The following is a 144,179-nucleotide window of genomic DNA, read 5'->3' as shown; positions in this document are numbered from 1 at the left end:
ATTGCAAACCACTAGGATACACTTACTAATTTAGTAACTTTGGCTTGGCAAAGTCAGTACCTCCTCCCATCCCAAAGACTTTCAGAGATGCTCTTGCCAGATACCTGGAGGTAGGAGAGTATGACAGAAGAATAGAATACAATACTACTTCTCTAAACAATGGAAGGGCCTCTTGGGAGATAAATCTTCTTCCCTTGTTTTTTAAACTTATGGTAGTGTTCTAGTTCATTTAAATTTCTTTTATTTGTTCTTTTCATTATTCATGCCAGTAGAATGTATTTTGATATATCACACATACATGGAGTATAACTTCCCATTCTTGTGGTTGTACATGTTGTGCAGTTTCACTGATAGTGTATCCATATGTTAACATAAGAAAGTTATGTTTATGTTCTACTGTCTTTCCCATTCATTCTACATCTTTCCCATTCCCATCCTCCCTCTCTTCCCCCCGTACCCCCATCCAATGCAGTGACTAGTTCATTTGTTGTTGTTTTTGTTGCTATAACAAAATAATACAGACTGAGTAATTTATAAAGAACAGAGATATATTTCCTAAGTTCTAGAGGCTGGGAATTCCAAGGTCATGAGACCTGCATCTGGCAAAGACCTGCTCTAAGTACCATACCATGCCAAAAAGCCAAAGAGAGAGGGAAAGAGCAGGAACCTTTATAAGCACCCCACTAACCAGATAATAAGGCCATTCCTGTGATGACAGCATTAATCCACTCATAAGGACAAAGCTTCATAGCCTAACACCTCCCATTAGGAACCTCTTTCCAACACTTTTGAATTGGGGATTAATTTTTCAACCCATGAACTTTGGTGCAACACATTTAAAATTTTCTTTATACTTGAATATGTATTTGATTTAAAATCTCTTATGCCAGGAACTTTGATAGTTTATATTTGCAATTTTAGAAACAGTGACACTTATTCTTTGGGGAAAGTCCCATGGTTTCATGGTGATCTCATTAACATTGGTGGAATACAAACATGCCTATCATCCAATGAAGAATTTCCTAAAGAAATTTAGGAAATTTCTGTTATTTTTAGGTGTGAGGTATCCTCCAAAAGCTCATGCAAGAATGTTCAAAGCTAAAATGATTAGATTATGAGAGCTGTGACATAGTCGGGGAATTGATCCTTTCGAATGGATTAACTGGGTGGTAACTATAGGCAGGTTGGGTTTGACTGGAGGAAGCAGATCTCATGGGGGCCTGCCTTTGGTATCTATATTTTGTCCAGGGTGAGCAGAGCTGTTTGTCTCTGCCTCTGGTTGCCATATTCTGAGCTGCTTTCCTCCACCATGCCCTTCTGCCAAAATGCACTGTCTCACCTTGGGCTGAGAACAATGTCGCCAGCTATCTATAGACTGAGATCTCGGAAACTGTGAACCTCAAATAAACTTTTCTTCCTCTAACTTGTTCTTATCAGGTATTTTAATCATAGGAACAAAATGCTAACTGAAACACTTATCAAAATTCAATTGTAATAGTAAGATAGCTGATCTAGGGCAAAAGAAGCATGTGGAGTAGCAGGGGATGGGAATTCTAGGAATATTGACCACTAAGATCAGAGTCACCGGGCCATATCTCAGAAACAGGGTACACACTGTGTAACTATTTGGTGATCACACAGAAAGGAAACAACAGAGTTTAAGAGACCAACAGGAAATCTAAACATAGCCTACTCACTTAACTGTGAAATTGGTTGTTTAATGATTTATATGTCTAGACTGGATCCATATCATCAAGCACAGAACAGAACAAATTTATTTAAAAATGGGAGTAGAATTAAGTTACACTCACATCTGAATTTATGAAAAGAAATGATTTGTAAATTGTATAACTTCTAGAATTCTCAATTTTTTTAAAGTGACTTTGTTGATTTTTCTTTCTTTCCTTTTTTTTTAAATAGCCAATAGGTTTTGAAACTACATCTGAAAGTCACTGATGAAACCAAATGGCTTCACTTCACTAATTTTAGCAAAACCATTTTGTGATATTTTTCCAAGTGAAAACGTCTACTGGATTTTTCATAAGGGATGCTGCTGTCTCAGTCTTAAAGCAAACAGATTAACTTGCTAAGTAGAAGAAGTTGAGAAGAAATTTGTCTTTATTCTTTATCAAAATAACTGGAAAAATTCAGCTAAAACAGAAAAGAAGTCAAGCAAAATGACATCATTTATGGTGGGGAGAGCATATAGCTAATTTTTGGTCAATCCATACCTTTCAAATGATAGTTGTAAAATTTTAAAACTAAAAATTAGACTCCCTGTGTACACAGAAAAAAAATATTTTACTAACTATAACAAAAGGGGCAGAAGCTTGATAATATTTTAACGTCATGTCCAGTAATATGACTTGATAGCCATAATATTTTTTAACAATGTCCAAAACTTGGTGTTTCCACTGTAACTTTTTTCTATACAACATGTAATTAATACAATCTTTATTCTTAATTATAGTAAATATGATCCATTTCACTAAATTTTTTATTGAATATTTTAGTAATTATTTTATTGAATGGTTGAATTTAAAATCCAAGTTGGAGAGTACCATAAATTATTACTCAATTTTTGATATGTTCATAATCATAACTGAATGTTCATCTGTATCAGTTTTTTGACATTTCCCCTACTCATTCCAGGTTCTAAGGACAGAGGGCTTCACTAAGACAGCTGTTCTGATAATTATAGTCAGATTTCAGATTTCAGCAAAGTTTAGGCCAGTTATTTCTATTTTCATTATGTTGATTACAATATGATCCAGTTTAAAAAGAACATTTTACATTTCTTTTCTCCCTGAAGAAAATGCATGTCTAATCAATCTTTCAACTGCTCACAAAGTTCTTTCAAACCAGAGAGCTCAGCAAACTTCTAACAGGGATGCAGTATGATAAACTCCAGCCATTTTATGCTGATAATTCACGTATGCAACAAAGTTGAGTGTCTATCTGGTAAGAATCAATACCTTCCTTATTGCAATTTCCACACTGCTGCATTTGTTAGCATTCTTTCATTACCAGCAATAGAAACCAATTATAGCTATTATTGATAAGGAAATAATATATTAAAAGAAAATCAGAGACTCTGTGAATCAGCATGACTCTGGGGAATGGGGCTTGGGGTCGGACCCTTCCCTGAACTCCAGATCTTAACACATCCAAGTGGACTGAAGCTGCTGTGTCAGGATCTATCTTCTCTTTCCCAGACATCTGTCCTGCTTAAAACCCTTCCTTGGCTCCTCGTTGCCTTCAGTCTAGTCCAGTACCCTCAGCAAATCCTGTCTGATCTTTGATGATCTCGAATATGCTGTCTGCTTTCCCACCTCTCGCTCACCACCCAGCTCTTTTCAATCTACCCTTCTCAGCATCCTCTCATGCCAATTGCTCTCTCAATACTGTTAGGGCTTCCTAACTGGTTTGCCAAAGCCCAAAGTACTTCTGCAAATTAACTTCAAACATGCCAAGATACTGAGGCCCTTGGGATTACTGGAGACACTGCTGGTCCATTGACTTTCATGTGCAATGAAATGAAAATTACCAGGAAGCACTGCTCTAGTCCAGTCATCTGATCTCCTTCCAATTCCTCAAGAGTACCAGCATCTCCCGAACTTTTAGCCATGACATTCCTGATGACCAGAATGCTGTTCTTCAACTTTTCACCCACTTTATCCTTTGATAAACTTCTGCACCAATTCTTCTAGGAGGACTTCCTTGACTTCTGCATTTGGTTAGCACACCCTATGAGTCACTCCTGCAGAGAGAGCTCTTTACTCTGCCTTTTGAAATATTTATGGCATTTAAGATCATTTTCATTGATACCTGACTCTCCCACTCCAGACCCAGTGGAGCACTTTGTCCAGTTCTCTACTAAATCCCCAGCAACGAGAATAATACTGGCCTATGATGGACATTCAATAAATGTTTGTGGCTGAGTGATTCTTGGCAATTGTGCTTCTTCAGAATTAAATAAAAATAATAGTAATTATTACATATGTGTGCTCTTTGAAACTTGTTCTGATAGTTCAAATTCTTTCGTATTTGGAAATAAAAGAAATCAGAAGCACTGATAACAGAAACCAGCCACATGCCCAATGTGGCACAACACCCTGGTAGGAGACTGGTAATGAGAACTCTGGCTTCCTGCCTCTTCTCCCCCTTAATGAGAAGAGTTTGGGAAAACTTTGGGCACATGCATGACTTTTTCAGGCTGAAATCCTGTAGGGAAACTAGAATTGTATTTCAGAACCCTTGCATGACTGCCACAAAAACAGACTTAGGTAGTGTGATGTATCGGTTTGGCCCTTTACAGCACCTGCTCACGTGACTTCCCGCTGGTCTGTCTGAAATTTCAAGCACTAAGAGAGCTTGGTTATGAAAATTTTTGATTGTCTGTCATCTATTCATTTTGTGTTTTGATTTTTAAAAATTGCATCTAGAAAGAGAAATGGAAGAGTTTGGAATGTGATGTTTAGCCAAAGGGTCCCCCCTCCCCTTTTTTAACAAGTCTGTGAAATAACTAGCACTCTACCTGGAATTTTTTTTTTTTTTAATGATTCCACACAAAGATTCACTAAAGAGAAGGAAAAAGCTTCTGGTAAGAAATATAAGGAAGAAAATGTAACCACCATGTGTAATTCTGATTTCTTCTCAATATATCATGTGACATTTCTGATTGTAAATTGATGGCAGACGAGCCTTGGTATGAAAAATTTACTATTATGTAATGCAGAACATGTTATTCATAACGACGTGCCAGATGGAAAATGTGAGCACTTTAACTGGAAAGTGAGTTATTTGTCTTTCTATTTTGTGTAAATCTTCAAGGCATAAATTAAAAGCAGAAGATGTATTGTATGGTTTCAAGATCTAGAAACCTCTACCAAACTCTACAAATCTTTCTGCAGTGTAAAGGACAGCATATTCAGCTGGCCAGACGGACACTCTTATCTTTTCTCAAGTGCTGTTGTTCTACTCTGGGATGACTGGGTTAAAGAAAAATTTACCCTGAAATGAGTATTTCCAACACTAAATATTCGACATGAACCCCGAGGCCAGACAGGGTTTATTTTAGTTTCTATTTGCAATGCCCTGTGTGTCGCATCATGTTGAAAGTTTTCTCATTCAGAAAATATTTCAATCTTCCATGGTTTTGCAGTGGATATGTGAAAAAGAACTCACAGAGAAATGATCTCTATCTTAGATAGCCACTTGAAATAGATTTATTTTCTTTTTACATTGCCTGAATAATTTATGTGGTATATTTTGCTACTTACAGAGATGAAGAACTTAGAAGTCAATTTTTTAGTGCTAAGGAAGCTTTTTCTCCCCATAAACATCAAGCAAGTACTCAGAATGTCCTTAGGAGCAATATAATAAAATAAAAGAGGAATATTTAATATATAAATAAAAATAAAAATTCACACTTACATTATTGCCATGCATCTCAATGAATAAAACACAAAGCATGAAACTGAAATATAAAGATGACAAAACCTTTAAAACATAAATATACCTATGGACCAAAAATGTATAAATTATTTCTGCCCTCAAATAGCAGCATGGGAAACCATACAGCATATTTTAGATTTGGAAACTAGGAAACAATTTTAACACAGCTCATGTGACAATGGTATTATGGAATATTAAGTGCTTACCCTGCTTCTTCCTGCTTCAATCCATCCCACTTGTAATTGCCAGAATACCCTCAACAGTTCTGAACATGATGTCCCCCCAGGTTAAAAATACTCCAAGGCTGGTTTCCTCTTATCTAGGACATAGTTTTAAACCCTCCAGGATCTTATCTTTTAGAGATATACACTAAGTTATTTGTAGATGAAATGATATTATAACCAAGACTTGCTCCAAAATAATTGGGGCTGGAATGGAGGGAGGAATGGAGAGAGAAGACCGAGAGGGATGGAGAGAGGAAGGCATAGATGGGATATGGTACATTCATCAATGGGTGAGATGAGTGACGACAACATAGGATTGGTTACTGGATTTACTCTACTTCTGTGTGGTTTATAAACCTATAAAACAACACTTTAACATTTAAAGCCTCCTGTAATTTGGACCTATTAATTTTCCTTTTATGTTCACAAATTTGAAGTACCAAAGTCCAGATTTTGTCTGGGCTTTTCTATTCTCACATCAGTGCCTTTATTCTAGCTATTTTCCTTCCTGGAATGTTCTCTTAGCTTTGTGGACTCCACTGGATGCCATTTTCTGAGACAGTCTCCTCCTCTGTCAAACAATTGTTTGAACTAGATAACTTCCAAGATCTCTTTCAACCTATATTTACTGAGTAGACAAATGTCTCCTTAGGAGTAAAGTCTATGAAACAGAGGACTCAACTATCTATATTTGAGCTAGATCTAAAAGTACATTTAAAATCAAGTTGTTTGGGGAATTTTAATAAAATTAGGTCCCCCAACTTTTAAAAAAAATTTCACTATTCTCAACTTTGTGGAAATGTATCATTCCAAATGAAAGCTGGTATAAATAATCTGTAAGGTCCACTTCGCAGTACATCACTGTTTCCGTGAAACAAGTGTCCTGTAAGGAGAGATGTTAGAGACTGAGAACAAATCACAGGAGCTGGTTGTGGGAATTTGGCTAAAGAGTGTTAGACCATGAAGCACGTAAAGGAAAAATGTCTAAATGGGTTTTGGCTCTCCACATCTATCTGAGCACTATTTTTTTTTTCCAAATGACTTAGAGTAAACATTTTTGTTTCTTGGATTTCCAGAATTAAATGTTAACTGAAATTATATGAGGTACAAAAAACTCTTGGCAGTCACTGAATTTAATAAAACAGTAACACTTCTCTCTTTTTTAAATAAGTATTCTTATTCTCTGATTATGAAATCACACACATTTGAATCGAGTGACTTTTAGGAGGTACATCTGTCCCTCTTTGATGGCAACTCCACCTCCTCACCTACCCACCAAGGTAGGCCCCAACAACAGGCCTGTTTGTACTCCTTGAGCCTCTTTGATGATAAACACAATTGCTTGGACCAGGGGCAGACCGTCTCTCTATCAGTGTTCTACAGCTTGGTTAAAGTGGGGATATTAAGTCTGAGGCTCTGGGGACTGACTTTGTTAGAACTGTCTTTGTTAATAATGACAGCAATGCAAACTCAGTTGTGCTTAAACAAAATATTCCTTGGCTCTTCAGCTTGGAACCTTAGATGTTTCCAACATGGCTGGGTATAGTGCTCAAATTACATCTTCGGGACTGAGTGCCTCCATGTCTCAGTTCGTCTTTTGGGGGTTGTCTTCATTTTCAGGCAGGCTCTTCTCCTACACAGGAAAGTTACCCACCAGCAGCTTCCTACCTATATCACTTTATCAACCTGTCATGGTTTAGATATGAGGTATCCCCCAAAAGCTCATGTGTGAGACAATGCAAGAGAGTTTAGAGGTAAAATATTTGGGTTATGAGAGCCTTAACCTTAATCTGCTGATACATCTGAAACTGTGAGCCCCAAATAAACTTTTCCTCCTCCAAAACTGTTCTTGTCAGGTCTTTTGGTCACCGTGACTAAAACACAACCCCAAGTGGAAACTCAACTACTATTAATTCCAGAAAAGTCTCTGACAAGTTGTCCATTGACTTATTTGGACTGGGAACCCATCCACGATCCAATGACAAAGCCTATGGAACTGCCATGCTCTGCCTACACCATCCAGGTCCCATCCCTGACATCAGCTCGCCTAAAGATCATGTGTTGATGTGAAGATCACGAGTGAAGAATGAATGATTAATTGAGGTGTTCTAGTTAATCGCTAAGTCATTACATTAGAAAAAAAATGGTGATAACTGATTGACTAACTATTTTTTAATTGATCTGATGATTGACTATCTAGAACCAGCCTTGGAGTATTCCTCCTTGAAGAGAAAATATATAAGCAGTGACTTGCTAGCAGAATGACTAGGGTGACAGACTCGGGCTTCTCTGCCTAAAGGATAGTGAATCTTGTCCCTTCACTGAACTGGAGGTGGAATTTTAATCATTAGTCTCAGTTCACTACAACTTGCATTATGCTGGGAGAGACTGATCAAGGCATTTGAGCCGATCACATAATGATAAAAAGCATATATAGGTCTCCTCCCTAGTATACATGAATATTCAAAAAAAAAAAAAAACATTCTATCAAATTCCTGGGGTAAGTTCTCATGCATCAGGACAAGCTGTTTATCTGCTTATCTAACACAGGACAGTGGCTTCATGCAGTGAGTCCTGTCGGTCGGCTGGTGTGTTTACTTATTGTTGAAGAAAATAAAACTGTACAGGCCTGGTGTTTGTCAAAAGGCAGAATGCATGGATTGCCACTAGTCTCGTTCCCTGTCCAAATAAGCAGATAAAATCAATTTCTCATTTCTACCAAGTAAAAAACTTTCATTGGTAAATATGATATAATTTAGAATGAAGACAGTCTTCTCTAACTCTAAAAAAATTCATTTCAAGCCCCAGCTCCTTCTGTCTTCACTCGGTCAGTTTCCTTCTGTTGCCTTCTGGACACATCTTTCCTTTTCTCCAACAACCATGTGTGACTTACTGAACAATTACTATGAGCAGCCACTGTGCTAAATGTTTTTCGTGAATTATCTTATTGAATCCACCTAGCAAGGTATCAATAAGGTATTAAACATGATATTTGTTTTGCAGAATTACAGAGAGGCTAAGATACTTTGTCCAATGTCACATAATTAGTGATCAAGCATTATGTTGAAGCCAGACATATGATTCTAATCTTTTGAGGTGTGAGTGTGTTATTGGGGAGTAAAGCCGGTGGTACTTGATTACTGAGCTATATCTCCAGCCCTTCTTATCTTTTCTTTTGAGACAGGGTCTAAGTTGCCCAAGCTGGTCTCCATCTTGTGATCCTCCATGCCTGGCCCAGACAGTATAATCCCTGAGCCCAAGCCTTTAGCCACTTTAAATCACTGCCTCCTACAGTACTTTTGATTTAAATACATTACACAGCAAAAGGGATAGTGTGGATGCAAATAAGGTCACTAATCAATTGGCTTTGAGTTAATCAGAAAGCAACTAGATAGGTAGGGCTAATGTTATCACACAAATTCTTGAAAGGCAAAGTGCTTTCTAAGGCTAGGGACAAAGGAGAAGTCAGAGAGATTCAAAGCTCAAGGAATCAACAACATACCATTGCTGGCTTTTGGACAGAGGGGAACACATGTAAGGGCCAGAGAGTAGCTTCTGTTTTCTGAGAAAAACCCCTGGCAACAGCCGCAAGGAACTGAATTCTGCCAGCATTCTGAGTCTTGCAGCAGATTCTTCTTCAGATCTCTAGATAAGAGGCAGCCCTGCCTACATTTCAGTCTTGTGAGACCCTAAACCGGTCTCTGGGAACTGGTGGAGTCCACCCCAGACTTCGGACCTACTGAACTGTGAGATAAAAAAATGAGTGTTGTTTTAAGCTGCTAAAACTGTAGTAATTAATTACACGGCAACAGAAAACTAATGCAGCACAGAGATTTGCTTTTTTTTTTTTTTTAATTAGGTTAAGCCATATTCAATTGCCAATATTAACTATTGTGACCTACAGAAATAATTAGATCATTTGGTTCAATCTAACATTATTTAAGGGGTGTTCAGGCTCATGTTATTTGGTTAATTGGTTTTTATAGACTTGACCTCTGAGGAAGACACCAAAAATTAATTGTTTAAGGTTTTGAGTGTTATTCAGTGATAGAGCACTTACCCAGCATGCCTGAGGTCCTGGGTTCCACCCCCAGCACTGCAAAAAAAATAAAATAAAAATTAATTAATGTTTGTAGACTTTTTTGTATTAATTAATAAATGAGCATTCAGTTTTATAATGTTGGCCCTGTGAAGTGAAAATATGTAATGATTCTGTTGTGCAGAAAGATATAGGGGATTTTCTATTAGCACACCACAAGAAAAGATGTTTTTCAGTTTAGACCAGAGATTGAGATTTTGAAACTCTTTATCTTCAAACTAAAAGATCAGTTGAAAAGCTCCAAAAGTTCTCATGCACACAAACAGGACCCAAGGCTGATGACCGAGCTGAGAATTCAACAAGTCATCCTTTCAAAAGGGCCCACAAAATCCTCCAGAGAACAAAGAACAATGGCCGTTGTCATAAACTGTTCATTTTCCAAGCATCCAGCAACTGTACTTTCTTTACAGAACTAAAAAGACATATATTTTTCTTTAACCTTTACCTATGTAGACCAAAAGACACAAAAGATAACTCAATACAAGTAGGAGTGATGCTTTGATCCCTCGGAGATGGTTTTGAGGCAGAGCTGAGACCAAACAGCTCCTCCTGGTTGTCACTGAGGGTATGACATTTATTATCAAATCAGTGAACTGATTTCTGCTGGAGCCCAACTGTGAGATGGAATAAACTAGTCGTGTACATATACCACATTTTCTTTGTCCATTCATCTGCTAACCTGAAACAGGTGAGGTTGGGGAGGAGAATAATAGAAATAGGTTGGACTGCATATAGGGTAATGGAGGGAGGGGAGGGGGAAGAGGAATAGGACGGAGAGTCGAATTAATTGGTTATAACTTTCCTAGCCTAGTATTTATATACACAGCCAGGGTAACTCCACAATATGTACAACCATAAGAGTGGGAACCTGATAGGGTAAGTTATACTTTATGCATAAATATATTCTGCCAAAATACATTCTACTGCATGTATAACTAAAAATAAAAATATTTATAATAAAAAATTTAAAAATGAAAGAAGCTAGTTGTGCCCTCTAATCTTTGTTGCTTCAAGGACTGTATATCAAGGCTGATCTTTCCTGCATGACAAGAGCCTGTGGTTAATTTGTAAACCATGGAGAGTTCACTACAATCCGTCTACTTAGCAAACCCTCAGGACCAGACTTCCAAACTAATACTGTCCATTCTTTGGGCAACATTTGTTCATGGATTTCCTCCCATAAGCTTTAGTGTCAGCCAAATAATTTTACCAATAGAATTTCAATTACGTACAATATTATTTAAGGAATAACACAGAAATCTTTTCATTCCTAGCAAAGGAGTACTAACAATATATTTAAAAGGATCTTTCTTTTCATATGTAGATAAAATAGGTATGTTTGTCAACACCTTCATTTAAAAAAAAAATTTCAAATGGATCTCTTCTTTCTTAACATTTTAAATGTTCTTGGGGTTATTTTATTTTCTGATATTACAAGCAGGCACATGTTGGGTAGTTTTAATCTATTTAAATAACTAATAAAAGATTGAGCTGGGCATGGTGGTATGCCTATAATCCCAGCTACTAGAGAGGCTAAGGTAGGAGGATCCCAAGTTTGAGGCCACCCTTAGCAACTTAGTAAGACCTTGTTTCAAAATAAAAATGAAAAATGGGTTGTGGATTTAGCTCAGTGGTAGAGTGCTCTTGGATTCAATCCCCAGTACTGTGAAAAAAAAAAAATAGAAAAGGTTCATAACATTACTTGAGTCAGTTGCTATTAAAGAATATTAGAATTGGAAGAGAACTTGGAAGTCATCCAGTATGAGACAAACATGAGTGAGTTCCTTTCAAGTACCATCACTGAATGATTTTATAGCCTTTGTTTAACCAAGCCCATTTCAGTCTGAATAGCTCTTACCATTAGGAAGTTCTTCCTCACATTAAAATAAAATATACCTTTCTGTAATTTCTATCTATTGTCATGAATGTCAAACTGTGCTTAGGATTGTGGCTGTTTTGTTCTTATCTTGCTAGTTATTATTTAATTATAGGTCTTTATCTAGTCACTGTGAAAATTCTAACGTTCTCATTCTGTCAAACGACATTCTGTGTTGTACATTGGTTTGTATTTCTTTAGAAGCAATTCCTACAAGTAGGATTTCACTTCCCAAATGGCATAATCTTAAACATGGTCTCAGAAGACTTCAAAGCCATTTCTGAAATTTCTCCTAAAACACAGGCACGGACTCAGATTGTGGAAATGAATTACAGTTCCTTTGAAGTGTTTCTTCTTAATTCCTCCAAATATAAATGCTACAACTAAAATGTCAAAGTAAGCAACAGTAATGTTAACACAGTTAATACCGAAGGTAAATGTTAAACACATGCATACAATTCTTTGCAAAGAGCATCTGCAAATGTAAAACCAGGAATGGTTTCATTATAGACAAATCCACTTGAATAGTTGCATTAAATTGCTTTATGTGACATATCTTGGCATTTTCTAATTATTTTTTTAATTTGCAAAAGTTCATTTCTAGAGAACATGGACAGTTGGGGTTATGATTGCAGATTTAGAGGCAACACCTTTTCCTTGTTCCTGGTGATTTTCTGTAAGCACAGCCTTGGTGCTCTTTGCTCATTTTCTGATTTTGTGTCTCCTCTAGGAAAGTGAAGCAACTTACTAAATTTGTAGATTTGTAAAGAATAACTTGAAAAGCTTGCTCAATGCTGTCCTCCTTCTCCCTTGCTCAATGCTCCCTCCTTCTCTTTAGGTAGGGAGCCTGTTCACTGAGGTTTACATTGATTTTCTGCTTGTTCATACAGCCGGCCTGGCTGGAGCAATCACATGCATGTCCAGCAAAGATCACTCCTGCCGGGCAGATGAGCCGAAGTGACTCCCTAGGTCTGGGCACACCTCGCTGTCCTATTTCACTCTCCACTGAGTCATTTTTTCCACCTTGGTTCCCACCAGTTATTAGTTTAGAACTCAGCCTGGAAGGAGGTGCTGTTTTATGTGTTGCGCCAATACCTCTAGGGACTCCAAAAGTGGGAAATCATGGAGAGTCATAGTTTGGATATGAGGTCCTCTCCTCCCCCTGCAAAGCTCCTGGGTTAATGCAAGAGGTGAAATGATTAGATTATGAGAGCTGTAACCCGATTGGTCCATCCTAGTTTGAATGAACTAACTGGGTGGTAACTGCAGGCAGGTAGAATGAAGGCTGGAGGGTGCAGATCATTCACAAGTGCTCTGGAAAGGTGAATCCTCCCTACACAGACCCTTCCTCCCCCTCTCTGCATCCTGGTTGCCAAGAATGGAGCAGCGCTCCTCCTTCATGTTCTCCTGGACACAGCGGATTTTTGTTTTTGTTTTGTTTTTAGTACAGGTGGTTGAACTAAGGGAGCTTTACCACTGAATTACATCCCCAGTACTTTGTCTTATTTATTTATTTATTTATTTTAATTTTGAGACAGGGTTTTGCTAAGTTGCTGACGCTGGCTTCGCACTTGAGATTCTCCTGCCTTAGCCTCCTGAGTTGCTGGGGTTATAGGCTTGAGCCACCTTGCTCTACCTGCCATGATATTCTGCATCAACTCAAACCAAGAGCAACGGAGTCTGCCCACCATTGACTGAACCTTTGAAACTGTGAGCCCAAAGTAAACTTTTCCTGCTTTAAATCAATCTTGTCAGATATTTTGGTCACAACAAAGAAAAGCTGATTAACACAAAAGAGTAAGAGATCTTTTACTTACACAAAGTCTTTTTTCTTACTAGAGGTAAAGTTTCAGTTCTTTACCTTTACTTAGAAACAAAAATAAATTTAGGATAGAAATCATATTCCTTGCTAAGATGTATGTTCCAAAATTCTGAGTATATACAAAACATATATCTGAATGCTTAGCAAGTATAAAATATCATTACTATATATTTTAGCATGTTTTAAACTGAATTAAAAATTACAATGGACATTAACCTTTTAAAAAATCATGTAATTTTTTCAGTCCAAGGAATAAGAGATAATCTAGTTCAACACATTTGTGTTATAAAAACAGAATCTAAGTCACAAAGACTTAAACATAATCAATTAAACACAGACATATACCATTAGAGCAAGGACCAGAGTGCCGATTATATGAAAATATTAATTGACAAATATTATGAAACCCAAAGCCACAAGTGCCACTTTGCAGACTGTTCCTGTGCATCTTGGCAATATATTATTAATGTGGGCGGAGCAGATATATTTTATCCAGCTTTTACAAAAAGGGTGATTAAGTTATTTAAAAGTATGTTAACTATATTCATAAGGTAAATAAAAAATAAGGTTAATAAATGAGTTAATTGCTAAAGTACTTCCTACACCAGATCGCATACATTTAGTATTTGATTGTAATAATAAACCAAGATGTTACAAAATGTTGGGTGAATTTCCATCAAAAGTAATTTGCTCTTAGAAAAAGATGGCAAATTACACTGAATTGCACTACTACACATCCTTCATCACACTTCTGGGTAGCTAAAAGGTTAAAGCAAGAACCACATAACATATATGTAATAATTGGCCTTAGGACAGTTCTTTTTTTTTCTGTTAATTTTAATGATGCAACTCAATTTTTAGGCAATCTGCAGCAAGCACTTCCATCCCACCCAACATTGAGCAAGCTTTTCACACTGTCTTCATTTTTGTCTCTAACAATAAATATTATCCCATTTTCATTCTCATTGTTTTATGCATTGTGAGTTCATGTGAACCTTACCATCTTCTTTTACATCAGCAATTCTGACAGGAAAGATTTCTTTGAATTTTGCTGCTTAGGCAAAAGTCTGATACTGAAGCTGATAGGCAAGGAAACATAAAAATGAATCATGAAAGCCAATGCATCCTTTGGGAGAATGGCAAAAAATATACAGTGTCTCAAACCAAAACAGACTGAGTCTGAAATCAGTGGTTGAGCATACCCTTCTATGTGTGTATTTTAGTCAACTTTGCATCTCAGTGACCAAAAGACCTGAAAAGAACAGTGTAGAGGAGGAACAGTTAATTTTGGCTCATGGTTTCAGAGGTTCAGTCCATGGTTGGCCAACACCAAAGCTCTGGGTCTAAGCTGAGGCAGAACATCATGGTGGAAGGGTGTGGCAGAAGGAAGCAGCTCAGGACATGGCAGCCAGGAAGCAGAGAGCATTACACTCACCAGCAACAAAATATAAACCCCAAAGGCATGCCCCCAGTGACCTACTTCCTTGGTCACATCCTACATTCCTAAAGATATCACCCAGTTAATCGGTATCAGTCGATTAATACAGTGATTTGATTACAGCTCTCATAAGCTAATTATTTCACCTCTGAACGTTCTTGCATTGTCTCACACATGAGATTCTGGGGGAATAGCACACATCTAAAGGCTGGGAGCTGGCTCACCTCAGGAATTGTCATCTCTGGCTCATCAAAACTTCATCATCTAACCTCTCAAGAGATACCTACTGGATATTTATAATGTACTTAACTCAGTGCTCCACACTTAGAAGAAGAATTAAAAAAATAGAAGAATAATAGTTGGAGAGACACAATCAAACACTTAAAACATCCAGACTATAATTGTAACATAAAATCTCTCAAACCCACCTAACACATTAACCCATGCTCTGCTTTCCCCCATTAAAACATATTGGAGGTGCCCATAGTATGCCCTAAGCATGCATGCCAATGCTCTTCTGCTCCTGGAGGTTGAGTTATATGTTTACTAGCATCAGTTACTGGGTACCAAAATGTTTATACCAGTTGTACTTATTTTTATAATCATATAATTTAGTTCAGAGTTTCTTGAGCCTTTGATATAAAAGTGTGATAGGATCATTTTTATGAAAAACAATTTCAATTTCTTTGGAAAGACTCAATGAAACTAAGACATTTAAAATATTGCTGTTGAATAAAGTCTTGGCAAGACAACTATGAAAGATTGGGTAAAATATTAGAAGAATCTAGAAAGATATTCACCTTGATGTTCTGCCTTAGGGGTCAGCAAACTTTTCCTAAATGATGTACATCAGATATTTTCAGTTTTGTGGGTAATATATCAATATGATCTTCTCAACTGGGCCACTGAAGCAGGAAAGCAGCCATAAGCAAGGCATTAAAAATGATCATGGCTATATTTTAAAAAACTTCATTGATGAATATTGAAATTGAATTTCATATAATATTCTCATCATAGGATATATTTTAATATTTTTTTTAATGATTTAAAATCTTAAAACCATTCTTAGCTCATAGGCTGCATAAAAGCAAAGGATAGACTAGATCTGGCTTCTATATTTGTCAGCCAATTAAGTTACGTGTCTTTAAGAATAGACAGAGAAATGGGGCATTACCATAATGAAAAGCAACTGCATGTTCTGTTAGCATTCATTTAATTTTATTTAATGTAACATATTAGTTTTCTTGTACTGTCTGTTAAAAATACCACTTGGTGGCTTAAACAATGGAAATTTATTTTCCCACAATTCTAGAGACTGGAAGTTCAAGACCAAATGGAGATGGAAGAGGAGGAGGAGAAGGAGGAGGAGAAGGAGGAGGAGGGGCAGGAGGAGAAGGAAGAAGAGGAGGAGGAGGAAGAGGAATATACCTCTACCACCCTCCCCAACATTGAGTTTGGGGGTTTTCTGTAAAACTCCTGAATCCTACTTGAGCAATATTGGAGAGGGTGAAGTCAGTCCTGGACTGGGTGGACTAGGGGAAGGGCATGCATTTTTTGGCCTTTATTATTACTTTTCCATCTGCTTTCCTTATTCTAAAAGTTTATCAATATCTTATCCGCCTACATTCTTTATTCTTGTGGGTTTAGATAGTTTTCATCACCTGAACTATCATATCCATGTGGTTTCAGGAGAGTATAGAGGAAATGCATGTGTTCGGTCTACAATCTTTTAGGTGTACGCATTTTAATTACTGTCAAAATGTCAACATTGTGAAAAGATCTCACCAATTTACATTCCAAAACTTTGTATAACTTCTTCCAACTGGAGCACTTGCTAATATTGTATAAGTCAAACTTCTTCCCTACTAAGTTGTACTTTCTGTAAGTTTAGGACTTAACTCTTGATTCTCTTCATCTCTTATTTACAATGCTTGGCACAGAAACATCTGTAGGAAAGAGCATGTACCAAAAAACTCAGCCATCCTAGCCCTTCTGCTAGAAGTTCGCCTTTGGGCATATCATGCCCTGACTCCAGAGATCTGTTGGTCAGAATTCATTGCTAACACTCTTCTTGTCATAAATACTCTAAGCGTTGGATTGATTTGCTAGGCCTGCCATAACAATGTAACTGGGTGCCTTTAACAACAGAAATGCATTGTCCTACAGTTCTAAAGACTAGAGATCCAAGTTCAAGATGTCTGAGAGTCCTGAGACAGAATCGGTGCCTTGCTTCTCCTCTGGTGTCTGCTGGTTAGCTGGCAATCTTTGGTGTTCCATGGCTTGTAGATGCATCATCCTGATCTCTGTCTTCATCCTAACATAGCCTCCTCCCTTTATAAATGTCTGTCTTAAAATTTCCCCTTTTGGTAAGGACAGGAGTCATACTGAGTCAGAGCTTACCCTAATGAACTTGTTTCAACCTAATGTCTTCTTTAAAGGCCTTGTCTCCAAACCAGGCCAAATTGTGAGGTACTGAGGGTTAGGGCTTCAACATTTGAATGTGGGAGAAGAACTCTTCAACCCAAAACAGCACTCTTAGCAGATGCTCAAAGCTGCTGACTGGATGACCAGGATTTATAAATAAAATATCAGGGAATTTTAGCATAGAAGCTAAAATTCTGCATGCACATGCAAAGAGTCAAGAAAAAAGAGAAAACCCTGGTACAAAATTGCAAACTTCAGGGCCAAGCTAGTAAGCAAACCACATGCCTTCCCCAGGAGGGTATCTTGAACACTGGGCATCGAAGGAAGGGAGTGACAGGCAACTGTAAAAGTTGGGCTGCTGTAACAAAGGTGCCCAGCAGCCCAGACGCTCAGTGAAGAAAGGTATTTTTCCATCCCATGCAACAATCCCAACGTGGATAGCCCAGGTCAGTGGTCAAGTTCCACATTTCATGGTGTTTAAGGTCTCAAGCTTTTCCAAGACACTTTCGTCATCTGCATGGTTAACAGCTAGGCGTCTTCATGTCTGCATTTTAGCTGGTGGGAATAAACAAAAGGAACTGGAGGAGGCACAGGGAAGAATTAGGTCTCCAATTATCAAGAATACAAGCAACATAAATGTTGACAATGATGTGGGGGAAAGGTACACTCATACATTGCTGATGGGACTGCAAATTGACACAGCCATTAGGGAAAACAGTATGGAGATTCCTCAGAACACTTGGAATGAAATCACCATTTGACCCATCTATCCCACTCCTTGGTTTATATACCCAAAGGACTTTAAATCAGCATACTATAAATTATCACTATTTGCAGATGATATGATTCTATACCTAGCAGACCCAAAAGGCTCTACAAAGAAACTATTAGAGCTAATAAATGAATTCAGCAAAGTGGCAGGATATAAAATCAACACGCATAAATCAAAGGCATTCCTGTATATCAGCGACAAATCCTCTGAAATGGAAATGAGGACAACCACTCCATTCACAATATCTTCAAAAAAAATAAAATACTTGGGAATCAACCTAACAAAAGAGGTGAAAGACTTATACAATGAAAACTACAGAACCCTAAAGAGAGAAATAGAAGAAGATCTTAGAAGATGGAAAAATATACCCTGTTCATGGATAGGCAGAACTAACATCATCAAAATGGCGATATTACCAAAAGTTCTCTATAGGTTTAATGCAATGCCAATCAAAATCCCAACGGCATTTCTTGTAGAAATAGAGAAAGCAATCATGAAATTCATATGGAAAAATAAAAGACCCAGAATAGCAAAAACAATGCTAAGCAGGAAGTGTGAATCAGGCGGTATAGCGATACCAGACTTCAAACTATACTACAGAGCAATAGTAACAAAAACAGCATGGTACTGGTACCAAAACAGGCGGGTGGACCAATGGTACAGAATAGAGGACACAGAAACCAATCCACAAAACTACAACTATCTTATATTTGATAAAGGGGCTAAAAGCATGCAATGGAGGAAGGATAGCATCTTCAACAAATGGTGCTGGGAAAACTGGAAATCCATATGCAACAAAATGAAACTGAATCCCTTTCTCTCGCCATGCACAAAAGTTAATTCAAAATGGATCAAGGAGCTTGATATCAAATCAGAGACACGCCGTCTGATAGAAGAAAAAGTTGGCTCCGATCTACATTCGGTGGGGTCGGGCTCCAAATTCCTCAATAGGACACCCATAGCACAAAAGTTAATAACTAGAATCGACAAATGGGACTTACTCAAACTAAAAAGTTTTTTCTCAGCAAAAGAAACAATAAGAGAGGTAAATAGGGAGCCTACACCCTGGGAACAAATCTTTACTCCTCACACTTCAGATAGAGCCCTAATATCCAGAGTATACAAAGAACTCAAAAAATTAGACAATAAGAAAACAAACAACCCAATCAACAAATGGGCCAAGGACCTGAACAGACACTTCTCAGAGGAGGACATACAGTCAATCAACAAGTACATGAAAAAATGCTCAACATCTCTAGCTGTCAGAGAAATGCAAATCAAAACCACCCTAAGATACCATCTCACTCCAGTAAGATTGGCAGCCATTATGAAGTCAAACAACAAGTGCTGGCGAGGATGTGGGGAAAAGGGTACACTTGTACATTGCTGGTGGGACTGCAGATTGGTGCAGCCAATTTGGAAAGCAGTATGGAGATTTCTTGGAAAGCTGGGAATGGAGCCACCATTTGACCCAGCTATTCCCCTTCTTGGTCTATTCCCTAAAGACCTAAAAAGAGCATGCTACAGGGACACTGCTACATCAATGTTCATAGCAGCACAATTCACAATAGCAAGACTGTGGAACCAACCTAGATGCCCTTCAATAGATGAATGGATAAAAAAAATGTGGCATTTATACACAATGGAGTATTACTCTGCATTAAAAAATGACAAAATCATAGAATTTGCAGGGAAATGGATGGCATTAGAGCAGATTATGCTAAGTGAAGCTAGCCAATCCCTAAAAAACAAATGCCAAATGTCTTCTTTGATATAAGGAGAGTAACTAAGAACAGAGTAGGGACGAAGAGCATGAGAAGAAGATTAACATTTAACAGGGATGAGAGGTGGGAGGGAAAGGGAGAGAGAAGGGAAATTGCTTGGAAATGGAAGGAGACCTTCAGGGTTATACAGTGGAGGGGGTAGAGAGAGAGGAGGGGAGGGGAGGGAAGAGGTGGGGAGGGGGGATGGTGGAGGATGGGAAAGGCAGCGGAGCACAACAGACACTAGTATGGCAATATGTAAATCAATGGATGTGTAACAGATGTGATTCTGCAATCTGTGTATGGGGTGAAGGTGGGAGTTCATAACCCACTTGAATCAAAGTGTGGAATATGATATGTCAAGAAATTTGTAATGTTTTGAATAACCAACAATAAAAAATCTAAAAAAAATAAAATAAATAAATCAGCATACTACAGTGATGCAGCCACGTCAATGTTTATAGCAGCTCAATCATAACAGCTAAACTATGAAACCAACCTAGGTGTCCTTCAACAGATGAATGGATAAAGAAAATTTGGTATATATAAACAATGGAATACTATTCAGCCTTAAAGAAGAATGAAATGATGCATTTGTTGGTAAATGGATGGAGCTGGAGAATATAATGCTAAGCGAAATAAGCCAGTCCCCCAAAAACCAAAGGCCGAATGTTCTTTCTGACATGCAGATGCAATTCACAATAATGGGGAGGGGCTAGGGAAGAACAGTTGTTTTGGATTAGGCAAAGGGAAATGAAGGGAAGGTAGGGGAAATGGGGGTAGGAAGGATAACAGAATGAATTGGACATTATTACCCTATATGCATATATAACTACATGACCAGTGTGATCCTACACCATGTACAACCAGAAGAATGAGAAGTTTTACTCCATTTATGTGTGATGTGTCAAAGTGTATGCTACTGTCATGTATAATTAATTAGAACAAAATTTTTTGAAGATTTGATTTTTTAAAAAAAGAAAAAAAAAAAGAATTAGGTCTCCATTCATTTTTGAAACAATATGTCCCATAGTCCACTAATAAGAACTGTTTCTATGGCCTTACTTAACCCCAGTGGAGGCTGCAGAATGATCTAGTGGTTTACAATGGGACTAACCACAGAAGGAGAGAATGATTTGGGCAGAAAACTAGGTGTTTTCACTGTACTCCTTAAATAACCTCAGCGGAAGGGGGGGGGGGGTTCCTCGTAGGAATGAAGTCAGTGCCCTCCATCAGAATTCATACCACTGCTGGGGAGAAAAGAATTCACACAAAAATTTTAAAGAGCTGTAATAACCTACTAGTGTACATGGAGAAAAGTGTAAGTATAATCAAAATGAGAAGAAAAATGACAGTCACCATCAGCAGCAACTTCACACAGAACATAATTTATATCACCTTATTTACATACTAATTGTATTAAATGATAATATATCCTGTAATTATCCACCAATTAGGTTAATAGCCATTTAATGCACCACCTCAGGAAGCCATGGTGCTAGCATAATTTTCTGTGCTCTTTTCCCCTATGGACTTTTTTTTTTTTTTTGCTTATTTTCTTTTTTTTTTTATAGTTCTATTTTAAATTTTACTTTTAGTTTTAGATGTACAGTGTTATTAGGCAGAGTGTTCTTGTGCATGCCATATCTAAGTTTCCACTGTTTTTAACATCTCACATTAGAATGCTACATTTGTCACAATTACTGAATTGGTAGTATATTACCCAATGAATTTTAACTAATGAGTCAATACTTTATATTTGTTCATTGTTATGGCTTGGATGTGAGGTGTCCCCCAAAAGCTCATGGGTGAGACAATGCAAGAAGGTTCAAAGGAGAAATGATTGAGTTATAAGAGTCTTAACCCAATCAGTGAATTAATCCCCTGACAAGGATTAACAGGTGGTAATGAAGTGGTGGGGTGGGGCTGGAGGAGGTGGGTCACTAGGGGTATGTATTTGGGGTATATCTTTGTATCTAGCCACTAGAGTCTTTCTCTGCTTCCCAATCACCATGGGAGTGCTTCCCTCTGTCACACTCTTCCACCATGATGTTCTGCTTCACCTCGAGCCCTGGGGAATGGAACCATTTGTCACAACACATGACTAAACCAGTCAGGGTCACTCCAAGTGAATTTTGGCAGACTAAATAAGACACAAACACAGAAAGTAACTTTTCTTTGAATTCAGTGACCGCTCCTCAGCTGCAGCACCCATAATGGGGGCAAGGCAGACAAGAAAGAGAAGCACACCTTGAACCTGGGTTTTATTGGGGAGAAGCCATTCAAATGTGGCAAGGGGTAGGGTTACAACAAACAAGTGGGTGTAATCCAACCCCATCGGGTGACACCCACTCCTGGAACTGCACCTCTTTATCCAAGCAGAGGTAAAGTCCAAATTGTATTGCAGTGTACAATATCTATCCAGTACTTCTTTACTCAGGACTTAAAGATGTGTACATAGCTCCTCTCCAGAGTGGCTCCTGACAACCATCCTTCTTTGGACTAAGACCTTTGAAATTGTGAGCCCTCAAATAAACCTATCCTTCTCTACAATTGTGCTGGTCAGGTCCTTTAGTCACAGCAGCAAAAACAATGATTAAAATATTCATTTTTACCTTATGTTCATCTTCTTATTAGAATCCTATTAAGCCTTCCACATTCATAGAACAATCATATTCTTTAGGCTCTTACTCATTGTTGCTTCTCAGATGAGACTTATTTTTGATAACCTTGACCATCTTAAGGAGTAATATATTTTTAGTGTATTTTGAACTTTTTTTAGTGATTAAGCCAAAGTAAAATGTTTGGAGGAAGAAGACCATAAAATAAAAATATAGTTTTTTAAGAGTAAAGCAATATGGTGCCATTTCATTGATGAAGTAATGGATCATTATTTTGGATATGACTATTCATTACTTATGTTCACATTGGTCTCTTGAATTGAGGTAGTGTTTCTCAGGTTTTGCAACTTCAAATTCACCATGGGATTTCATTTAAACTTTCCTTCAATTTCAGTCTTTGACATTTAGTTTTCATGTGAAACAATCATATTGTGTTGATAAGGATGTTGGTGAACCAGAATGCTATATATTCTTAGGGGGGTACAAAATGGTATAACAAAGTTAGAAAAAAAGGTGTTGCCTTAAAATGCTTAAAATTCTCCCACCATATGATTTGGTCTTCTCAGTCCTGGATGCTGACATAAGAAAAAAAGAATGTGTCTGTCCAAAGAATGATCTATTGATACAAGAAACAGAGATGAATCTCAAAATAGTAATACTGAGTGAAAGAGCCAGATACAAATGAGTATACAAAATTCTAGAAAATGCAAATCAATCCATAGTGAAAGAAAGAGGATTAGGGACTGTCTGGGGATAAAAAAGGTAGGAGGGAAGGGTTACCAAGGAGCACAAGAAAACGTTTGGGGTAATGGACATGTCTACAATCTTAATTGTGGTGATCAATTCCCAAGTGTATTCATATGTCAAAACCTATCAAATTGTATGCCTTAAGTAGTGCATCTTTTGATATGCACTTATATCTGAAAAAGGCTGTTATAATATCAGGGGAGCATTTTAGAAAAAACAACATAGCCATTTAAAAAAAAATCTTCTAATGCTCTATCATGTTGCCTCTGAATGCATTACCCTGATTTGAGAATACCCAGAATAACAATCTGCTGAAATATTTGAGTTGGTTTACAAGTTGTAACTTTAGGCACTTTTAATTTGTCCACAAATAAAAACTGAATTTGAAAAAGAACAGATAACTTAAGAAAATTTTCCTTATTAGAAGATATATATATATATATATATATATTAATTAGAATGTGTATATTCTAATTAACCTTTAGTGTGCCTAAGTGAAAACTTCAGTTCGTCAGAGAGAAAAAAATTCAGAACATAGTTGATATTCTAATTATAGCTCCATACTATATTTACTTTCTATTAATTTTCTAAACTGAAATTTTCTTTCTTTTCTTTTTTGGTACCAGGGATTGAACTCAGGGGCACTCAACCACTGAGCCACATCCCCATCCCTAGTTTGTATTTTATTTAGTCTCACTTACTTAGTACCTCATTTTTGCTGAGGCTGGCTTTGAACTTGCAATCCTCTTGCCTCTGCCTCTAGAGCTGCTGGGATTGTAGGCATATACCATCATCCCCAGCCTGAAATGCGTTTATAACTTGGGTCCAAAGACATTTGTTTTATTTTGCTTCAAAACTTACTAGATACAGAAAATGGAATGATTAATTTAATGTGTAAGTTGGTAAATATTAGGCATCTTCCAGACTGTTATATAAACTGACCAAAATATGAATACTCTGTAATAGACAATAAACTATCAAATACTTTCAAATGACTGTAGAGAAATTACTGCTCCCACATAAATAACAAAGACATTACTTTTAAATTCCAATGCAACACCAAAATAAATGGGTTCTCTAGTTTTCAAAGGATGAGTAATGTAAGTTGAAATATCTCCAGAACACTCTGAGGAGTTTCAAAGTATTGCAAAAGTGATATTTGTGTTCTTGAATACCATATTGTGTTATAAGATTAAAGATATGACAGATGTTTGCTTTTGATGGAGAGTCTCTAAAAGGAATAAAATGGTGTTTGTCTATTGAATCTGCCCAAGAAGTATTTATATTTACATAAGGAATTCTCTACACTAAATATTGGCAATTCCTGGGAATTTGCAGCTTGCTGAAGTACAGTAGTTCTGAGTAAGCCTTCCCTGACTTTACAAGCCCTCAGCTAAATTATTTCACTATCTCAAGTTAACTCAGAAGTAAACTTGCCTTTTTGTACATGCAAAAAGATACATAGAAATATTTTGTTTTTACATACATGGCATTGGTAGATTTATGAGGCACTCTTAAAGATAAACTCTGTTTCTGATGTAGTTGGGCTGCTGATCCCAACTTCTTTGCATCAACCAAATTACTTGGTAGACAAATCAAATCATTTTCAAGGGAGTTAAAGAAGTTAAGACAAACACCATATACTTAAAAATAAAATACTGGTTTCTTTTCTGTAATTTTATGATCACTGGGTCATCATAGCATTTTACTCTGGGAAAGATGCAGTGTTGGAAAGGCACACTCAGCAGAGAGCAAAGAATCAGACCATTCAAGACTTGGGGAATGCATGGAGAAACCACTGCATAATACTAGTTGCTAAGTTTGGAAAAAAAAAATTCATGGATCTTAAATCTATTGTGCTAACATTGAAGACTTAAAACCATAGCGTCTGTAAGCTGCTCATATCATGATCTGTTAGACTTTGGATCTTCAGGATTTCAGCAATAAACAAAATTCAAGTGATTTCCATGGGAAGACTTTGGGGAATGCACTGTTCCATAGGCCTCTGCCCAAAGAGAGGAAGGATGTTGAGGTTCCCAAAGACCAGCAAGGTAGGGAGTTTTGTCACTCCCATGGCTGCCATCAATGAGAGAGATTAACAACCAAAGAATAAGATTTTTATCCAGTAGGATAAAGATATTTTTAATCACTCCTCCATCTCCACCAAGAACCAACTTTCACCCACTTGGGGCAATATTGCCCCCACTGAGAATGCATGTTCTAGAGAGAGCAGCTGCCATCAGAACTGCATGTCGAAGCCCAGAGCAGGAAAGGAGTAGGAAAGAAGTTTCCTGGCCTCTTGTCTACCTGCCCTCCAGCAAGACAGAAGCCAGCTGAATAGTCCAAAGGATCAGGCCCTTGGCTCAAGATCTGGATGAAGATAAAAGGTAACTACCAGAGAGTTTTCCTACACTTCTTATAACTTTTGTGCTGCAAAATTACTTTGGGGAAAATCGGGTGTGTCTTGGTTAAGAACATGAATTTTGTGTCAAGGACCTTGATTTAAATACCAGCTCTGTCCCTCTTTTACTGGATAAGCTGAAGGATCATCTTTAAACTCAGCTTCAAAGAGTAAAATGAAGCTATTAATATCCATTTCTGGAAGTTGCTATGAGCATAAAGTAAAATACCATATGCAAAGCATTTACTATGGTGCCTGGCCGGATTGTCACTACATGTGCATAGAGGATTTATCATCTGCCCTCTTTCCTTTCACTCACTCATTGACATCTGCCAAGCACTTACCCAGATGCACTGTGCCCAGTGCTGGGCATACAAAGGAAACAAGAGAAACTCTGCCTCCATCACACTTGCAGTCTAGTGGAGAGTCCCTGACACACATCTTCCACTTTTTTTTTTTTTTTTTGATACTGGGGATTGAACCACCCAGGGGAACTCTACTGTTGAGTTACATCCCAGCCTTTTTAAATTTTTTTTTACTTTGAGATGCAAATTGCCCAAGCTGGCCTCAAACTTGTGATCCTCCTGCCTCAGCCTCTCCATTAGCTGAGAACTATCTTCTACATAATGAGATGGCTCAGTTATAGAACATGTGCTTAGCATTGCAAGGCCCTGGCATCAATTCCAGCACCAAAAACATAAATTAAAAAGGAGTCAGGCTGCCTGAATAAAATTGGTCCACAAAAGAACAGTCCTAATACAACAGGTAGAAACTGACAAGGTACCAGTTAACAGGGTTATGTGTCTTTTAAATGAATTTAATCTCCTGTTTCAGAACCCATCCCCAAAACCCATACAAGGCCGGTGACTCGGCAAACTTCATTCTTGCAATTTTTCTAAGCCACGTGTCTTCATCTGTAAGGATGAGAAGATGATAATACTTAAGTGCAAAAGCTGTTGATGAGGCTGGAGATGTAGTTCAACAGTAGAGCACTTGCTCAGCATGTACACAGCCTCAGGTTTGATTCCCAGCTCTGCAGATAAGGAATTGTTATTGATTGAATTTAAAAAATTGCATCTAAAGTACTTAGTGTACTCCATCTGATTCAGATCAGTGCTTCATAAAATCTAGCTATTTAATTATTTCTCTTCCAGAACTGTAATTGTTGTGATTCTGCAATTTATGATTCTTGTGTTTGTGAACTGTGCCTTTGTTTTCCATGTTTAAGATAGTAATGATTGTCAATGTCCATTCCACCTCAGTAAAACTTTCATAGCTAATAAAAGAATATGCCAAATTTATCTATACAATGATTCAGTATATAATTTAGGGTTAACTCTATATCTATGCTTTCATTTTTGTAATTAAATTCAGCATTCCTTAATTTATTATAATTAATTAGAAAAAGGGATTATTAATCACCTATATCACAAGTTAATTTTTAGCATAAAAGTTTATTTCAAACATTATGTTTTGTTTTAAGCATTTACTTCAACTTGCATGACTAGCTGTATGTGAATGTTTAACATATGTGAATGTAAAAAGGATAGAAAATAATTAAAATATTGAAAAATGCAGCCTTTCAAGACAAAGTACCACAAAAATAGTGCAAAACTGGAAAAATGAGCAGTAAAACACAAAAAATTAAAACTCCCCAAGAAAGCGCCACCTATCTTGGGGAGTAGAAATGTCCTATAACACAATCTTGGTGGTGTGTTCCAGCTACATAGTAGTTTATTTCTATTTTACTGGATGAATTAGATTCCTTTACAAAGCCTTTTGGGAGTTACATCACTCTAATGAGAAAAAAGTACTCCTGTTAAGAAGCAAAAGATGTAGATTAAGGATTTTAAAAGTGCTGATTAAAAAAAATAAAGTCACTTAAAATATAAACAAAATGCTTGCTAAGTGAAAACAAGGTAGCTTTCATGGCACAGTTTAAAGCACTTATCAGGTATTTTCTGCCTGGTTGCAGGTGCCCTGTCAGTTCTAGACAAACTACTCAGACATTCTACCCATGTGGGCCACCCATGGGGCACTTTCTTTTCTTTTTCACCACCTGTGCTTAATGAGTAGCATTTTTGCAAACTTGGCCCATTTCAAGGGAAGAAGGGAAGAATTTCATGCCAAAATAATTAAATCAAGATAAGAAATAAACACTACTGTAATTTACCTCCATCCAACTTACCTAGGAAAAAAAAAACAAAAACCATGAAATGTATAAGTACACCACAGGATTTTAAGACTGAAAGTTCCAGAGATCACCTACTCAATGGCCTGTCCCTTGCAGTTCAGGGATTAAGAGCAGAGCAAATGCCAAAGGTTTTCAGGAAAAATGGTCCATTGTCATCTAATTGTAACCCTTGGGGTCAAGAAGTATTGCTTATCAGGGAAAAAGTTTTTCTCCCAATAGGGAAGGGATTTAATAGGAAAAATATTGTCCTAATTGTGCTTATCAGTCTTAAAGAAAAGCTGATTTTTTTGGCTTGGAAAAAAAATTACCTTTTAAAATTCATCCCTGAATTTTTCAATTTTTCTAAGTTGGTGGATCTGATAAATTATTTTGTTGCTTAACCAAATGTCTCCGTTGCCAATCCTCCACTTGAATGAAGCCAGTTCAACTCAGATTTCCATAACTGCTCATGCTCCTCATTAACCCTTTCCAATAACAAATCATTCAAATAATACCCCTTCCACCCCACCCACACACACATATATGTGTCCCTTCTTGTTACAGAAGTTGTTTGTAGTGCTGGGAAAAATTCTATCAACTGAGGCAATTCCAAGAAGAAACAAGACACAGTCCTCAATCACAATCTGTTCTGTCTCTGCCACGATGAACCAACCATCACTCAAAGACTAGGTTTTATAAGATACCACTGGTGCATAAGAAAATCTCCTGTAGTCAAGGCAAACTTTCTCTTAGAAAAATGAGAAATAAAGGCACCTTGGGTATGTTGTTATCGCTCGGGAGCAAGTCTTGAAAACAAAATCAGGAGATGTCAAAAATACAACAGAATTTTTTAAAATGCAGTTTTAAAATCAAAATTTTTTAAAAAACTCTATTAACGTATAATTTACATTAGAACATCCATTTTAAGTGCACAACTCTTGTGATTTTTAGGAACTACCTAACAGGGCAGTTACCCCCACAATCTAGTTTTAGAACACTTATTTCCATCACCCCAGTAAAATTCTTTTGTGGGTATTAAAATAGTTAATTCCCATTCCCAGCTCCAGATACTCACCAATGCACTTTCTGTTGCTATGGATTATTCGTTTTTTTGTTTGTTTGTTTTTGTTTTTTGTTTTTTTGTAATGGCTGCTTCTCCATTACAAAAAATGGAGTTTTTGTTTGTTTGCTTGTTTATTTATTATTTAATGAGAGAAACCCAAGGGTGTTTCCTACAAGTAAAAGGCCACTATTCACTGAAGAAGAACCTACCCTGTCAAACTATTCAGAGTTCTTAAGGAAATCTTGGGCACTAGAGACTTCAGTTGCCTTAGTGTGGTCTTTAAGATTTAATTATCTCCCAGTTAGAGATAACAGACTTACAGAGCTACAAGGGATTTGGGTAATGAAAGAATGCTTTAGAGCCCTGTTATCTTAACCAAGAAAATGTTTCAATCTCCAAAGTTAGAAAACAAAACAACAATAAAAAACAACTTTAAAATAAAGAAAAAACAACTTTTAAGTAAAAGGGTAAACTCCCAAGATTTCTTTAAAATTCAGACAAATATTATGCTTTTGCTTGTGAGACATTAGAAATTTTAAAGATTCTTAAATTATATTTCTATGAGATTGAAATATAAAAAATTTCTGCAAAGTACAGTGGGCTTTTCTCCACTCCCAAGCCCTCATAGGTATATTATTCTAATGTATTTTGAGTAGAATAAATATAACAAACCCTCATGTTTTTGGTTGACAAAATACTTTTCAGACCACTTATTTCCTTCCTCCAGAATCTGTGTATTTTAAAACCACTTTAGCTTCAGGTTTATCTTGCTTACATCCTGATTTCCAGGTATCCTTTCCTCTGGAAGGAACACTGGGCTTCCCAGAAATTTACTAAGTGTTTTACAAGGAGCCCCTTTATATTTGAAAGAGAAAACTTTTTGTCTAGTGGTGATGAAAAAAAAAAAAAAATCTAACCCAGACGATTCTAAATTTGGGGAAATCTATGGCGCTCTTTCAACTTGGAGTATTGGTCACAAAGATTCCTCAAGAATTATTTTACACCACTTGCAGGAAACTGATGTTTGCTGTGGTTTTTTGTTTTTAATTCCTTACATCAACAAAAACAAATGTTAGTTTTGTGTCTTTAAATGTGTTAGGGATTTTTCAGACGGTGGAGTTCAAATTACCCCTATGGAAGTTCTGAAGGAGGAACTTTTGGAGAGAACACGTACCTTGCAGAAAAAAACATATTTTGCTAGTAACTTTAATATGTTCTCAAAGCAAAGGGGACCTCTGCACTTCTATCCTAAGGAGAAAACAGAGCTTTGAGTGTAGATCTCTCAGGGGCTACTGTGAAAACTGTGGGCTTCTCCTTTTGAAAACCTTTAAAAATCAAGTAAACTGTGTTTGCCTAGAGGAAAGAAAAAAAAAAAAAAGGACCAATGTCATGAGTTGCTAAATGCTGGAGACTTCTCAGGTTCCCTTTCCACCACCCGAGTTTACAAGGAAAGACAAAGGAAGTCTTAAATGGGAACTTTCCACATTCTTGGAGAAAATAACAATTGAAACATAAAAATCTGGCGGCGGGGACTCGAGTGGGTGGGGTGGGGAATTATCTGATGAAACTGATTTCTGCAAAAAAAGAAAATGCCAGGCAAACTCAAGCTGGGGGCTGTAGGAAGGCAAGACTGTAGAAGTTCACCACCACTACCACCCCAGCTTTTAGTGATTCTAGCAAAATCTCTGCTGTGTGAGTAAAGGGCAATGAACTTGGCAAGGACACGGATCTTTTTGTCCGTCCACAACCGGTCAGACTTTTCAGTTCTCAGCTTGTTCACTACTGATGATTCTTCCAGTAGAAACGGGCCTCCCATCCCCAGGGAAGAAAGATCTATATTCTTTTTACATTGTATATTCTTGCATATATAAAAAGGAAACTGTTGTTTTGTCTTTTCAAACAAAACCCCGCTTCGTTCTCTCAATTTTTCCCCAAATCTGCAAAGCACCCCCAAGAACTCCTGGAACTTAATAGAAACTCATTAAAGGCTTACTTTCCCCTTCGCCAACCATTTCCCGGCTGGCCCTTTCTCCTATCCAGGTAGGTACAGCGTAGAGGAAAGAAGTCTGAACAGGACGCCCGTGAAGTCAAAGAAAGGATGTCCCAACCCAGGGCACATTAGACCAAAGAAAGGCAACAGAAAAAAAAGCCAGCCCCGCCCTGGGACTGCAAAGTCTGGATTCCTACAGCTGGAAGGTGGTGGCTACTTTATGGTTTTTCCTCCCCCACAAAATGCACTCCTGTGAATACAGACTTTTTCCCCCTAGAGGTGACGCAATGTCCTCAAACACCACCACCACCCCCAATTTAAAAAGAAAGAAAAGGGAAGAGGGGGCAGCCTTGCAAGCCGGTCGCTTACCCCAACTCCAGCCCCTCCCTCTCCTCCCAGTCTACTCCTTTACAGTCACTTCCCATCCCTCCCCCCGATCGCCCCAAAAGTTTGACGACCGCAAAGGAAACCAAAATTAAAAAGTTCTCTTGCCCCAGTCCTGGCGGGCGATCAGCATCTCTTTTGTTCGGGGCGAACCCACAGTCCCCCGTGACGTCACCAGGAGCCCGGGCCAATCGTTGCGCGGTCGGCCGCCGCGGCGGCGGCAGAGGCGGCGGTGGGAGGGCGTGGGGAGAGCGGCAGAGCCCTCCTCTCCTGCGCCCCGGGCCTCGCAGGGGGCGGAGGGGACCGTCCCATATAAGCCGGGACGTCCCGGGCTCTGTCGCTCGCGCTGTACAGGGGGAGGAGGAGGAACCCCTGGCGCGAGCGGTGGAGAAGGGACCTGCAGCTACAACTTCTCCCGCCCTGTCCACCTCTTCTGTCCTTCCACGGGTTCCCTTCCCCATCCTCTGGCCCCCACCGTCTTACAAGCGTTGGGAAGGAATTTTCCCGCAGGTTGCGAAGGGAACCCAACTTGTTGCCCACTTGCCTTCTGGTGAGGACGGCTTCCCCCCACACCCACTCAAGATGCTCAGGGGTCCTGGGCCCCGGCTGCTGCTGCTGGCGGTCCTGTGCCTGGGGACAGCGGTGCCCTCCACTGGGGCCTCGAAGAGCAAGAGGCAGGCTCAGCAAATCGTGCAACCCCAATCCCCCGTGACTGTCGCTCAAAGTAAGCGTAAGTACTGACCGCGGGCTGAAAACAGGCGGTCGCCAGGATGGCACCTTAACGCTAAGTAAAGTTGTGGCTGAAGTTTTGCGCGCGTGCGTGCGTGTGTGTGTGTGTGTGTGTGTGTTAGTGTGAGTGCGCGCTTTTTTGAGAGAAACCAGCTGTGGACACAAAAGGCTCTTGGTTTGAGCAAGAGGGTTCTGGGGGCCTTAAGAGGAGATAATGCATTGGAGGACAGGGGCTCTGCAGTGTCCTCCACTGTTGTAATCAATTCTACACGTCCATAGTGACCTTCTATGAATTAATCAAAACTTGCTTTTAAAGAGAAAGATCATGTGTGCCTATCAATTTTCCATCTGCTCCTTATTTTCTTTGTTACTAAATAACTTGTTAAATATTTTCCAAGTGGAGGTGAGAAGATAATAACTTGTTTCTTACTAACTTGAAAGATCCGTAATTGGTTCAGATTGCTCTGAGGCCCCTTGGGATTCTTCACCAAGAAGAGATTGGAATTCCTCTTCCAGTTTTTCAAAGACACACCCTCCCTTTGCCTTAGGGAAAGGAAACTTTAAAGTTGCCTTTCTTGACTTCTTTTTCCAAAAGGATATTGAAGTTCCTTGCATATTTCAAAATGTTAATTTCAATTATCCACCTTTTAGAATTGTTCCATTTCTTTGATGTAGACCCTTGGCCAGATGGAAATGACATTGCATAACATTTTAGCTAAGTTAAAAGAAAAATAAATTCAAATATCCACCTATACAAATTGTGGTTAACTCCTTGAATAACTAGTTTCTACGTCTATATTTTAGTAGAATATTATTTTTAATTATCCTGGCATTCTGGTGATTAAGTTCTTTTTCTGTTTGGTGCCCAGACTTATTAATTTGATTGTGTGTAAAGAAAAAAAAAATCCATAATTTGAACAAAAGGAGGAATGGAAGTTTAATGACTTTTTCCTTCAATTATTTACAGCTGGTTGTTTTGACAATGGAAAACACTATCAGATAAACCAACAGTGGGAGCGCACCTACCTAGGCAATGCCTTGGTCTGTACCTGTTATGGAGGGAGTCGAGGTTTCAACTGCGAGAGCAAACCTGAGCGTAAGTGTTTTGTGGGGAGCGGGGATGTCACTAGAGTCTTTTAATAAATGAGTGAGTCTTGGTACTCAAATTTAGCACCATTTTTCTAATAGAATTGCCTATTATTTCTTCTTTCTAAGCTGGTTATGTGGGCTTTTCATATTCCACTTTTACCTTTAAACAATATATTCCAAATTTGTTTCCAGAGTCGTCTTTTTCTTTTACTCTCCCAAAGTTTTTAATGAGAAAAATGAAAGATTCTGTGAGTCCTCCTTCAAAACAAAACAAAACAAAACTTATAAAAGTTTATTAGAAAGTAATCTGAGATCTTGAACTATAAGATTATGGGCCAGAAAACACTTTAGGGTACTATATTGTAAAGTGATTTGTCAGCTGTGGTTCAATGCAAAACCACTAACCACTTCAAAGTGTTCATACCTTCAGAGCATTGATGTATTTCTTGTAAATTATAGCAATGCCTTCAGAGAAGCACCAATGAGGCTCAAATGGAAATACTTAGTAGAATTAACAAGGGTCAATGCCTAGAGGGAGGTGGGGGTCTTCAAACTGATTTTTATATGGCCCTGATTCCGAGATTGGAATCTGAATCCCTTTCTTCAGTCTAGCCTGTTGTAAGCTACTACTCTGTATGAATTTTTTTTTCCCCTGAGAATTCTTTCTGATAGAAATATTTACAGAAAATTTGAGAACTTGTCAGTGGTCAAAAACTGTGACCTTTTTTGTGCCAAGGGTAGAGTCTGTAACTCTGCACTTCATTTTAAAACTTGCAGTAGCTGTTCAAACAGAAAAGCGCATTTTCCTCTGGATGGATTAGTGGGGCAGAAAGGCTTGCACATATGTTAGGCTCACACCGGCTTCTTCTCTCCTCAGCTGAAGAGACTTGTTTTGACAAGTATACTGGGAACACTTACCGAGTGGGTGACACTTATGAGCGCCCTAAAGATTCCATGATCTGGGATTGTACCTGCATCGGGGCTGGGAGAGGGAGAATAAGCTGCACAATTGCAAGTAAGGAAGACGTTCTGTAAAATGATGATAAACTGTCATAAATGTGAATTTCTCTGTTAATGTCACTGTTATTCTCTGTTACCCATGATGGACTATTCTTCCCTTTGGGATTTGCCCCTGGTGACCAGGTGCTTTTGTGTGGCCACCCAACTGGTTCTGTGCTTCTAGAAGATGGTTCTAAGCACTGGTGGAAAGAGTATTTAATGTGTATGAATTTATAAGTGTGTATTTATGTCCCTGTGTGCGTGTGTGTATATACATGGTTAATCAAACTGCTCTCTTGAGTTCCATTTCAGTAGGATGTGCTTAGGGGAGTCAGTATTTTAAATTACCTGGGCATCTTCAAGCCCAGTGATTGGAAAGATGTTCATGAAGAGTGAGTCAGTCATAGCTTATCTGCTTTTCTTGTTTGCAATGCAGAGACCTCTTGCATATCAGAAATGGTCTGGTTTATTTGTGACCGATAGGTTAATCCAGGAAGCAGATCTCTGAGATAGTAATTCCCAGAGATAATACGAAATGATTAACCCAGTAGCATGCCCAAGGAATACTGGGGACTGGGCTGATTCTCATCAGCTCTAGTGAAGCTAAGGCAATCATTCTAGTATGATTCATTGAGTTACCAGTATTTTCTATTAATAGGATTTTTAAATCATTTATATTAAAGTTTCCATCCAAAAGAACAAATTAGCTTCTTGTGAATAAACAAAATCAACTTTCCCCACGCTTAAGCTAGACAGATCATAGGCAGATCTCAAGATCAGTGGTCTACAGTGTTTACTATCTAGTGAACAATTTAGCCTTTGGATTTGCTATTGGATTTAATATCCTAGAGAAGCATCAGGATTCCCACACTTTATATGCATGTATCCATTTGCTTTCCACCAAAATTACATACCTATCCTAGGGTAAATTATAGGCTTTCTATACACCTGCAAATGGGAATGCTCCACCAAATGTGGCCTTTGCATTGAGTGGTCTCAGGCTCAACTAGTTGTGCATGGGTGGAGGCCAAGCCTCCCCACTTTTCTTTTCTGTTAGGATCCAATTTTCTGTGATCTCTCTGGGGAATCAGGATTTATCGCCTTTTCTTTGATATTCAGATTTCTCTGTGGTTTCCTTTGAACTTTAGGCACAAAGACATTTAATTGAATTGATCCAGAATGACCAGCTCTGTTAACTTTTCTGTGTCTCTAGTAGGACACAGAAACTGTTCTCTGTGTCTCACTTTAGATTATATAAGTGCCTGTTCTAGGTAGAACACAAGACTTTTTTCCTCCTTAATTCTCTGTCCCACTCTATCAACCCTTGCCTTCTTTCTTAAACAGACCGCTGCCACGAAGGGGGTCAGTCCTACAAGATCGGTGACACCTGGAGGAGACCTCATGAGACTGGTGGTTACATGTTGGAGTGTGTGTGTCTTGGCAACGGGAAAGGAGAGTGGACCTGCAAGCCTATAGGTGTGTGGCTTTTGCGGATTAATAGGGGCACCAAGCAGAGCTATAATGTTGAGTCGAACCCAAATCACATGTACATGAACTGGAAATCTGAATTCCAATTTCAAAAATAGTGAAATGGGAATTTTATTTTAACTAATGAAATGTTACATGATCTGCAATCTTCTTAAGGAAATCAGATTATAGAGTACTAACCATATACAGAAGTCTTCATTTTGTTTCAAAATCACAAGATAGAGTTGAAAGATTTAGGATGAAGGCCCTTCTTTTGTTAATAAAGGACTATAGCTCTATGGGGCTTAGTGGTGCAGTGCTTGCCTAGCATGTATGAGGCCCTGGATTCGGTCCCCAGCACTGCAAAATCAAATCAAAACAAAAACAAAAACAAAAAAACCAAAATATACATTTGATCTCAGATCCACCTTGGTTAAGATATAAATTATTCAAAAGAAAAAAAAATGACACTTTTGTCACATTTCATTGAAATGCACTGGACTGGAACGTACAATGGCATGTGCTGTTTGTTGCACATTGGCAATTTATTTTCACAATAAAAATTTGTGAGCTTTTCTTAGTCTCAATCCTCACCTGAACTCATATATATAAGTCCAAAAGTTTTTTGGTTCCCTTTGCTTATTGTTCTCTAATTTGGGGGTTTTTATGTTGTTTTTACAGAAATCCAAATTTGAAAGAGGTCTTTTGTTGTCTTATTCAGGCCATTCATAATTCATAATTAAGTTTGGAATTTTCCCACAGACTAGATACATACATACTTTTCACACCAAGCGCTGGTGGGAAGCTTGAGACTGGCTGAAAATGTGCAGTCCATGTGCTAATCATTAGTAGAAGAGAAGCTCTTCCTGCCAGTTTGACTGGAGCTTCTTTTGCTTTGGCTGCTTACTCTGTGCTTAGGTTCAGGGCGTGCCTTTCTTTCCGAAGAGAGTGCCACTTAAAAAAATGTGGCTGGATTTTTTTGCTAACACACTACACTTTAAATTACAGGGAGACTGTACAATTCAAAATAACCTTCTCTCTCTCTCTCTCTCTCTCTCTCTCTCTCTCTCTCTCTCTCTGTCTCCCAAATTGTTCTACAGCTGAGAAATGTTTTGATAATGCTGCTGGGACTTCCTATGTTGTTGGGGAAACCTGGGAAAAGCCCTATCAAGGCTGGATGATGGTGGATTGTACTTGCCTGGGAGAAGGCAGCGGACGCATCACTTGCACCTCTAGAAGTATGTGTTAGGTCTTTGTGTTGACGATGAGGCCAGCTACTGTTTTCTGGAATTCCTAGAGAGAATTATAATATGACGTCTCTTAGAACACATCCAATACAATAACAACCCTGCAGAGTTTAGGATGTCAGGAAAAGTTCTATAGCCACTGTGTTCTGTATCTGAGAAGACTAAATAAGTAGAAAACAACAATCTTTGTTCAAGAGGTCTTATGCTATGACTACTAAGAAAAAAATCTTCATATTTATTCAGATGCTAAATGTGTCATAGATTTAAAGATTAGTTCTATGCATGATCTAAATTGTCACTGAGATGTTTTTCAAGTATCTCAAAAAGAGCAAAAAGATTATTAAAAATAGCACACCAATATATCTTTTGGCATGGGATGCATTTGACATGGAAATGAACCAAGCTCCAAAGGTTTAGGTTTCCTTTTAGGTTTAAAAGATTTATGAGCAAAATTGGTGAAAATAAAAAGTATTTATCCCATAGGTTAAAGTTGTCAACTCTGGCATCAAAGATAGTGTCTCTTACCCAACTTCTTAGTGCTATTGAAAATTTGGCCTTGGGAATCTTTAATGATCCTTTTTAAATTGTTTGAAATATAAATTGTTGCCATTGTTTTCAGGGCCCCTTTTGTAGAATTTCAAACTAACAGCAGCTATATAATATGTTGATGCAAAACAGCCATTAACTATTGATGATATAGATTATAACTGAATTTAAAATCAAATCTAAATATCTTGCACCTATTTTACTAATTTAGCTTAAAACAATTATCTTAAAAGACTCCTTCAAATTCAAATTCTTTGCTAACAACAACAACAACAACAAAAATAAGTCATATAAAATGACAATGATTCTGACCAAATATTTCTCAGAAACTTACTAGTTCATTAGATTTTTTGTACTTAAAATGTTCTGATTCTCAGTCTTTAAGGCCATTGTGGCAATATTTTAGCTTAAGACAAATTCAAAATCTAACTCAAATTCTTATCTATTATTTAAAACTTTTCTAATAGGAAGTTGGCAAAAGTTTCTTAAAGATTATTTATTCCATGAGATTTCATAAGTACATACTTTGTAGAAGGTGGTAGAAGAAGGCGGTAAATATAAATTGAACATTAGCCAAGCTTTCTGAGAGCACTTAGTAGGTCAGGGAGATGAGAAAGGATTATATGTACTTACCACCTACATAACCCAATGTTAGGAGTTTGACCCCAAGATACTGAAAACAGAATTGTGGGGGTCAGGGAATGACTTTTGATTGGGGTTTGGAGGAAAGTTCTAACCAGCAATACCTTTGTTCAACCTCCATTCTCTTGGCAGATCCCATGGTGGATTTGTGTGTGCCTACACCAGCTATCTAATTATTATTTTTTCCAACCCAACAGTTGTAGTAGTATCTGATTCACAAACAGATCCTCTATATTCACATTGTAGCATATGGATGAAGCTGGATTATAATTTAAAAGATCTATCTGCCAGATAACTAAGCACATAGACTAATGGTAATTTAGTTACCAATTACTATTTTACATGAATAATCCCACTTTTCCTTTAGAGTGGTAATAGTGAACAATTCAAAAGAGGTTATTTAGTTAGTGAATTTTAAATAGGTATTTGGGGGGAGAGTAAGAGAGCATTTTAGTCATAGATTGTTCCTCTGCTGAATATTTTTACATAACAATAGCCTGAGAAGGAAAAATACAGAATAGTACAATACCTGAGAATGATATAATACAATATCTGAGAATGATTTTGGTTAAAAGAACAGCGTGAAAGCTATTTTAAAAGATTAATGCTGCCAGGGGGTGGTGGCACACGTCTGTAATCCCAGCGTCTCAGGAGGCTGAGGAAGAAGGATCTTCAGTTCAAAGCCTGCCTCAGCAAAAGTGAGGTGCTAAGCAACTCAGTGAGACCCTGTCTCTAAATAAAGTACAAAATAGGGCTGGGATGTGGCTAAGTGGCAGAGTGTTCCTGAGTTCAATCCTGGATACTCCCCATGCCCCCCCCGCCCCCCAAAAAATTAATAGAATATGATGAACAAGTTTTGGCAAACAGAAAGGTGGAATTAGGTGGAACAACATAGCTCTACTTATCCACTTAGCAAATGCAGTCTCTTATTGTAGAAATTTAATATCTACAGCACCAGAGCTGAATATAAACCTTACAGAAATGTGGGCTACCAAACGTTAAACTGTATTCCTTTGTTAGGTTCGAATTGATCCCTTGCCAATCTCGATCTGATTTATGTACTTACATGCTTCTTTTCTGAAACAGACAGATGCAACGATCAGGACACAAGGTCATCCTATAAAATTGGAGATACCTGGAGCAAGAAGGATAATCGAGGAAACCTGCTGCAGTGCATCTGCACAGGCAACGGCAGAGGGGAGTGGAAGTGCGAAAGGCACACATCTCTGCAGGCCACGTCCTCTGGTGAGACACAGGATGACTAGGGCCAAGAATGGGGAAGTGGCTCAAGAAATATTTCTGCAAACCCACCTTTCCCTTGACATGCCATTTGAGGATTTGCAGAGTTTCAACTAATAAGCTGAGATCATTTACAGATTATTAGTTGTTAAAAACTTTTTTTACTAACAGGCTTTAAATTTTGGAGGAAAATTAAGATGAAGTGAAAACAGACCTTAGTGGGGGGAAATATCATATTTAAAAACATGATAGGAGGTAGGGTGTAGCTCAGGAGCAGAGTGCATGTTTTAGCCTTGTAGAGGCCCCGGGTGCAATTCCCAGCAGGAAAACAACTAACAATAATAATAACTTTAATATTTTTAAAAAGAAATTTTAGTAACTTCTGGTATGAGGAAATATTTTTTTGCATCACAGATGTTTTGTAAGAGTCTGAAGAAAGAAATATAGTTATCAAGGGTGTACCCTTGCTCTGCTATTATTCTCGGTACATTTTTGTTAATGTGCCAGCATTGTTACTTAGCTTCTTAGCTATCAGTCTTTTAGCTAAAAATATTAATGGATTGGATTTTTTCCTTTTGATGAGGTTTTATTTTGATCTAACACTTATAAAAATGAGCAAAACAAGACTTGATGGTATCTTTGAGTTATTTGGTTACCGTCAATAAAGTTGTTGCTGAACAGAAAAGCAAAAAAAAAAAAAAAAAACCAAAAAATAATCACAGTTGCCTACCAAAATAGAGTAAAGGAGTCATTGGAAATTAACTGGGGGTAAAGACTCATTGAATATTAACTATTTTTATTAATTACTAATTCTATGCTAAAAAGGTTTCCCTGTTCAAAACAGTTTGAGGAATACTGAGCTAAACAAAATAAAACCTGCTGCACAGATCCTTTATGTCCCTTTGCCTCCTGATTCTCAGTGTGGGGTGTACGAGACAGGGCCATCTTCCCAGTCTTTGACCTGGGCTCCTTTCTCTGTGAAGTATCTCTGGGCTCTAGTGTACGGAATTCAGTCTACCAGTCATTCTAGCCTCGGTTCTGACTCTGCTATGAACCCTGGCCTTCAGGAGAACATATTTCCCAAAGTTGCAAGAAAAAATAAGCACATTCTGTTGTGTTAATCCAGAAGGAAACTTGTCTAAGGAGGATTAATTAATTTTAGAAAAACAAATAACAAAAGCACAAGTAATCCTGTGGAAGAGCAAGATACAGAAAGTAAGGGCAGCTTGTAGGGAATCCAGTACGGCTGCCCAGGGTACCCACCAGTGAGTGCAGTTACAGGATGGCAAGAGGTCTGCTGTACAGTGGCAGAGGCCCCTAAAATCAGTGTCAGAAGAAACAATGCCCAAGTGCATGGACTTATGGTGGCTGCTAAGAGAGGAAGGGTGAGGCAGATCATGTAAGGTAAGGGGAATGCATGAGGAAAAGGTCAGCACGTGATTCTAGGTATACTGGGGATGAACAGCTCAGTGGTCTAAGGCATAGAGCAGAGAAGAAAGTGACCAGAAGTGAGGCTGGCAGGAAGTTAGCCAAATGCAGGATTGTGAAACTCATGGACTATGAGTTTCCTGGCCTGAGTATTTGTTTAAAGTATCTGCTCGGTGAAATGGCAGAATGATGTCTGTCATTTAAAAATATAATCCCAGTAGCACAGATGAACTGGAAGATGGAGACCATTTGATAAAGTTTTGTGGATAATTTCTTGGACTGAATGCAAAAGCTACAATGCAGAATGGAAAGGACATTTCTTTTCCAGACCAGTGACACGTGGAAGTCAGAGTGATCTCTGTGAGATCCTAAGGATTCTGACTCCAAGAATTCGTTCACTGTCTTCTCTTATCCAGTTTTGTGACTTTCATTTCTTGTGCCCCTAGGCTCTGGCTCCATCACAGATGTCCGGAAAGCCATTTACCAGCCCCCGACTCACCCCCAGCCTGTTCCCTATGGTCACTGTGTCACAGACAGTGGTGTGATCTACTCTGTGGGGATGCAATGGCTGAAGACACAAGGAAACAAGCAAATGCTTTGCACTTGCTTGGGCAATGGCATCAGCTGTCAGGAGACAGGTATGCATTATCATTTCAGAAAAACAGTTCAGGGGGCTGGGGTTGTGGCTCAGCAGTAGAGCACTCGCCTAGCATGTGTGAGGCCCTGGGTTCAATCCTCAGCACCACATAGAAATAAATAAAAGTATTGTGTCCAATTACAACTAAAAATTAAATATTAAAAAAAACAGTACAGATGACTTTGTTACTTATTTTTTGCAATACCTTCATTTACAAAATATGTAATGCAATAAAATGAGAAAAATCTTATAATCTTACTCCTCTGTGAAGACAATTGGGGTAACATTTCATGTGTTTTCTTCCAATGTTTTTTTTTTTTAATTTATGTATTTCCTTCCTATTGTGGGGCTCAAACTGCTATGCATTATCTTTATTTGCCCAAAATATTGTTATAAGAGGGTTGCTTTCAGAATAACTAAGCATCCAAATTTTATACTCTGCGTCTCAAATTTCATCAGCTTTGTGATGTAAACATCGTTCAGTAACCTAATGCATCTCTTCTGGGCTACAAATATGGCAACAACTATAGTAATAATAAATTGGTGCCCTTTTCAAAAGAAATTGCCTTAAAATAGCCTCAAGTGTTATTTCTTATGGCAAAGACATAGTCATACATATCCCCTCAGCATCTTTGAGCCACATCTTTAATTAACTTGTATAAATATAGCTTTATAAATAGAGAAACCAAGGCATGGTCGCAGAAGAGGTAACAAAGGATGTGAGCAGAGAACTCAGATCCTTGGTTCTATCCATAGCAGGCATGGTTTTCTTAATAATGCATTTTAACTTAAATTAACCAGATGATCATCCGTCCTCCCAGCTTTTTTCTTTGTGGGCAGAAGCTCAATCTCTCATTTAAGCTATAAATAAGCTGCCATTGGTGAGAGAGCTCTATTAACTGAAATTCTTTCTGTTATGCTAATAGCGGTAACCCAGACTTTTGGTGGCAATTCAAACGGGGAGCCGTGCGTCTTACCATTCGTCTACAATGGCAGGACTTTCTACTCCTGCACCACAGAAGGGCGACAGGATGGTCATCTTTGGTGCAGCACGACTTGGAATTATGAACAGGATCAGAAATACTCTTTCTGTACAGACCATACTGGTGAGTGTTCCAGGAGAAACCACAGAAGTGAGAAAAACCCATCTTATTTGCCAACAGTCTAACCATGAATTGTGAGGTTGCACCAGAACCATTGCTTTTGATCTTCTTCGACCAAAAGATATGGTGACTTAGCATCTGGGTATCTCCCCATGTTTCCCAGTGCTGCTTAGAGAAAAGCCCTCTAGGTCATTTATACTGATACATAGAGATTATGATATGATTAAAGATACATCTTGAAATCAGTAGATGATCCCACTGAGCTGAAAAATACTCTGGATGGCTATCTGAATGCCTTTCCTTATCTTCTGGTTAAAAGTATGTTTTATTCAAAGCTATTATTTATATTTTTTTCTGGGAAAATGAGTGACAATGGGATTTAACTCTGATTTGAAGGTGAAGGTGAATACACTAAGAAATTGAGTGTATTTAAATTATCAGACTTTTTTATTCTGAGAGACTGTTTGGGAATTAATGCAGAAATCTGGATCTCTCAGAACGACCCCGTAGTGATTCCCCTGTGTACCTGGGAAAGCTCAGTTGTAATCTCCTTTCTATTTGTGTGTTGGGCAGTTTTGGTTCAAACTCGAGGTGGAAATTCCAATGGTGCCTTGTGCCACTTCCCCTTCCTGTACAACAACCGCAATTACACCGATTGTACTTCTGAGGGCAGGAGAGACAACATGAAATGGTGCGGAACCACACAGAACTATGATGCTGACCAGAAGTTTGGATTCTGCCCCATGGCTGGTAAGAGGAAGCCCTCTGGGCTGCCCTTGTAGACAGCCATTCAGAGAGTAGAGACAGATGGGTGTCCTGTTTACTCCTACTTCACCCAATAAGACAATTTGGAGAAGAAAAATCTATGTGATATATGTGTATACATGTTACATCATATACATTCGAATTGAAAAAAATATGATTTATATAATTATCTGAATCCTTTTAAAATGTCATTGACGTGTTTTAATGTCCAAAATACACAAAGACAATTAAAAATGTTTTTTTTTAGAAATCTGAAAATATAAAGTTGCAAAGGTTTGACGTTTGTCAAGATCACACTTTGCTATGCTTGAGTCACTTAAAACAACTTGACTGCTGTAGTCACAGAGCTATAGTATTGACACGTGACTGTTTGGCTGGCATTAGCTCTAATGCTTATTAAATACCAAAGTGATAGAGACAAATCTGAAAATTTGTTTTCTGACAATAGGGAATTTTTTTTTAAATCTCCAGTTTATATGGAGAAAGGGGAACCAGTATCTTTTATTTGTTTTCAAATTTCAAGAGTTCCAAACTGTACATTTGATTTTTCTGGTTGTAGAACCAAGAACTTGTATACTCTGCAGCGTCAACCCATGAACAAGACTCAAGGAAACCACCCATGCATTTATTGCTTTCTTTGCAACAAAAGATCATATTGAGTTTAAAAGGAAAACTCACTTTTGCTTACAATTCAACACCCAAACACAGTTTTCCTTTGAACTAGAATAAACTGGAAATAGGAAAATTAAAAGCAGTACTCAATCCAGGCTTCTACCTAAAGCCTGGTAGATGAGTGAACGTTCAGGTATCACCTTAATTTAACAACCCCCACCAAGAGACCAAATTGTATTCCGTGCATGTATGAATATGGTATCATGAATCCCACTATTATATATATTTTAATACACCAACAATAATAAATTAAAAATTAAAAAAACAAGCGAACAAAAAACCACACTTTCCCTTTGGATGATGCTTCCTCTCTCCAGAGCTCAGAACACTCTGCCTCTGCCTTACAGCTGTAGGTATTTTTGAGGCACACAAGTCTTTCCAAGTGAGAATTCTTAGGAAGACTAGACTGGACTGATAATGGTGTTTGCACACCTGCCTTGACCCTGTGATTGTTTATCAAATGCATTGCTTCTCCATTTCAAAACAGCCCATGAGGAAATCTGCACAACCAACGAAGGAGTCATGTATCGCATTGGAGACCAGTGGGATAAGCAACATGATATGGGCCACATGATGAGATGCACGTGTATTGGGAATGGCCGTGGAGAATGGACATGTGTCGCCTACTCCAAACTCCGAGGTATATTGCCTTATTAACCAAAGCATTTGAGAGAACAAAGGGTACACAGAGAGACTTTAATGTGAAAACTTGTACTTTACCTATAGCAGAAGAAGAAGCCCCCAATGCCACTCCATTAGTCAGTCTGCTATGCTGAAGAAGTTCATTTTGGGGGGCAGCCAGTTAGGAAAAGCTGGTATGATGATTCTTTTCTTTTCTCAAAGAGATTTCCATTTATTACATTTGATGGGACATTATCACAGTGAAAAGATTTTAGGAAGATTTTGGAAAAACTTTATAGAAACCTATGATCTTTGTGATTTTTCCATTTTTACTATTTCTCTTTCTTTGTCTCAGTAGCAATGAGAAAAAGCACAGTAAAGTGGAATGTCTGTGAACATTTGCCCTGTAGCATTGAAGGACAGAGGAGGGGAAAATTGATTCTATTTTGTGGAGGGGATACCAGGGATTGAACTCAGGGTCACTCAACCACTGAGCCACATCCCCAGCCCTATTTTGTATTTTATTTAGAGACAGGTTCTCACTGACTTTCTTAACACCTCAATTTTGCTGAGGCTAGCTTTGAACTTGTGATCCTCCTGTCTCAGCCTCCTGAGCTTCTAGGATTATAGGTGTGCACCATGTACCCGGCCAAAAATTGATTCTCGAAAGAGGTACAATGGGTAATATCAGCTCAGAATAGAGGACATGCACCAACTCTCTAGACCTCCCCCAAGAAGATAAAACCCAGTAGAGTCAGACTGGGCTTGGGCCTGGCTCTAACTTTGAAATCAAAATGCCTGTGTGGTTCATGAACTGGTAAGATCTGGCACAGTAATTCTAAGGCTTTGAAGCATTCCAAGGATGGAAGAACTTAGGCTGAGCCAAAAGGGTAGCTTCAAAAGCAAGAACACATTTGATCCTCCGAGCTTTACATGATACCACAGCATTTGTGTCTAAAAGAGATTGAATTATTTCTACAAAGAACAAACACTGCCATTCTAAAATCAGACTCTTGTAGATTTGAATTTAAGAAGAATTTAAGAATACGTGGAGTGATTCATTTCCTTTGTTCAGATTACTTTCCCCGCTTTGAACCCAAAGATTCAATATGAGGAGGTGTTGATTCATTCAGACTTTCAGTTTTCCACTTCTTTGATTTGAAAAGTAATATTTGGGTAGAACTCTGAGCTAATAAATAGTCATAATAGTAGCTAGTGAGTAGATATTGGCTTGAGCTTATTCCTTTTGTGGTGTTGAATGGATACACAATCCAGGAATAATAGTAATTGCATATGATATGGCAGAGCCAAAAGGAGCCTTACTTACTTAGTATGGTGTGCAAACCAAGTCCTCCTTTTACAAATGCAGATGCTGAGACCCAAAGAAGCAAAGTGATTTTCTCAGGATCAAGTGATTTTTCTCAGGATCTCTAACGGAGTGAGACACAGAGTTGATTTAATTTAACTTTACAAAGATGCATTGATGTGATTTTATTTCCCTAATCCAATGTCTCCTCCCTTCTCCCCATTCCAGAGACCAGATCACAACACTGTGCTGTGTACTATATATTATGTTAAATCATCTTCTTATGGCAAGCAGAGATTTAAAGAAAATTATCACCTAAGCAAGTTTCTTTTCAGAAACTAAGACATGTATATGTTTAAAAATTGGCTTTAGTTGTATATGCTGTAAACTTGAACATTTATGTCTATAAGAGAAAATTGGGGGGGGGCAAAAATTGTAATACTGACTAAGCTTTGAAAAAAAGTTAGAATATTCTATACCAGTAGAAAATTCTTCTCACGCAATCTGTTAATAATCAAGACGGGGGAATATGCTTAGAAAAGTTTAATTCATTTTATTTTGTCAGTGAGATTTTGAAAGTTCCTCACCCATCTAACTCTTCTCTAAACAGATCAGTGCATTGTTGATGACATCACTTACAACGTGAATGACACATTCCACAAGCGACACGAAGAGGGACACATGCTGAACTGTACCTGCTTTGGTCAGGGCCGAGGCCGATGGCAGTGTGATCCCATTGGTGAGTACCCCTTTTCCTGGGATGGTTTTGGGTATGGAGCATGGCCAGTCAGTTTTAGATAAGGAAAGCTATTCAATGCTACATGACGGAAGTTGATCCAGAGTTTGCTCAGCTGTTTACAGAGCTTTGCAAAGTCTTTTCTGTCTCAATAGTGGTAGCCATCTGTTTTAATTCAATAAATTTAGTTCTTTAGTTCTGACTCATGTTAGGAAAAGGCACTTTTATTTGCTGAATGTGCATTAATATGGGCAAAGAAGTGTGCCAGCGCTACCTCCTTCTAGAACACTCCATTTTTTGGCTTCCCTTTAAAGTAGCACTGAGCAAAGAGGAAAGGTTGGATCTTAAAAGAGCTGTGTTCCTAGTGCTCCAAAGTTTAGGGTAATTCATTAATACTTCTTTACTGAAAGAAGCAAACTAAGATTGACCAAGCTGGGAAGGATCCTTGAAGGTTTTCTTAGAAGCTGCTCAGTGGGTCCTCGTAGTTAAAATCTAGTTCCCCCAGATTTTAAGGAAGTATATAAAGTGAAATTATTGCAAATTTTTCCTAGCTATTCAAATGGCAAGCCAGTTACACTAATATCATTAAAATAAAATATGTAATTTTTGAAAAATTAATGCACAGACTAATATTGATCTTATTCTTTTCATTTTTACTCAGAAACATATCCGTTTTTAGAAAACTAAATATTCCTTCCAATGGATATTTTTTAAACTAATCATCCTGTAAGGCAAAGAATGTGAACAAAGTGTTTTTTTTTAACTGCATATAATTATAAGGAGAGTTGGACATTTTTATTCAACTTTCCAAGAATGCATGCTCTAGCATCCTGAAATTTACTTGGTAGACTTAAATCTTCAAGGCTATTTATCTTTTCCTTGCATATATTCTAGATCAGTGCCAGGATTCAGAAACTCGGACATTTTATCAAATTGGAGACTCATGGGAGAAACATGTGCATGGTATCAGGTACCAGTGCTACTGCTATGGCCGTGGCATTGGGGAGTGGCACTGCCAGCCCTTGCAGGCCTATCCAGGTAAGCAGCTCTGTAACTGTCAGTGGGAACTGTCAGTAGTTGTAACCGCAGGCAGCATTAGTGCTCATCATACTCTGAGGCCCAAGGTGCGGGCTTCTCTCTTTTCCATCCATTTCTCGTATCATTGTCTAAAACTGGATTAAATTTTTGAATAAAATGATTTTCCTTTCTCCCCCACCCAATCTATCCAGTGAAAGGTACGAAGGCTCTGAACAGGCATATATATGTTATTTTCTGTTTTATATAGTAGAACGTTCCTCTAGGTTATAACACTGACTCATTTTATCTTCACACCCATACATGGAAACAGAAACCATGGAGTGAGTGGTGCTGGGGGCTTGGGGCTTTCTATCCTGGTTCTTGACAGAGAAGTTGCCTAGAGAGGGGATGAAGTGCAGTACGGGGCATGTGTTCGCTCCCCATGTCACCTAGGCCCTCTTGGTGTAAAGCTCTCATTTGTTTGATCAGTTAGAATGTAGAACAAAGTATCCTGGGCCAAGAGTTGAGTAACTTGGTCATCTTTGCCTACACAGTTCAAACACCCTCAAATGCTGTTGCTGGTTTTTTTCAGGACACAAAGACATGATGCCTAGCTGTAGGTGTTATGAATTCATTTGGGGGAGATTTAAATTTTTTTAAATTTGCTGAGTGATTATAAGAAAACATTAAATTATGAAAGTCTACTTATTCAGCATCAGTTTTGTGAGCAACTACTGAGGTATAAAAATCTCCTAAATCTCTATTAATTTTAGAGAAAATATGGCCCACAATGAGAAAGAAAAATATTTTAGGGGTGTCAGAATCTGTATATGACAGAAATTAAAATTAAATTAATTTCCTTTCTGTGGAATGTGATAACAGAGTCTCTCTCACAGGGAATGAGCTGTGGGAGCCATTTGGCCAAAGGCAGCATTAGCCAAACCTTGGGTCTAAACCCTATGTGTTGCCAAAGGGATAGCAGTCAAGCTTCTGTTCTCCATTTCCTCATCTGTAAACTGGGGGGATTGTAGCTAATTACCTTCAAAATTCCTTCCACACTAATAATCTGACAGTTTGTGATCCTAAATAGCAGTCGCCATTGCATCCTTTCTATGACCCTGGGAGATTTAGCTCTTGCCAATCCTCAGACATTATCAGGTCTGGAGAAGGTGACTGCATATGCTCAGGGCACAGACCCACCTGCCCTTTAAGTTGTGTTTCTTGGTAGATTTAGGCTAAAGAATCACCTTAATTTTTTTTTTTTTTTAAATTTAGCTAGGCACTGTGGCACACATCTGTAATCCCAGTGGATCAGGAGGCTGAGGCAGGAGGATTTCAAATTCAAAGCAGCCTCAGCAATTTAGTGAGACCTTGTTTCAAACTAAAAAATAAAAAAGGGCTGGGGATATGACCCTGTGGTTAAGAACCTCTTGGTTCAATCCCTGATATCAAAAAAAAAAAAAGTTAAAAAAAATTTAATATAGTTTTACATCTGATTACAAAAGCACTATAGGTTCAGAAAATATGCATTGGGTTTGTTTTAAATGATGCAACCAGAGGATAGAACCTTGTAAAGAAATATCCCTGTTTTTATGTTTACGATTATTGAAATTGATGTGGCAATTGTTGGAAACTATTTTCTCCTGAGTGATTTACAGAAATCTTTCCTCTATTTTTTTTTTTTTTTTTGAAATAAACCTGTCCACACAGCTGCTTGCTTGCATTTAGGTGGATCTGTTAGAGATGTAATCGGGGTGGGAAGGAGTCTTTTGGTTGTAGTTTTACCTGATGCCTTTGTTCCTGTTATCTGAAAAAGAGGAGGGCCAGGTATCCATTGCGCAGGGGAGACCTTGGGGAGAGGGGCTCAGCCTCATTCTTAGGTGTTTATCTCTTTGCTCAATGGCTCATGTGAAGCATATGGTGCTTTAAGAGTGTGGAAAGAATAAAGGGACAACAGATTACCAACAGATGGTCTCTGAGCCCTGCTCTGTTTGTTCCTCCTACAGAGGACTTGTTAGAGTTGTTCAAACTAGCAAAAGATACGTGGCTTTTGGTTTGTTAATAAGCAACTAGGAGAACACAGAGCTTAGCAAATTAAACAGAGGGAAAAGTGACTGAGTCTAAAAATCATGAATGTTTAACTTCTACAGGGTCACCGTTACTGGAAATTATTCATTTTGACCTTATTTTAAGCTGTTTTTATAGGGGTAGACCTGGTGTCTATCTTAACTACTTTATTGTTTGTTTGATCATACTAAAGAAGAAAGGGAGTAAAGATTTTGGTGGTGAATTATTGGTAGTATATTGCTACTATATGCCAGAGAGGTTAATTGGAGAATTTCTACCAACCAGCCAATATTAAAAGAATGAGCATATCCAGCGTGGCTATGCACACTGTAATCCTAGCTACTGTAAAGGGTGAGGCAGGAGACTCTCAAGTTCAAGGCCAGTCTGGGCAATTTTGTGAGACCTTGTTTCAAAATAAAATTTAAAAAGGGCTGGTGATGTAGCTCATTGGTAGAGAGCTTGCTTATTAGCACATGGGAGTCCCTGGATTTAATCCAGCATCACCAAAAAAATAAAAAAAAATGAGTAAATAAAGGTCAAAAATTTAAATATTGTCAATGGTGTCTGAATTGTATGTAGTATAAAGTAGAGTGTGGTGATTAAAAGGAATTTAATTGACTTCACAAATAACTGACACAGTTTCTTTGCTTCTTGGGCAAAAATATGCTAAGTCCCCATTTGTTATTCAGTGCAGTTCCATTAAAGGTGTGCCACGGCATAAGCCTCAACATTAAAACCTAGAATTTCAGAACAGCGAAGGAAAGAGGGTGACTCCTGTGTGTTTCTCTTTGGCTAGGGTCAAACCATCGTGGTAACCTTTTCCCATATCCCTTCATTCCCCTTTGTCATCCTCCTCCTAGTGTCCTCGTGGACTTGGCAGTATAATTATTCTTAAAGGTGACTTGTATTGCCTTTTTAAAACTATCTTCATAGACGTTCATTCTTCATACACCCCCCCCCCCGCCGCCTCAAAGTCATGATTGACACCCTAAATAAAGTGTACATCAGGTGTCTCTTTCTCTGAAGAGTTTGTAGTAGGATTTCTTTCAAGGATCAATATTTATACAACCTAATGCCAATGATCATAAATAACTTAAGGATCTGATATTCCTCTATTTACTGACTTATATGAAAGTACTTTGAATAGTCACATCTCAAACTTTTCTTAAATATTTATCTTTAAAAACATATTCATATTTGTGAGAATCTCCATGAACAGAGGGATGTTTCAAAGAGGGTCATGTAACTTTTGCCAATTGATTAAAACAAACATCCTGCATGTTCTGTGAAATATGTGTCACTTTAGAATGGAAAACTGTGAATTTTATATATGAACTTTGATAGCCATGTGGCCGGGAAATATGTACCCTCAATGAAATTAAGACTCAAAGAATATTTGGATCTCCAACCAACTTTGAATTTTTACCCGCATGAGAGTCAGTGTATTATTCTAGGACTTTTAAGTATACCTAGATTTACAAGTTAGATGATTATTCTGCTAGAGAAGACTTTGTTTTCAAAGATAATTTAATGGCTAAGATACTAAATATATTTATAAATAAGTTTCTATATATTCGAAAATAAATATACTTTTCCCTGAGACCTTTCAGGAAAGTTAAATCTGTTAATAATCTGGTGAAGTGCTTTATTAAACACACAAAATTCTTGGAAAGGTTATTTATTACAAAGAACTTTTTTATTTCTAGAAAACTGAACATTGGCTGACATTATAGAGAATACAGAGTTTAAGAGAAAGATAGTTTTCTGTTCTATAAACCTAAATATTTCAGGACTGTTTTGTTTTATCCTAAGTGGAGTCTATTGTATTAATAAATTGATTCTCTTTCCTTATTTTTCCTTTTTCTTAAACAAAAGAACCAAGTCCGTAACAGTCACACATACCAAGATGTGGAAACATTGAATTTATTATGTACTTCATAATGTCATTTTTGTTGTTAACTCCTTTTGAAAAAAATTTTTGATCTTTTAATAATTTGACCAGTGGTGTGATTTTAGAGTATACTTTTTGAATAGAAATAAAGCTAGATTTCTTTTTCCAAACTGACAGAATGCTTAGGCTGATGAGAAATAAAACTGGGTTTTTAATTATTACCTTTGTCTATTTGCCTAAGATTCGGCACCATTTAGAAATGTGTTTGTTTTACATCATGTCATATGGCCTTTGGAATGTTGTTTTCTTCTCAGATAGCAGAGTCATTGGTAATGAAACTTTCACAAATTAGAATTTTCTTTAAAGGAAACAATATAATCAGTAAATGAAGTTTGTATTCTGAATTACATTGTGTTAAAGCAATTTCACAATTGTTTCACAATTTTCCTTTGAAAATAAAGAAGAAAACAGATTAAGGAGATTAAAAAAAAAACAATAGTTTTATTTGTTATAAACATTTGTGTTTCTCATTTGAAGAACAATAATAATCATCTAAGAAAGCATTTGTTGCATTGATTTCCAGTGTCAGGAGGTAAAAGGCTTAACCAAGCCCAGATCATTTTTATTATAGTAATATTAATTGATAAGCAATCCGTTTTTAATGATGACATCCATGAACACTAAATTTTAAATTGGAGTGAATACTCTATATAACCAAATCTCATCTTTTAAAATTTTTAGGTACATCTGGTCCTGTCCAAGTAATTATCACTGAGACCCCCAGTCAGCCCAACTCTCACCCCATCCATTGGAATGCACCAGAACCATCTCACATCACCAAGTACATTCTCAGGTGGAGACCTGTGAGTATCCATCCAGAAACCCTGAACATTGAGTATCCCGATCTCACCAAATTCTGATATGTTTCTTTTGTTTGTTTCTAGCTTTTGAGTCAATGGATCTGATTAACTGACAGTATGTTTTCTTAGTGAGAATATGTGGTCAATCAAATTGACTGGGTTTTTTTTTTTTTTTTTTTTTTTGTATTTAGAATTTAGAAATTTATGTTACAAATGATCTTTGCAAGGAATTAGAAATGATAGCATAAACTTAATCTTGCCCAATGTGGGAAGATAATCTAATTTTTTTGCATGTCTTTCCACTCTATTAAAGGAAGAACTTATTGGGATCTGTCCTGTAAATTAATTCCTTTCTTTTTTGATTCACTTTTTAAACCATATTTTTGGTTTTTGTTTTGTTTTGTATGTGGTACTGAGGATCAAACCCCAGGCATCCTGCATGCCAGGCAAGTGCTCTACCACTGAGGCCTAAGGTTCATTGTTTCAAGCATTAATTTTATCTCCTGAGATTATTTAGATAAAAGAGAGATGATGAGAGGAAGGTGAAGATGAGGGATGATAGTTGGTTTATTTAAAGAATGAGTCCTGTGATTTTTCTAAACGTCTAGAAACTGAAGAAACCATACCAAGGAAGATAATGTCCATTAAGCTTTAGTTTTTCTTACCCTCTCAAACCTACCCCAATACAACTTCTAAGTTCATAACATGATTTGAGGAACAGTACTTTAAATACAGGAGAAAATGTCTATTAAAATGAAAACTTTTCGATTGTTTCCTTATGAGTATATTTTCTAATCTTTTCTTCTGATAGCTAATTTTAAAAGCTCACATTGAATACAAGTTTACTACCAATTTGGAGCTAATTTTAATGACTAATTTCAAAATTTTTCACAGTGTATTTGAGTTAAAATTTAAGTTCAAAGGATACTAGGATCACTTTCATTTATCCCCAAAATATAAATGGGCACTTGAGCATTTGAATTAAATCTGTGAACTGGTTGATTGGGCAATTAAAAAGAAAAATCACTGGGGATACAAAATGTATTTTGATACTCATACTACTTTGAATATTTATACTTAAAAGGATTTCATCTTGTTTGAAGTTAGGGTGTTTCTTTTCCACACATTCTATTGCAGTGAGCTTTGTGATCTATGACATATTAATGAAGTTGAACAGGATGTGAAAATGTAAACCAGGAGCAAAAGATTAAATAAACTGAAATTGCATTCTTCTATAGTCTTGCCCAAAGTTGGCTGACCACTTTTGATGGGATAGTTTGTATCCAAGAATGAGTCACAAAACCAGACCAGTTGAATCTTGTTTGTGCTGTCCCCAGAATCTGAATCGCAAAAACAGTATGGTGCCTTTGGACACTTCCGCAGGGCAAGAAACTTGAATTGTATCCCACCAACTTAAAAGATGATAGAACATATTTCCCATTTTAGAAAGGAAACTATCTCTGCTTATTGTAAAAGTGGAAAAAAAAAAAGTGGGCAACATGAAAATTTAGGATATCATAATTGTATTCACCAATATTAAGTAATTGCTCTGGCCAAAGCAAAGGTGTTCAGCACTTGCAAATTCATAACCTCCAGCATGTCACATAACTCTTGGTTTTTCCACTTGTAAAATGAGAGCAATGATACCCACACTACTGAGTAGGATGCAGGGAGGTGAAGATCAGTGGGAGAAAGCAAGCAAAACAGCACAGAGCTATAAACTCTCAATAAATAATACTTACAATACAATTATTAACACCAACAAACTTTACTACTAGCCCCTGTTCTGAATTCAGTTTTCCACGATTGTCCTCCAGAGTGGAGCTGAAAATCTTCTCATTTGTCTTTGAAGATTGCTCACCCTCGTCTCTGAATGTGCATCCTTGCAAACTCTTGTGCGATTTTTTCTTTTTTTAAATTTCATTTAAATTTTCAGAAAAATTCTGTGGGCCGTTGGAAAGACGCTACCATTCCTGGTCACTTAAACTCCTACGTCATCAAAGGCCTGACCCCAGGAGTGATATATGAGGGGCAGCTCATCAGTATTCAGCAGTATGGCCACAGAGAAGTGACACGCTTCGACTTCACCACCACCAGCAGCAGCACCCCCAAAGGGACCAGTACGTACCTAGCATCCTCGTGTCTACACCTGGGTATCCCAGACTTGGGCTCCCTGCAGGACCTGCTTCATTCTCAGTTCAATTCCTTCCGTGAATGGCACCTACATTTTTTAAATTACAGTATTCTTCAGACAAGAAGGGTGAACATTCTAGAAAACTCAAGGACTGCTCTCCCCCTTTCTGTGGCATTCTAGGCAACACCGTGACAGGAGAGACGACACCTTTGTCACCGGTAGTGGCCACGTCTGAATCTGTGACTGAAATCACTGCCAGCAGCTTTGTGGTCTCATGGGTCTCAGCTTCCGATACTGTGTCTGGATTCCGGGTGGAGTATGAACTGAGTGAGGAGGGAGATGAGCCACGGTACCTGGGTAAGCTAAACACGTTGTCTCAGGACAGGTTTGGAGGGGTGATGGGTAGACCCCCTGGGGACAGGGCATCATATGTGGTCTGAACACTCTCCCCTCTGATAAAAGTCAGGGAGGGGCTGATCCTTTACAGAACTGGCTGGGTTCCTGTGAGCAATGACACTTTTTCCTGGTCCCTGATGTGAGCTTCACTGAGCACCAAGCATTTGCCTGGACATAGGTTTGCACAACAGAAGCTGTTTTCTCATGGCAGTGATTGTATATGAGGACTACCTCTGATGATGGTAGCTTTGAAGAGTGCTCAGGTCCTTTGCTTATGCTTTTCAGATTCCCCTGGTTAGAGATCTTTTACAAAGTTTGTTGAACTCATTCATGGGACCAGCATCCAGGTCAAGAAAAAGAATATTCCTCCCACCCGACCCCCATCACTTTCTGCCCATTGCTGCTACTATGACTTATAACCACACAGAGCTATTTTCAAAAATTTGGGGGTGGATTATTAAAACTATGCATCTTTAGGAGAAGATTTTGGAAAAATGAAAGAAGAAATATCCCATAGTACATTAATAATCACTGATTATCTTTTACTACATCTCCTTCTAGTCTTCCCCCCTGTGATACGTAGTTCTTCTTATATCAGCTGTGGAGGCATTGGTTTGCTTTGATCAGTGACCTTTCCTTTTTTATTCCAAAGAACTCCCGAGCACGGCCACTTCTGTGAGCATCCCTGACCTGCTTCCTGGCCGAAAGTACATTGTAAATGTCTATCAGATAGCCGAAGACGGGGAGCAAAGTTTGATCCTGTCTACCTCACAGACAACAGGTACCTGTGTGCTACATGGTGTTAAAGGAATGGGCTATAGCAAAGTTGCCCAGCTGCCTCACTTCCTCCTTCCTTTCTTTGTTAGCTCCTGATGCCCCTCCTGACCCTACTGTGGGCCAAGTTGATGACACCTCCATTGTTGTTCGATGGAGCAGACCCCAGGCACCAATCACAGGTGGGCTTAGCCTTGTTCTTTGGCTTCTTTGTTAATCTTTATGGCATAAGTGTGGCAAGAGCAGATTCATACTGTGGATCAGTGTAACATTCCATTTTACCAACTCCTTACACACGCACACACACACTCACACACATACCCCTGCAAAGGCAGCTCATTGGCCATTACAGCAAGCATTTCCAGGGCTGCAGAGGTGTGGCATTTCTGAAAACCTTACACTAAGGCTTACTCTTAAGGAAGAGCTAAGTTGCCTATTCAGCCTCATAATAGAGGTTCCTCAAAGACACAGACAAGGCTTGAGAGCTCTGTGTTCAGGCTGGTTCATTAATTGCTTCCATAATCCAGAGCTCAAAGAAGAGAAATCAGCCTAGCATGAATATTTACACCTACTGGCTTTTCTAATTGACAGTTATTAAGTATCTCATGTCTCCAAGGATGATATTTATTATTAAAAAGGTTTGTATGGCTCTTCTTATTTTATCTTTGTGCTGAATAGTCATTAGAAGTGGTAGCATTGAAAGAATCAAAAAGAATCTTGCTGATTCTTAACTAATCAAGCAAGGTGTAAGGGTAACTAGAGAGGGGAGGATTTATGATTTTCTTAGCCTCTGTTTTATAAAACAGCACTTCATACTTTTCTCCTGACCCTGCAGGGTACAGAATAGTCTATGCACCATCAGAAGAGGGCGGTAGCACCGAGCTCAACCTCCCCGAGACTGCCAACTCTGTCACCCTCAGTGACTTGCAGCCTGGAGTTCAGTACAACATCACCATCTATGCGGTGGAAGAAAACCAGGAGAGTACTCCTGTCTTCATCCAGCAAGAAACCACGGGCACCCCACGGTCAGGTAATGCTCCCCTTGATGTCTTCTCCCCTGGGGCAGCTAGATAACAGGTAGACCTCCTGGGATCCAGTTCATTCCATTAGCCTCCTGGGGAGAACTGGAGTACAAAGACAAAGGGTTGATTGTCCCTGAGAGAGGGTTGTTTTCTCTCTGTCAGTAGTTCCTACATTCAAATCATCTTAAACTAAGGATATTCAGCTGAAGTGTCCACAGTATAAGTAAGGGAGCTTATCAAAGACAGCTGTTGGCACTTCTAGTCAAAAAACAATTTTACCATCAATTTTTCTTATTTTTTTTTCCTCAGAAGCCTAGGGTCATTTTATCTGTTGCTCTTAATTATTATAAAATAGTTCAGTAAAATAAGACCATCTTATCTTTTGGGCAGTTACCTTAAACTGTATTTTTTTATGTTTAACTTCTCTCTCCAAATTGATACCTCTTATGCTGTAAACTCATACATTTACCTATGTATTTTATACACAAAACTTCAAATTTTATAATGTAAGCAGTATGACTGAACCGTGAAAATCTATGCAAAAAAGCCAATTATCTGGCTAAGAGACAAAATTTAGCAGTGCTCTGGGAGGGTAGCCAATGAAGTGCCTAACATGTCCAGGAAAATGGCCTTAAAGACACTTTTCAGCTGGCCATGGTGGTGCACATCTGTAATCCCAGCAACCTGAGAGACTGAGGCAGGATTTCAAGTTCAAGGCCAGCCTCAGCAACTTATCCAGGCCCTAAGCCACATAGTGAGACCCTGTCTCAAAATAAAAAATTAAAAGGGCTGGGGATGTGGCTTAATGGTAAAGTTTCCCTTGCTTAAATTCCCAGTACAAAAAAAAAAAAAAAAGTTGGAATTCTGAATGACTTGCTGTTTCTTGTTTGTTAGATAAAGTTCCCCCTCCTAAAGACCTGCAGTTTGTGGAAGTGACAGATGTGAAGGTCACCATCATGTGGACACCCCCTGACAGCGCAGTGACCGGCTATCGTGTGGATGTGATCCCTGTCAACTTGCCTGGGGAGCATGGGCAGAGGCTGCCCATTAACAGGAACACTTTTGCAGAAGTCATGGGGTTGTCCCCTGGGGCCACCTATTACTTCAAGGTCTTTGCTGTGAACCAGGGGAGGGAGAGCAAGCCTCTGACTGCACAACAGACAACCAGTATGTACTCTTCCTACCTGTGTCTGCCCCACCCCCAGCTTCTCCACCCTCACATCTGACCTATGTGGAAGTGCAACCTTGCTGTTCTATTAACCTCCTGGGTTTACAGCTTAGCAGTAGAAAAACGCCCAACAGGGAGACTGTGTATTGAGTGTAAAGCTCACTAAACTTGGAATGAAAATTCAGATAAGCTCTGTGGATGGTAAATGGTAATCCATTTCCAATACTCAGGGGGATGGCACTAAGAGAACCTAATTTCCTTTGCTAATGGAAACATGGTTAAGTAATTTGAGTGCATTTTGTATTTAATAAATATATCTAGATCTAAGTTAAAATGTAAACTACTAACATTTTTATAGTAGAATTTAAGAATTGTAGTTGCTGGGCTAGGGATGTAGCTCAGTGGTGGAGCACTTACCTAATATGTTCAATTCCCAACACTGCAAAAAAAAAAAATGTGGAAATGAATAAGTGTCTACTATTTTGAACACTGTTGTCTGCTCAGTTCTAGCAAAGCACTCTACTCATATTTAATCTTTATTTTAATCTTATAAAGGAAAATATTATTATCTTTACTGGATTCAGAAAGAAACTTAAACATTTTTGAAGTTCTGCAAGTTGTAAGGTCGTAGAGCCAAGAAGAGATAAAACTGGCTCTAAAACCTGACTTTTTGTTTCTGGACTCCCTGTTTTAAATTATACCCAGCCACCTCCTAAAGATTTCTTGTATCTGAAATGTGTTCTAGAATTCTGAGGGGAAACTGCTAGTTGTCATACTCAAGAAGAAAACCCACAATGGATGTTTCCATTCCAATGGATGTACTATTCTTTCAGATAGTACAAAGTTACCCATGCCTACTGAGAATCTGAGGTTCTGAGCCTGTTCTAATGACTATAATTATTGTCTACTCAGAACCATGAGAAAATAACGTTTATTTCTCCAGCAAAGGACTATTCATTTAATAAATGCATAGACTCTTCCTTTGATCCATAGGGAACTTCCGTCTTGCTGTCCTTTCTATTGAGTTTATCTCTCTTCCCATAACCTTTCTGGCTCTGAGAAAATTGTGGGGTTCACAAGTATTTGTTTTGCTTTTTTAAGAAAATGCCATCGCTTTAATGTAATTGTAATTTCTGAGTGTGATGGGAGATCTTGCTGAAAATGAGACTGTCCAAAGGATAACCCTCAAGGGGAAAAGGTCAAGGATTTCTCATGGCTGACACAGTGTTTAGGCAAAGTTGTACAAAGTGCTCTGTCTCTTAAAGGCTCATTTTCTCCAAAGTTTTGACTTTTCCTTTAGTTTCTACCTTGAGTAGAAGAAACGCAACACTGTTTAGTCAAGCTTTAAGATTTCAATGAGATAATTACTGATCTAAATATTTCTTGACATGTTTCATCTTTTTTTCTAGAACTGGATGCTCCCACTAACCTCCAATTTGTCAATGAAAGTGACACAACTGTCCTGGTAACTTGGACCCCACCTCGGGCCCGGATCTCAGGGTACCGACTGACGGTGGGCCTGACCCGAGGAGGCCGGCCCAAGCAGTACAATGTGGGGCCCTCTGTCTCCAAGTACCCCCTGAGGAACCTGCAGCCTGGGTCTGAGTACACTGTCACCCTCGTAGGTATCAAAGGCGACCAAGAGAGCCCCAAAGCCACTGGAGTCTTCACTACATGTAAGCCAAAATTTAGTTTAGTTTTTTTTTTTTTTAAATGGTACTGGGGATTGAACCTAAGGCCTTGTGCATGTAAGGCAAGCACTCTACCAACTGAGCTGTATCCCCAGCCCTATCATAGGTTCCTTACTGTATTTTTGCAGTCTCTGTTCTTCCATTTTTAAAGGTTAACTTTAAAAACTTAGTACATCATTTAAAGCAATGCTACTAATAATGTGCTCTACGGATTGGCTGCTGGGCCATAAATTGTTTATTATTCATCTGCTACAAGACAAGGAGCTTGTGCCAGAATGAAATTCAAAAGCATGCTATTTCATTTAGCTGATAAAATTTTTGAAGAAAAGTCTTCTCTATGAGGGTTGGTGATGTAAAACACGTGCCTAGCATGCCCAAAGCCCTGGGTTTGATCTATAGTGGCTCAAAAAAAGGAAAAAAAAAATTTTTTTTTTTTTGCATGCATTGCCAAGTTCCTTATTTCCTCCTAGGCTAGCACTTTGAGTAGCATAATGACCCTGCAATTAGAAAAATTGAATTCTATCAGACAAAATAAATTTACCAAATGGTTAAGACAAACTAAATCAGCATCTCTACCTATAGTTTATTACATTGGGCATCAAATGATAGCCATACAAGCAGAATAAAAAATATCTAGGGACTGAGTGGAAACCAACCAATAGAGCAAGAAGCTGAGGAAATTATTTCTCCCAAGTGTTGTTGACTGCAAAGCATTAAGTACTTCTATAGGACACAAAAACGAACTTTCTTTTCTTTCTTTTTTTCTTTTCCTTAAAAAACTCTTGAAGTTCCACAGAAGGTGAAAATTCTAACAATCATTTTTGGTCATGTTTCTACTTTTGCTCAACATTTTAGAGGAAATGGTCTTAAATCTTCTATATGTACACATCACAATAAAGGCCTCTATTCACAAACTGATTTCCACTAAGTACATTCCATTTACATTACAAAGAATTATGAGACTCTTTATTGCTAGCCAAATATTATTTGTTATTTTCAACTTGACATTTTGAATTATGAAAACATCTAACATAAGAACTTTTTTCAGCATATATTGCAACCATGTACTAGTTTTCAATTTCCCAAAAGCTTTCCACAAATCTTCCTCTTTTACTAATTTAAAAATATAGACATTCAAAAGCAGTCAAAAAAAGTCAAGACAACCCTTAGTTTCTACATAACTCTGGAATTTATTCCCCAAAGAAATCTCTCTATAAATGTTTACCCATAAGAATCCATACTTCACCAAAAACTTATTTCTGTTTAAATTTGGTGTCTGGCCAATGAAGGCTTTTTCCTAAATGATTGTTAATCACAGGCAAATGAAATTTGCTTTTAATTTGAAAGAAAGTTCACCTTAAAATTTCACTCTTTTATGTCATCTGGTTCTGAGAGAGCCTAAAATCTACTCTCATGAAATTGTCTTTGTATTTCTTAAGAAAGGCCTTCACTGAGTTAGAATGGAAAGTCCTGTGCCTGTTTCCTTTCAGCAGAGAGCCTTTTTTACTGAAATGTAGAATTATATAGTTGTCTTTTTCATTAGCATGAGACATATTTTATGTATTTTTCTTTTTTTGCTGAATAGAGTGCCTATGAAATGAAAGAGAATTTTTAGTGAAGATAACAATAATTAAGTGGAGTGAGGGGATCAGTACAGGAACTTTTTTTTTTTGGGGGGGGGGAGCTTTGATACACTTATTGGAAATGCTATTTTTTTGCTCTCTTGAATATGTTTTATATATATATATATATATATATATATATATATATATATATTTACTTAAAATATAATTATATTTGAATTAAAATGCTAATAGCAAAATTAATTTTTATTATGTAAAGGTTAACATAGTACATTGCAGAGTATACTTTCAAAAAACATTTGTTGAAGAGATTATTGATTGAGAAAGAAATGATAATGAGAACCACTCAGGCCAGCTTATATTTAAATAAACCAACGTAAACAAGGAGTTATACAACTTCATTTGAACCTCAAATACTCCTGTGGCTGTAAACATCCGCAGAGCTTGCTGTTTTTGAAATTACTTGTAACTTTCTGTAGCTTTTTTACTGTCTTACTAAGCTGAATTCTGGGAAAAACTTTTCTGAGTTTTATAACTTGTGCTGAATTCTTAAGAGCAAATGTGAGAAAAGTGGGAAGAAGCAGCTATTTCTGGGGAAAATATGGCTCACTCCTTTATTGATAGGGCATATTTTATTTCTTTAACAGCCAGGCAGTTCTTCACCTAACAAGACCTTCCAGAATCTGTAACTCGTACTTAACAGTCACATCCTTTGTTTGACATCAGTTTGTGGGGTTGTGGTTTGGTGATTTTCCTGTAATGGTCTTACCAGACAGAGAGGATCATCTTAAACTTGGGAAGATTTTCCCTGGCTAGCTCAAGCAATAGAAAATACCCAGTTCTAAAGTCCAGGACTGTTGGAGAGAATGTAATTTGTGAAAAAGTTGTGGCTTTCACAGATGTTCAATAAAAGAAATTGACTGTTCTCTAAATTGTTTCTTGTGGGCCATTAAAAATGGTGACCCCCCGGCTGGCCCTGGTATTTTGGCAAAGTGAGCCACAGCCACGTAATGTATGATTTCAGAAGTGCTGGAGAGCACCAAGGATCACCCACCCCTGTTTCCCCAAATGCCACCAGAATAATATACTTAACAAAATAGCTCACTAAACCTTAGTTCAGTTCAGCCATTATAGCAGTCTCTGCAAAATGGCCCACACAGATATTTGACTTTTTCCCACACAGTATTTTAAAAATAAAAATAAGAAGTAAGACATTAAAATCCAGACTGAGGGGGAAAAAAAGGAAGAATTGCAGTGTTGAGTCTAAATTCCCACATGGCATAGAAAGAAAAAAAAAAAAAAAAACAACATTTGATTGGAGCTACATAGACCAGAGTCTGAAGACTTTTTAATCTCTGTTGGTGTAATTCTGGAGGATAACTCTTTGTCTCACTAGCCATTCATGATTTAGAATAAATGCTTTCAGTAGTTATTTTTCCCAGTGAGAACAGAGTTTGATTGGGACATAAAATGGAAGGAATTGTGAAGGCATAACCCAGGGCTACTAATGTGCTCCAAACCCTTGAACTTAATTCACCCAACTCAAACTTCTTGGCTTCCAAAGCCTCATCTTTCTAAGTTTATAACAAGAATTTGCAAGGCTGTTGGGAGTGCCTGCCTTAACTGTGTACACATGCTCTTTATCCTCCTCACTTTTTTGAAGTCATTTTAAAAATTTGTCCTTTTTAGATATACATGATATAGAGTGTATTTTGATATATACATATGGAGTATAACTTATTCTAATTCGATTCCGGTTTTTGAGGTTGTACAGGATATGGAGTTTCACTGGTGGTATTCATATATGAACATAGAAAAGTTATGTCCAATTCATTCTGCTGTCTTTCCTATTCCCATCTCCACTCCCTTCCCTTAATTCCCCTTTGTCTAATCCCTTGCTTTAAGGAATATTTTTCACTAAGAGAAATAACTGGTGCTAGGATGCTAGAAGATGCAAAATAAACCTTTGTTATGATTTCTAATTCTAGTGGTAGGATACTAAACTTCCATAGAATTCTTATGAATGAACAATCATATATTAAAAGGATGAATTTTTACAATTAAAATACATCCATGATTTCAGAATTTTTTAACTTTTATATGGCATCACTTACCGCAACCAAAAATATTGGTCACCATTGTGGAAAATTCAGCAAAAAGCTATTTTTAGATCACATCTGTAATTTTACCATTGCTCTTAATGTTTAAGAAACCAAATGATCATCTGTTTGCAGAGACCAGTTACATATTTTATAAGGGACTTTATTTTGTTATAAGAAAGTTTATTGTCACCAAACTCAAATCCCAACAATGATGAAAAGCCACAAATCACAGAATCTAAGGAGTTGAAAGGGTTGTCTAGCCACCTGTTATACTCAAGTGTGATTCACAGACCAGAGTTGGCATCATTGGCCAGTTTGAAAAGCTAGCTCCTCACCCCTGTGCTGGACCTCCAGAATCAGCACCTGGATTTTCACCAGGTTATTTGTGTGGCACATTGATCATTGAGAAGCACTGCTCTTTTCACCTGATGAAGTAACTCCATCTCCATCTACTGGTTCATTAAACTCAAGTTCTAGATAAAGATACTTGTTTTTTACATTTTCTACCATCATTTATGAGTTGAAGGTGTTGAACACATGTGTTGGTTCATTTCACAGTGCAGCCATCGAGCTCCATTCCACCTTTCAACACAGAGGTCACTGAGACCACCATTGTGATCACATGGATCCCTGTTCCAAGGATTGGGTTTAAGGTAAACTGCAAATGTTCCTAAATTCTTGTGATGCAGGCTTGATAGAGCCATCCTGTTTTTGCAAGCAGTAGATAGAAGCTGTTCAGGAGAGGAGACCTGGGTGTTGTCACCTGCCTCTGTTCACACCTGGAGGATCCCCTTGCTTACCTTGTTCAGTTGCTGCAAGGATGGACTGAGGCTGGGCGAGTGCTTTGCAAAGGAGAAAACAGTAGAGTAGCACAGACCTGTTAGTTGTTGCTGTTTTTATTTTCTCTATCCTTTCCCCCAGGGAACTACATTTAAGAAAAATGTAGGAGAACTCCATTTGATGTGTTGTTCTAAATGGGTGCCAAGCAGTTCACAGAAGCCAATTTGGGGAGAACAATTAAACTCAGAGTCATTTAAAAATCACACTTTTATCCAATCAGTTTCCTTTTGACTTGTTCAAAGCCCCATGGGTAAATCTCTTTAATAGAGGTTAAGATTGAGGTCTCCCCTGTAGATATCTGGATTCATGTTCTTTAAAGTAATGATATTAGGGAAATGATGAATACAAATGAATATGCTTGAAAGAATTACTTTTGTTGTTTATGTAGAGAATGGAGGAAGAAATAATTCATCAAGACTGGAAATTAAGACTAAACCCCCAGGATTGTTTTAAAAATAAGCCAGAGGTCATTTCCTTTTTGAGTATGTAATGGCCATATTGATGATTAGGCCACTTATTGAGACTCCTTTTTGAAGTGTGCCAATGTACCTTGTGGATTTCCTTTAATGGCATCAATCTAACCTTCAGATGCTGCGTAGCATATGAAGGATTTTTCTGAGGTCTAACACCATTTCATAACACAAAGTTACCTGGGTTTTTTAAATAGAAATTTGAAAGGATTTAAAACTATGGGCACATTTATTTTAATTCTTCTTTTGTAACATATCCTGCAGCTGAAACTATGAACATAATGTCTTCAACAGGAGGGTTTTGTGTGTGTGTGTGTGTGTGTGTGTGTGTGTTTTAATAAGAGGTGCTACAGAGGCTGGTGCCCTGAAATGGCAACTGAAAAGTGCACTAGATGTAAATAACTCATTTAATAGAGTGTCTAGGGAGTTTCCTCTCATACAAAAGAAAATAGAAGTGAACTATATCATGTGGCCCAAAGCCCCCTGTTTATATCAGAAGGTCCTTTATCAAGCAAATCAGCATTTTTAATAGAAGGTTCCAGGCATTTCTCTAGAACCTTCCATCACAAACTACCTTAGTGCCATTTGGAAGATACCTTAGTGCCATTTGGATGATATCTCTTCTACCCTGGCTCCAATCTAGGGAATTTCCAGCTGAGGTTGGAAATAGAGCTACGGCACGTCACCAGTGCCTCCCCAGTGAAAGTACATTGTGTGTTTCTGAGGAGCCATGATATGTAAAGTCTAACCACAACCTCTCAACATGTATCTAGTTTATAATTTAACTATTATTTAACCAGAAATGCTTATCCTTTGTGTTTATGTGCTCTCCTCCCTCTAGCTGGGTGTGCGACCAAGCCAGGGAGGTGAGGCCCCGCGAGAAGTGACTTCAGACTCAGGAAGCATTGTCGTGTCCGGCTTGACTCCAGGAGTAGAATATGATTACAGTGTCCAAGTCCTGAGAGATGGGAAAGAAATCGAACAGCCGATTGTCAACAGAGTGGTGACACGTAGGGAGAGTTCTTGTGTATTTTTTTCTTTTCTTTTAGCTTTTCAAACTGTTCTACTTTTTAAAATCTGTCAATAGCACTACTTATAAAAATAGTATGGGGGAAAAATCTTATCCCGACTTACTATTTAGAAATTTGGGAGAGCGGATCCAACTCATGCCAGGTATTTTGGGGCATAAGATATGTTCTTTCCATGGTCAAGAGTATTTGCAAACTGGAAAGATGGAAATAATTCCATTAGTAGTACAAAATAATCGTGCACCATGTTTTCATACTTTAACTTCTATAATTTCACCAATTCTGGAAGGAAGGGAGGGAGGGATGAAGGGAAAAGAAAGAAGGGGAAGAAACATTCCTCTGGCCAAAGTACTTTGTGTGAGCTCTCATTTTTAATTTAACATTTTCTTTTTGCATAGCACTGTCTCCACCGACAAACTTGCACCTGGAGGCCAACCCTGATACTGGAGAGCTTACTGTGTCCTGGGAAAGGAGCACCACCCCAGGTAGGCCTGGGACCAGTCGGAGGGTGTATACCTTTCCAAAACCAAGATTTTATACTAAACAAAAGTTTCAGCTCATGTTGGTTGCATCCATACCTGCTATACTTAACTTGAGGAATATATCTAGTTTATTACTTAACTCGTTCTTATTTTACTGTTAAAATTTTTGTAAGAAGTAGCTGGGTACAGTGGCACATGCCTGCAATCCCAGTGGCTTAGGAGGCTGAGGCAGGAGGATTGTGAGTTCAAAGCCAGCTTCAGCAACTTAGTGAGGCCCTTAGCAATTCAATAAGACCCTGTCTCTAAAATAAAATGTAATATTAAAAACAAAATAAAGAGGATGGGATATAGCTCAATTGGTAGAGTGCTTGCCTCACATGCATAAGACCCTGGGTTCTATCCCCAGGACCACAAAGAAAAAAATAAAATAAAGGCTGCGGATGTGGTTCACGGGCAAATTGCCCCTAATTGCCCCTAGGTCAATCCCTGGTACAAAAATAAAAACCTGTAAGAAGTATTTCTTGCACACCTCTACTGCTATGTGGGTATAAAACTGAGGTAATTATCTCTAAGTCTGATCAGTCTATACAATCACACAAAGTAAAAGTAGCTCAAAATGTCCTTTCTAATCTCCCTCTGAAGTCTAGAATGATTTTGGTGAAGTTTGTTGTTGTTTGTTTTTAAATATATGAACACATAGTTTAAGCCAAAGCTACCCAGTTTCCAACTGAGTTACTCTGGTTTTGAAACTTTCTGCTGGGGAGTTTCATGCTGGCTGGCAGCTAGTCATTAATCTCCAGTCTCAGTGGCCTCATCAGATGATCACAAGCAAATGCAATGACCTATTTTTTTTTTCTCATCCAGCTGGATTTCCTTGTATAACACTTTAGTGTTCACCTTGTTCCTAATGATAAAATAGACCCTTGTTTCCTTGTCCTTTGGAAAGTTCAACATCATCGCTCTTCCACCTCTTATCTTTGGGTCCTGAAGATCTCTAGTTGTCACCACCTACTTAAATCTTTCCCTTCTCTCCCTCAATCCTTTTACTGCCCAATTTCCATGATTCCTGAAGTCTTCAATAATTTATAGACGTTTTTCTAGAATGAGCGGCATCACCTTGGCTTCTCTTCCTGAAAATCCCATAGGTCGAGAGTATTTCGTACCATGCAGGTAAAATGGGATGGCCCTCAACAGTCCTACCGAGACTTGATCATTAAGAGAAAGCTGGGGAAAGTGGTAGGAGGAGAGGAATTTGGTCATCATTTCCCCCTTTTCCAAGATTTCCTTTCTTTTCTGTTGTTGCTGAAACATAGCATTATTTTTTGTAGTTGACACACAAAATTTGTACATATTTTGGGTATACAGTAAAATAATTGAATTCATAGAAACAGTGTGTAATGATCAAATAAGCATCTCCATCTCCTCAAATACTTATTATTTCTCTGTGTTGGGCATCTTCAGACTCTTCTAGTTAGTTCAAAATATATTATAGATCATTATAGACTATAGTCACCCTGCTGGGCTGTAGAACACTAAAACGAATCCCTCCTATCTACCTGTATTCTGGTACCATTTTCTTACCTACCTACCTTTCTTTTTCTTTTTCTTCCTTCCCTCCTTGCTTATTTCTTCCTGCCTTCTTTCTTTCTGTTTTTTGGTAACAGGAATTAAGCCCAGGGGTGCTTAACCACTGAGCCACATCGTCAGCCCCCTTTTTAAAAAAATTTTATCTTGATACAGGGTCTCACTAAGCTGCTTAGGGCCTCATTTAATTGCTGAGGCTGGCCTCAAACTTAAGATCCTCCTGCTTCAGCCTCCCAAACTGGCTGTCACTGTGCCCCACCCATTATCTAACCTTTCTGTATCTCCCTTCCTTGCTACTCTTCCTAGTCTCTAGTGATCTCCATTCTACTCTCTTCTTCTATAAGATCAACATTATAATTTCCACAAATGAATGAGAATACACAGTTTTGTCTTTCTGTCCTGAGCTTATTTTATTTAACACAAGATTTTCTTGACCATACTCAGACTCTTGGTCGACCTCAAAGGGTTGAATAATAGTAGAATCCTTAATAAACATTCAATCTCCTTCGTCAGTCCACCATGGAGTCTTGTTTAATCCTCTGTGGGTCATCAATGCTCTGTGGTAACTTCCTCCTTTCTGTTCTCCAGGTATCACTGGCTATAGAATCACCACCACCCCTACAAGCGGACAGCAGGGTAATGCTTTGGAAGAAATGGTTCGTGCGGATCAGAGTTCTTGCACTTTTGAAAATCTGAGTCCTGGCCTGGAATACAATGTCAGTGTTTACACTGTCAAAGATGACAAGGAAAGTGTCCCTATCTCTGATACCATCATCCCAGGTAATAGAAAAATAAGCTGTTATCCTCAGAGTGGCAGTTTCAATAAGAAGGGATTAGAATCTTAATCCCCAGATGGCTGAGTGTGTCAAGTGTGTTTGGGATTTAATGCCAACCTCCCAACTGCACTTTCCAAAACTACGCAGTCAAAATGAATGTTTGGACAAAGGCTTGCTGATAACACTGCTTCACTGTCTGTGCTTCACTGGGATGCTCTTTGTTGCGATGGGTATATAATGGAGTGGAAACCGTGGAAACCGTGGCATGAACTCTCTACTGTTTGCTCACGTGGAAATTACTAAAACGTCATGTGTCTGTACTCAGTGCTGACGGTCTAAAAGTAATATGGTAAATGCATCCCATCGGGACATCTGTGCCTGATTTTACAGTCAGTTCTGCTTTTAGCAGCTATCTATAAAATATTTTTTTGTCTCCATGTGTGAGCACTGATATAGTGTGTGGTTGACAATATCCAATTCCTTATCTTGCAACTTCAAAGTCTTTTTTAAAATTGGAGGAGGGAAAAGAGAATGAAGAAGGAAATAAAGGCCACGCCCACAGGGCATTCCTTCTTATGAATTGAAAGCCGACATCGCAAAGACCTATCTAGGGATACATTCATTGTTTGTCCAAAATTGGATGATGACAGAATGAAATTACTGCACAGATTGTGTCCCCTTTGGCACTGTTTGGTATGTGTTTACTAATGCTAATTAAATAACTTTGATTATGAATTAAAAGATTGGCAGTAGCCTTGGACTCAAGCCTGTCCTTGGCCTGAATGTGCTTTTTTGGAAAGGCATATTTCACACCATACATCCATAATGCATTAGTATTATCACCATGATGTTGACATGAGTTTTGTATGGAGCAAAAACCAATTCATTTTAAAACCTTCATGCAAGCTTTGATTTTCCTACTGAAACAGTTTGAGATTTTTTTTAAAAAATCATTGCTGATACTTAATGTGGATATTGTGTCTGGGTTCATGGTTTTGACATCCTAAACTGGCCTATGATTTTTAGGAATCTGAGAAGTCAAACTGTACTGTTTAGGGACATTTTCAAAATGCAAGAAAATCCCTAAAAGAATATTGTAACCTGTTTTATTTTCCCAGGAAAGCAAACTATTCATGATACTTAGGACATCTTTTCAGATCATTTGAAATAGATTGCATATTACCATCATTGCTTTACCATTCTACCAATTTGACTACAGATAACCTGATATACACTGCTTTATTTTTTCCTCTTTTTTTTTGCTTCTGTTTTCCTGTTGCCCCCTCTTTGCTTTGTAACTAAATAGAGGTGCCCCAACTCACTGACCTAAGCTTTGTTGATATAACCGATTCAAGCATCGGCCTGAGGTGGACCCCGCTAAACTCTTCCACCATTATTGGGTACCGCATCACAGTAGTTGCAGCAGGAGAAGGGATCCCTATTTTTGAAGATTTTGTGGACTCCTCAGTAGGATACTACACAGTTACAGGGCTGGAACCCGGCATTGACTATGACATCAGCGTTATCACTCTCATTAATGGCGGAGAGAGTGCCCCTACTACACTGACACAGCAAACGGGTGAATTTTAAAAACTTCTGTGTTTGACACATGGATGGTGTTGCATGCTGCCAACAGCCACTCTGGTTAAATATGGATGTTTCAAGGGAGAAGCCAGCAATTGGCCACATAGATGAAGGGATTGAGGGATTGAGCCTAAGGAATCTAAAGCATATGTCTGACTAATTGAAGTCGTATGCAAAGAGTCTTAAGTGCACTTTCATTTAAACTGCAAGTATGCATAAAACTAGAGGAATCTAAGATGTCGGATCTAGTAAATACAAAGCAGCAGAGGTGAGTTAAATTTGTAGACCTAGCATTTTTAAAAAAATACCTAACATGAATACCAAATTTTAGGATGAACACCAGTTCATGATGAAAGGTACTTCCAGAATATGCCATTACACTCTTCCTTCTACCCCTGGATAAACTCCACCATGTTCCTTCTTTGTAGCTGACTAAATAGCCATCAAAATTTACAGTAGAATGGAAGGGGTTGTTTTGATGCACAAGAAAAATAAACTTCAGCATATGCTAGATTTTGTTGCTATCATAAGGTAAAGGAACTCCTCTTTAACCACAGTCTGGGGACCAGCATGCAACATCTTAAAGGTTCTCTGCCCTGCATGGGAAGAAACATGCTGAGAACCAATTTGCATGAACCCTTCTCACTTGTAAGTAGAATTCACGGAATGGAATTGTGGCTATGCCATTAGATCATAGATATTTCATGTTTGGGGGGACATTTAGGACCTTCTTGTCTTTTGTCTGTGTGCATGTGTGTTTGTTTTTTTTGGAACGTACCCGCTATGTTTCTTTTTGCTGTGTGGCAACTTAAGCCTCTTTGGCCTGGGATAAAAGAATCTTAAGTGGTATTCATCATGTATGTAAAAATCAGCCTATTTAAAAGTAGATTAAAATGATTCTTTAGAACACATTGATGATGGCAGAAAGGTTAAAGGGGCCTAACAGTACTGAATGTAGTGTTTGATTTTTTAACAGTAGTCTACCATGACTTAGATTGGATTTAGATTAGACTATTTGCATGATTATGACTCTGTTTCCTTTATGCATGAAATATTGATTTTTTTACCTTTTCAGTGGATTTGTGAGCTTTGACTTTAAAAATCATATTAATATAATCTTCCTTTTTATTTGAAACCAGCTGTCCCTCCTCCCACGGACCTGAGATTCACCAATGTTGGTCCAGACACTATGCGTGTCACCTGGGCGCCCCCTTCATCTATTGAGCTGAGCAACCTGTTGGTGCGCTACTCACCTGTGAAAAACGAGGATGATGTTGCAGAGTTGTCGATTTCTCCATCCGACAACGCAGTGGTCTTAACAAGTAAGCAGTCGGGTGCATCTGTTGAATAAACACTAGCCTGGAGCAGATGTATTAATTCTCAAAGAGAATTAACGCAGAAGAAAAGCTGTAGGCGAGCTCCAAACTAAAATCCCAAGTCCAATGTGCACTTCTGTAAATTCTGGAAGACGCAATGCTTATTGCTATCTCCATATACTGTTGATATCTACAACTTTAGTGGAAAACCCTAAAAGTAATGTTCCAAGACTTCAAACACATTCTGCTTTCAACTAAACACAAAAAATAAGTGAATTTCAAGAGAAATTATTTGACTAAATCTAAGTGTTGGAAGATAAAAAAAATGAGGATTGAAAACAGTGTCCCCATATATGTTGTGTTGTCATTTTTTCTTGTTAAAGTATCAGCAGATGATCGATTTAACATTTGAAAACTTAAAAACAGTGACTGATTGCTTGGGATAGATCAGGATATTGTGAAGACAGAAGTTTAATTTGTACTTCAAAAAGCATCTGTTGGCAGGATTTCTCAGAAGGCTGAGGTCTTAGAAAACAACTGACATTAAACAAGTTATGGAATTGTCTCTTTCTAGTCCCTGCTATTTTGAAACAGAATATTTTTTAAAGAAAATAAGAGTAGACTGCAATGTGGTGCTGTGTTTCACATAAATATTTCTTATTATATTTCACTATTGTGGTAAAATGTGTGAGGACAGCCAAAGATTCCACGTAAGTAGAAATGGCTTACATCTAGGGACATTCCTAAATGATGGTCTGAAAACATCCTCTTCCTTTCCAACATGTTCTAGAAAGCAAAACACAAAGAAAGGCAGCTATGTGTGACCATGATCTTGATTTCTTACTTGCTGGCTGGTGACAGACAGCATCCTTATATTTGCATGATAGCGTCCACAGCACTATTTTTGTTGTAGAGCATTCTGGAACCAGTGGTAACCTCATCACCTGATACACACTAAACCCTGCATTGCATGTTGGTTCCTGCTCAACCAATACCTGTTACATGTTATGTGTTCTAAGACCTTCTGGTCCTAATGCTATGACCTCAAGGTAGCCATTTCCCCCTTAGAGAATTATTATTATCCTGTTTTAAAGATGAAACAACTGAGGTCCCCAGTTATTAAGTTACATTGCCTCTGGCCAACTAGGAAGGAAGATGTGAAGTTCCAGCCCTCCTTTCTGGTCCTTTTCCAAACCTTGCAGGACCCTCTGCAGAAAGACTGAAGAGTCAACAGTATATAGGGGAATGAGGGTCTAGTGAGCAGAAGTTCAGAGGTTGGAAAGCTTCCTCTGTACCCTTTGGCTATATCAAAATGGGAGAAAGGGTCACTCACGGATGTAGGCTAAATTATTAAAATATATTAATATGGCTCAATTGATTGCTATCCCTTTATCACGTGACCCTTTTCCAATAAAGCTTCATTATTAAGACTATTGGTCCTGACCTGGGTCAACCACTGAATGAACTTGGGCAAGTCATTTAAAAATGATAATTTCTGTTTGCCTCAGCTTTCTTCTTTGTAAAATGGGGGCGGTTGTCACCAACCAAACGTCCAGAGGTACTGGTTATATTTTTTTATGTTGAATGTAGTGAAGGTTCCGTAAGTTAAATATATGTCAAAACTTGTCAAACTGCACATATTAAATTTGCAGTATATTGTATCATTATAAAACTGCTTTAGAAAATAGTGAACCACCATGTAGAGTCTTGGGGAGGGGTCAGTGATCATCCACAGTGCCATAGCAATTGTCTCCTGTGCTCCCAGTGGTCACACTGTCAGGTGCAGATGGAACTAAGTCATACAGAGGAAGAGCTTAGGATAGGGCTTAGAGAGGACTCTGGGCAAGGTGACCCTTCATCATCACCTGCTTACAGACCATCTCCAGGTATCCATGTTCACGTAGGTGTAAGTAGGCTGCAGGACTGAATGCTAATATATGGTATCAGTTGAAATAGTCCCAGGAATACTCTGGTTTTTCCTGCCTTCAAGCACAAGTGTAAAATGAGTCTCACTTGCCTCCTCAGACCTCCTGCCTGGGACCGAATATTTAGTCAGTGTTTCCAGTGTCTACGAACACCACGAGAGCACACCTCTTAAAGGAAGACAGAAAACACGTGAGTCTTGGAGCAACATGCTTATCAAGTAGCTCTTGCCTACCAATTTTAAAAAACAAAATGAAACACTACTTCTAAATATACACCTTGTCTTTTGTGGTGATGATGGTGTGGGCAGCCTTGTCATTACTTTTTGTTCAGTGGTCTTGAAAATTAAAAGACATCTCACTCAACAATTAGTAATTTATAATTAGCAGTTCAGTCAGTAACATTCTACTCCTGCTTCCACAGTGGACTGAAATTAGTTCAGAAACTTTGCTGTCTATGCTTTAAAAAACAGAAAAACAAAAACAAAACAACAAAATGAAACTCCCAAGAAGAATATCTCATAATCTCTATTATTTTAGAGTTGCTGGACATTTCTTTTCATTAGACATTATGCTCTTTCTCCTGAATGCTTTTAATTTTTTCCCTTAAAAAGGCCTATTTTAGTGTGTTTATTACTTCATAGTCCAAAAAGGACTTCCCAAAAGGAAGTTGATATATCACAATTTTGTTTGAGTATATTATTAAATAGAATTAGTGAATATTTCAATTCAAACAAAAATTTGCTGGAAGTCCCAGAAGGGTTAAATAATTTGAATCTGAGATTAACACTGAATTCTTATTAATTTTCAAAAGTTCTCAATTCATAAAGGATTACCTGCATTAGATCTGTCCAGGATAATGTCTTCAGTTTTAGAAAGTTTTATGTCCAGCATCATCACCAATAACTCTGTTGACATATTAGTCTCTTCCTGGGCACAGAAAGCTTCTTTGGTATCTTCTTTAACTTGACAGTGGGCAGATCTTGTCTTACTTTGAGAGATACAGGATGGAACTGGACTGTTTGAACACTGAAACACTTGAAAATATTACTTCCCACAGTGTCTTAAACACTGGTCTTCAAATGTGATACAGAGACTACTGTAATGATGTGTATACATCACAGGGATTGCTTAGAAAAAGAAAAAAATGCCTGAATTGGCTATTTTGAACTGCGAATATATGATTTTGAAATTCATCTGTGGCTTGGAATCAGTGCCTCATAACCTGAGGTTCAGGGCACTTCACTACATTGATGAGAAATGATAGAAAGTTGGATGGATGTAACTCCCCCCCCACCTTCCTCACATGTTAAGCTCATGGTATCTTGTCTTTTTTCTTCCCCTCTTCCTCTCATGGGTGGAAAATATAGGTCTTGATTCCCCATCTGGCATTGACTTCTCTGACATCACTCCCAACTCTTTCACCGTCCACTGGATTGCGCCTCGAGCTGCCATCACTGGCTACTGGATTCGCCATCATCCTGAGCATAGTGCTGGGAGACCCCGAGAAGATAGAGTGCCCCCCTCTCGGAATTCCATCACCCTCACCAACCTCAGTCCAGGCACAGAATATGTGGTCAGCATTGTTGCTCTTTATGGCAGAGAGGAGAGTTCCCCCTTGATTGGCCAACAGTCAACAGGTAACTTATAGTCTGTTCTTCAGAGAAACCCAGACTTTCCTGTACAGTCAGTACAGTCTATGAAATAACTTAGCTTTATGTCAGCAGAGTCATCCTCTCCCCCCAAAATAGATCATGGTTAGAGACTCAGAGAAGCCAGTGAGAGAATGTGTGGAGGAAAATCTCCCTCTTAGAATATAGTGAAGAAAATAATTTCTTTATCCCAAGAAATTTCTCACCTGATTTAGATATTTATATGTTTGTAATTACTAAAGTTTTATTTAAAATACAGAAAACCATTTCAAAGTTCTCTTAAAAATATAATTTTAGTATAATAGTGCCATTATTCTTGGAAGATAGATGCTGAAGCACTTAGGGGAGAAGTGTCATCTTGATGTCTCTATCTTAGTCTGAAACGATGTTAATCATTTTAGGTTATTAATGTTAAGGGAGAAGCAAATGTTGCAAATGTTTCCAAACAGTACACACTTAAGAGGAGGACAGGTGGCTATTCATTGTTATTATTTTTGTGACTTTTCTATGGTCTTACTAAAATAAAAAGTGGAGGGAACAAAATCCTTCAATAAATTTGAAACAATCATTTTATCACAAATTGAATAGTCTCTTAACCGCTTTCCTTGAATTGTTCATAACTTTTAGTTCTACTAATTTCATACAGTATTTACATTTTTGTATGAAAGAAACCTAAAAACGATGTCCTGGAAGATGAGCAAAGAGAATCCAATTATCATTTGAAAGTTATGGATGTGAAGATTTGTCCCTCATATTTTCTAGTTTCTGATGTCCCAAGGGACCTGGAAGTCATTGCCTCCACTCCCACCAGCGTATTGATCAGCTGGGAAGCCCCTGCTGTCACAGTGAGATACTATAGGATCACCTATGGAGAAACAGGTATGTTGGTTACTGGATGCTTCACATTCTTAAGCAGACCAAAATCTGCTGTGAAGAACCCAAAAGCTCAAAATGGACATAAAATTAAAGTAATTTTGGCAGCGCACTTGCAGACACTTGTTTATTCCAAGAATACCTGGACTCTGCATATGATATAGTTGGTTATAAAATCAAGAGAAAAAGTTGTTTATACAATACAACTAGAGGAGGAATAGCAGAACTGAGGAAAAAAAGATTGTCAGTTCACAAATATATTATCACTGGTAAAATGTGATTTTTAACTTTTTCTTCATTTTACTTTTCTGTATTCTCTAATTTTTAGCATAAAAACATTCCATGAAAAAATTTTAAAAGGATGAAGGACATGCGATCCTAGTTTGAGGGCTTACCTCTCCTCCCTTTTAATATTAATCTACAGCTTAGTAACATTTCAAAGTTAGAATGTTAAAATAACATTAATTGCAATTTTCTCCCTATTTTATATACTTATCAAGGTTTAGTATGTGTATAAATACACCTTCCTGTCCAGGATTTATTAATAACACTCTTTAAAGGGGAATAAGTAATAAAATGTGATTTACATACTGCTTTCAATATGTTAATTAATCAGTAATGCCCAAGTAACTCCAAGCCCCTCACATTATGGACTAATCCCTTTTCACACAGGAGGAACGAGCCCTGTTCAGGAGTTCACTGTCCCTGGGAGCAAATCCACAGCTACCATCAGCGACCTTAAACCTGGAGTAGATTACACCATCACAGTGTATGCTGTCACTGGCCGTGGGGACAGCCCAGCCAGCAGCAAGCCAATTTCCATTGACTATCGAACAGGTACAAAGTTCTTTTCTGGAACAACACAGGATTATTTATTCAGATAACTTTTACAATGTTCTCCCAATATATTTTCCTCACCATGAGCTTGATTTCCTTTCTTTCTTCTCCTCCTTTTTTTTTTCTATTCTTTTTTGCTGGGGATCAAAGTCAGTACCTTGTACATGCTAAAAAAGCACCCTACTACTGAGCTATAATCCCCAGCCCTGGTCTTTCTTTTTAATAAGACAAAATCTTTAGTTAACATTATAAGGCAAATATACAAGGAACGACTTCAAGAGCACAGATTTTTTAAAATGTGTTGTTAATTGATATATCTCATGTGCCTCCTGCAAGAAATAGGCAGAAAGAGAATATTCAACAAATGTTTGTTGAGAAAGAAATGAATGTATTGATAAGATAAGAAGACAAACACCTACCTGGGGTGTAGCTTCTTTGTGAATGAAGCCATCATCTTGAAAACGTTTGTAATGCACACCCCACCCCTCAAAGCTATCTCTTTATTCTTACAAAAGAAACACCTGGGAAAGGTTAATAGGAATAAGAGATCTTTGAATATGTACCAGAACCAAAGATAAGGACTCCTCTAGTCTTGTCCCCCAGGACTGGGGCTGCACTGGTTTCTTTTTACTTTTATTTGTAGAAATTGACAAGCCATCCCAGATGCAAGTGACTGATGTTAAGGATAACAGCATTAGTGTCAGGTGGCTGCCTTCAAGTTCTCCAATTACTGGTTACAGAGTGACCACCGTTCCCAAAACGGGTAAAGGACCATCACAAACTAGAACTGCAGGTCCAGGTAAGAATAACCCTCTTGTCACATACAGCAGGATCAACAGAGTAGGACAACATGATTTTCCTTCTTTACTAGATGGCCACCTTGTCATGGGGACCATACATTTCATGCCATATGTCATGGTTTCCCATTCATGAGCTCAGGACTCAAGATCATTTCCAACTCACTTCACAGTAGCAGTTTTAGGATGCACACATTTCTGGTTTTACATGCATGGTTCTGTTTAGTGACATGGGCCTCTTAAATTACCAGATCCGTCTTTGTGGTTTTGTTGGTATGCACACCAAGAAGAATAACTGACTTTTTCAGATTCTTGTAGATCTGTTGTTTTTATTTTTATATAAAATATTTGTGAAAATAGGATCTCAAAGCAACCTCAAAACCAAGTTAATTTTCTTTCTTCCTTTTTCCAAGAGCACCATCATTCATTGTTGAGGGCATCGTATTAAGTTTTTGACCTTCTCCTTGAATGTGATTTTATTCCAACATGGAAAATTGTATTAGCAATAAACAGGTGTGTCCAAGAGGAAATTGATATCTAACTCCTTGATATTTTCATGACAATTCTGCAAATATAAATTCGAGACCACACATGCCTACTATCAAACTCCAGAAGTCGCTTGGATGGCTTTATAGTACATAGATGCTACATTTGCTTTTCACTCCCCTTGCAGATCAAACAGAAATGACCATTGAAGGCTTGCAGCCCACAGTGGAGTATGTGGTTAGTGTTTATGCTCAGAATGGAAAAGGAGAAAGCCAGCCTCTGGTTCAAACTGCAGTAACCAGTACGTAACAAATGTGTGGTTTCCTTTTCTAAAGTCAAACTTTATTCTTGGGTCTGAATGCCCTCTGCATGTCTTTTACTATTTTATACAGAGGTAGAACCAGCTTATTGTTTAGTTTGTATCTTGAGCTGAGTCCTTCACAAACATTTTTCTTTCTTCCTGCCAAGTAGTGAACTTACAGAAAAGAAGTTGCAGAACTACCATAGTGAATTGCTGTGCTTTGAATTTCTTTTGCTCCAGTGGCCTCAGCAAAATCTTATTTGCCTATAGCAAATCTACAAAATATTTTGCTAGGACCTTCTTTTCTATGACTGGATGGTAAAGTTGAATAAAGTATATATCATGAAGTTACCATTTTTGGAGGACTGTGGCTGGAAAAACATTTCATATGAATACTTAATAAGAAAAAAAGAAAGAGTTTAAGAAAGCCTATAGCGATCTGAATGTAACATTGAAAATCAACGTTACCACTTCCAAGGCATAGAAAATCCAGGTCTATGAGACTAACATCACATTGCAAAACAAATCTTAGTGGAATATCTTTAAATCAATGCAAGTATATCCCCAACGTGGGGACATTTGCAGAGTGCCTATGCATCTCATGTACATCTATTTTGATAAGTTATGCAACATCAAATATTTTCTAAACCAAAACAATTTTAGGCAAGTGTCAAGTAATTTTCCATTGACTAGTGGGTTAATTGCAGTGTAATTCATCAAAGAAAATGGTATCTGCAAAACTGCTTTGCATGTTATAAAAATGCTTATTTCACAACTTGCTTTTCACATGACCTCTTACCATTAATTTGCCTAACAGACATTGATCGCCCTAAAGGACTGGCATTCACTGATGTGGATGTCGATTCCATCAAAATTGCTTGGGAAAGCCCACAGGGGCAAGTTTCCAGGTACAGGGTGACCTACTCAAGCCCTGAGGATGGAATCCATGAGCTATTCCCTGCACCTGATGGTGAAGAAGACACTGCAGAGCTGCAAGGCCTCAGGCCGGGTTCTGAGTACACAGTCAGTGTGGTTGCCTTGCACGATGATATGGAGAGCCAGCCCCTGATTGGAACCCAGTCCACAGGTATCTTGGTAATCGCACCACCAGGGTGCTCATGGGAGCAGTGGCTTTAAGCCTTGCTGAAAGTCTACTTTATCGGGCTATTCATTCCCATGTAAGGGGTAAATAAATAAATAAAATAAACAACCCTCTTTAGAAAAGACCCTCTTTAAAGAGGAAAGAGGAAAAACAATCAATTTTAGGTGGTATTAGGTAAATAAATCTGATGAAAAGAAATATTGGAGTAGCTTGGCTTATACATAAGGCCATGAAACCAGACATCTAAAGATGATACTAAAATTATGGATATTTCCTAAGCTATGACTCCCTGTGGTTACTCTCACACTATGTACAAAGGAAAGCAGTTTGGCATCCTAGAGTTTCCTCTAAGAAAAGATCCCAACTAGGACGTTTTATAGCAGCATGATTCTGAGAGCACATGGGTAAGACCTTTCTCCCCTGGCAAGATAGCTTATGCTTGTGTATAATTTGCTTAAAGGATTCTGATTCAGACACACAGGAAACAGTCATTAAGGCAAATTCTTTCCACAATTCTTTATCCTCTTGTGCTTTATTGCTGAATCAGAGTGGAATGCTAAAAATTTGTCCTGGTGATGGTATAAACCTTAGTGGTAACAATCTGATTACTGCTCTTTGCTTCTCTTTTCTGCTTCTATTATGATCTAATTTTCTTCTTATGTCGCACCACAGAAATACTTTAAATTTAGCAGTTACATCTGCCTTGGGGTCCGAATAAAAAGAGATAATAAAAACATAATTCTATCTTTTTTTGGATGGAATACTGTGAATGGTTTTCCATACGAACATAATTTATATAGAAAAAGGGCCATTGTTCTTTTCATACAAATGGAAAATCAATTGTAATGACTAATAAGCCAATTTGACTCTTTTGTTTTTTTAAGGAAAAACAAATAACTTTGAAAACCCAAAGTTTCCTAGAGCTCAAGTATTTAAAGTGTTTTCAGGATTTGAGAATTGGCAGATATAGAACACACATTTCAGGAAACTTTCTTCCTTTTGTATCCCTTCTTGTTGCGCTCTCCTACTGAATCTTTCTGGACCAGGGAATCCTCTAATCCAACAAGAACTATCCCTTCTACCTCCTGGAATTCACTTTATGTTCCCTTCACCCCACTTCTTGTAAGATAACCTTTGACCAATGACCATCCCAACAGCCATCCCTGCTCCAACCAACCTGAGGTTCACTCAGATTACACCAACAAGCTTTAGTGCCCAGTGGACACCACCCAATGTCCAGCTCACTGGATATCGAGTACGAGTGACCCCCAAAGACAAGAAGACCGGACCAATGAAGGAAATCAACCTCGCTCCTGACAGCACCTCTGTGGTTGTATCAGGACTCATGGTAAGAAGTGACTTCTGTCATTGGAATAAAATAGAGCCTCTCTTACATAGTTTATTAGGTGGTAGAAACATAATCTCATGCTCGATCCAACTGATCTTTTCCTCTCCTATCAAATAATTTTATTGTGATTTTTGTATCAAGAGAATTGCTTTTTGTTGACCTAAGCTTTTCCAGATGACTATTGGAACAGAATTTTATAAATAGCTTTGGATTTTGTGCAGCTCTTTTGGAAGTATTCTATATATGTGGGGGGCAATTTGCATATTGATAGGCTGAGTACATAAATTCATTTAGTTATACATTTTTTGAACAATGTCATCTTGGCAAGAAATGTTCTCCAGATTGTACCAACCAACTTGACCCTACCCTCATTAAAAAATTTTTAAATCCTTCTAGACTTGTATATGGAAAACTAGCTAGAATACCAGAGAATTAATGTATATCTTAAGACCAGTTTCAGGGAAACTACAGAAAGGGGTTTCAAAGACAGAAAAGAAAATTATCTTTGTCTTTGACCATAAAAATTCATGATTTACACCTGTCATATCATAAAAGAGAAAAAAAACAGGCTCTTACCCATTTTTCTTATTTTTTCATCACCAGTTTTACATGAAAATGTGAGTTATAGCTTACTTGGGCATAGGCCCATAAGAGCATTTTAAAATTCATTTAATTTCAGTCTGTTGCTGGTCATCTGTAGTGTAGAGATGAAATTAATCTAGGAATTGACAGTGTTGTGAGATTTGTTAGTTTATTTTTTTTTTACTAATAACCACTGAATTATCTAAGCCATGGTGAAACTCCCGGGGCTTCTTGCAATGACACTGCTAAAGCTCACCATGCCCTTATTTCTAGGTGGCTACCAAATATGAAGTGAGTGTCTATGCTCTTAAGGACACACTGACCAGCAGACCAGCTCAGGGGATCATTACCACTCTCGAGAGTAAGTAATCCAATTTTCTAGTCTCAAAATTTTCTGTATAAACAAAGAATGATAAATGATCTCTCTGGTCACTAAGTTAAAAGTGGAATGAGTCCCAATCTGGAAATTGGTGGGATTCCCTATCTTTTTGACTGTTACCTTTTTTGCCCCTTCAGAAAGTATTCCACTAATACCTAAAATGAAATCCTTTCATAATGGCATAACATTGGTGTTATAGATTAGGACTAACAGCTACTTTATGCTCCACTTGTTAGAATTTGTTTTCCTGGAGTTAGGTCTGGGGAGGACATGTTGACTTCTGCTGTATCTTAACAGCACCATAAGTATGGGATCAAATTTGGCCCAGATTTTAGTTTCTGCTCCATCAATAACTTGCTGAGCGCTCTTTCAGCCGTCACATAAAGTGTCAAAAGTTCCATCATCTATAAAATAGAGATAAAATAGGAATCTTTTCTGTTGAGAGAAAAGATATGAAACCCTATAAAAACGACGAAATACTAGCAATAATACTGGCTATATATACATATAATTGCTAGCTGGCCATGCTATTATAATTCCTACCACACACTTTTACAGTACAGTAAATTAATCATTTTAATACTTACTGAAGTATTTGTAGGTACTATAAAGTCAGACCTAGGAACCACTGGTAGTATTTATAAAGCTTTTCAGTTCTTCAAAGAAAAAGGCACCCAATGTAACTATTTCCATATTTCCTAATTACTGTTGAACGTTCTTTGAATGCCAAGGGAGATAATCTACAAATTATTTTATCAATGTATTTTCTGAAGAGGATGTATTTTTAAAACATAAAGAAATTTTTTAAAAGATTGAAATCTCACCTATATGAGCCAGGCAGGCACTAATCTCTAGCTATAATCCCATGCAGATGTCAGCCCTCCCAGAAGGGCTCGTGTGACAGATGCTACTGAGACCACCATCACCATTAACTGGCGAACCAAGACCGAGACGATCACTGGTTTCCAAGTTGATGCCGTCCCAGCCAATGGCCAGACCCCAGTTCAGAGAACCATCGGCCCAGATGTCAGAAGCTATACCATCACAGGTGAGGGTACCCACCACCATCACCACAAGTGACAATCAATCAACATTCACAATGTAAACCAGCTTCTTAGTTATTCTATGACTTACATGATTCAATTTATTTCCAATATTTTATGATAACACAGCTTGAAACAGTTATTCTCATACCATAATCAAAAATAGTTTTGTCCTTTGAATTTCTGATTTTGGTCTAGTGTGTGGTCTCAGAGAAATGGCCTTTTATCAGATTTGTTCTTTCATCCCTATGCCCTTTCTTATTTAAAAAAAAAAAAAAGTAAAATAATGTAAAACCAAAAGAAATAGGGTCTGAGGATGCGGTTCAATGGTAAAGCACTTGGTGAAGCTCTGGCTTCCATCCCCAGAAGCACAAAAAAATGAAAATACAAAAGAAAAAAATGAAATGGTGGTGTATAGTTCTTAGCATTAATATAGATTTTAAAAAGACATAATTAATAAAGACAAACAACATTACTTAATAAAGGTCAAAGTTCAGAGGGAATTTGATAAAATAGATCAATTTAGGTCTTTTGGGGCTGTACAATTCTGATTCCGGGTACCACCTAATTACCCTATAGAGAAAGTACACTCAGTGGGCCACCCCTCATTCTCCAAGAGGACTGCTTCTAAAATAGCGTTTTTGCATTTGAAAATTTATTTTAGTCAGTGTCCTTCTCTGCATTAGTGATTTGCTTTAAGTATGCTCCACAATAACAGTTAATATCCACACCATGTTCTACTTTATTGTTCAAAGGTAGACCACTCCCGTGGTCTGCATAAACATGGGTGGGTAGATGAGCCAAGAAAATTGCAGGTGTGAGCTTGAAAACTTTCCTAGTAAAGAAGAACACATAAAAACCATCTCCTCTCACATCCCAGGTTTGCAACCCGGCACGGACTACAAGATCTACCTGTATACCCTGAACGACAATGCCCACAGCTCCCCCGTGGTCATCGATGCCTCCACTGGTAACTGCTTTGTGCTGAGGGACACCACTGGCTTGTAGTATAATCAGACACATGAACTTAAGAAACAAATGAAGGGTCTTTGTAATATGACTCCCTGTGAACCATGTGAAGAGCTTACAGAATTTCACTCTCTTAAGTCTGATTAAAAGGGCTGGGGGAGGGGAATATGGGAGCATTTTCTTGGCTTTTATTTTCTGAAACTTAGTTTTGCTTTCTTTTAGCCATTGATGCACCATCCAACCTGCGCTTCCTGACCACCACCCCCAACTCCTTGCTGGTAGCATGGCAGCCGCCCCGTGCCAAGATCACTGGCTACATCATTAAATATGAGAAGCCTGGGTCCCCTCCCAGAGAAGTGGTCCCTCGGCCCCAACCTGGTGTCACAGAGGCCACTATTACTGGTATTATGCTCCCTTTCCTCTTTACTCCCTCCAACAGTCTAAGTCTTGAAACTCCATTTGTATCTTTGATGCTATATCATGAGAAAGGGAAGCCCTGCACTTCAAAAGGCATTCTCCACACAGTACCAGGAGAACTCAATACATCTCAAAAGACACTAGTTCATGAAAATGCAAGTTTTAATATTGTTAGTGGCATAACTAGATTTTGGGTTTTTTGTTTGTTTGTTTGTTTATGTTTTGTTTTGTTTTGCTGTAAGCTTATCTGTCAGTTCAGTGCTAGAAAAAGATGTTTTTCAAAGTAAACTAAGTGTGATCCTGCCATCATATTCAGCTCCCTATAGCTCTGGTATCTTGCAGGACTTGCCTAACTGCTGTGTACCACAGAGTAGGTCTGGAGGCAGAGCCACCCCAACCACCCACATTGGAGAGAATGCCTGGAATGGGGCATAAGTACTAGTTTTACCATTTAAGAGGTCAAGGGCTGGCTAGCAAGGGATGCTTGCTCCCCAGGAGCCTCAGCTGCTGAGACTGACTCCTGCATGAGTGGCTGAGCCCTCCATATGACATGACGTTCTATTCTACCCATCAGGCCTAGAACCAGGAACCGAGTACACCATCTACATCATTGCCCTGAAGAACAACCAGAAGAGTGAGCCCCTGATTGGGAGGAAAAAGACAGGTAAAAAACACTTTCCGGGTAATAAGAGGAACGTTAAGACCAAACTAATGAATGATGGATTTTGCATTGTGAAAAGGGTCTCCATGTTTTGATGTGTATTTCATGGATGCTTTTCTAATGGCCCAATGTATATTTTGTGCTCTCTGACAGGAGGAATAACTGAACATCCTCTGTAGAGTTCCATTTTATTTATTAAAAGGCCAGTCGATATAAAACCTTGTTATTACCTTTCAAAAATTCAAATCCGATATGAAATATAAAATCACGTTGTTATTGCTATTCTTCTATACTTTGTGTTGACTATTTTTTTTTAAAGGGAGGGATAGAAACCCCTTCCATTGTCTTATTATTTGATTTCTGAAACTTGGAACTAAATAATGTTTTACTTTGTCATTTGGTTTTAGTTGAATTTGGAGAAAATGCTGTACATATGGCAATAGGAAAGCTTTCAAAACAAATATGTGTTCTTACCTATTTTTACCATTTTCAACCATGAAAACTATTGATTTAAACCTCTGTAATTCTCATACTTCTGATACTGACATGATTGCTGTGGGTTCTAGTTCCTATAATTTGTTTCTCAGGTTTAAAGAGAGAAGAGAATGGGGTGGGCAGGCACTACACATTGCAGTTTCATTAGGCTTAATTTGAACAGAGGCAGCTTCTATGGTGCTCAGTGGTTCAAAGCTTTGTGTCTCTAATAAATTCATGCTAACACTTTTTTTCTTTCTAAACTATAAAGAAACCTTTGAGAAAAATCATAAAGTTTTCTTTCTGGGAAAAAGTGTTTTTTGTAATCTGAGAACTGCTGGTTTTCCAGGGGCTTTGATCAGGTTGATAAACAATCTTCATTGCCTGAATTGATAATGGTTGCTACTTACTGAAACTTAACGCGCTTTGCTTTTTTTGCTCTAACCTCTCTTGGCTAGATGAGCTTCCCCAACTGGTAACCCTTCCTCACCCCAATCTTCAAGGACCAGAGATCTTGGATGTTCCCTCCACAGTTCCAAAGACCCCATTCATCACCAGCCCTGGGGTTGACAATGGAAACGGTATTCAGCTTCCTGGCACAAGCCATCGGCAGCCCAGTTTTGGGCAACAAATGGTCATTGAGGAACATGGTTTTAGGAGGACCACACCACCCACAGCGGTCACCCCCGTAAGGCATAGGCCAAGACCATACTCGCCGACTATAGATGAGATTCATGTCCCCAGGGGAGAAGTAGACTACCACCTCTACCCTCACATTACGGAGCTCAATCCAAATGCCTCTACAGGACAAGAAGTTCTCTCTCAGACAACCATCTCTTGGACCCCGTTCCAGGACAGTTCTGAGTATATCATTTCATGTCAGCCCATTGGCACGACAGAAGAACCCTTACAGGTAATCAGCTCCCTCCCTGCCTGTGGCTGGGAAGCTCAGAAAGGAATAAATTAGAGGAAAGAAGTGACAAAGTTTTCCTTCTGGGAAAGTGTTTTGTAATCTGAGAATTGCTGATTTCCCCAGGGGCTTTGATCAGGTTGATAAGCAGTCTATATTGCCTGAATTGATAATGGTTATCAATTGGTAATGGTTATCAATTCCCATGGGCTTCTTACTAGTAGGATTAAGAGGCTCTGATGTAAAATGTCTACTTCTAGGACTTTTAGAGAGATGGCACACTTAAGCACTGATCATTTATTAAAAGTCCATATGGCTCTACTTGGGAGGATGTACCAGAGAGCATCATTAGCTTTTATTCAGTAGAGAATGAAATCATTTGTATTATCCTCACACATTGGAGGCTCCAAAGTAAGATGAACAAAGAGATGATCTTAGAAAAGAAGAAAGATATTCCACTGAATTTACATTTGTGCACCATTCTTAGTTTGTCCTTGAAGAATCACATTATCTATAGTACGTACAAGGAAAAAGAATGTAGGAGGAGCTGTGCATGTCCGCTGTTAGAAGTAATTGATTCTCTCACTAAAACCCCATCCTTTAATTTGTCCCACTGGCACAGTTTTTAAAAATGACTATGTTGTGGGAGATTCCTGAGCTTAGAAACCTGAGTTTGAGGATGTGCCATTGTTTTAAGGACTCTGTATTGTGTTGTGGTCTACTGCCCACTGTGCATGGCCTGCCTGTCTCCACAGAGAGCAGTGTCTGTGCTTGATGTGAAAGGATCATGCAGGGCTTCCATGGGCTTCTACAGAGCCACATCTAGTAGGATTAAGAGGCGGCTAGTCTCGTCGAGGGCTCCTGCTAACTATGGAGCACATAGGCAGACTTTGGGTAGGAAAATCTGAGAGACGTGACTGTTCCTTGCTCATTCCATTTCTCTCCTTGGCCAGTTGGGACTCCTATATACCCCTGGTCTTTATTAGTTTCCCTTTGATTTGTTTAAACAGTGAGGGTTAATGATAAGGGACCAGGGGAGCCCGCATCTGTTCTTTACTATAATGCTCTCTCCCCATTTTGGCTGTACCAATAATTGCAGTTCCGAGTTCCTGGAACTTCCACCAGTGCCACTCTGACAGGCCTTACCCGAGGGGCCACCTACACCATCCTAGTGGAGGCAATGAAAAACCTGAAGAGGCACAAGGTTCTGGAGGAGGTTGTGACTGTGGGCAACCCTGGTATGTAAATTCACATGTGGTTTAGGCACATGCTCCTTGTTGGACTGCACCAGAGAAGGCTTTTCCTAGTGACTGTTCCTTTGTTGCTTGTTGCCTTGCAACTGTGGGAAGTATGCCTACCATCAATATGAAGTAAATGAACAACCTTAAGTTCATTTAACTTTAAGTGTCCTCACCAACACACATGCAGTGTTAGGATAACAGGTCTGGGAAGGGCTTCAGTTATTTAGCCCAAAAGTGTTGAATCCTTCCCAGTGTCTTGAGTTGATATGAGGCACTGGTTTCCTGGTATACTTTCCCATATCTCTTCCTTCCCACCATGCTGTGGTCCCCTAGAGTGATTCTTAGTACCAAAACTAATGGGAAGTTCTCCTCTGCAACCCATCTTTATCCAAAGAGCTTCCTTATTCTAAAGTTATTTCACTTTTTTTCTCCTGATGATATAGGTGTAAAACCTTCATAAAGGTTAAATGATCATTGACTTTATTGTGGGGTGGGGACAGGTATTGGGGATTGAACCCAGGGGTGCGTAACTACTGAGTTACATCCCCAGCCCTTTTTATTTTTTATTTTGAGATAGGAGCTTGCTCAGTTGCTTAGGGCCTTGCTAAATTGCTGAAGCTGGCCTACCTTAGCCTCCCAAGTAGCTTGAGTTTCCAGGCATGTGCCACTGTGCCTAGCAACCACTGACTCTTCTTTGTAGCACCTTGCAAGTCCTTTCAAGCCAGTAGCATGCCACCTGCCTTTTACTTTGCAGCAGCTGATGATATTCACCCAGGAACATGAGATAGGATATAATCAAAATCATGAATCCTGAATCTTCCCACTAGAAGGGTCTCCTCTCCACATCAACAAGGAGTGGTAACTCCTGTCTATGCCATGTGACAGAATTTCATCCTAGGGTCCAGTTATGTAATTTCAGCCACCTTCTTCATCTGACAGAAGACTACTATTTTACATGTGTAAACTTTGGAGAATTATAGCAGCTAACTGCTGGCAGGCTGGGGAGAGGTTCTTTTGTGTTTGTTGTTAGGTATTGCATTTTGTGATTTTAATGGCAAAATTGTTGTGTGAAAGGAATTTTTGAGAACATAAAGGTTTTTGTGCTTTTCCACATCTTTTTTTTTTCTTTAAAAGATTCCATCTCCATAACATTAGTTACGGTGGAATTTTAACTCCTGAATATTTTTGGAATAATGAATCCCCATTTAACAGTCTTAAGTTATTCCTGTTTTTCTTTCCTACTCCTTATTCCTGGCAGTGGTGTTCTTCATGATAGCCAGGGTCTCTTGACTTTGAAACATTTCAGACTTTTTAGCTCTCTAAAATATATTTCCTTCTACAGTGATGCCTTTTGAAATATTAGGCACTTCCAATATCTACTGGATTTGATTTTACACTGTTAAAAAAATACACACAGTGAGATTTAAAGTCACAGTAAGTTATCATATTCAGTTTTTAGAGAATAACTTGAGGCATGCTTTATTTGCAGATTGTTTATCTATCTATCTATCTATCTATCTATCTATCTATCTATCTATCTATCTATATCAGGGACTGAACTCAGGGGCATTCAACCACTGAGCCACATCCCCAGCCCTTTTTATTTTTTATTTTGAGACAGGGCCTTGCTATTTTGCTGAGGCTGGCCATAAATTTTCAATCCTTCTACTTAGCCTCTTGAGTTGCTGGGATTACAGGCATGTACCCAGCATGCCTGGCTTACACAAATTATTTAAAACAAGTTTTTCTAAAACATAAAGAGACAAGATCTTAGGTCACATGATGAGACTATTGCTTATTCCTAACTCATGTACTTCCCATTTGATTTCTCCTATATGAAATAGTTGGTTTTATTAATAAAATCAGTTTTACTATCATAATAATTATTTTGCAAAATCTAGGATTTCCAAACTATTATGCAAAAAAATGCAATAATAAAAGTGAAGACTGTATTATAACAGTATATAAAAATGCTAAGACCTTTGCATTATAAGCAGAAGGTAGCCTCTAATAATATTTCTTAGTTTAGTGAGCACTTTCTACAGGTTGGTAAAGGGACAATGTGTTGGCTTCTTGGTCTTGTGAGAGAGATGCTAAATAATTAGCTCAAGGTCACTCAGGTCCTGATGGAGAGGCATTGCTACCCTTGTTCTCACCTAGCTTAAATTGCCTCAAGGTCCATTCCATGTTCTATAAAGTAGATTTACTAGAAATGATAATTTTTACAATTGAAGACAAAAGTGAAAGATGGGCTCCTTTTCAGATGCTGGTGGCAAGTGTCCATTGGCTACACCTTTACATCATTTATGAGACTGGCTGATGCATCCATAGAGCAGATGGAATTTTAGAGCTACCGGAATTTTTCTGTTAGATTAAGTCATTGTATATAATGTTCTGGTTTCTTCTTCTTCTTCCAAACCACCAATAATATGTCTCTTTTGCTTTTTCTTCCTTTTGCTCATAGGCCCAAACCAACCTATTGATGACACCTGCTTTGACCCCTACTCGGCTTCCCATTATGACATTGGAGACGAATGGGAGCGAATATCTGAAACTGGTTTTAAACTCACGTGCCAGTGCTTGGGCTTTGGCAGTGGGCATTTCAGATGCGATTCATCTAGTGAGTAGCTTGCTCTGATCATCCACTCTTCCTCCATCTCCTCCAGTTCCATACATTCGCATTAACGTACCAAGGAGTCATGTTTGGTAGACACAAGCTCTTCCAAACATTTGAGAAAACTGTTGGACTCAAAGTAACATTTTGCATCATTGAAAAATGATGGGAAATTTTACTTGTTGAATATTGCTTCATTTCTAGTCATATGCTAATACAACTACTGATTAAAGCAAGTTGTTGGTGATGCTTTTGAAATTTTCTGTTAAGTCAAACTCAGTGGAGTCAGTTCTCATTGAGAGTACCAGTCAGAGAAACCCCAATTCTCTTTTAATCTTTCGGGTTGAATGTGGTTCAAGGTGATGATTCATACTCATACTCATTTAGCACAGATCAAACATACACATGTACTACACACACACTCTCACATTATACACACACATCACAAATATACACATTGAATATGTGCACACATACACACACACACACACACACACACACACACACACCAGCCATAGTTTGAATATTGCTAGTAATGTAAAGGAAAATGTACAGATATTCTACTTGTCCGTAATTTAAAAGCCACTTCACCAAAAAATATTTGATTTTCAAATTATAGAGATTTTAAAATTTCAAATTACAGTGATCCTAGGATTTATCTATTGTGCTTTGAGAGTTAGTATTAGAATTTATAACCTTTCACTTATCCTTTGATTTTAGGAGATATAATCATTATTGACCATTGGTTCATTTTTACAGGTGTTAACCATTATACCATTTTATAAACAAGCCTTTTATCGACTTTTACAGAAATTATATTCATGGAAGTAAAACAGAACAGATTTTTAAAGATTTCTTAAAAGTGTTTTAGTTGACTTGTATACATGAAATGGCTTAATCCAGATTGAAATTTAAAAGCCAACTGATTTTTAGAGTGTAGACTTCTGTGTTTGGCCACCTGAAAATGGTATATAAAATTGGAGAGGCTGAGCAGAAGTATGGGCGTGCGCTGCAGTAGAGTTGGGTATGCTAACATTTGGCAGCAATGAGGTGATTGGTTTTTAACTTCTGAAAATGAACTACTTTTTAACAGTTTGCCTATTTTTTGCCTGTGTAAGTATAAGGTGCAATTGTGGGAGCAGAACTCTAAGGTTGTTTATGAGAGTCTTTAGATCAACTTACATATTCTTTGCTTGAATGTCATAATTGTTTAATGCCTTTTCTTCCAATTTGAGGAAGACTGAATTGTTGATTTTATAAATTAGAAGAAAAAATGCATTCTGATGTAAACTTCCTAAGTGTGTTCTATTTAGTATAAATCTCAGAGACTAAAAGTCATCTTTTACATATGGTAAAGGGATAGGACTTGTGGATCCTCTTCAGCACCAGGTCTCTATTTGTAGGGATGATAGCCAGGGTTTATCATTGTTTTGTCATCTATGTTTATTCTTTCTTTCAACTTGCATGCAAGAGGTGATGTCAGAAAGAAAATGCTGATCTGTTTCATTGCACTTCTTTGTATCTAAGGTCTCTGCAAATCCAAAACTGATTTTTTAAAATATATATATATATATATATATATATATATATATATATATATTCATATTCCTAAAGACTACTCTGATCCTGCTTTCATTCACCACAATTTTAAACCTTAATGAAAATTCAAATGGAAATCATTGACCAAGTGCTATGACATGATTACTGCGGAGTGCCTTAAAATGGCCTAGAAAATAATAAATAGTAGAAACTATATTTTTAAGTACAACTGAAGAATCAGTTCACAGTAGGGATTGTGACCTTTAACTTGTTATTCTTTCCAGATGTGTGGATTTTAAAATCCTGTATCCCAGTGTGCTTTTCTCTTGAGAGTCAGAACACAAATAACTCTGCCTGTGATTTTCCCACCCACACAGAATGGTGCTACGACAATGGTGTGAACTACAGGATTGGGGAGAAGTGGACTCGCAGGGCAGACAACGGCGAGATGCTGAGCTGCACGTGCCTGGGCAATGGGAAAGGAGAATTCAAGTGCGATCCCGGTATGTCATTGAGAATGGTTTCCGGAGCTCTACTGGCACACCCACTTCCATTATGGGCTGTAACTCCCATTCACAGGATGGACTGGAGACTTTAGGTCCCCTTGAGGTTTGAACAGAGGCTTTGTTCATCTTTTGATTTGGAAAAGTGGAGGTGAGCCTCAAAAAGGAGTCATGATGGAATGTTATTACAAGCCACTTTAGCACTTTTCTGAGTATTTTGATCATTATCTGCAGTGAAAATGGTGGAAGAAGTCTCTATTGGTCTGTCAATTCAACTTTTAAAATATGATTTTCATTGAACCTATTAGATCTAGTTTGTGGAAATGCTGCCTTAAGATCTGAGGAGTAGTACCTCTCTTATGATGAATTATATAAATTTGTGTAATTTGGTCTTTGATGATACAAATTTAGGATAAAATAGAACCCACCCTTGTATCAAGCTGAGTCTGCGTTGCTGTTCTTGGTCTTACATGTGCTTCTGATTTGTGCCTACATGTAGATGGGACAACATGCTATGATGATGGGAAGGTTTACCAGGTGGGAGAACGGTGGCAGAAGGAATTTTTAGGTGCCATTTGTTCCTGTACATGCTTTGGAGGCCAGCAGGTAAGATGGGATGTGCCAGGTTCCCTGAAATTTAGATATGACACAGAGGAGGCTCCTGTATTTACATGCTGTGTGCAAGGTGCCTCCGTGCCTCTTATGAAGAGTTGATAAGACTCTGGAGCATCCTCCCTGAGGATGGAAGACAGCCCCTCCCCATGCCTGCTCTTCTCAGGCTGTTCTGTTCTTCAGCACTGGAAGTGTTACCTGCTGTGGAGCACTGAGTAGCCAGCTCTATGCTGATGGACAATTTCCCTGTGGCCTTGTTGTGAAATATTTCAGATAATACTTTGGGTCTAAGAAAATTCCACTTTGTGCCCTCTCTTAGTCCAAAAATATATCCTTGTACTAAGCTTTACTAATATGCTAAGTAAATGGGACAAACAGGAAATGAGAAGTGGTCATAACTCTTACTTAATGATATAGTCAGAAATTAAATTAGTATGTATTTAAAATCAAGCTAATTAAGGAAGGTTTTTGAGTTGAGTCTGACAAATACAGTTCTGGCTAGACTGGAGTCAGCAAGAAAGGGTTTATGGAAAAGAGAAGCATAAACTGGCTGGACTTGGGATGTCTCAGATTTGGTTGAGGGAGCAGAAAGACAGTAAGCACACCCCCAGGGATAGGATGAACTGGCCCAGGTGGGCTCCAGTGAACCAAACCTCTGCCTAAGTGTCTTGTTGTCAGAAATTAGATGGCAAAAACATCCACTATTTAAGCCAGTACTCCTCAGCTATTTCTAATATATGCCCTCCTTCATTGTAACAACAGAATGCTGTGCCTTTCCCAAATAAGTGAAATTTCAAAGGGAAATGACTCTTGTAACTGGAAAGTAATGGAAGGTTATAGTCCTTCATTTTCAATGGAGACATGCCTTTCCTAACAGCGCTCCAAATTCTGATCCATGGGAAGGAAACATGCTTCTGCCCCAGGCGAGGTCCACAGCATGATATATTTGGCATTAACCAGTTACAGATGCACAAGAAGAAAATGAGCGTGATGGAAAATGTACTTTGGGGAGATTCATCTGGCAGCAGGGAAGCTTCTTCAGGGTTCTCTCTGCATCACCTTACCAAGGGACACAGCCCAAGGAAACTGATCTTATTCCATCCCTAGTGTGTGAAGGTGGTCTCTTTCTTTCAACTCCCCCTCTTTCTCTCATAAAGACTGATCATAGAACTCAGTCATCTTGGTATAAAAATGTGTAAAGGAGAATTTATTGGAAAGTAGACATCGGTCACACTTCAGTCTGTTACTTAATGAACGTGAAACCTTTCCTCTGTGACCCCTATTCTGTTCCAAAGTGCTCAATGAACCACTTATGACAGGAGTAGGAACATTCCTGATTCTGTAGGTAGTCATTGACCTGTATTATGTTAGGTGTTATGGGAACTAGGCTACAAAATGGAAAATGTCTAGAATATATAAAAGATATGAAAGAATGTATAAAATATATAAAAAAATAAGAATATATTAGTGTTCTTTGGATTGCTAGAGGAAAGTCCTGTTCAAGTTAAGTGGGCAAAAATGTCTCCCATAATTGAAAAGTTCTGTATCTACCAGCTTGAGGGGCAGCTCCCACCATGGCATCTGGAGTCTGTTGCTCTTGGGCTACCTTTTCTTTTCTAGTAGATTCCCTGCTTATGGTGACATCCATGACCAGCTTCAATTTTACCGTCTCCCAATTTAGGAACAGAGAAAGAGAACTCTCATTTCCTCACACTTCAGGCAAAAATCTGAGAGAGCTTTACTGGTGTAGCGTGGTCTGTTCCTATGCTCTACTCCGTTGCTGGCCAGAGGCAAGACTTCCATGTTACTGTCCAGGGTGGTTTAGGAAGGGAGTAGCCATACGATGCTGGAAAGACCTTGGCTAGAGTCAGCCCAACTCCATGGTGGCAGCCCCAAACCATGGCCCATTGTGTGACTTCCCTCTCCCTCCCAGCAAGCCACTCCTCTCCTTTGGATCTCTATTTCCTTTGCTGTATAATGAAGGTATGTGTCCATGTGGTCTCAAGTCTCTTTTAAAAGCTCTAGGATTCTTTGAAACAATGTCTTCCATCATCTAGTATATTAAAAAAAAAAAAAAAAAACATTGCTGAGGATGTTGGGACTGCAATCAGACTTAGCAGACTGAGTGGGATTTAGATAGGAAGAGAAGAGAGGAAATTCCAAGAGAAAGACAGTGTATGCAGAGACTAGTGTAAGCTTTGGTGATAAACCAAAATGTATTCCAAGAGTTGCAAATGCATGAGATTCTCATCAGTGCTTCTTTAGTGATTAACTGCTTTTATTTGACCAACACACAAGAGCTGAAATTCTTAACTCAAGCACTAATTATGATGCCCTTGGGTTGTCTGTCATAAGCTCCATTTGTTTCATCTCTCTCCTCCAGGGCTGGCTCTGTGACAACTGTTACAGACCAGGTGGTTCAACTGTTCCTGAAGGCCCCTCCTCAGGTCACTCCCCCAACCAGTATACACCGAGATATCATCAGAGAACAAACACTGTAAGTCCATTTGCCCCTGAAGACTCTCCCTAAATGTAATTGGGTGCATGACAGGGAATCTCTTTCTGCAGATTCCTTTCTTCTGAATGAACCAAATATTTGTTGTTGTTGTTTGTTTGTTTTTTAAAGATCTCTTAAGTGACTTGTGTGGAATACCGTATCCTAAAGCATCCTTGAATTTTTGAACATCTCTCATTGCTCAGTATATGGCTGGGCTCTTCAAACTAGAAAGTTTCCTATGAACAGTTGTCACAAGTCTCCCCTTCCCACCCACACCCCCCTATACTTTAGAGTATTTGCTACTGATTCTCTTCTTCTTCCATTAACAGAATGTTGATTGCCCAATCGAGTGCTTCATGCCTTTAGATGTGCAGGCTGACAAAGAAGATTCCAGAGAGTAATATTTGCAACCCAGCGGAACAAGCATCTATGTCTGCCATGGTCTATCCGAAGTCGAGTGATGTTAGCAGATCCCATCTTTGAATGTTTGTTTCTTTCTTAGCCTTTTGCTCTGGAGACTCCAGCTTCAGCTCAAGTCACGGCTTCTCCAAGCATCACCCTGGGAAGTGTTTTGAGACTTTTCTCATAAATGAGGGCAGTATGTTGCCTGTTCTGCTTCAGAATAGTCAATACTGCTCAGTATTTTAAATGAAATGATTCTCGGTGTGATTTGGTTTGAATAATGTATTGAATAATGTTACCAAAATTTTAAATAGGAAAGTTGCCCAAACACTTCTGCTTTCATTTAATTGTCTGGCCCACAATACTATAGGAATGGCGTGTCCTTGCTACTGTGATATTTAAAATATCCACAGTATTCACTTCTTCCAAATGATTCTAACAGTTGCTTAGAAGTGTCTTTCTCTTACCTGTTATTTATCAATTTTTCTCAGTATTTTTATACAGAAAAAAATTGTATTGAAGACACTTGGTATGCGGTTGATAAGAGAAATTTGGTATAATTATGGTTGGTGATTATTTTTTATACTGTATGTGCCAAAGCTTTACTACTGTGGAAAGACAACTGTTTTAATAAAAGATTTACATTCCACAACTTGGAGGCCACTTCTTTTTATATCAGGTATTTGGGGAGGAAATAATAATCACCATGAATGTTCTTTTTCTTTTCAATTCATCAAACATTTAGATAGCTCTGACATGCAAGGCTCTTTAATTCTTGGGTTACTTCTGTACAAGGCTTTCTGCTTTTTGCTGCAAAAACAGATTCACTTTTGTCATTTCTCCACTCTTCAAGAGCAGAGAGATTTATGTTTTTTCCCTTAACAGATTTAAGTAGCCTCTCATCTTTATGAAACATGCCAGCTAGCACTTCAGAAGCATAATTGAAACAACCTTTAGTTGCTTTTTTCTAAGCATTATTATTCTTCCCTCCCTCCCTCCCTCCTCCTCCTTTCCTTCCTTCATTGAATAAACATCTTTTCAAATAGATTACTTGTGAGGAAAATAAAAGGATAGCTGAGCTGTTAGTACTTCCCTGTACTATACTATTCAAGTAGCTTTGTCTTAGGGAATCCCCACGGTATGATAACCTCATCCAATCTGTCTTAATTCATGTCGACTGACACTTTAGCATGACTTGATAAACTACCATCTCAACAGTTGCCTTACTCATGGTCTGCAAAGATCATTTCCTTTTCAATTTCACCTTGGGGAAGCAACAAAACTCTGAGATTAAATATGACATTTAGGGGTGGGGGTATAGCTCAGCGGCAGAATGCTTGCCTAGACTGCATGAGGCCCCGAGTTTGATCCTTAGTACCATGAAAAAAAAAAAGAAAGAAAAGAAGCTGGGCATGTTGGCGCATGCCTTCAATCCCAGTGGCTTCAGAATCTGAGGCACAGAGATCAAGTTCAAGTCCAGCCTCAGCAATTTAGTGAGATTCTCTCTCAAAACAAAAGTACTAGGTGCTAGGGATGTAAGCTCCGTGGTAAAGCACCTCTGGGTTAAATCTCCAGGAGAGAAAGAGGGAGGGAAGGAGGGAGGGAGGGAGAGAGGGAGGGAAGGAGGGAGGGAGGGAGAGAGGGAGGGAAGGAGGGAGGGAGGGAGGGAAGGAGGGAGGGAGGGAGGGAAGGAGGGAGGGAGGGAGGGAGGGACGGAGGGAGGGAGGGAAGGAGAAACCCTTTAAAAATCTCACTTTCAGAATAGTAAATCATGGCATAGGAAATAGTTGATTAATAATTAATAAAAATTCAGGAAGCACGTTTTTATATACACATTTGAACTGATTTAGTTTATAAAATGCTTTGACATTCAGTATCTCATTTTGGGGAGATTTTATAGACTACAGGTCAGATGAGTTTCCCTTAGCAATATACAGACCCAGATTCCAGATATTTAATATCACTAATCTTTCAGCTTTACCAGTCTATCAGTTACAGCCTAGCTGTTCCATGTCTATTAAAACAACACAAAAAACACAGATCAAAATGATATTAAATGCCTCTCAGACATAAGTGGGGTCACCCCTGCTCATGGAAGAGAAGACTAGGACCTAGGACCAACCTACACAGTGTACAGTAGGTAATTCTATCAAAGACGCCTGCCCAAGAGAAAGCAAACCCTCATAGGTGAGGGACCAAGCAGCACCTCGGCTTAAGCTTAAAAGGTATTTATATCTGAAAACAAAGTCTACTGGATTTTCTCTGACATAACTTTCCTATGTTCACATATAAATATACCATCAGTGAAACTCCACATCACATACAACCACAAGAATGGGATCCTAATTAAAACAAGTTATACTCCATGTATGTATAATATGTCAAAATACACTCTACTGTCATGTATCTAAAAAGAATAAACAAATATAAATTATTTTAAAGAACAATCTACTGGATTTTCAAAAGCAGTATAGTAAACTTATGAATTAAACTCAGAACAAATCAAGTAAATATAAATGCTCTTTTCTGTCTGGGCATTACAATGCAAGTCATGTATAAGAGTCTTTTTTTATTAACCATTTCTCGGCAAAATCATTCAAAATAAAAACTAAGTATTTCCAAAGATCTATTACAGTTTTTAATTGACTCATGTGACTGTTCCCACTGAGAATTCTCTAAGCAAGGCAGATCAAAAAGACGTAATTAAAAGACCAATCTGGATTTAGGCAACAAATGGGAAGAAAAACCAGGTGAAAGTAATAAATATTATCAGGCTTTAAAAAGAGAAATAAAGGTTTTTAAGTTTTACTGTGCCTTGCTGTGCTTGATTTGTAGTAAAATTTGTTGTGTATTAATATTGTTTTCAGATCTAATGACCTAAAAGAATTATGCAAATTACTTATAATATCACTATGTATGTAAGGCACACTTTCTAGGGAGGTGAATAGAGAAATAATCAGGTGGATATTACAAGTTTAGGAAATGACTTTTTCTATTTAATTATATTCCCATTGAAAATTCTATTCCATTTCTAGTTGTATGAAACTCATTAAAGTGATTAAGAAACATCACATCAGCACATTTAAGTGCTGAAATTGCTTCCTATTCAGTAAGTTCCCATTACTGTGGTAGGGAAAGTGGCAGGCTACAATTTTGAAAGTCTCATTTTCAGGGAATACAATGCTGTTGTTTTTTTTTTTTTTTTTTTTTTTAAATAGTTTCCTGTTGGGACTCCTCATGTTTGGGGATATTTTAAGATTGTCACAAGGACGGCAAAGCAGAAGCACGTACAGATGACCTTAGACTAAGAAAGTTCTTTTCAAGAGTGATGGCACTTAGATTTGCAATGCGAATTGTTTTCATGATCACATTGTCCCATTCCATAATCTCATTAAAATAAGATTCAATTTGAATTGCAAACAAAATCTATATAAATTACAAATAAGGAGAAGAAAATGCCGTGTGTAATAAAAAAAAGCAAGAGAAATGGTGCTTCAGAAGCTAAAAGCCCCAAATGGAAAATTCCTTTTTTAACATTCCTCAGTAGAGCCAGATATAGATATTAAAGTGTGTTTTACATTACCTTGAATTCTTTTTTTACTTACTCTTTAGAGACATACGGATTTTAACAATTCTAGAAGCTAAGTTTATCTCTAAAACTGTTTTTATGTGGAGTCTCCCAAAGGCTTTGAAATTAGCATTGGTTGGGGATGGCAGGAAGTCACAGGAAGCACTCTGCACTCCAGGGTTGGAGTCACCCGTCCTGTGTGCTGTGCACCACAGTGGGCTTCCTTAGGTCAAACAAATTGAAGATCAGGAATTCTTCCAAGGAGCTTGTTGTATGAGAGTACTTTGGAAATGGCCATTTCCTTCCAGAAAGGAGGCACTACCTTTGCCAGGTGACCACTAGTCAGGACTTTAAATGTAAACTGCCAGTCTTTGTCTCAGCGTTGGTTGCAAAATGCTCAACAACCAAATACTGTGTTATGGCTTGGCTAGGCGGTGTCCACCAAGAGCTCCTGTATCAATGCAGGGATCTTCAGATAAAATGATTATAGACTGTGAGAGCTGAAACCTAATCAGTGGATTAATCCATCTGACAGATTAGTAATTTGAAAGGAATACTGTCCTGGGTGGTAACTGTGGGCAGGTGGGACATGGCGGAGAGGTGGATCTCTGTGGTGTGCCTTTGAAGACTTTATCTTCTCTGTGGCCCCTTACCTCTTCTCCCTCTGCTTCTTGGCTGCCATGAACCAAGCAGGGCTGTTCTACCACACCCTTCCACCATGCCTCACCTTGGGCCCAGAGAAATAGAGTCAGCCCTGGATGGACTGAATTCTTTTGAAACCATGAACCAAAATAAACTCTTCCTCCCCTAAATCATTCTTGTTAGATATTTGATCACATCAATGAAAAACTGACTAACACACACTGAAAAGCTATTTTGACTCAAAAGCATCCTGCTCTGGTGGAGGAACTGAAACCCTCCTACATTGTTGGTAGAAAGGAAAATGGTGCTGCTGCTCTGGAAAACAGTCTGGTGGCATCTCAAAAAGCTAAATATAGACTTACCATATGATCTTGCATTTCCACTCCAAATACCCAAGAGAAATGAAAATATAAGTTCGGATCAAAACTTGTACACAAATGTTCACAGTGACATCATTCATATCAGCCAAAAAGTAGAAACAACCCAAATGTCTATCAACTGAATGGATAAACAAAATGTGGTGTATCCGTGTGATGGGATTTGTCTATGAAAAGGAATAAAGTACTGGTACACTCTGCAACTCAAAGTTTCAAAACATTATGCAAAGTGAAAGCTAGATGCAAAAACATTATGCTAAGTGACCCCATTTGAAAATGTCCAGCATAGGTCAAACCCATAGAAACAGAAAACAGATAAGTGGTGGCCTAAGGTTGGGGAAAAGAGAGAATGGGAGAGCATGAGTAATAGAAACAAAGCTTCTTTTTAGGACAGAGAAAATATTATGGGACTAGATAGTGGTGATGGCTGCACAGCTTTGTGAATACACTTAAAACCACTGAATTGTATGCTTCAAAATGGTTAAAATGGTAAACTTCATGTGATTTTATCTTGATAAAGAAAAATATACTTAACAGAAAGTATCTTTTATATCCCTGTGCTTATTCTAAGAAGTAAAAAACAGAATAGATGAAGGTTGAAAGAACGCAGGAGCTTTCTGGTTACCAATCTGAAATGTAAGTAAAAATATCCAAAAATACACACTATTTTTGATAGTAATACCCATAAATTAATATCATCTCCCACTACTCCCCATGCCTCCATATACACAAAAACAATATGAAAAACAGCTTTTATCATGTCCCAGGTGATGTTCCAAGTGTCCTTAGTATTTTTTTTTTTTTATTCCCTCTTTGGAGCAACCCTATAAAGTGAATATTGTAGTTACCATCATCCTATAAGTAGAAAGTAGGAAAGGCTAAATGAATTGCCTAAGGTCCCCATGGCTTGTGAGTCATAGAGCTGGGACTCCAAGCTGACAGATTAGCTCCAGGGCACATGCTTTTAACCAGAAGCTCTTCAGTCTCTGCAAGAAGTGAATCTATCTCCATTGTACAAAAGCAGCAAACTCCAAGAGGCTAAGGCACCCACCCATGATTACCCAGCTGCTGAGTGGAAAACAAGGTGGCATTTATCCTAAAAGACACACAGCTGATTTTCTGGAAGAAGAGGTGTGATCAAGAACAAAAATGTGCAGGGCTGCTGGCAAAGTTCTATTTCATGACCTCACTGATGATGAATGGATGTTTAAAAGGTACTCTTTACAGATTTTTCATGCACTTTTTCCATGTTCACTTACAATTTGTTTTGTTTTGCTTTGTCTTAGATAAATTTGTGCCTTGCAATGTTCAGCAACAATAAGGTTTAAGAATATCTAAATAGGAAAGGTAGTAGAATGAACCGGACCTAACTTTCCCGTGGATACATGACCACATTACTTTTAATCCCAAAAAATGGGAAATTATACTCCGCGTATATATGATATGTCAAAATACAGTCTACTCTCATGTATAACTAAAAAAAAATTAGATTTCTAAAAAGAATATCTAAGAATGGAAGTCACTGGAGAGCTTAGAGCCCTTCAGGTTTTTGTGCTCTGAGGAAGGGACACTGATTAGGCTTCAAAAAGAAGGTGCTCCTGGTGTCATAGGACCAGGCAACAGACTGAGTGAAGAGCGGCTCCAATGGATGATACAAAAAATAAGGGGTGCTTATCCCTGTGCCCCAGTACTCCCCCAATTTAAAGTTTATTGATCCAGGTTTATTTTATGGGTCTTCTGCCCCTCTTTACCACTGAAATAACAGGCATGAGGTCCTTAAGCTTTTCATTTAAACATCAATCTTGAGAGGTTTGTTTTTATTCATCCCCTCTCCCATGCTGCGGAATTCAACCCAGGGGTATCCCCAGCCATTTTATTTTGGGACAGGCCTGACTAGGTTGCCCAGACTGGCCTTGAATGTGTAATCCACCATCCTCAGGTTCCTGAGTCATTGGAATTTCATGCTTGCACCACCGTAATTGGCCAGTCTTGAGGTTTTGTTTGTTTGGGTTGTTGTTGTTGTTGTTTTTAGACCAGGGATTGAACCCAGAGGCACTTAACCACTGAGCCATATTCCCAGCCCATTTTGGTTTCTATTTTTAGATAGGTTTTAGCTAAGTTGCTGAGGCTGGCTTTAAACTTGCAACCCTCTTACCTCAGACTCCCAAATTGCTGGATTACAGAGATGTGTTCAAGGTTTTTAATGTTTGAATAGCAGTAGAAAGACTAGGCTAATGGGTTCGGTTTCTTCACCAGGTGCACCCAACCCTCAGTCCCCTTCCTGAACTCTTGCTGACCAGGATGAGGAAGCACCAGTCACTCTGACTCAAGCTCCAAGCAGAGCAGCCAGCACCATGGGGCAATTAGAGTTCAGGGACCAACACACCAAGACCTTTGAAGATAAAGTGGCTAAATGCAAAATAACAGTAGATTACAGATTCACAGAAATATTCATAGATGTGAAAAACGTAAATCTGGAAATGAACAGCTCCATAGATGAGACAAACAGCATATTTAAAATGAAAGTAATGAAATGGAAGATCATGTATTGCGGGTGCAGCTGCTTCTCAGTGTACTGTGAAGTCACATCCCAGTAAACCCATTCTAAGTTGAAACTATCACACATTGAAGATGCACTTCATATACTTACTGAACACCACAGCTTACCAGCACAATACGCTGCAGAGGTCAGTAGTTTGGAGCCAAGATCAATGGCTGGAAGCTACAGATTGCTGTTGTTTCCCAGCTTGAGTATTGAAGTGCGTATGGTTCCTACTGAATTCATCTTTTTTGCAACATTGCAGAATTTAAAAATTATGACTTGTCTTTTAATACTTTTTGAATATTTATTGCCTAACCATGCTTACACAAATATTCTTAAAATAGTACTACAAAACACAAACTCTGTTGTTTAACTCTTCCAAGTTAATCCATTTCTCCTTGCTATTTTACATTTGCAGAAAAGAGGACTGTGTAAGAACTGAAATTCCATCATTACCATTCATATTACTTCCTAGGCTGGAGGCACAATACATAATTTTTAAACTCAAAATAGTAATGGTTGGTGGAATTACATGTGTAAGCATGATTAGGCAATATAGTGTTAAATAGAGCAAAAACTGTTTGAATAATTATATCTTCTGTGTGTGTGTGTGTGTGTGTATTATTAGGGACTGAACCTAATACTACATATGCTATACAGATGCCTTACCATGCTACACTTGCCCCCCAGAATGATGTCCTTAATATTAACCTTTGGTCAAGATAAAAAAATAATCAGTAGCTTGGGAAAGACAAAAAATATACTTAAGGCCTGGGCCCATCCCATAGTGGCAGGCCATCCAAGACACTAAGGCCGAGGCTGCAATGTCTTATGACCTACCTGCTGAAGTTATATATTTTTTCTGCAATACTCTTAGCCTGTGTCAGTGGAGCAGAGTACTTCTAACGGTTGGAAGGTGAGTTAATATATAAATGACTCACAAAGATGACCTTGAAGAATATTTAAAAAGTTCTAAGGGAATAGATTAAAGACATGAGAAATGGGTAGGATTTATCTATAGAGGGGAACAATTCCAAAAGATTTTAGAAGACCAGATGTATGATGTAAGCAAGCAGTGATGACCACTTGCAGGACACGTGCACACACCATCCTACCTGCTTCAGGGAGGCACTGCCCTCTCATAGCCCTAACCTTTAGTACAAAAGTAGAATGTTGGGTCTATCTGGGAACCAAAATATGGACTACGTGGAGAGTTTATTTTTGATGCTAGCGATTGAAGCCAGGGTCTCATGTATACTAAGAATACACTCTACCACTGAGCCACACTCTCAGACCTTTATTTTTCTTTTTTTTTGTGGGGGAGGAGGGGACTAACGATTGAGCTCAGGGACACTGGACCACTGAGCCACATCCCCAGACCTATTTTTTGTATTTTATTTAGAGGTAGGGTTTCACTGCGTTGCTTAGCACCTCACTTTTGCCGAGGCTGGCTTTGAACTCGTCATCCTCCTGCCTGGGCCTCCTAAGCTGCTGGGATTACAGGCTTGCATCACTCAGCCCAGCTCTCTTTTGTTTTCTATGTCGGTCCAAAGGACAGAGGCCGCTAGGCACAGAAATGCACACCAGCAACCCCAGTGACTCCACAGGCTGAGTAAAGAGGATCGTAAGTTCAAGGCCAGCCTCAGCAACTTAGCAAGGACCGAAGAAATTTAACAAGATCCTGTCTCAAAGTAAAAATAAAAAGGGCTAGGGATGTGACTTAGTAGTCAAGAAGCCTTGGCTTCAATCCCTAGCACCAAAAAACAAAAACAAACAAACAAAAAAAAACACAAAACAAAGCAAAAAACACCAAAAAGAGGAGATCTTGGGCTCCTAAAATTATGGCCATCCTACATAACAGAAAAGTATGCACTAGCATTATCCACAAAGAGAGTCAACATAACTTAGTAATGAATTCCCTCTAAGGGTCCAGTTCTTCGGGGATAATTTGCTGATTATTTAGGAAGTAGAACACCATGTGACCTAGAAGCATGATAAAAAAACCATGTCTGAGGACTGGGGTTGTGGCTCAGTGGTAGAGCGCTCACCTAGTATGTGTGAGGCCCTTGGTTCCATCCTCGGCACCACATAATAAAAAAATAAAGGTATTGTGTCCAACTACAACTAAAAAATAAGCATTAAAACAACAACAACAACAAAAAACCGTGCCTGAGAGGAACCCCCCAGGGAAGCTTGAGGAGCAAGGATGGTGTCATCTGCTCACATGCTCAGCCTCTGTGGCTCACTGGCAGATTTGTTTCATTCAGGGAACCCTGTGGATGAGCCAAGCTCCAACAGGTAGGGATGCTCCTGTGCTCTGCACAAAAACCCCCATGCATAAAGTGCCAGTGTAAGAGTAGATTTAAGATAAATAAAACCCAACCATCTAAAACCATGGATCTAATCATTAAAATGTTTTATTTTCTAAAAAGGTATTTTCAAAGTTTCACACAATTATTCCCTTACGCACGAGCACACCACTGAGGTGAGACACAATCAGTGATGGAAGAGTCGAAGATCCGTATGAGCCAAGAGGATTCCCAGTTCATCGCAAGCCTCAATCACAACCTTGTCAGCAGCAGAACCAGAAGGGGCTGCAATGTACGCCACACCACTCTGAAGGAAAAATTGGTATTCATTTTCAAAACCAGTTTGTGCAAAAAACAAAATCCCCCTCCACAAAGTGTAAGCCAATGAAACCTCATTCATACAGGCCAAAGAACAGCGTTTGGATGATCCACACATCAAATGGAGAAGTCCAATAATCCTCTCGGTAGTACTGGTTTATATCACATAGCCACAACTTTGATATGTAACTCCAAGAAATTTAAAAATCAGAAGCAGGACTTTGGAAATCATTTCTACATGATGCTCAATCCTATGCAAATGCACAATTCCTACTTACCCTTTTAGCTCTGTCAACATTATCCCTGAAAGGGAAAAAGGCATCGGAGCTGAGCGAAACCTCACTTAGTTTGTCCACCCACTCCTTCTTCTCTGCCTCAGTTAGTAACTCAGGGACTTCCTCGAACAGCGCCTGCCACTTCAGCAAATCTTCACCCTGGTGGGAGTGAGGACAAGTTAGTCCAACACCATCTTTAGTTCTAACTGAAGAAGAGCAAAGCAACAAGGCCAGAAACACAGTTGGGCATTTAAATGACACAACTAGACATATTTTCAGAATTTCTTCGATGTTTTTTAAAACATTTTCATTAAGGAAGAAAAGTGATTCTAAGTTTACCAAATATAGACTATGTCATTTTTACTTTCTAAATCAGTTTATTTGCTCTCAAATCTCTTAAGTTAAATCCATTACTTTTTATCCCTGTACTAAAGCAAACAGAAATTCATTCGCAATCTAGGAAACAGATAACAGTCTAGCACTACATTTCCACACAATTTTAGACTCAGGTATAAAGTCAGATATAGACAAATCAAAACACCATTCATGTTGCTTAAATGTTTGTATAAACCCCAAATTTATTAGTCCCCAATACAGTGGTACTAAGAAGTGGGACCATTATGCCATGAAGGCTGTCATGAATTAGTACCTTGTGAAATGGCTTCAGGGGGCAAGTCCACCTCTTTCGTCTGTGAGGACACAGAATCTGTCCCACCACTGCCAGCGATGCACCAAAAGGTGTCATCACTGAAGCACAGATTAGCCCTCACAAGACACCAAGTCTGCCAGCAATTTAACCTTAGAATTCTCAACGCCCAAAATTATAAGAAACTTCTATGGTATAAATTAGCCAGTCTGTGATAACGTTGTAGCAGCACAGACAAGACAGTTATTCAAATTTTAAAGGGTACTTCCGTTTTGACTTTAGCATATTTTTATTCTTATTCATACATAAAGATTCTTCCAAGACTGTTAGTAGGTGTTTGCTGGGTAATAGCAAACTGAAAATTCCAAGTAACAAAGTGAAAAAGAAGAGTGTTTTCAGTACTTGGGGCACAGTGTGCAACCTCTCTTCAATGACACTTGAATGGCTTCCTGGTCCTGAATGGACATTTTAGCATAGTCAATTCACCCATTCAAAAGAACACCTGGTTTTTGATTACCAGATCCATTTTCCATCCGATATTTTGTTAAGCACTTGCTGTGTCCAGAAACTCGGCAAAAATCCTTTCCTCTGGCAGTCTACCTGATGTTTGCAATTTAAAACCTCCCACATGCCTTCTTCAAAACAGAAGGCATTTAAAAACAGGAAAGACAACAAAACTATATGGAGCTGTTAATGCTGCTTGTTAGAAAGGTGCTGGGACAAGAAGAAAGCCACTAGTTACCTGCTATCAGGTAATTGTATTTATTGCTAGATACACACCTATCATGCAGGAAGCCTCATGCTCAGCACCTCGAGATCGATAAAAAACAATCCTAGTCATGAAAAGCTTGTAATCCACAGAGGAAGTACAATCATCCAGAGTTAAACCAGTGGTTATAACTTAAAAAAAAAACAAAAAAAAAAACAGTAGCTTTGGGGTTTCAAAAAAGGATAAAAAACAATGAAGTGAGCCAAGAACAGCACGCCTGCAATCCCAGCACCTCTGGAAGCTGAGACAGGAGACACTTAGTGAGACCCTGTCTCAAAATAAAAAACAAAAGGGACTGGTGTGAGGGGAGGGGGGGATAAAACAGGTAAGAGGGGGGTGCAAAAAATCAGTAAAAAGCTTCAGTTGTAAACAATACAGAATTTCAAGAAAAATGTCTTCTCTCTAGTGATGAAATTGAAGTCTATTACACATAAAAGGGTAAACAACAGTCTGATCAGAACCCAATGACAATCCTTTTACCTCGCCAATAGTGCCAGTCACATACTGATCGATGGCATTGGAGATTTCTGCTCTCTTCACACCTGTTTTAAATTTCATTGAGAGCACTTGTGGATGGTGTCTAAGCCACCAATAGTTCGCTTTATCCCCTGCCAGGCGTGTACAGTGTATCCGAGACTGCTGTCCTGCTCCAATGCCGACAACCTGGGAAGACAGACATTAAAATGAGCACCTAGTGAAACAAACCTTTCTTCTCAAAGGATGTCAGCAGTGAAGCAATCATTCTGCATGGCCTTACTGGATTTTATCAGAATCTGAGTCCAAGACATCAAGAGCCACACCTTCCAAAATTGTTATCAGAGATTGGCAATCTTAACCTCTGGCAACCACTAAAGGATCTTTTAGGTCACATGCTAAGTGATATTCTCTTGCTCCTACCCTCCCTTGAATTTATGGGCCAAATAATTTAACAAATGTCAAGAGCCAAGCTGAAGACACTCTAAAAAGAAAGGGCTCCCCATAGAGCTGAAGCCACAGAAAAATCAAGTTCACCCTCGAGTTAGGAGAGACCTTAATGAAAAACCAGTTCAATCTTGTATTCTGTGGTTTGGATGCAGGGAAGTTATTTTAATAGTAAGAAATGTTCTCCTACTCAGGTAGGCTTGAACTGTGTTTCCTATTATGATTATCTAGCCCTAAGTAACAGATCTTCCCTACACAGAGGTTATGCCAATAGAAAAGTATTTTACAAAAGTCAAAGGGCATTATATATCTTAACTACTATTATAAGGGCATCTATGACATTATAAAAACTGTTACATTTACACTCCTGATAACTCTGATGATGTAACTAATATCATTAAAGATTCACATTCACAAATAGAGGCTGTGTCCTCACTGGCCTTGTTATGGGAACAGCTTCTTAGCCCTTGCACCTCCTGTTGAGAGATTATTGGTTTCTGTCGTCATCATGATATTCACTGACATGTTCTGGATGCTCCCACATTTATTACGTATCCATTTCTTTCAAGCATTCATGTGTTTTTGTTTCTCTCAGAGAAGCACCCACCTCCCAGATAACTTTACAACCTGTTGCTTCCAAACCGGACTTTCACCAGGGACCCCCTGACTCCCCCAAAACATTCCTAAAAGGGAAACTCAGACTGCTTGCCCATGTTGCCCCCTCTCAGCCCCAAGCAGCCAGAGTGGTCATGGTCCACTTCCCCTTGTAGCAGTAAAGCGTTCCCTAACCAGAAGGGGACTGTGGTAGTTGGGGGGTGAGGGGCAAAAGGACAGTCAGCTTTGGTAATGAATGATTGGGTCAGGAAAATGAGGGCTGATTCAGAAGGAGATAATACCTGCAGAGCACTTTCCCTTCCCCCAACCTGTTGACAAGGTTATCTGCCACTAGGGAACTGTTCCTCCCTTCAAGGAGATGTTAATGAGCAGCCCCTAGAGGGCTTCATTCAGGTCCTCAGATCACTCCACATTTTGGGTCATTTAGGCAGGATGGGAAGGCAGGGCATGAGAACAAAGCAAATCTAAAGTCTATAAAGGGCAGGACATCCCCACTCCCTCGGGCAGCAACTTGGCCCCCCTCCTCTGTAGAAGAGTCTGTCTCCCTCTCTGTTCTATCCTTTAAAAATAAATAAATAAGAAATGTTCAACATAGATGCTCTTTAACTTATAGTGAGCTTATATCCCAATAAACCCACAGGAAGCTGAAAAGATCTTAAGTCAAAAATGCAGAGGCTGAGGCAGAAGGATTCCAAGTTTGAGAACAGTTTCAGCAACTTAGCAAGACTCTCTCTCAGAAATAAAAATTAAAAAGAAACTGGGGGTATAAAGTGGTTAAGCAGCCCTGGGTTCATGTCCCTGTACCAAAACAACAACAACAAAAACAAGAACAAAGAAAGCCACTAAGTACACCTACCCTACTGAAAACCATGCCGCAGCATGGCTACCTACCTCACACATGCTCAGAAGACTTACATTAGCTATAATGGGTAACATCATGTACCTGAAGCCTATTCTATACTGAAGTACTGAATATCTTAGTTTGTACAGAGTGAAAAACAGAAGGTAATCTGGGCATGCTTAACACCCTCATCATCAAACCCCCAAATCCTAAATGCAATTGCTGAATGTCTGGGACCATCTGCATCTTGACTAGGGCAGTGGTCACACAATGGTACACCTTGGGAAAACTGGTCTAACTACATTTTAAAAGGATTGAGTTTTACTGTGTACAGACCACGCCCCAATAGACCTGAATTTAAAAGCGTGGATGAACTCCTCTCTAAAAGTGTTTCTATACAACAGATTTTTGGGAAGATATTATAAAAGGCTGAGGATGTCGCTCAGTGGCAGAGCGCTTGCCTTGTACATGTAAGACCCTGGGTTTCGTCCCCATTACTGCAAAAACAAACAAAAAAAGAAAATAGGAATGTGAAAATACCCAGAAAGCTGCAAAAATTGAGCCTGCATGGTGCCCAGACCATTCCTTCCATCCTCTCCACTGGAAATACTACAGTGGGGGAAGGGAAGTGAAGGAACCAGATTTTCAACAGCTCACTGATCCCACACATTCTAGGCAAGAAGCACCACAACTAATTTTAGTACTTGGTTCCAAAACTCCTTCTTAATCATCATTAGTTTTAACAGTCTACACCAAGGCGCGGAGTAAATACTGACAAATCCAGAAGAAAAAAAACCTGGCAAGCGTTCCCTTTCAAGCTGTCCAGTACCAGAGGCAGATGGATATTTGAATATCATTTTGTAAAACAACAGTTCCCCTGAGGTGGATCTGATAGCCTGGTTACCTGCCCGTTCTTGGCATAGCACACGGAGTTAGACTGAGTGTACTTGACAGCAACGGTGGCCACGATGAGGTCTCTGAGGGCAGACTCCGGCACCTGAGACAAAAACAGGATGGAAAAGTCACATCAGGCTTTTAAAACTTACCTTTAAGCTTCTTCCATGCCAGTTAAAGTAACAGACCTTTAATGTAGTTATGCCACTCAAATGGCAGAGTGAAATTAAATGTCCTGGCTATCCACTACCATGTTTTACTAAAAGGATCAACTATTTAACATATTCATGGCAGAACTTGGCACAAGCCCAAGGTGTCACAGATGTAAACTAATGCCATTTTGCGGCAACTCTGGATTAAGCTCATGTACATCATGTGAGATATGAAATACTGTACTCCCAAACTGACAAATGATATCTTCTTGACAAGAATACCTTTCACTCTCTGGAGACATGGTAAAATTTATGTTGAGGAATATGGTTGAGATTAATTTTCACAGCTATTATAGACCTTTGTGGTGCAACAGCCAAAGCTGTTCCAGGAAAATCAAATAGGATCCTTTTCTGCTTTGCTGAGAATATTGTGAGCAGAACTATCCGCCCTAATGCAACAATATGTACCACAGTCAAAAATGCCACCATCTTTAATAGAAAGAGTTAACAAGAAGTGAAAAAAAGGACAGCAATCCACACTGGTAGGCTAAGTGGACACAAGATATGGCTGCAGCTTACTGAAATATTAGTGACTGAAAAATGGAGAGTTTGATTTCATCAAAGTCACAGATTCTCTTTTGCAAAAGATCATTAAAAGGATGAAAACAAAAACTAAAAATTCAGAGAAAGTACCTGCAAACTATACAACTGGTTAAGAACTGTAAAATATTAAAAAATTTTTCAAAGCTCAGTAACAAAACAACAAGCCAATTTGATTAGAAAATGGGCAAATGATACAAAAGACATTTCACCAAAAAGGTATACAGATGGCAAATGAGCACATAAAAAAATGTCTAACATCATGAGTTATCAGGAAATGTACATTAAACTTAAAGTCAGTGGTAAAAAGTGACACCAAAAGTTGGTAGAAACTGAATCATTCATCTGTTGTGGGTAGGAAGGTGAAATGGTATAGTCACTCTGGGAAACGCTTGGCCTGTTTTTAAAAACTAAACCTACAATTACCATGCCACAAAGCAATTAACCAACAAAATGAAAATTAAGTGTACGGGAAACCCAGCACACGAACGTACAATGAATGAAAATTATACAAAGGGAAAACAGATTAGCAGTTCTCCAAGGTTAAGGAGGGGTGGACACAGCACGAAAGTGAGTCTGGCTTATAGAGGAGCAGAAGGAGGGACCCTGGTGGTAATGGCAATGTTCTGTATCTCAACTTTATGGCTATAGGTCTGGACTACATGTAGTTCTGCAAGAAGTTATCACTAGGACAAAGGGGACACAGGAACTCTTTCAACCATGTGTGGACCTACAATTTTGTTTTTAAATCTCAAAATTAAAAATTTGATTAAAAACATTTTTAGAATTTATGAAAGATTTATTATTCTAAGATTACTAATGTTATATGACCTTTCTTATCTCTATCTGCTGTCTGAGTCACCAACTACAAATTTGATTCTTTAGGTTCCAGGAAAGATTAATAATGAGAGCCAGCCACCGAGGTGTCTACCTTCAAATATAACCCTGCTTTTCTGAGTTAGAGTCAGGAATATGAGAAAATGAGAAAAAGTCATGGGAGTGAGGGAATCTAACAAACTGAAGCACTTCAAGAAAAAATGGGAAAAGAGAAAATAATTCAAACATGTTCAATATTAATACACACTTGTTCCACTGTCCAGCTCTTGCAGGACTGAACCTGTTCCAGACCTAGTAGTAAAGACTAATGATTCTGAAGCAGAAATGTTAACAAAATTTGCTGTAAAATAAGGGGGACAGAGAATGCAGAATATAAAGAAAAATAAAACTATCACTATTATCCTTAAGTTTCCAAATTGCTACTAAGAATACTTAGGAAAAAGAAAAAAAAAATTGGCTAAGAAATTAAGAGCATACCCTCCACCCTTGTAAAAAATACTCAGACACAAACCTATCAAAAATTGCTGAATTATTAATCAGTCCAATACCTCTGGACCTACAAAAAAAACAAAACTTGAAAAAGTGACACTCTCAACAGGAACAACTGCCAACATAACTACCATGGAATCTAGGTCCATACCCTCTCAATGTTTTAAAAAATACATTGGATTAGGATACAAGCACTTGCCTAGCTTGCAAGACGCCCTGGGTTCCATGCCCAGCACTGCAAAATAAATAAATTTCTTCAAAAAAATTAACCAACCAGGTCAATAAAGTGATTCAAAATTAAAAAAAAAAAAATGTGAGCCTCTAATGCTAATGCAAAATACTGTTTCTATGTGGAAATTGCAGAACCTAACAGACCTGATAAAGAATGAACTCCCAAGGGCTCAAAGATATCCCTATGTACAATGTCTACATGTTTCTTTGCATTGAAGCAATGCTAATTTAAAAAAAAAAAAAAAAGAAAAATATACATTAAATCAATAAAGAAAAACAAGAAAGATATCTTATTCACCCCATGCTTAATAGATAGAACTATCCTGATAAACACTTTAAAGCTTATTTTCATTCTAGGTGCAACCTCAAGAATGAGAACTTCTTCTTCTGCCTTAGTAAACAGCCTGCAAAAAGACCAGTCCTTTTCCAGGAATGACAAAAAGATGGACCCAGAGCTCAGAAATAGCAAATACTGACAGGCAAAGATTCTATAGAGATTGGAGCAGGAAAAAATAAGCCTGACAACCTATGCTTTCCCCTCAAGGCACTTTCCAATAAGCTGGGCATAGATGCTGCCAGCTTTAGAGCTAAGGACACACTTGGAGTCCAGAGGAGAGGATACTAATGAATGCCCATGGCTTCTGCAGAGCAGAGCTGACCCATCAACAGACCAGTCCTCACAAACTGAAGTCCACATTCCAATCAGCTCAACTCCTGACGGACATCTTTTACCTGCCTGCCAGAAGTATAAATTGGCCTTCTGGAGCAAAATGAGACCATCGAGATCCTCAAAATCTCTCTCCAGTTTTTCATACCAAACCAAACCAGAAAACAAAGCAGTGATACCTTTAAAGCACTAGAAAAGCCAGGCACTGTGGTACACACATGCTTAGGATCCCAGTAACTCAGGAGGCTGTGGCACAAGGACCCCCAAGTTCTAGGCTTGCCTCAGCAATTTAGTGAGACCTTCTCTAAAAATAAAAAGATAATATAAAAAGGCCTGGGAATCTAACTCAGTGGCAAATCATCCCTACGTTCATTCCTTAGTAACACAAAAATAAATAAAGTAAGCAAATCACTGGAAAAAAACAGTACACATAATTTTAGATATAGAAAAATATCCTTCCAAATTGAAAGCCCAATAAAGATTTTTTAGTGTCCGGGGGGTATAGTTCTGGGTTCAATTCCTATCACCAAAAAAAGAAAAAAAGTTATTTCATGGGCTAGGGTTGTGGCTCAGTGATAGAGTGCTCACCTAGCATGCATGAGGCCCTGGGTTTGATCCTCAGCACCACATAAAAATAAAATAAAGATATTGTGTCCACCTAAAACTAAAAATTTAATATTTAAAAAGAAGTTATTTCAGAAAATAAATAATAGTTCATCCACTTTCCTAATATGTACGCTGGGCAATTTTTTTATTGGTGGGGGGTACTAGAGATTGAACTCGGGCAATTCCACTGAGCTACATCTGTAGTCCTCATTAAGTTAATGATGTTGTCTCTGAACTTGTGATCCTCCCACCTCAGCCTTCCAAGTTGCTAGAATTACAGGTGCATGTCACTGTGCATGCTCACTTGAGCACATTTTAAAACTGAACCTAATGTCACAATTATGTGATATTTACAAGAGATGACAGACATTGCCCCTAGTGCCCTGATTAAATGAGATAAAATACATAAGCCTCCCCAAATCACCATTATCCTAATACATTCCTCCTACAAAGAGCCAAGCAGTACAAGTATAAAAACCATCTACACAATGACACTGATCACAGCACTGAGAACAAGCACTGAGAAGCAACCTAAATATCCGTCGCAGTACAAAGATTATATCCATTTGCATACAGTTGCAGATATGGCCCTTAATGTTAATTTATAAATGCTAAAAACAGACCTACTAAAGTTACTAGCATTCAGTTGAGATATTTTCAAACTTACCTCTTTATTCTTGGTAACAACATTGCTAAATAATGATTTGTCGATGACACCATTATTTCTCTTCTGGCTTAAACGAAGACCAAAGAGAGTTCGAACTTCATTCTCATCTGGTTTGTAAGACTGGTCCATCTAAGACACAAATTTAAAAAGTTAAAAATATTAGATCCACATCTTTAAATTTTTGCATTTAATTTGTGTTTAAAAGATTTCATCCTACATAAAATTACATTCATTTTCCTAATGCAAACATGAGATTGTTTTAATATAGATATAATACTACACCCAGGCATCAATATTTTGCTCCAAAATGTTTAGGTATTAAGTTACAACTTATATACAACATATGAAAAGCAATTATTCCAAAATGGAAGGGAGACCAGTAGAATAGAGAAAGGGCACAGGGAGAGGGAAAAGGGGAGTGGGAGGGGGAAAGGAGAGGTACTAGGGAACAAAACTGACCAAATTATATTGTTATATCATGTGCACATACAAATGTTAATGAAATCATTATTTTGCATAACTGTAGAGCACCAATTAAAAAAGTGTGGGGAATGTATAAATAAGAAAAAAATAAATAAATAAAATCAATTATTCCAGGAAGCGTGTGTTCTCAGTTACATTAACTACTGTAGCAAAAATATTACATTCTAAGCCAGGCATGGTGGCACATGCCTGTAATCCCAATGGCTCAGGAGGCTGAGGCACAACCAACTCAGTCAGACCCTGTATCTGAATAAAATACAAAATAGGGCTGGGGATGTGGGTCAGTGGTCGAGTACCCTTGAGTTAAATCCCCAGTAACCAAAAAAAAAAAAAAAATTACATTCTAGTTTTTCTTTCTTTCTAAAAATCTATTACAAAATACCTAGCTAACATTGGAATTAGAAGTTAAGTTGGAGAAAATAGAACTGGCATTCTGTGCCTTTGCTGTCTGGAAGGGATCTTCTCATTTACTGTGATCTTCTCAAATTTTGAACCCTTTGTAAATGGAGTTGAGCATCCTTGAACTTTGGTATCTGATTCCTGAAACCAATCCCCCTAAGATACTCAGGAACAATAAATTGCACACTTAGCAACTTCCAGCATATAAAGTTGGGATTCTATAGATTTTCTAATAAGACCTTGTGGGAAATTGTATTATGAGTTTTTACTTTCATAGGCTGATCGTACTGATACAGAAGAATTCATAAAAATCAGTAAGGAAAGACCTCAAGAACCTCATAGAAAAACAGATATAGAAAATGAATAGTTCATTCAAAAAAAAAAAGTAAAAATACTCTTAAATATGAAGATGGTCACTCCAAACATAATGAGAAATTAAAACTGCAATGAGATGCTACATTCACCTATCTGTGAAGATTAAAAAGTTAAAAACATACAGTGTTGTCAATATACTGAGAAAACAGGCACTCTTACAATGCCCATTAGCACATTAAATTGGTTATACAGCCAAGTGTGGTGGCACACGCCTGTAATCCCGACAGCTCAAAAGGCTGAGGCAGGAGGATTGCAAGTTCAAAGCCAGCCTCAGCAACTTAGCAAAGCTTTAAGGACTGTAGTGAGACTATCTCAAAATAAAAAACAAAAAGGGCTGCAGATATGGCTTAGTGGTAAGCACCCCTGGGTTCAATCAAAAAAAATAAACATATGAATTGGTTGTGTGACCTCTAAGAGGGGTAGGTTCTATCAGAATCATCAATATATACAACCTGTGATTCAGTCCTATTTCAGCTTCTAGGACTTTTTCAAGTTATTCACTGAAGAGGTGTGTGCAGAGGTGACTGGTGACTGGCTAGTAAGTTAAGATGTACAGAATGGGAAAAACTCCTAACTCAGAAGCAGGGTATACCTGTCTCAGTAAGAAAACAAAAAAAGAAATGCAAGTGCTATTGTTTGATGAATATGTATATGCTATTTCAAGAAAGATAAGCAAGAAAGTTACTTCTAAAAAAGGAAATACAGTAGCAAAAAAGGATGAGGAGATTTTCTCATCCAACAACACACCCTTTAAACAGGAAACCACATTAAATTCTTAAAAAAAAAAAAAAAAAATCATGAATAGAAAGGAAGTTATATCCTTACCTTAAACCCCAAAATTAATTAGAAACTGCAGGATTAAGGATAAAGATGTTACAGTGGAGAAGAATAAATTAAGGTGTCTGCATAAAGGAAAGTTAAACAAGGGGAAAGAGAAACACAAAATAAGAGCAAATAAATGTTTCCAATTAATTTCACTAACCTGGAGAACACAGTAGTTTCCATTTTTCTTTTTACAAAGTATTTTCAAGGCTTCTTCTTCGTATCCTGGGGCAACAATACCATCAGACACCTAGAAGTACATTAAATGTTAGTTTCTATGTTTTAAAAAAATGACTGAAAAATCTAGCAAAAATTATTTGTCTTAAATATTATAGCATTTACAAGTTTCTACCAACAGATAATGCTGATTCTAAAATTCTTTAAACTTTATTTTAATAGAATTATTTTCTACAACTGACCCTATCTCCTTGCTTTTCTTGTAATTTTGTTGTTGTTGTTGTTGGCTAGTTTTCTTCAGTTTTAACTAAGTACATGAGGGTTTGCTCTACTACATGTACCACAGGAAGAAAACTCAATTCTTACTATTCTTTTCACAAGGTGATGTTCTACACTAGGTGCAGCAGGTTCTAGCCCAGGCTCTGTCAGGACCTGGTTCAAGAGCATCAGGTAAAGCCTGCTCTTCCACAGCAAGATACACAGACCAGATGCAACCAGAGATATAACTTTTTCCTTTTCTGTTTCCCCAACACCAATGGCAACATCACCTTTATGGAATGTTTGTTAGGTATTCAAAGCAATTTATATTTTTTTCCTATTATGGTCTCTTTCAGGATCTACAAAGGTATTTCATTATTTCATTAGCAACCAAGATGGCCCGGCTCTTCAGAAACAGCAACTTTGGCAATAATACTCACTAGAGAACTTAAAAGAATTACATAAATAAAGAAAAACTACCCAAACATCAGATATCCATTTAAAATCAATTTACTACATCTCAAAATTAGAAAAATAAGCATTCATGCACTACATAAAATATATGAACATTCTACATGATATACTTCGCTAATTTATAGCATGTACAAATATAAATACTATATAGGTTATAGCTTCAAAAAACACTATGAATGAATAATTCTTTACTCAGTTACACACAGATCAAAATACATGAATGTCCACTTACTTCTCTGGAGATAATTTTCGCAGTTGGGACATCACAAACATCAGATAATGCAACAAAATCACCAAAAGAAGACATCCTATCAGCCCCTGTAAATAAAAATTAAAATAAGGTATTCACTCAAACTCACACAGAAAATGACATTTAAAACGTGCCTATATGATCATATATAAATCCATTTTTCTTATTGTTTACGTAAGACAAATAACAGATCCATCAATGTCATTTAATTGAAGCAATCAGCAAGCTTTCATCAATTTTACCTTCTAGAATGGCACTGAACAATTTTTCTGTGAAGGGCCAGACAGTAAACATTCTTTAAGCTTTGCATTTAGTGGTCTCTATTGCAACTACTCAGATCTGCAGCTGGAGTTCAAAATCAGCCACTAAAAATACACAAAAATGCATGTGGCCGGGATCTAATCAAACATTATAAATATAGGAAACAGGCTGGATTCAGTCTGAAGGTTATAGTTTGTTGACTCTGCTATAGATGATAAACTACAATAGGTTTCTCAATAATCTTTTATACAATTACAATAAACTCCATGTTAATAAACTCAAGAATTAGATATTTCTGATGTATATAAAACAATATAATTTATAGTTAAAGTAATATATAGTTTTATCATATAATAATCAAAATGCATTCAATGTCAAATTATATATACAAAATTCCATTTATCACATTAAAATCTAACATAATTTTATGAACAAGTTTGTTCCAAGGTACTCATACTCATTCTTAAGTATTAATAAAAACAAATATAACTTGAAATTTTATACTGAAACAACAACATCACTATTTTATTCTGTTTAGAATAAAATATTGCTTTTTCTCCCCCCAAAATAAAAATCCTATTAGTCTCACCTCTTGCTCTTGCATATGCAGTTGATATGGGTGTAAGGGTTTTATACATGTCATAGACCATACAGACTTTGGCCTCATCTTCACTGAGTGGAATTCCAACCGCAGCTCCTATAGCGAAAACCACAAAATAATCAATAAACTTAAAGCCTCAAGTTGCTAGTAGTCAACTCCTAAATCAAGACTTTTTTAAACGTCTAGTCTATGCAGCACATTTTTTACCACCTGTGCCAAATAAAATTCTACTTATCTACAAAATTAAACACCAAAAATATAGTTGCTGGGGTGCCAAGGCAGCAGGAGGGTAGGGTTGGGGCTTTAATCTCCTCTCTAGCCTCTGCAAACAGAGCCACTGAAACTTGATAGCGCCCAGTGTGTAGGAAGCTGGGCTACTTCCTTATTGACTCTTTCTGTTTTGCTTGGTAACACACACCAATTATTTCTTCCCTGCTCCTATTGCTTTAACAAGTAATAAATACTGAGAAATAATTATATGTTGCACTGTCAGCAAAGCTGGTGATATGTGTGTGTATCCATATGTATATTCTTAATTCTATAACATATATATATACACACACAGAATGTGTGTGTGTTTGTGTGTATGTATGAATTAGGGTTTAAATTCAGAAGCAAAAAGGTATCTCATACAATGGCTATAAAAAGTTGTAGTAGTGCAGGCCTGTAATCCCAGCAATTTGTGAGACTAAGGCAGTAGGACTGCAAGTTCCAGGACAGCCTTAGCATCTTAGTGAGACTCTGTCTCAAAATAACATTTAAGCAAAAGGGTTGGGGATGTAACCCAATGGTAGAGTGCCCCTGGGTTCAATCCCCAGTATTGGGGCAGGGAGGCGGGCGGAGCTACAGATAAAGTGTCATAAGAACAACTTCTTCATGTTTTATTAAGATTCATTTTTAAACATGGAAAAACATTTGATTGATACAATCATGCTTACACAGCAAAAAAGGCCTGATTTTCCTATCTCATAATACGGTCAAATAATTATATGTGTTATCTTATTTTATGATATTATTATATTGATACTATTATCACTAGACTCACTGAAACCTTCACAGAACACCTAGATTCACATTAGAGCATGTCAAGTGTACAAAAGCATATAAAAGGATTTTAAAAGAAACACAATGAGAGCAGCTCCAGAGCATTCAGGAACACAGTGCTTTACCTGCTGGGCTAACGTGTTTGAAAGAGGCCGCGGCTGGAATGTTTAAAGCTTCTCTGAGTTCCTTCACCAGCTGCCATGCATTCAAAGCATCACACAGGTTTATGAATCCAGGCGCTCCGTTGAGAACTGTATACAAACACACATACACTTTACAGTCCTTAAAAAATAAAACTTATCAAGTCTACACAAATGTTTCAAGTAAAGTACAATTAAGAGCAAAGAGACACTAACATATAGGAACTTGACAAAGAAAAACAAAGCAGCTGAGCCTGAGCTCATACACCAGTGCTAGGCACACACACTGCTGGAGGACCAGATCCAGCCAGACTAGACATCAATCAACAATAGAGTTTCAGGTATAGAAGGAATCAGGACAAGAGTGGAAATCAGTCAGAGATCCATGTAAATTCAGAATTGAGATAATTGTTGTAATTATAGATAAAGAGTACATATTGACAATTTTACAATTTGTCAATTGAAAAAATTATACTATAAGCTAAAGCAAGAGGTGCAGGTGGGAGGAAAGGAGAAGGAAAGAAGAAATTCTTTTGCAGCAGAAGCAGTAGATGGCCTAAAGCTAAATCGCAGTTAGGAAGAGCCTGCAACTTCAGAGTCTAGCATTAACTATTTTCCTACCTTTGGCATGAGCCAGTATCTCTCATGAATAAACATAAGATGTGCATATAAGCAAACAGTGAGTCAGCACTAACTAAAAACAAAGCTGCATGATTTTCATTTCCCTCATGTTATCTTGAATAGTAGAGACTTTTTTGAAAAAAGTAAAAACCTTGCACAAAATGTTTGCTAACTGCCTACCACATTAGTGGCTGCTCAGGCACTTGGGATACATCAGTGAATAAAGGACCCCTTCTTACCTCTCCCCCATATCATTGTCTTCAGTAAGCTTATGAGGGAGGCAAACAAACTAAGCAATGAAAGGAAACAAGCTATTAAGCCATGAAAAGACGTGGATGAACTTAAATGCCCATGGCTGAGGGAGGTATTGGGGTTTAAAGCCAAGGGTCCTCCACCACTGAGTTACATCCTCAGCACTTTGAATTTTGAGACTGAGTCTTGGTAAGTTGCCAAGGCTGGCCTTGAAGTTGACATCCTCCTGCCTCAGCCTCCTGAGTAGCTGACATTCCAGGTGTGTACCACCTGTGTTTTATCTCAGATACTTCCTCCCTGTAATTTATAGTCCTCATTTAGGTTCTGAGGCAAAAAATATCTTCATGTACTTTCAGTTCTCGTACTTTCCATTATCAAAAGCATTTTCACTAGTACGATATAAAAGTCTTGATTTATTGTTCCCTTATTTTAGTGTGTGGAGGTATGAATGTTTTTTTTTTTTTCTTCTTATGTTTTATGGTAAATATGGCAGAGGTGGCTCTGGGCAAATAAACAATGATTTACTGTAAGAGACTCATTGAATTTCTCCCAAACATATGCTTATTTTCACAACAGAGGGGGCATTTTGCTTTATCATATGGTTTGAATGTTTTTGACAGTGATTTAATTACAAGGTATATGCTTGTTTGTGTGTCTGGAAACAAAACTGAAGCAAGAGTAAAGATGGAATTGTGTGTATGATTGTAATGACTAGTTTCTTACAACTAGAAATGAGACGATTTCTATTTACTTAGCTATTTACTAGATTCAGAACTTCTCTGCAGAACTTTCTGTCTGACCAATTATTAGTGTCTTTAAATATTCGATATTTGAAGGGTAACTGGTACTCAAATCTTGAGATGTTTCAAAAACCAATTATTCTCTCACTCGTGACACAGCTACTTTGTCTATGAAGCAAGGGAGATGAGGAGCTATACACAGGGTGCCTCACTTTATTATGAATCATTGTATGTCTTGTGAAATATTTTACTTTTACAATTCATTATTGTCTAGTTTGTTTCTTCTATGTCACTCACCTAAGTTCAAAGAGTACTATATATATAAATGTATGCTGTTTATATATATTAATATGTAAACATACAAATACATATATATAGAATAAATATACATGAATATATAAATATGTATTCATTTATTATATATTTGTAATATATAAAATACATATTTATATATATATATTTACTATATATACTTATTGTATATGTAAGTGTATATATATATATATATATATATATATATATATATATATATATCTTTTGAGGGAGGGAGGCTGGGGAGACTTTTTAAGTATTTTTTAGGGAAGCGGGGTGAGGGCGCTGCAGAGGAAATAGATCTGGGCAGGTGCTTGAAGAGGGAAGGCTGAAAGGGGTTTCAAGCAGGTGTGACATCATCTGCTGCACATTTTTAAGATTCTCTGTTGTTGAAACAAGAAGGCCAAGAGAGAAAACGGAGATCAGTTAAGACAGTCGTGTCTGTTATGGAGTGAATGGGGACATGAGTATTGTTAGACACAAAATGTACCTGAGGTAGAATAAAAACAGATAGTGAAAGAATGTGAAGGGTAAGGAAAAGAGCATTTTAAGTTATCCTGCTCCCTTCCACCTCTCCCCAAGCTGTTGAGACCAACAAAGAAAGCTGACACGAAGGCCTGCTTCTTCCCACCAGCAAAGATGCCAGCCTGTGGGCTCTGGGCGTGCCCTTGTATTGTGAGCAAGGCTGCTCTTGCTCTATCAGTGCTTGGTCTCTGAAGCTGCCACACCTATAATTCTCTCTGCCTATTCTCCACTCTCCCTAATCAAGGACTTGTTCCAACAGCCCACATCAGGAACACACTGAAAACCCTCTTTTCACTCTAGAAACCAATGGAAATCCTAATTTGTTTGAAGAATTATGTATCATTATTATTTCCGAACCTCAAATTTATGTTCTGGCCCACTTCAAATGGATTCTAAAGCTATCATTCCAAGGACACTGCTCCTTGAATCACTCCCCAAAAGTCCTTCCTCTATTCTAAAGCATTCCACCTCATCGAAATGTGCAGGTTTTCCTCCACTGGTCCCTCCACTGCTTTGCCACCAAGTGGAGAAGCACCCCAAGGCTTGTCTTGATCCTCCCCTGTGAAACCCAGGCATCCCATCCTATCCCGCATCTTTACAAATATCCATCCACATAGGAAGGACATTCCAATCTGCATCTCTAACTTGACCTCTTTGCCACCCCAGATTTCTTCAACATTTCACAAGTCCAACTGGTATCCCAATTTTGGATAGTTGCAAGAAGTATTGTGTAATTTATCTTATTTTCTAAATGTGACTCATATCAGGTACAATGCAAAGAAAGCCACACAAGTATCCAGACACAGCACAGTCACACAACACTAGGCTTTACCTGTGATGGGAAGCCGGGGCTTCAGTGTGTAGAGCTGGGCAGGAGTCTGATGAGGGTTCATTCCATACCTCAAGGGCATCTGAGACACTCCTTTACTGTACTGCTTCCTGAAGTAATCTGAAATTGCTTCATCATATTGTGCTGTGTGAGTAAATGCCTACAAAAGGTGTAAGCTTTGTGAGAAACTAGCAGCAGGGATAAGAGAGTTTTAGGCACACAGCAAACTGCATACCTGGTTCCTGTGCATGAGACAAACACGACACAAACAACGAATAACTCTACAAATGATCCCTTCCTGTTGTCTTTCATTCTTTTTGGTAGATTCTATTTTTAACAAAAGGATAGCAGTTCCAAACAAAGCCTTGTTAGATGATATATCTAAGCAAAAACTGAATACATTTGGTTTGGCAAACACTGCACTCAATAAACATCACTTTTTTGGGGGTATCAGACATTGAACCAAGGGGTCTTAACCACTGAGTCACATCCTTAGCCCTGTTTATTTTCCATTTTGAGACAGGGTCTCACTAAGTTGCTTAGGGCCTCATTAAATTATTGAGGCTACCCTGAAACTTGCGATCAATCCTCCTGATTTTAGCCTCCCAAGTCACTGGGATCACAGGCTTGCAACACCATGCCTGGCTCAGATGTAACTTTAGTGCATCCCCCACCTTCAAGGCCAACTGGCGTCTCGTCTCCAAGGAGGTGTCCTTACTATCAGAGCTCTGCATCTCTGTGGACACTGCCACATAGTCCTCTGGTTCACACACAACTGTCACTCGGGCATGATTTTTGGCTGCGGCCCTCAGTAAGGTCACTCCACCTTTCAAGAACAACAACAAAAAAATATCTTTATAGTCACTGTACACAAAGTTCTCTTTAATTCTTGACTTAAAAAGGAAAACAAATAAGGAAAAAAATACCTAAATAAAACTCCATACCACAAATAGATAATAAAATAGATAAGTTATAATTATCCCAGAAGATAATCTTGGAGAAGTAACTATCTTTGTTTCATTAATAATGAAAAGAAAATCTCATTAGAATTCAAATAATCCCCTCCTCAGTCAGTCCTCCAAATGGTTTCTCTAACTTACCAATATCAATTTGCTCAACAGCCTCCTCAACAGTTACATCTGGAGAAGCCACTGTCTTCACAAAGGGATACAGATTACAGGCAACAACTCTAGAAAGGAGAGAAGCGAGCGTCATGGAAGACTCAGCTTATGTGGTTTACAGCTTATCTAGGAAGAAGTCAGTACTAGAAACGTGATCAAAGCCAAAAAGATCCAAATTACAAACTGTGAGCCTGACATTCAGAGTTCTAAAAAGTTCTAAAAAGTTGTGCTAAAAGGTCTACTTGTCCAGCTGGTATAGTCAGCTGCAGCTCTGATCTGGTCACACACTGGTCCCTCCAAGGACCAGTGTCCTGCTTGGGTAATCTCATCAGGCTATCAGAAACTTAAAACACTTCAACAGAAATGGAAAACACCAAATTACAAATAACACCCTCATTTTAGACTGTGATCACTTTTATCTAGGATGTTCAAATTTAGATTCACTTACCAATGGACTGTGCACGGTGATGAAAAACAATAGAACATTCTAAAGGTGAAATACTTGTTTTGCCTTCAGAGCGGTCACAAAAATGATGTTAACAGGAAGGCCAAAAGAATAACTTAAAATGCAGAAATAATTTTAAAATGACTAATGAAGTAGACTTCCACTCTCTGGACTTCAAATTCCTGTGGGCAGGCTCCTGAGCCAAACATGTTTAAGTAGTAAAAATGATCAAAAACTCCGGGAAAATAGGAGATTGAACCCCCCAGTTCATTCTATTGTCTATTCCCTGATACCAAACCAGATAAACGTGTCCCAAGAAAACTACAGACCACTACCTCTTATGTATGTTGACACAAAAAAATCCTAACAAACTGAATCCACAAAAACAGAAAAAAAATTATACATCATGGCAAGTTGAGTTTAATCCCAATAATGTGGAGTTGGGGTAAGTATCAAAAAAAAAAAAAAAAAAAAGAGTTAAGGGCTGGCGCTGTAGCTCAGTGGTAGAGCGCTTGCCTTACACTGTGAGGTACTGGGTTTGATCTTCAGCATCACATAAAAATAAATAAAGATATTGTGTCCAGCTACAACTAAAAAATATTCTTAAAACAGAAAAAACAGTTAATGTAATGCTAACAGAATAAAGAACAAAAAAATATCTGATCATCTCAATAGATGCACAAAAATGCACCTGACAAGCCAGGAGCGGTGGTGCATACCTGTAATCCCAGCAGCTCAGGAGGCTGAGGCAGGAGAATTTAGAGTTCAAAGCCAATCTCAACAACTTAGCCAGAACTGTCTCAAAATAAAAAAAATGACAAGGGGATGTGGCTCATTGGTTAAGTGCTCCTGAGCTCCAGCCCCAATACTTAAAAAGAAAAGCCTTTCTTATCACTAATATTCAACATTGTGCTAGAGGTTTCCGTCAGGAAAACTCACCAAAAAATAAAAGGCATCCTCAGGATTAGAAAAAAAAAGTGAAGTTACCTCCACACACAGATGCCATGATGTTTTATATACACAGAAAATCCCAAGAAACTCACAAGAAAACCTAGTAGCACCAATAAAAAAAAAAATGCATGGAGGTTGGAGGATATATGATTAATAGACAAAAAGCAACTGTATACATTAGCAAGGACCAATCAGAAACTGAAATTCAAAAAACAAAACTACTTACAATAGCATCAAAAAGAATAAAAATATTTAAGAATAAATTTAACAAACATATAAAACTTGTATACTGAAAAGTACAAAATAATGATGGAACAAAGTGAAGAAAAACTGAAATGAATGAAAAGACATCCCATGTTCATGGGTTGGAAGACTTAATACTCCTGAAATGGCAACATTTCCCAAATCACCTATTGATTGAACACAATCCCATTACAACTACCTTTTTTTGTAGAAATGGACAAGTATTCCTCAAAACTATATGGAAATGCAAGTGTCCCTGAATGGGAAGTCATTTTTTTCTTTCTAGAACTGGGGATTGAACCTGCAAGTGCTCTAAACTGTATCTCTAGCCTGGTTTTATTTATTTATTTATTTATTTATTTGAGACAGGAACTGGCTAAATTGCCCAAAACTGGAGTGGAACTTGCAATCCTCTTCCCTTAGCATCTTGAGTCTCTGGGATTACAGGCGTGGGCCACTACACCGAGCCCAAAATAATCTTGAGTAAGAAAAACAAAGTTGGAAAACTCAGCTGCTGATTTCAAAACATAAGACAGAGCTACAGTAGTGAAGTAGTGTTGGCATAATGGAACATAGAAACACAGCAGACCAAGCCCACCCAATGACAATTTAAAAAATCTATTCAACAAATAATGCAGGACAACTGGACAGTCACATGCAAAAGAGTAAAGCTGAACCCCTACCTCACACCTATATATAAAAATTAATTTAAAATGAATCAAAGACCTATACCTAAACTAAAAACCCTGTAAAGAAAATATACAGGGGCTGAAATATGAAAAGTCAAAGGTTGAATAAAGGGTTGTTTTCTCTCATATGTGGAAGGTAAAGAGGAAAAAGAAAAAGAAAGGTGAGGGGATCTCAGGAAAACTGAAGAGATATTAGTAGAGGAAAGGAACCAGGGGAAGAGAGGAGGGGAGAGAAAGACGGACTCTGCAAGGGCTTACAGTGAAGGGAAAAAAAAGCGGGTGAAGAACATCAGGTTGAGTATATTCTTTGTCTTTGTTCCTTGATGTGTTAAAAGTTCAACTTCGGATTTTTACCTTATAAGATTAAAATCAAGTCTGGCCATGTCAGCATTATCTTCTGGGATATTACGAGCCAGGATTCCTAATTTAACAAAGTTAAAGAAAGATTAAGTTCAGAAAACAAGAAGGTACTTATTTTAATGTAGTCCCATCAATCAAGTTAAATCCTTTAATGCTCTTAATTATATGAATACAAAATGCAGTTTAAGAGTTATTGAGCAAAAATAATAGTGAGTATATTTAAAAATCTCTTGGATCAGTACCTAATATACTGTTCTTGAGTAACAAAATCTAAAAGCTGTAAAACAAATTTTTATACCAATTGTGTCAAATCCATCACAGTTCAGGTGTTCCCTAAATCAACGGCTTTTCTGATGATCATTAGCCTTCCAGTTTTTGTTTGCCCAATTTTACTGCGACTAACAAGGTAGCAATATACTATTTATTACAATTTTTGTTTATTTGCAATTAACTGTGTCAGGCAAATGAATAAAGCACTCCAAAAAATATCCTTTAAAACATCAGGTATTTGGGGGGCTGGGGTTGTAGCTCAGTGGTACAGCATTTGCCTAGCATGTGTGCAGCACTGGGTTCTATCCTCAACACCCCATAAGAATAAATAAATAAAATAAAGATCCATCTACAACTAAAAAAATATTTTTTAAAAAAATCAGGTATCTTCTGATCTTAAAAGTCTATACTTTATACTATAAAAACTAAATATTTTCAGTAACTCCAATAGGAAATACAACACTCTAAATTAGTAGTTATTAAGACAAGAGTAAGAACAAGCAAAAGTAAACAATCTGAATTAATCATGTAATAAGGTAAGGCAGATTTTAAACAGGTTCTAATGCAGTGTGAAATTTGACAGCTGATGTGACAAAACCAATATAACCTAATAAGCAGTAATTTTTTTCAGCTTACGACTTGCTTTCTTTCTCCTTTGTTCTATAAAGTTTTAAAATATTCTTGTAAACCATTGATTGTTTTAAACTGAAAATATCACTTACCCGCATGGACTGCAGGATGCAAGGTTTTCACGCGCCCCCCTAACATTTCAGGAAATCCAGTTATCTCAGAGACATCTCTGAAACAGATAAACAGAATATTGGGACTATTTCTGAACTGTCAATAATCCAAACAGCTCCCATCAAGTCTATCGTTCTCATTTCAAGAGATTTTTTTTCACAGCCTGAATTGAACAAAAAAAAATTATTCCAGTGTCCTAAGTTTCTCACAATATTCGACTTCTTATTTTTTGGTACCAAGGATTGATTCCAGAGGTGCTTAACCACTGAGCTATATTCCTAGTCCTCCCTGAACTTTTTAAAATTTTTAGACAGAGTCTCACTAATCTACTTAGGGTTTTGCTAAATTGCTGAGGCTGGCTTTGAACCTCTGATTCTCCTGCCTCAACCTCTGGAGTCACTGGGATTCCAGGAGTGCACCACCTTGGCCAGGTACATTTCATTTCTTACATAAAATTCTATTAACTTTCCAAACAAATGTTATTCTATTTTTTAACTGAAGTTTATGTTTGGGGAAAACCAGTATACTAAAGCACTAATTTTACATTTTTTTTTTCAGGAATTCAGAAATTGAATCATAAACCATACTAATTAAATATTAAGAAATAGATTCAACCTGAGAAGCAATTTGGCAGTATCTAATAAGAAGCATTAAAAATATTCTTATCTCAGAAATTAACCAAGTAGAAATAAGAATTGAGTTTTATGATTAAAAAAGCATAAAAGTGGCATCTCAAACAAGTGGAAAAAGAAGCCTGTTCTGAAAAGTGAGGTAAGGCCTGATGTGGCAAGACATGCCCCAAATCCTAGCTACTCTGGAAACTGACACAAGAGGATCACAAAGTCAAGGCCAGCCTCAGCAACTTAGAGAGGTTCTCAGCAACTTAGTGAGACCCTGTCTCAAAAAAAATTAAAATATGATAGGACTGGAATGAAGCTCAGGAATAGTGTACCTCTGGGTTCAACTCCTCATACCATAAAAAAGGGGGAAAAGAAGCAGTGTGGGTGTTATACAAAACGTCATTAAATACTATGTAAATGTTAAAACTACATAGAAAAACGATAACAGGGATCACAAAATATAAAGGGCAATTTTAAAATATTAACCCACATCAGTCAAGCTGACCTCCAGAAAGCTACACACATAAACATTCTCTGGCAAAATTATAAATTGTAATGATGTGGGAAAATGCCCATAATATATATAAGCAAGGGCAAAAAAAACAAGAAGCAAAACTGTATCTTCTGTGTAAGCTATGAAGTAAAGTAAATGCTTATAAAAACACTGGAAGAAAGACATTAACATGTTGAGAATTATAAGCCTTTTTACTATCTTCTTTATAGATTTCCACACTTTAAAAAATTTTCTGCAATCAACATATATGGCATTTATAGGAAGAAAATAATAAAATTTTAGAACAGCAAATTCTGAAAACAGGATACAGATTTCCTGAGTACACTACACAGGAATAAATTCAGTAAATAAAATTCAGTTCTTCCAACTAAAGATTATCACTTAAAACAGAGACAGCAGATTTATTCCTAGAAATAAACATGTGGGGTTAAAAAGCTTGTTATTCCTTTGTACTCAAGAATTTGTCTGTAACACATGTAGTCTTCAGAAACAATTCTCTATTTACTATTGTATACTCTGAAACCTCACCAGATGACCACACAAGACAACAGTTACCTTTCTGGGAAAGATCCTGGCCTCTTTGCATGCTACATGAACACTCTATCACTGACTTACACACCCAACCCCCCTACAGATTTCTTTGTAACTCAGTTTTCTTAATTGCCTAATAGGGACAATATTACCCACACCAAAAATGTTACTGGGAGGACTATATGAGTTAATATACATAAAACAGCCCTCAGGTAGGGCATGGTGGCACATTCCTGTAATCCCAGTGGCTTGGAGGCAGAGGAAGGAGAACTACAAATTCAAAGCCAGCCTCAGCAATTTAGAGAGGCCCTAAGCAACTAAGTGAGCCCAAAATAAAAAATAAAAAGGGTTGGGGATGTGGCTGGGTAGCTAAGTACCCCTGGGTTCAATCCCTCGTACCAAAAAAACAAATAACAAAAAAACACCCCTCTCACTTGTCTTACTCCATTCAATGAAGTTTATTGTGCTGGGCTCTATGTAAACCATTCATGGAGAACATTCTCACCCTTTAATAGCATAGAAACATATCTATCTTCTCAATTAAAAAAAAAAAGAAAAGCTATCATCATAATGGGGGTAAGTGAGGAGTAGGTAGAGACAGAAATAACAATAACACTGGAAAGTTGATAACTATTTAAACTCGATAGCACACACATAGAGGTTATTATTACTTTACACGTTATACTCATTTTGCCTGGAATGTTTCCATAATACAAGGTTTGAAGGAGAAAAAGGTGGGGGCAGATGAGAACTGACCCCAACTCAGCCCAATGGAAAGAAGACATATGGACTCCATAGTCTCATCCTGCTGCTCTTCAGAAGAATGGACCTGCCAGCTTTCTGTGATTCTCACAGACCTCACATAAGAGAGGAAATGCTTATAAAAACACTGGAAGGAATACATCAACATGTTGAGAATCAGAAGCCACTTTTACTACCTCAGTGTTAAGATGTAAAAAGGCTTTGAGAAACAGCAGGGTGCAGAGGTACACATCTGTAATCCCAGTTACTTGGGAAGCTGAGGCAGGATGATTCCAAGTTTGAGGCCAGCCTGGGAAAACTTAGTGAGACTCTGTCTCAAAATTTTTTTTGTAAAAAGTGTGTGTGGTGGGGTAGGAGGCAGTAGGGAGCTGGGAAAGTAGCTCAGTGGTAGAACACCCTTGATTCAATTCCCAGTACTGGAAAAGGACAAAAAAAATTTGAGAGAAAGCATTTATTTAATAAAGCTTTCTCTTGGCATCTGAACTTGTACATCTAGGGAGGCTCTGCTCATGCACCACAGAATTACATGAAGAAAAAGGTGGATAATCCACATCAACATGGTCTGGAGGGCCAGAAGTGAATTTTCCACACAGCAACAAAGGCAGTTTTCATCCCTTTTCTAAAATCTCTCTCAGAGGTTGATATGGCCTTCCTCTGAACTCTCACTACAGTTATTATATCTGACCTTTTCACTTTCTGCCTTTCAGTGGCCTTCCCTCCTCTCCAGCCATAATGCAAGCTCCTTGAGGTCTGGAATGGCCTCCTGCTTTATCTCCTGGGCATCTCCTTCCACTGCCTAGTAAGGTAATAAATGAGCCAATGAATGACTTGTTCTCTCTTTCATCCCCTTAGGGGAGGTGCCAAGGGGAAGTAAATGTGATTCTTCAAAACATGTAAACAGCTTTATTAAACAGTTAATCACGTGAACAGAGGGAATTATAACTTTTGAGTTCATCGTGCATAACAGATGACCCACCTAAATTAATGTGGGGTTCTGAAACTACCTGGGTTCCAATCATACACCTTACTTGACCCTAGATCTGTTAAGTTACTAAACTTCTGAGGCTCATTTTCCTCTTTCATGAAGTGGGTGAGGAGTGCACCAACCTTGCAGGGTTACTCAGTATAAGGAGTTTTATTCATGGTTCCTGGATTACATTCTTTTCTGGATGGATCCCTTTCTGCCTGGACTTACCTTAAAAACTAAATTGTCCCTTACCTGACTGCCAGGCCAGCATCTCTGAGAGCTTTTGCAGTTCCTCCGGAAGCGACCAGATTCAAACCAAGAGACGTTAGATTTCTGGCAAATTCCACAAGGCCAGTTTTGTCAGAGACACTGAACAAGGCTGAAAGAGAAGGCATTTTTTGCTCACTACTTGCAGTACGTTACACTGCTTCTCCAAGGCCTGGGGGAGGAACCTCACGCGTGAGGAGGCCAGCGTCTGGGCCTACGACAGGCAGGCCATGCCCCGAAGCCACCCGGGTCGCAAGCTGGCGAGCCCGGGGAAGGAGACGCTGCGCGGGGACAGGCGGGCTCTAGGCACCGATCGCAGCCCACAGAGAGGTCCGCAGCCCAGCCCAGCCCGGCCCGCGGTGGCCGCCCGGCCACAGCCATGGAGGGACACCGAGCTGCGAAGCAAGCTCGCAGATGGCGCGGCTCCGCGAGGGCCTCACCGAGGTGGCCAGGAGCCATGGCTGCAGCGCCTAGTCCGGGAGAGCGCGGCGGCTGCGGGAACACCACGTGCGAAGGAGGAGGCGCGGCCGGGACGGTCCGGTGCAGGAAGCGGGAGGGCGGGACGGACACGGTCCTGTCACATGACATAAGCCCCGCCCGGGTCCCGCCCAACCTCGGAAGTGCAATTGGAGCCTCGGGCTGAGACCCGAGCAGGGTGGGGCTCCGGGTGGCGCCTCAAGACCCGGAATTTGAACTGGAAGGGTTCCCGCCTCGGATCCCAAAATACCGGCCAGCGACACGATCTGCCGGTGTCCCCGAGAGTGCGGCCACTCCACAGCCTCTGGAGCAAACTCCTGGTGCCCACGGTAGCCTGTCTCCAGAGGCTGGAACGTAGATCAAAGTGACAACGCACGATGCTGAACACAAGTGAAGGAACCTCAAGGGACAGTTCTTCAGAGTGGAAAAGTTAGAAAGGATTTTGGCAATCATCTAACAACGCTCCTGTTTCAATAGGTTTGAAAAATGAAATCGAGGTCTACTTATTAAGTGACTGACTGGAGAGTGCCCAGATCAGAGCCAAAAAGAAGTGAAACTGACATCCATTTGAGTATTGGCTTATTTCACTTATAAAATTGCCCGAAATCTGCATAAATAAAGATGCTGTGTTTCTTGCAAATCTGTAAATGTTGTTTTGCTCCAAGCCTAGAGGAGAGGAATGATACTGGTTAAATGGGGAGGGAAAAGACCTTAATTCATTTAAAACAGGAAAATTGAACACATTTCGTTTTTTGTTTTTTGTTTTCTTTTTGAAATAACACATTTGCTTAAAATAAATACACAAGATAGGCCGTCCACACAAGCCTATTTTAGAATTCTTCTTTAGAATTGTATTTAAAATAGTAGCATGCCCTTTTGGGGAGTGGGGAAAAGTGTACTGGCGATTGAATCCAGGGAGATTTACCTCTGAGCAACATACCCAGCCCCCACTCTTTTTTCTTTTCTTTCTTTCTTTTTTTTTTTTTTTAATTTGAGGCAGGTGCTCGCTAAATTGTCCAGGTTAGCCTGGAATTTGCCATCCTGATTCTTCAAAATATAAACTATAATTTATTATATCTGTCCTTTTCACTTTCTGCCTTTCCTCCTACCTCCACCTCCCCAATCACTGGGATTACAAGTGCATGACACTTCACCTGGAGCCTTTTATTCTTAGCCCTGAGGCTCACATTAGGTGGAAAGGAGTCTATTTCTTTCCGTTTTTTTCTCTTCCTCTAATGCTTCTGGCTGCTGCTTTTAATTCCCCAAATAAATACTTATTGGCTAGAATAAAGGTTTATTTATTTATTTAGCACTGGGGATTGAACTCAGGGACTTTTTACCACTGACCTATATCCCCATCCCCAATCCTTTATTTCATTTTTTAAATTTCTGAGGCTGGCCATGAATTTGTGATCCTCTTGCCTGAGCTTCCTAAGTCCCTGGGATTACATGCCTGCCTCACCATACCTAGCAAGAATTCTATTTTCGACCTCTAAATTTGTTTGACTCCTTATTCTGAATTTTCCAAACATTTCAAAGAGAAATGTTTTAAGATTACTGCAGTACCTTCAGAGTGTCTCAGAGTGTGGTATTTTTCCCCTTTCTTTTTGGTTTTTGTGTGCCAATTTTGAAATTTAAAAGACGAGATTTGTCACCAAGGAATAGAACTATAGACCAAAATTCCTGATGAACTGAGATGCAAAAATACTTAATAAAATATTAGCAGATCCTGTTTGGCAACATATTAAGAAGATTATACACCATGAGAAAATTGGTTTATTCCAGAGGTGCAAGGATTGTTTAATATATGCAAATCAATAAATATAATCCATTAAATAAATAAAATTAAGAACAAAAATCACTTAGTCATCTCAATAGATCAGAGAAGGTCTTTGACAAAATATAGTACCCATTTATTATAAATAACACTGAAAAAACTAGGGATAGAAGGAACCTATCTCAACATCATAAAAGCTATAAATAAAAATCCCAAACCAAACTCAGGGTAAATGAGGAAAAACTGAAAGCATTTTCTTTAAAATCTGGGACAAAAAAAGGACAGCTACTCTCACCACTCCTGTTTAATAATATAGTGATAGAAATACTAGCCAGAGCAATTAGGTAAGAGAAGGAAATAAAAGGGATAGAAATAGGAAGGGTAGAAGTCAAATTATCACTGTTTACATATGATATGATCCTATACCTAGAAGATCCAAAGAACTCCACTAAAAGACTACTAGAGCTAATATACAAATTTGGCAAAGTAGCAGGTTACAAAATCAACATAAAAAATCAATAACTTCCCTATACACCAACAATGAATCTGCTGAGAAAAATATCATGAAAACAATTCCATTCCATTCACAGTAGCCTGGGGGAGGCAGGGGAACAACTAGAAATAAATCTAACCGAGGAGTTGAAAGACCTCTACAATGAAAAATATAGAACACGAAGAAAGAAATTGAAGAAGCCCTCAGAAGATGGAAAGATCTCCCATGTTCATGGATAAGCAGAATTAATATTGCTAAAATGGCCACACTACCAAAAGCAATACACAGATTCAATACAATTCCCATCAAAATACCCATGACTCTCTTCACAGAACAAGAAAAAAAAGAGTCCTAAAATTCATTTGGAAGAATAAAAGACCCATAATAGCCAAAGCAATTCTATGCCAAAAAAGCAATGCTGGACATCACAGTAGCTGACTTTAAATTATACTACAGAGTTACAGTAACAAAAATTGCATGGTAGTGGCATAAAAACAAGATACATACACCAGTGGTACAGAATAGAAGACACAGATACAAACCCACACAGATATAGTCACTGATCCTTGACAAAAGTGCCAAAAGCATACACTGGAGAAAAGACAGCCATTTAATAAATGGTGCTGGGACAACTGGTTATCCATATGTAGAAGAATGAAACTAGACCTTTAGCTCTCACCTTGCACAAAAATCAACTCAAAATCGATCAGACATAGGAATTAGATCAGAAACTATACAACTCCTAGAAGAAAATATAGGGTCAACATTCTAGCATATAGGCACAGGAAATGACTTTCTCAATAGAACTCCTAAAGCTCAGGAAATAATGCCAAGAGTTAGTAAATGGGACGACATCAAATTAGAAAGCTTATGCATAGCAAAAGAAACAGGAATGTGAAGGGAAACCTACAGAATGGAAGAAAATCTTTGTTAGCCTATTCTACTGACAGAGGATTAAGATACAGAATATATAAAGAACCAAAAAACTTTACACCAAAAAAAAATCAAATAACCCAATTAATAAGTGGGCAAATGAATTAAACAGACACTTCTCAAAAGAAGAAATACAAATGGCCAACAAAGATATTCAAAAATGTTCAACATCATTAGCAATTAGGGAAATCCAAATCAAAACTATACTGAGATTTCATCTCACACCAGTCAGAATGGCAGTCATCAACAATACAAATAATAAAAAATGCAGGAGAGGATGTGGAAAAAAAGGAACACTTTTACACTCTTGTGGCATGTTAGATTGTACAACCAATATGAAAACCAGTATGGAGTTTCCTTAAAAAGTTAGGCATGGAACCACCATATCACCCAGATATACCACTCCTCAGTATTTATCCTGAAGAACTGACGTCATCATGCTACAGTGATGTATGCATACCCAAGTTAATAGCAGCACAATTGACAATAGCCAAACTATGGAAGCAGCCTAGGTGTCCATCAACAGATGAATGGATAAAGAAATGTGGTATGTATACACAATAGTGTTTTATTCAGCCATAAAGAAAAATGAAATTATGTCATTTGCAGGAAAATTATTGGAACTAGAGACCACAATGTTAAACAGAAGAAGGCAAATTCAGAAGGTTAAGGGTCATATGTTTTCTCTCATATGAGGAAGCTTGAGAGGAAAAGAAAAAGAAAGATGGAGACAGATCTCATGAACATCAAAGGGGGATCAGTAGAGGTAAAGAACTAGGTGTGGAGGGTGAAAGTGCTAGAAGTGATATTGGTCAATTATATTTTATATTTCATATTGTGTGCATGTATGGATATGTAACAACAATTCCATTTGTATGTACAACTATAATGCACCAGCAAAAAAATGTGGGGAAAATATATATCAAATTTTTTAAAAGGCAAGATTTATAGCCAATAATAAAGGAAATTTTCCTGGTCAGTCACCATTAGGTTTCTATAGGAAATAAAAAGTGGAGGAAGGAGAAAACAATGCTGAGATCTACTGATAAGAAGAAATAAACAAGCCAGGACATTGGCCCATACCTATAATCCTAGTGGCTCAGGAGGCTGAGGCAGAAGGATCACAAGTTCAAAGCCAGCCTCAGCAACTTAGCGAGACCCTACACAATTTAGTGAGATCCTGTTGCAGAATAAAAAAATAAAAAGGGTTGGCGATGTGGCTCAGTGATTAACCACTGTGAGTTCAATCCCTGGTACCAAAAAAGAAAAAAGAAAGAAAGAAAGAAAACAAAAAGAAACAGTGCTTGGATTCTAGGCATTTTCCCTTTATGTAAATTACAAATTACTATTCAGTTCAATAAATATTTATGAAACCCTTTCTGCCCTAGTAACAGAAATACAGTGTCAAGAAGACTGAAACACCAAATTGCTATCTTAAAGGAGCTCTGGGTGCAATCAAAGTGAGGACTTATAGCTAGATACCACTAGAAAGTACTAGTGGAAAGAAGAAAGAAGGCATTAAACTGGCTTTATAGAGGTCCTTTGTTACAGAGCAAGGCACATTTCTTTCATTTAAAGACATTTCTATGATTGCCAGGCCTGGTGGTGCATTCCTGTTATCCAGGATCCTTCAAGGCTGAGGTAGGAAGATCGAAAGTTATAGTCCAGCCTGGGGAATTTAGTAACACCCTCAGCAACTTGGTAAGACCCTGTCTCAAAATAAAAAGGACTGGGGATATAGCTCAGTAGTTCTCAGTACAAAACAAACAAACAAAAACTCTTTTTGGTGCCAGGGATTGAATCCCAGCCCTTTTTATTTTTATTTTGAGACAAGCTCTCAGTAAATTTCTAAGGGCCTCACTCAGTTGCTGAAGCCGGCCTTGAACTTGCAATCCTCCTGGCTTAGCCTGCTGAATCACTGGGATTATAGGCATCACGTCTGGCTCAAAACAATGTTTTTAAAATAAAGAATAAATAAATAAATGATACATTTCTAAAAATAAAGCATGTTTCAATATCTATGATTAATTCTCCCATCGTTTTAGAATCCAAACTTGACAGTTTCTCCATAATGGAAAGAAGAGTAAATAACTTTTTTACTAGCTCTGTGATCCCAGACAAGTCTCTGAGTGTTTAGAGGCCCTTATTGCCTTACTTGAAAATATGGACATAATATTTGCTCTGTATTCCTCACCATAGTGTAAGAACTAAATTAATTAATCTTTTGAAAAACAAACAGTAAAGTGACTAATAAAAATAATGCAGAAGTGTAATTTCCAGTCAGGTGCTGTGATGTGTGCCTATAATCTCAATAATTTGGGAGGCTAAGGCAGGAGGAATACAATTTTTTTTTTAATTTAAAAAAATAAACAGGGCTGGGGATGTAGGTCAGTGATAAAGCACCTCTGGGATCAATCCCCAGCCCAAAACCCCCAAAACCAAAAAAGGTATAATTTCCTTCTTGGTTCATTCTCTTGATGCAGTTAACTAATTGGGTATCTTTTCAAGCTTCAGAACATGTCCTTAAAGATGCCAGACATAACTGGGCCCAGGCCTACAATCCCAGCTACTTGGGAGGCTGAGGCACGGGATTGCAAGTTCGAGGTGAGCCAGAACAAATTAGTGAGACCCTGTCTCAAAATAAAATTAAAAAGGGGATGGGAATGTAACCCAATGGTAGGATGCTTACCCAGCATACACAAGACCTCGGGGTTCTATCCTCAGCACCACCGAAAAAAAAAAAATGCTGGTCACAAGCAAGCATTCCCACGAAGACACGGGTTCATCATCCACCACCAGCATTGCTGTTTCAGACAGGAAAAAAAAAAGTATATGCACTATAATGATTATGTATCTATTTTTTTTCTTACATACCCCTCCCAAAGGAAGGGTGTGGAGTTATAGTACTGTGCTTAAAATTTATATATATAAGTTCCTTGAATGTGGTATAATCTGTTTTTGCTTCCATGTCATTAGGTTCCTTGTATAAATTTACCCTTCTTCCAAAATGTGTCTATGTCACTCCCAAATCTGGGATCACCTGCTAGACTCTAAAGACTAATAAAGCTGCTCTGTCTTGGGTCGACATGCTTCAGGAATGTGTCACTCAAATGGATGTCACAAGAAATAACTCCCAGGAGCCTGGAGTATTGGATGGTTACTATAGTAAGTATCTCCTATAAAATCCTTCTCTATTCAAGAATGTTAACATATTAAGAAACTTGAGTATTTCCTCAAAGGTCCTGAAGATGTTTGGAAACACAAAGTTGGGAATAGTATAAAGAATGAATTAGAATAGCTGGAACTAGATAAACCAGGGAGGAAGGTTTTGTATGAACCCACTGTGAAGCTGAAGTTTTATGAAGAAGGCATGTTAGGTATCATGTTTTCAATTCTTCGAATATTTCAGTGCAGTCAACACAGGGGTATTAAAATAGGTTGGAAATTACAATCTAAAGTTTCTATTTATTGTATTATTAATAATTATTAATTATATCATGTTATGCTTATATAATCATTTTATAAAATTTTATTATATTGTATAATTATATAAAGAATAATTATAAAACTATAATGTTGTATGTAAAAATAATAATATAACTATATAACATGATTATAATATAATTATGTTATATATTATATATTATATTCAAGTTTTCATAGGTGTTCCTTATCTGGGACAATTGTACAAAATGGATCAAAGAGCCTGCAAATTATTGGACTTTGAGTAGAAGATGGTGATTGCAGAAAGATAGAATGTTGTGTGTTTACAGCCAAAATTATAGTGGACTGTATTAAGCCCTTTAGAAAAATAACCATTTACTTTTAACCTTTGTGTCTGACCTAGCATTCTGTGATGAGGGAGTAAACCTCTTGGGATGTATAATATTAAGCCTAGCAGGACACTGGCCTTCATTAAATCTAAAACTAAGAATGCTATAAAACAGCCTAATGTGGTGGTACATGCCTGTGATTCCAGCTATTTCTGAGGCAGAAGCAGGAATATCTCAATTTAGGGGCTGGCCTCAGCAATTTAGCAAGATCCTGTCTGAAAATTTATAAAGGGTTGGGTTGTTCCTGAAAGGCAGGATGCCCCTGGGTTCAATTGCTAATGCAAATTAAAAAACAAAACAAACAAACAAACAAGCCAACAAAACTGTGATATCTCTGTGTTTTGCCTATAAAATTCATGTAACCTCTTTTTCTCTTTCACTATCTTTTATTGCTCTATTTTTTCTTTTCTTTATTTTTTAAAAAGCAGAGTTGCTATTTTATATTGACTCCACATGTAGTCCTTTTTTTTTTTTTTTTTTTGGACTGAGGATTAACCACTGGGCCACATTCCCAGCCCTTTTAATTTTTTTATTTTGAGACAGAGTCTCCTAAATTGCTTAGAGCCTGCTAAATTGATGAAGCTGGCCTTAAACTTGTAACCTTGCTGCCTCAGCCTTCTGACTTGCTGGGATTATAGACATGTACCACACATACTCTTAACTAAAGATCTGAGAACATGGAAAAGAAGAAATCGATGTGAGATAAAAATCAGATAAAATCAATATGACATGGGGATTGACTGGATATGAGAAATATTGACAAAAAAATAAAGATACATTCATCATTTCTAGCTTGGTCAGATGAGTAGCTGGTAGGGCAAATAACCAACTGAATTTCTACCTATTGATTTGGAAGTTTAGATAATGGATGGACACAGTTAAAAATCATATAGCAAGTCAATGAAATTACAAATGCAAATTGGTAATGGAAGTGAGACTCAAGGTAAATAAATTTGGAAAGTTAATGACACTGAAGCAGTAGGTGAAGCCTGGAAGAAGATAAGCTTGCTTCATTAGGTCTAGCAAATAGACTGAACCAAAAAGGAAATTTGTTCAAAAGTATTTAATGTGGTGAGTATGTATGTGTATTTTAACCCGTAAGACTTCATATAATCAAAGTGAGGTGTGATGGCACATTGAGATACTTGGAAGTTGGAGGCAATAGGATCACACATTCAAAAGGCAACTTAGTGAGATACTGTCTCAAAATAAAATTAAAAGGAGAGGGCTGGGAATGTAGCTCAATAGTAAAGGCTTACCTGGCATGCCTGAGGCCCTGGGTGCAATATCCAATATTTTATATAATTCATCTGGGGGTTGGAGTAATAAAAATGATATTCTGGCAGGTGTTTATATAATGATTTTTTTTTGAGAACATCACACATTCATTCACTTATGGATTAATTTTTTTTAAAAAAAATTATTCTTAGCAAGGCCTTTAGCACTTTAAATGAGGCCCTGCCACAAAATAAAATAAAAAAGCGTTAATATTACCAGCAGGAGCCACAATCAGGTCTGAGTTCCACAGAGTTGAAGAATGAACACCACTAATGCCAAGGTAAGCAAGAAGCACTTTTATTAAAATGAACGTGAGCCTAGTGCCGTGGCAAATGCCTGTAATCCCAGCAGATGGGGAGGCTGAAGCAGGAGGATCACAAGTTCAAAGTCAGCCTCAGCAATTTAATGAGGCCCTAAGAAATTTAGCAGGACCCTGTCCCAAGATGAAAAAAAAGCAGGGGTGTGTGTGGCTCAGTGGTTAAGCACCCCTAGGTTCAATCCCCAGTACCAAAAAAAAAAAAAAAAAAGAAAAAAGAAAGAAAGAAAGAAAAAGTGGGGGAGGAGGGGGCTCAGAACTCCTGGTGCAGAGAGCCCATGTGGGAGAGGCAAGAGAGCTGTTCGGTCTTACAGTATTCTTTCTTTTAAAAAGGAAGTTAAAGGCTGCTCCTGATTGGCTCCTTACTGTTGCTAGGGCTGTGTGCTTTACTGATTGGTCCCTGATATTGCAACTCTTCTACTGCTTTCTGAGAAATAGAAACTTTTCTACAACATAGTCACAGTGTGTTAAGATGGCTGTTCTCTTGCTTTGTTGTCCTCTTGTTAACCTCTCTTTGCCCTTTCCCTAGTCTCAACTACCTTTTTCTATCTCACTAAGGATGTAGCTTGGTAGAGTGTCACTGGATTCAATCCCCAGTACCAGGGAAAAGGAAAAAAGAAAAAAAAATATTGATGGCCTGCTATGGTCCATGGCAACATGGATCAAATCAAAATCCCTGCCCTCAGGGCATCTATAGTCAGGAGGAGACAGAGGGTAGTCCAAAGAAATGCATAAAATAAAGCAGAGAACAGGGTCAGGGCAGAAGGCAGCTATGATTTTAATTAGGCTTTCCAGTAGGAATTTCTGTTAATAAGGTACTTTTGAGTAAGAACTGACAGTTGAGGGGAGTGGGGAAAGTAGCAAGCCACAAGGGTATTTGGAAGAGAATGTTCCAGCAGAGACTACCAAGAGCAAATCCCTACTTAGGCCGTATCTAAATGCAGAATGGCTGTAACACAGAGCAAGACTAGGGAAGGGGAAGTGAACGTGGGCAGTAGGATTGGACTGGGCCTTAAGGGCCAGTTGTAATGACTGGTTACTCTGAACGAGAAAGGAAGCCTTTGGAGAACTGAACCCCGAAGCCCACCTGGCCCCAGGTGCTGGGGATAGAACCTGAATCTTTGTGCTTCCTAAGCACAAAGATTGTGCCGCAGTCTGGCTGGGCACAATTCGGGAGCCACTTGTCAAAAGATATGAACTTTATTTTTAGAACCACACACGCCAAACAAAACCACTCCTCAGGAAAAACCCTCAGAGCCCAACTGCCACCACCGGCTTCCCACAAGCCTCTCTTGCTTCAGACGTTAACATTCGGGTGAATTTGGATCTGATGGACCTTTTAGGATATCAAATAAAGGTCCCAACTCTCCTGTTGGTATACCTAGATAAGGCCTTATCCAATTTATGTCTCCTAATAACTTTTGAAAGTCATTAAGTGATTTGAGTTGATCTACTCGTATTTGAATTTTTGGTGGACGGACCATGGTTGAGGATAATATAACTCCTAAATAATTAATTGGAAAATTTAATTGTACTTTATCTATTGCTATCTCTAGATTATAATTTTTTAATAAGTTTGTAAGTGTGGCATAACACTCTAGCAATGTGTTTTTAGCTTTGTGTGCTAATAAATAATACATAATCCATATAGTGAAATATTTGTAGTTCAGGATTTTGATTTCTAAGTGGCTGGATTACTTTGTTAACATAAATTTGACACATAGTTGGGCTGTTAGCCATCCCTTGAGGGAGTACTTTCCATTCATATCTCTGATCAGGACCTTCATGATTCAGTGCAGGGATAGTAAATGCAAAACGTGGTGGACTATCCTCAGGATGAATTGGAATTGAAAAAAAAACAATCTTTAATATCTATAACTAAAACATACCAAGTTTTTGGCAAAGCAGACAATTGAGGAATCCCCGATTGAGCAGGTCCCATAATAACCATCTCATTATTAATGGCTCTTAAATCTTGCAATAATCTCCATTTACCAGATTTCTTTTTGATGACAAAAATGGGAGTATTATGGGGAGATACAGAAGGTTGTATATGTCCTTCCGCTAATTGTTGTTTGACCAGGTCATGGGATGCTTGTATCTTTTCTTTAGTCAGGGGCCACTGAGGCTAAGCCAGTGTTATCACTGAGCTATGGCCCAAGCCCTTCCATCAGAAGTTATGAGAGGTAAATGAATTCCAGATATATTTTGAGGGAGAGCCACCAAGGTTTACTGATAAATTGGAAGTGAAGTGTGAGAGGAAGAGAGGAAGAAAGGATAACTGGTTGCAAAACCAGAAGAGTAGACATCAGCTAGAATTGGGAAGGATGCACATGTAGCAGTCATGGAAAAGGTTAGAACATTAGACGCCTATTAGCCTTGGTGTCAAGTGCTACTGAAAAATGAATTATGAGGAGAACTGAGAGCCATCATTAGATGTTGGAATGCCCTTTCCAGGATTTAGGGAAGTAGTAGGGACAAGGGTCTAGTTGGAATGGGAGAGAAGGAAGGAATCAGAAATGTGGAATCAAGAAAACTCAAGATTTGTCAGCCTCAGCTCTATTGACATTTTTAAACCAATAATTCTTTTCTGTGGATCCTGTCATGCATTTTGAGATGTTTCACAAGACTAAACCAGAGCTTCAGTCCAGCATGGTGGTGCATGTCGGTAATCCCAGCAACTCTGTACGCTGAGGCAGGAGGACCAAAAGTTCAAGGCCAGCCTCAGACACTTAGCGAGATCTTGTCTCAAAAAATATAAAAAGGGATGAGGAGGTAGGACAGGGGAAGAGCCTGTGTTGGATCCTCAGTACAAACACAAACAAACCAACAAACCAGGGCTTCTACCTACTAGAAGTCAGTAGTATCTCTTCTCCGTTGGTGACAACCAGAAAGCTCTCCAGACATTGCCAAATGTCTCCTGGGGAGCAAAATGTTCCCCAGTTGAGGATCAATTCTCTAAAAGGAGCAGTAGGGACATAGGACAGAAGCTATTGATAGGAGCAGGTTCAGAGAGGTTACTGATGATCTGTTTTGTTTTAATCAGGTAGAATAAATAATCATATCAGTATGTGGATGGGACTGATTCAGTAAAGAAGAGGAACTCTAACAATAAAGACAGAATAAAGTTTATCATAGAGGAACCTATCTAGACAGTGTGGGTGAGGTGGGGCAAACTTGTTGAAGGAAGTAATTTTTGAACTGATAACTTTCAAAACAGCAACACGTGGGAGTGAAGAGACTATTTTAGGAACTGAAATCAATATGTGCAGAGGCCAAAAGGAAGAATACAGTGAATGGAAGAGCTAAGAGCAGCCTTGTGTATCCCAAGTGTAGAAAGTGAGAGAAGCAACGTAACTAGGGTATTGGAAGGAGGCTATTCAAATAGGGCCCCCGAGGATTTCAGTCTTAATTCTAAGAGCATGGTAAACCCCTAAGGAGTTTTAAGCACGTGATTAACAACAGATTTGCTTTAAAAACAAAGTGGAAAAAATCCTTTCTGTGCTTGGAAGGAAGCAGAGTGGATATAGGAAAGGATTGCAAGAGAAAATGTTGGTATTTGGGGTTAGGGTGGTGATCATAGTGCTAGAGAAAAGTAGAAGGATTCCAGTAAATGGTTTAGAAGCAGAATCTACA

At 38.3% G+C, this 144,179-nt stretch overlaps 2 protein-coding genes across 11 annotated transcripts; one reads left to right on the top strand and one right to left on the bottom strand.

The window, feature by feature from the left end:
• Window positions 1-31,577: 31,577 nt before the first annotated feature.
• Fn1 (fibronectin 1) lies at window positions 31,578-96,078 on the top strand. Of its 10 annotated transcripts, none has more exons than XM_046439551.1 (46): window positions 31,580-31,978; window positions 32,951-33,079; window positions 33,950-34,087; window positions 35,416-35,547; window positions 36,639-36,776; window positions 39,060-39,218; window positions 41,087-41,278; window positions 42,204-42,383; window positions 42,954-43,130; window positions 44,305-44,457; window positions 46,355-46,483; window positions 47,375-47,518; window positions 52,197-52,318; window positions 54,252-54,435; window positions 54,630-54,806; window positions 55,498-55,626; window positions 55,712-55,801; window positions 56,455-56,649; window positions 57,536-57,808; window positions 59,219-59,485; window positions 63,744-63,838; window positions 65,337-65,505; window positions 65,922-66,008; window positions 68,178-68,369; window positions 69,672-69,944; window positions 71,089-71,271; window positions 73,291-73,380; window positions 74,558-74,827; window positions 75,602-75,718; window positions 76,385-76,549; window positions 77,193-77,348; window positions 78,020-78,133; window positions 78,951-79,220; window positions 80,393-80,583; window positions 81,439-81,526; window positions 82,416-82,592; window positions 83,468-83,557; window positions 83,779-83,958; window positions 84,548-84,637; window positions 85,567-86,021; window positions 87,118-87,256; window positions 89,724-89,879; window positions 91,790-91,915; window positions 92,415-92,521; window positions 94,911-95,024; window positions 95,354-96,078. In XM_046439551.1, the coding sequence occupies exons 1-46, from the start codon at window positions 31,837-31,839 to the stop codon at window positions 95,423-95,425; spliced, it is 7,416 nt and encodes a 2,471-aa protein (XP_046295507.1). In that variant the 5' UTR covers window positions 31,580-31,836; the 3' UTR covers window positions 95,426-96,078. The 10 variants fall into 10 exon arrangements, with proteins under 10 accessions (XP_046295513.1, XP_046295507.1, XP_046295511.1 ...); XM_046439555.2 differs by having other exon boundaries at window positions 31,581-31,984; window positions 85,915-86,021; XM_046439550.2 differs by having other exon boundaries at window positions 31,581-31,984.
• An 8,876-nt stretch (window positions 96,079-104,954) lies between these two features.
• Atic (5-aminoimidazole-4-carboxamide ribonucleotide formyltransferase/IMP cyclohydrolase) lies at window positions 104,955-131,986 on the bottom strand. The gene is made up of 16 exons (XM_046439973.1): window positions 131,877-131,986; window positions 131,422-131,548; window positions 127,757-127,833; window positions 126,759-126,825; window positions 124,056-124,144; window positions 123,630-123,781; window positions 122,959-123,115; window positions 119,662-119,787; window positions 118,481-118,588; window positions 117,613-117,698; window positions 116,632-116,721; window positions 114,393-114,521; window positions 110,154-110,246; window positions 107,353-107,535; window positions 105,461-105,616; window positions 104,955-105,171 (listed from the first exon to the last, which is right to left on the bottom strand). Exons 1-16 carry the CDS (start codon window positions 131,893-131,895, stop codon window positions 105,052-105,054), a joined length of 1,779 nt encoding a protein of 592 aa, XP_046295929.1. The 5' UTR covers window positions 131,896-131,986; the 3' UTR covers window positions 104,955-105,051.
• Window positions 131,987-144,179: the final 12,193 nt, after the last annotated feature.

This window comes from Marmota monax, unplaced genomic scaffold (assembly GCF_021218885.2).
Source record: "Marmota monax isolate L192 unplaced genomic scaffold, Marmota_monax_Labrador192_F-V1.1 WCK01_AAM20220418_F8-fsc00041, whole genome shotgun sequence".
Taxonomy (NCBI): domain Eukaryota; kingdom Metazoa; phylum Chordata; class Mammalia; order Rodentia; family Sciuridae; genus Marmota; species Marmota monax.
The sequence above is the reverse complement of the archived record's forward strand: the minus strand, read 5'-3'. Positions and strand labels throughout refer to the sequence as shown.

Excerpts from the sequence above, each read along its gene's own strand:
- Fn1 (XM_046439550.2), top strand. The coding sequence starts at position 31,837 with ATGCTCAGGGGTCCTGGGCCCCGGCTGCTGCTGCTGGCGGTCCTGTGC. Across the intron at positions 55,802-56,454 it reads ACCCCAGGCACCAATCACAG|GGTACAGAATAGTCTATGCA; the intron begins GTGGGCTTAGCC and ends CTGACCCTGCAG. Across the intron at positions 63,839-65,336 it reads TTCCAAGGATTGGGTTTAAG|CTGGGTGTGCGACCAAGCCA; the intron begins GTAAACTGCAAA and ends TCCTCCCTCTAG.
- Atic (XM_046439973.1), bottom strand. Across the intron at positions 123,782-124,055 it reads TGTTGAGCAAATTGATATTG|GTGGAGTGACCTTACTGAGG; the intron begins GTAAGTTAGAGA and ends TGTTCTTGAAAG. Across the intron at positions 119,788-122,958 it reads GCCCCGGCTTCCCATCACAG|TTCTCAACGGAGCGCCTGGA; the intron begins GTAAAGCCTAGT and ends GTTTGTATACAG.